General features: G+C 48.2%; 4 protein-coding genes across 14 annotated transcripts; 2 read left to right on the top strand and 2 right to left on the bottom strand.

The window, feature by feature from the left end:
• Positions 1–18,873: 18,873 nt before the first annotated feature.
• On the bottom strand, positions 18,874–38,537 carry SNAP47 (synaptosome associated protein 47). 3 transcript variants are annotated; one of them, XM_050309866.1, is made up of 5 exons: positions 38,512–38,537; positions 32,017–32,569; positions 28,004–28,488; positions 24,215–24,345; positions 18,874–20,800 (listed from the first exon to the last, which is right to left on the bottom strand). In XM_050309866.1, the coding sequence occupies exons 2-5, from the start codon at positions 32,511–32,513 to the stop codon at positions 20,654–20,656; spliced, it is 1,260 nt and encodes a 419-aa protein (XP_050165823.1). In that variant the 5' UTR covers positions 32,514–32,569; positions 38,512–38,537; the 3' UTR covers positions 18,874–20,653. The 3 variants fall into 3 exon arrangements, with proteins under 3 accessions (XP_050165823.1, XP_050165833.1, XP_050165813.1); XM_050309876.1 differs by lacking the exon at positions 38,512–38,537 and adding an exon at positions 37,519–37,786; XM_050309856.1 differs by lacking the exon at positions 38,512–38,537 and adding an exon at positions 36,978–37,786.
• Positions 38,538–38,575: 38 nt separating this feature from the next.
• On the top strand, positions 38,576–47,535 carry JMJD4 (jumonji domain containing 4). The gene is made up of 7 exons (XM_050309842.1): positions 38,576–38,697; positions 39,529–40,120; positions 41,655–41,820; positions 42,356–42,481; positions 43,072–43,339; positions 44,103–44,249; positions 45,364–47,535. The coding sequence occupies exons 2-7, from the start codon at positions 39,856–39,858 to the stop codon at positions 45,673–45,675; spliced, it is 1,284 nt and encodes a 427-aa protein (XP_050165799.1). The 5' UTR covers positions 38,576–38,697; positions 39,529–39,855; the 3' UTR covers positions 45,676–47,535.
• On the bottom strand, positions 47,265–95,091 carry ALS2CL (ALS2 C-terminal like). Of its 9 annotated transcripts, none has more exons than XM_050309643.1 (26): positions 95,017–95,091; positions 78,783–78,891; positions 75,549–75,741; positions 73,658–73,723; positions 72,969–73,134; positions 72,377–72,505; positions 71,958–72,077; positions 70,459–70,535; positions 69,774–69,840; positions 68,974–69,179; positions 65,448–65,513; positions 64,583–64,681; positions 63,687–63,845; positions 63,399–63,510; positions 61,347–61,424; positions 58,725–58,852; positions 57,249–57,422; positions 56,752–56,845; positions 56,219–56,376; positions 54,177–54,245; positions 53,197–53,370; positions 52,458–52,500; positions 52,261–52,322; positions 50,440–50,589; positions 49,183–49,279; positions 47,265–48,547 (listed from the first exon to the last, which is right to left on the bottom strand). In XM_050309643.1, the coding sequence occupies exons 2-26, from the start codon at positions 78,886–78,888 to the stop codon at positions 48,434–48,436; spliced, it is 2,907 nt and encodes a 968-aa protein (XP_050165600.1). In that variant the 5' UTR covers positions 78,889–78,891; positions 95,017–95,091; the 3' UTR covers positions 47,265–48,433. The 9 variants fall into 9 exon arrangements, with proteins under 9 accessions (XP_050165600.1, XP_050165584.1, XP_050165609.1 ...); XM_050309627.1 differs by lacking the exon at positions 75,549–75,741 and adding an exon at positions 77,412–77,604; XM_050309652.1 differs by lacking the exon at positions 95,017–95,091 and adding an exon at positions 86,100–86,179.
• A 3,695-nt stretch (positions 95,092–98,786) lies between these two features.
• TMIE (transmembrane inner ear) lies at positions 98,787–121,075 on the top strand. The gene is made up of 5 exons (XM_050336777.1): positions 98,787–98,885; positions 107,019–107,136; positions 117,242–117,391; positions 118,160–118,711; positions 120,950–121,075. Exons 1-4 carry the CDS (start codon positions 98,787–98,789, stop codon positions 118,264–118,266), a joined length of 474 nt encoding a protein of 157 aa, XP_050192734.1. The 3' UTR covers positions 118,267–118,711; positions 120,950–121,075.
• The last annotated feature ends 12,937 nt before the right edge of the window (positions 121,076–134,012 follow it).

Raw genomic sequence — 134,012 nt, forward strand, 5'->3', positions numbered from 1 at the left:
AAATTTAAACTGCTAACACAGTCTGGGGCTAAGATGGGATTCAGCTGCACCTGAGCCCTTCCCTGGGGAGGAGTTTGGAAAGCCAGGGAGTCCTTCCTGCACCTCCAGCCTCTCCAGCAAGGCTTTGCTTTCTAAAACTTGGTCTGAGCCTTCCATCTCTTGTGCCAAACAAGAAGACCTGGACAAACCAGGGTCAAAAATCCCCCAGATTTGCTCCTCTAATTCTCCTACAATAAATGTCTGAAACCCAAGCAATTGTCCCTCTGGCAGGAACGTGCCTGGACAAAAAAAAGCAGCTGAAGTAAGACTTGAGAGGTTTTCTTTCCTTGACATTTGAAGGGAAGGGAATGGTGTTAAAATGAGAGGAGATCTTTTCCCTGCCTTCTGCTCCTTTGTAAACATCCCAATGGGAACGTTTTTTCCCCTGGTTTGAAGGGTTTTGCTGGGTTGTGACAGGGTTTGCCAATCCACACAAGGAACCAGGAGGATCCTGCCCTGGGAATGGCTCTGGGTACAAATAAGGGCCTGTATTCTGTGAGTACTCCAGGGATATTTGGAGATCAAGGAGGTTTAATATTAATATTACATTAATATTAACTTTTACGAAGTTTAAAATTAATATTATATAACAATAATTTATTCATTCTTTAATATTGATCATAATAATATTTAATATATAGTCCCAGTGTTTAATGACCGAAATATCCTCAAAAAAATGCCTTTTAATTATTATTTAAGCAGTGATTTACAGCTCAGACCATGCAGAAAAAAGTTTGTTCTTGCTGTGACCAACTAAAACACCCCATGGGTGTCACTGGTATCCTCACCTTCCCCCTTCCCTTTGTGTCTTACATTGGACCTTCTTTCCATCCCTCCCTCCCTCATTAATCCAAGGATTAATCCACATGGATTTCATGCCCATCTTCACCCCCACCAGAGCCCCCAGTGCTGAGTTAAAATCACTGTGATCTTCCAGGGATTTCAAGCTAAAATTTGGATGAGACACCCACGGAAAAAAAGGGGGGAATGACCTTAGAGAGAAAAAGTTTCAGGGGCTCTCCAAATTCAGGGAATCATCACAGTATCAGCCTGGTAAATTTATCCCAGCAGCCACAAACTATAAAAACCCAGCAGGATGGATCTCTTTGGGGGGGTTTGTGACAGTTTGGGATGACTGGAAAAACGGGAATTGGACAAGGGAAAGGTGTTCCTGGATAGTGCAGGTGGAAGGGTCCTGACCAGGGTGCCACGACTTACCCCTGGATTTGGTGCATAATTCAGGTTAGTTATCAATTTTTCATAATTAATTAAATGTTAATTCATTACATTAATTAACTAAATCAATTATTATCATTAATTAAAAATCAGGTTCATCATTAATTGCAGTGTAGGCTTCATTTTATTTCCTTCAGCCCCATCTCTGCTGCCGGAGTCAGACTTTTCCAGGCGTTGTCCTTTTCTTTGGAAGAACCGGGTAACCTCCTCCTTCCCCCCACGAATCCTTGGGAAAGACTGACCCCTTCTGGGAAGCCAAAACGCAGCTGCTCGGGGAAGGTGAAAACAACCCCTTGTGCCCTGGAATTCCCTCCCGGCGTTTTGGGCAGCAAACTCTTGGCACGGGGTCGTTAAAGCTTCCCGATGAATTTCCTAGGGATGCTTTCCCCCTTTCCTCTGATTTTATATTCTATGTTCTCCCTCCCGTCCCTGGAGCTTGTTTTTAGGATCGGTGAGGTTTCCTGAGCTCCAGCTCCTCCTTTCTGCCCCTTCCCCGATGTTCCAACCCTTTTCCCGGTGTTCATAATCCCACGTGTCCCACGGCGTTTTCTCCCGCTCCCAAGGCATTCCAGTCACCGGGATGGCCTGAACTGGGATGTGTGTGGAGGGGGGACACCGTGGGTTTTGTGAGCACATCTGCAGGTCCCTGGTCACACCAGTGACTGTTCATTGTCCTTCCCAGCCACTTTTGGGACACCCACCCCAAATCAAGCTGACCAGGAGGAGGAATCTGAGCTGAAATCCAGCTCCTGGGATGATGGATGGGAGGGTGAGCAGACGGTCAGGAAGATGCAAAGGTTTTTAGGACAGACTCAGCCTCTTTGTAGATCTGATTTGCAGCCTGGTCACAGAACCTCAGAATAATTTAGGTTGGAAAGGACCCTTAAAATAAATCCTCAGGGCCGGCTGTCAACCAAACACCACCAAGCGCTCTGAAGGATGGCTGAGAACCAAAGTGTCCCCCCGGGGCTTGCAGAACCACCTGATTTTTGCGTTCCAGCCGCAAATTCCAGGCTCTAAATTCTCAGTCCTGACTCAGACGACTCTTAACACTTCATCAGCTCCAAGAGCCCGGTTTGATGTGTCTGCTCTGCTTCATTGTCCCTCCTGAAAACAAACCACGGAGGGGCAGGAGTTGAGGGCCTGATGTGACTCCCCTGTGCTGGAGTGGTGCCAGCTCTGCCAGAGGAGACTTTGGAAAACTCTGTGACCTCCTAAGGCTCTTCCCGGGGGCCCTCAGGGATAAAGACTCCAACCTGAGCTTAATAAAACCTTTCAATCAAGTTCATCTTTAGGGATGGAGTGGCTGTTGTTTTTTTCTGGCTGGGGTAAGAGTCCAGCCCTTGAATCTTGTTACATTCCTGTGTTAGTGCTCTCCATGGTCCACTTCCAGAGCGTGTGGGAAAGCATTTCCTTCAGCAGCTTTGAATTTCCACATCTTTTTTTTTGTTGTGTCACCGAGGTGCCCTTGCTGGGGGTCAAGGTTGTGGTGCTGTGAATGTCTCATGAACAGGCCAAAATATGGCCCTGCCCAAGGGAGTTCAGTCATTTCCACAGAAATCCCAGAATACAAAGTGAGTTTGGGTTGGAAAGAACCTTAAGGGTCTTCTCATTCCACCCCCTGCCATGGGCAGGGACACATTCCACTAGCCCAAGTTGCTCCAGCCTGGCCTTGGACACTTCCAGGGATCCAGGGGCATCCACAGCTTCTCTGGGCAACCTGTGCCAGGGCCTGCCCACCCTCACAGGGAAGAATTTCCTTCTAATATCCAACCTAAATCTCTCTTTTAGTTTAAACCCATTCCCCCTTGTCCTCTCACTGTCTGCCCACCTAAAAAGTCACTCCCCCTCTTTTTTATAAGGACAGGAAGGCCACAAGTCTGCCTGGAGACTCCTGACTCCATCTGTCCCCTTCAGCTCTCAGATCTATTGATCTAAAGATCATTAACTCTGATATTTTTGATCTTCACTAATATTTTTATCCACCTGAGCAATTAGCACCCACTGAAATCCAAAGTTAGGCAGAGAGAGGACTTTGCAGTTGACTCCAGGGGAATAAGAGGATGTCCAGCCCCTCTGCATGATCCAGGCAATTCCAGTAGCACTGGGCAGAGCCCCTCAGAAGTGGCAGATGGTGGGATGGGATTAATGAGATTAATGGCATAAATGGCAAGCAATATTTGCCCGTGTGGAGAACAAACCTCAACACACAAAGCAACTCTTTCCAGGCCGGTGTTACTGAGGTTAAACCCACAGAACTTAATTAAAACTGGAGGTAATTAAAGCCAGATGCAAGGAAGCTTTTTCTCCCCCTGCATTCCACGGCGTGGGCTCACCCTGGCTCGTGGGAAGCAAGTCAGGGTGACTGGGAACATTCAGGGAGTGATTATTTGGGATCATTAGCGGGGCTGGAGCCATAAAGTGGGAGCAGGTTCTGATGAGGTGCTTTAACTCCTCTGGCAGGGAATGAGGCTGTAAATCTCCCTGTTATGGGAAGAGGTGATGCCAGAGGGATCCAGCCCTTTAATCTCCTCATGGCATCCAGGGAAGAGGAGGGGGGACCTGTGAGCCAAGACTGGAGTGACCTGAGCCTCTTGAAATGGGAATTAAGTGCTGGAATATGAAGGCTTGATAAGTCCAGTTCTGGTCTGAATAGCTTTGGAACGAGCCTTGAGGAATGGAAAAGGTTTTCCAGGGATTTACACCTCTCAGAGCAGAGCCTGGAGTTTGGTGGCTGCAGTCCCTGAGCTTGTCCACAGCTCTTTGCTTTCCTTTCTGGATATTCCAAGTGTTTCACAGTGGAGACAGGGGGTTCATGAGGCACCACCACACTGCTCTGGGGTGATCCAGGTGGGAAACCAGGGCTGGGATGATCTCTGTGGGCAGAAACCCTGCCAGGGCTGGGTGATCCGGGTATGAAACCCAAGACTGGGATAAACCTCTACATGCAAAGAGTCCCATTCCAGGTCTGGGATGATCCTGGTGTGGAACCCAAGGCTGGAATGACCTCTATGTGCACTGAGTTCACTTCCAGGTTTGTGGGGATCCAGGTATGAAATCCAGAGCTGGGATGACCTCTACATGCACTGAGTCCAGTTCCAGGTTTGTGGGGATCCAGGTGTGAAATCCAAGGCTGGAATAACCTCTATGTGCAAAGAGTCCCCTTCCTGATCTGTGGTGATCCAGGTATGAAATCCAGGGCTAGGAAAATCTCTACATGCAAAGAGTCCCCTGCCAGCTCTGGGATGATCCAGGTAGGAAACCACAGGGGTGGAATGGCCTCTACGTGGAAAGAGTCCCCTTCCAGCTTTGTGATGATCCAGGTATGAAATTCCAAGGCTGGAACAACCCCTACATGCACTGAGTCCCATTCCAGCTTTGTGGTGATCTGGGTAGGAAATCCAAGGCTGGAATAACCTCTACATGCATTGAGTCCCCTGCCAGGTCCTGCCACAGAATTTTAGGATAAACTGTGTCTGTTCTCTGTGCCTCAATGTCCCTGACTTCAAATTGGGGCTGCTCATCTTCTCCAGAAGGTGGTCGATTATAAAAAATAATTAAAATATGACTCACCGTACCCAATATTAAATCAATGTTGACCTGCTATTAAATTAAACCACTCAGGGAAGACAAATTGTGGCTGAAATATTTGTTAACCCTTAAAAAATGATGGTTCAGATGCTCCTGTGATTATTTCAGCCCAGATGAATTGGGTTTAGCTTTTCAGTTAGTCTTTTGCTCACCTGTTGGGAGCAGCTGAAGATGTGACACCACCTGGTTGGGGACAGGGATTTCCACTTGCCTCCAGCTCCCAGGGGAATTTGAACAGTTAAAATCTTCATCTGTCCTTCCACATGTCTATGAAATACTGAGCAGCCCATGTTTCCCCCAGTATTGACTTCAAAGCCCAAATAAATTGCACCCAACCCCGGTTCCTCCAAATTTTTCCAGGCAAATTTCCCATCCAATCTTTCCCACTTTATCCATTTGCCTCTTCACCAAACTGGGTGAATTATTCTCCACAAACACAGAAGACACAGAGGAGCAATCTTGGCAAATTTTATGTTTCTTTACACTATTTTTTAAGGCGGGGGGGGGGAAAGGTCTTTCTTGGTGGCCACTTTTCTGCCTATTCCCAAAATATTCCCATTAACTTCTGTTAAATTTTATTATTTTCTCTCAATTTTCAGCCTTAAATGTATATTTTTTTTCATGGTTCTCCCGAGCTGGCTCACGTTGTTTTTCTTTCTGCAAAGCTTTGAGGCTTTTTCTCCTGGAGTTTTAATCCTCTTTTATGAAGTTTAGGGATGTTTTCACATTCCCTGCCTTGCACCATTATTTCCTCCCTGAAGAACAAGGCACAGTTTCCCTCTTTGGACACTGGAACCCCCTGCCAGTGCCAACACTGGAATTTTTCACGCTGAGGAAGGAGCCAATATTTGGGATTTTGAGAAAATGAGCATCAGGTCCTGCAAGGATGAGAAGTGGGAGTCAACAAATTCAGCTCAGGGGTTTTTTTTTCCTCTTAAAGGGATTTTTCTCTGGCTCCTTGGAACTCCTGAATAAACACCTGCATTTATAATCCCACCCAAACAAACGCTGCCATTGCTGCAGTTAAATTTCCCATTCAGCAAGTAGGGTTTGGTAATTCCATATTTTTCTGTGAAGAAATTTAATGGGATTGATAATTCCATACTTTATTCTGTAAACAAATTTAATGGGATTGATAATTCCATACTGTGTTCTGTAAATAAATTTAATGGGAATGAGATCCAGGGGAACTGATGTTCTGATGTTTTCTCAGAAACCCAAAAGAACAAAAAAAAGGGGACATCAAATATTTCCAACCCCGTTTTCCAGGAGTGTGGGGGAGGAATTTTGTTTGTGGAGGGTCTGCTTTGTTGTGAGTCCCAGCTGTTTGAAGTGTTCCAACACTTCCTTATCTGGGAAGTGGAATCCCATGGATTTCTGGGAGAGCACTGACGCTCTCCCAGGGTCCTGCATGGGCTTGGAAATGCTCTGCTGGGACAAAGATAAAGGAAAAAAAAAATAAAAAAGGCAAAGTTGAGTATAAATTCTGCTGTTGAACAAACTGCAGAACCCTCCCTCCCTCCCCCATTGCCACCCACTGAAGTTTTATTGGAATTTTCCACTTTTCATCCTCTTTTTCCTCTGACAAGATGTTCTTTCTGCTCTTGCCCCATTGTTGCTTTTTTTTTAAATAATTATTTACTTATTTTCTTATTTTTTATACCAGGTTAAACTGGAGTTTTTATAGCTTCAGATTAAGGAATTTTTAGTGTTAATTACAACTAATTATAATTTTTAATATATACACTATAAAAATAATAATATTAAGGAATGTTGTTCCTGCCTTTTTGTTCTCAGGAAGCTGAAGCAAAATGAGCTGCAGAAGGGTTTGGATTAGATTGAATTCCTGATGCCTGGGAGGGGGTGGTGGGACACTGGAATAGGTTCTCCAGGGAAGTGGAAACACTCCCAAAGCTGCCAGAGCTCAGGGATTGTTTGGATGATGCTCTCAGGGACAGGGTGGGAATTTTTGGGCCAGGAGCTGGACTGGACGATTTGTGGGTCCCTTCCAGCTCAGGACATTCCATAATCCCACCATTCTGTGACAATCCTGTTTCCATTCAGCTGCTGGAGTTTCTAAACCATTTTTGCAGCTCAGGATGTCAGGAAGTTGCTCATTTTTCAGTCCTCTGCTGATTGTGCAAAGCAGGAATTTCACACTAAGCCAATGACTGCCTTTCCAGAAAAATTGTCCTTCCCTTATCCAATGCCTTGCTGGTGGGAAAGGATGGAGCTGCTGTTTGAGGTGGATTTGTGTGTCCCTGCTGAGCATCCCTCTGGTGGTGCTGCTGATGTGCCTCCAGCATTTCCCACCCATGTCCCACCTTTTCCTACCTCTGCCCCACGCTGGGATAGAGGAACAGAGCCCTTACCCCTCATTGAATCTTCTGCACACAAAGGGACTCTGATTTGGGGCGTTCTGGAAGGGTGAGAAGGCAAAAAAAGAGCGGACTTGGGAATTTGGGAAACAAGAACGAGGTGAATTCTCAGATCTGGAGGGAATTTGCTGTGTAAACAGAACTTTAGGAGTTGGAATATGAGCTTTCCACAGTCAGAGATCTCCTGTGCAGCCACAGAGCTGGGGAGGGACACGAGTTACAGGGGATGGAATAAACCCAGAGGAGACCCTGGAGCTGCTCCCAGAGCTGGATGGAGCTCTGGAGCCAGGCTGGGAATGCTGGGGGGGTTCCCCTGGAGAAGAGAAGGATCCAGGGAGACCTGAGAGCCCCTCCCAGGGCCTAAAGGGGCTCCAGGAGAGCTGGAGAGGGACTGGGGACAAGGCATGGAGGGACAGGACACAGGGAATGGCTTGAACTGAAAGAGGATAAATTTAGGTGAGATATTGGGAAGGAATTCCTGGCTGGGAGGATGGGAAGGGACTAGAATGGATTTCCCAGAGAAGCTGTGGCTGCCCCTGGATCCCTGGAAGTGTCCAAGGCCAGGTTGGAGCACCCTGGGCTGGTGGAAGGTGTCCCTGCCCATGGCAGAGGGTGGGACTGGATGATCCTTAAGGTCCCTTCCAACCCGAACCATTCCAGGATCCTCTGATTCCACGAGCAGATTAAAGTCTCCACTGGCTGAGATGATATCAGATGAAATCTCAACCATCAGTTATTTGGGGCACTAAAATCAGGTGTTTTTCCCCTTCCCCAAGGGCTCCCTGAGGTGTCTCTGGGGAAGCCTCAGGAAGGAACAGCTGTGCTTCTCCTGCTGAGGGATCCAAAGAGGAGCCGGATTTTTCCATCCTCAGCCAAGAGCCTGGATGGCTGCGCTGATTTCAGTGGATTGTCTGTGCCAAGGGATGTTCCCAAGCACTCCACTCCAACTAAATCCCAGCAAACTGTTAGAACAGCCCATGGCACAGCTTTTGTCTTGGTCAGCTCTCACCTGCACAGACCATTCCTGGGCAGCCTTTGGGAATTTGTTGCTCCTTCCTCCAGGGGATTCTGAGCCTCTGGACGTGAATTATTGGAAGCCAAGGAATTATCTGGGAGAAGAGCAAAGTTTCACTCCTCCTGTTGTTTCATTCCTCCTTCCAGGAACCAGAAAAGAGGGACTTTGGGCAAGGAGGGACTTTGGGCTGGCCCAGCGTGGCCATTCTGTGGTCAGACTTGGACTTGGGGAGAGAAACCAGTGCCAGTAACTGGTAAATGAAATTCCTTCTTCTTTCCACCCCACCAGGCATGAAGCTTCTCTCTCAGCCACACTGGGTGCTCCCTGCTCCTCTCCAAGGCTGGAGAGGGACCTGGGACAAGGGCCTGGAGCGATGGGACAAGGGGGGATGGCCTTGAGCTGAAGGAGAGAAGGTTTAGATCAGATGTTTGGAATAAATCCTTCCCTGAGTGGGTGGTGAGGCCCTGGCACAGGTTGCCCAGGGAGGTTGTGGACTTCTCAGCCCTGAAAAGTGTCCAAGGCCACGTTGGAGCAACCTGGGCTGGTGGAAGGTATTCCTGGTTGGAAGGAGATGATCCCTAAGGTCCCTTCCAACCCAAACCCTTCTGGGGCTCTTTGACTCTTTCCACCCCACCAGGCATGAAGATTCTCACTCAGTCAGCCAGTCTTTGGAGCTGCTGGCCTGGGGTGGCATCCCAGAGGATCCTGCTCAGTTCCCATTTTCCCATTCGCTCCAAGTCCTTGATTTCTCCATCTGCAGAAGGGACAGGATGTTCCTTATCCTGGAAGCCCAGAGAGCTCAGCAGGCTCTGAGCAGAACTGGGACCTTCCATGTTTGCTCTTTTCCCAGTCCAGGTGGAGTTCCCTTGAGGGAAAAGGCCCCCTCTTCCCCCAGCTCCCCGTGGAGCCATCCAGCCTTCCAGTGCCAGGCTGTTTTATTTGGAAAACATGACACACCATTTACCATTGACCATTCTGTTGTTGTTCTTCCTCCTTGGCTTCATAATCCAGGCTTAATAAAGCCTAGTAAAAGGGTAAATATAGCAACTCCCCTTTGGAATTCCTTCCTTCCCTTTTCTTCCTTAATTGATTACTTCTCAGAGGTAAAACTCTTCATGCAACAGCAAAACATCAGCAGGAATTAGATTAAGTAGTGGGGGGAGCTGTTAATTATTTTTTTTTTTTTGAGGCCTATAAACCAGAAATGAAACAAAACTCACTTTATATTTCTAGACAAGTGTGTATGTGTGTGTTTATATATTTCTCTGAGACTTGGCAATTTTACCCCTCTTTTTTTTTATTTTTCCCTCCTCTCAAAGCACTACAAGCAATAACCCTGGGCAGGATAGAACCCTTTCTGTTTATTCTTGTTTTCCTTCCAACAAGGAATAAGCTGGAAGGGCATTATTTTAACAGGCTCTTGTAATCCTTTAACGGGGCTTGTTGAAAATAAAGACCCAGCACTGCCAGACACCAGCAGCAAAAAAGCTGCTTAGTGCCAAACTCCTTGGCACTGCACAGGCTGGGAACTGGCTCGGTTTTCCCTCTGTTTTGTGTTGGAAAATGCACCTTCCTGGCTCCCAAAGAGGGGCAGAGTTCGGACAACACCCAAAAACGGGGCCCCTGCTCTCAAAGAGTGACCAGGGACACAATCTGTGGGGCTCTGATGTTTAATGTGTCTCTCTTCCAGTGGGGTTGGAAGATCTCTGGAATTATTGCCTGAAATCCCACAGTGATGTGGATCCCAGAAAAAAAACAAAAACCAGAGGTGCCCACGTTGCTCCCCCGAGGAGAAATATTTGGAAGCACAAAGCCTAAAAGCTCCAGAGGGAAATTAAAATGATGTCAAACCCATCATTAAACGAGATCTTGGGAGGTTTTAAGGAAATCTCGGTGCAGTTTTGTTGGAGGCAGATGAGGATCCCAAGGAAGAGAGGCTGGAAGGTCCTGGGGGGGATTCTGCCCCTCTGTCCCCTCAGGTGGGACCCCCCTGCAGAGCTGCCTCCAGCACAGGGGACAGGGGGACAGATGGAGAGAGATCAGGGGGTTCATCCTCTCCAAGGGGATCAGAGGATGGAGCAGGAAAGGTTGGGACAGCTGGGATTGCTCAGCCTGGAAAGGAGAAGCTTTGGGGGGAGTTGATTTTGGCCTTCCAGGACCTGGAGGAGCTGCAGGAAAAATGGAGAGAGACTGTTTACAAGGGATGGAGGGACAGGACACAGGGAATGGCTTCAAACTGAAAGGGAGTAGGTTTAGATGGGATGTTGGGAAGGAATTCCTGGCTGGGAGGGTGGGCAGGCCCTGGCACAGGTTGCCCAGAGAAGCTGTGGCTGCCCCTGGATCCCTGGAAGTGTCCAAGGCCAGGTTGGAGCAGCCTGGGCTGGTGGAAGGTGTCCCTGCCCACGGCAGGAGGTGGCACTGGATGATCTTTATGGTCCCTCCCAACCCAAACCATTCTAGAATTCCATGATCCTCCAATCCCAGTGTCTGGCTTTGCCCAGGCTGCCTCATCTCACACATCCAACATCCCAGGTGTTCAGCAGAGCTCAGGATGCCCAAACTCTGCTGCTTTGCCTCCTCCCTCCAAGCTCCCTCTTCCTCCTCCAGTTTTTCCAAGCCAGTTGGTTGCCCTGGGAATGGCCCTTGGCAGGTTTGTGTGGAGAGGAGGAGGCACTGCCTTGGTGGGTGATGGAGAATCTCCCCCTGAAAACAGCCCATCACACCCCAAGCAAAGGGATTTCAGGATCAGACCATGGCCCTAGAAAGCCCAGCTGGCCAGGAAAACATGGATATGGGAACAGCTGGGCCGCAGGACCCAATTCCCACCTGGCATCAGCTCAAGGAGCCCTAAAATGCACCATAAAAAAAGCCTTTTGCCCCTTTCCTGGCTCTGTCCAAGGGGCAGAGGGAGCTCAGGGAAGCACCTGGACCTTCACTCCCAGGAGTATCTGTCCCCACAAAGACAGTGACCCTGAAAAGCCACAGGAAGAGGGGTTTTTTCCAGGGATTTTAGGCTTTCTACATGTCCTTGCCCTTCTATTGAGGTAGAATTTCTCCCTGTAGCTGCTGGAGCTTCTTCTGCTCACAACCACCAAACATGTGGCACAAAAAACTCCCAGAAGGGTATTTACTGCATCCACTGGGGATTTTCACTTCCAGTTTCCATATCTGAGCCTCCCTGGGACGGTGTTTCAGATCCAAAGGGTTTGGCTTTGGTCACATCTCAAGGGGCAGAAGAAAAGCCTCAGTTCCCTTGGTATGAGGAGAACAAGTGCCCAGCTCAGCTCAGCCTGATCTTCTCCAAGGACCTGTGAGATGACAGGAATGAAATATATGAATAGAAATATATGTTTAATAACTGAAACAGTGATGTAGCACAGCAGTGGAAACTCTGGGGAGGAAGGAATGGTAGGAGGAAGGAAGAAAAACTCATTTTAAACTCCACTGTCTTTTTTGGCTTTGGGGTTCCTCAAGTAGGGGGTTGATCTGGCTCAGAAAGGTTGCTGAAGAAATCAGGGCCAAATCAATCAGATGGTGACCAACCCAGGTGGTCCTGTTTGGAAGTTGGAAGAAGAGACCAAATGAAGCTAAAATATTAAAGGAGGGTGAAGAACACCCAGACAATGGATTGGGATTTGGATTTCCACAGTGTGGATTTCCCCCTTCTTTAATATTAGGGAGCTGATTTTATTCCTTGATAATGGATGTTCTTCACCTCCAACCTTCCAAATGGGAGCAAAAAGTCAACCCTTGTCCTTGGCCTGCCCTGCTCCTGACCCTGAGCACTGCCCTGGCTGGGGGGCTGAGACCTCCTCCTGGACCCCTCAACCCAAAGGAAAAGCATCCTTGAGGGACAGGATAAAGCCCCTCAATTAATCACATCACCAAAGGACTATGAGGATTGTGGAAAGAGCTCTGGCAGAGCTGAGATAAAGTGCCCTGGCTGCTTCCTGCCCTCCCTCTGTGCCCCTGAGCTCATCCGAGCGCTCACATTTTCCATCCGCGGCTCAGGAGCCGAGCGGGGAAAAACCACCCAGGGAAGGAGCTGCACCTGCCCACACCTGGGAAAAACAAACAGGGCCTGCAGATAAGGGAGAGTGGGAGGCCAGAGAGATAAGGGAAAGGATCAAACACTCGGCCCTGCTCTTTTCCTGCGCTCCGGTTCCTGCCGGGAGCGATGGGATCACAACGCTCTGCCCTCCAGCTCCCGGAGCGGGTGACAGGCAGAGGTTCCACAATGGATCTCTGGTATTCCTGCCAGAAAATCCAGGTTTGCCACCTTTTCCAGAGGTGCCAGCCCTGACAGGCTGAACTCACTCACACGTTCTTGTTCAGTGCTGAGGCTGAAGAGTCCCGGCTTTGCCAGGAGAGGCCCAGGAGATGCCACAGGAAAAGTGTCCAAGGTCAGGTTGGATGGGGCTTGGAGCAGCCTGGGATAGTGGGAGGTGTCCCTGCCCATGGCAGGGCATGGAAATGGATGATCTTGAAGGTCCCTTCCAACCCAAACCATTCCAGGATTCCACGATAAGGAATCAGCTTTTATTGCCCAACTAAAATCAACCTTCCCACTGAACAACCTGGTCAAGCCCAGGTGATGAAACCACCCAACCCCACACAAAAAAAGAAAAAAAAAAAGATAAATTTCAACCAAACTCCTGAGCCCAAAGCAGCCCAGCCATATAAATCCCTCCCCTCAGAGCTCTGCACCCCACAAAACTGCCCCATAAAAACCATCAGGCCCTTCTCAGAGGCAACCTGGGAGGTCAAGGCCCCCTTTGACTGTAAAAACCTGCTAATATTTTTAAGCAGTTTCTTCTTCCATTAATAATTTTCTCCTCCTTTTCTCATTCTCCCTGTCTTTTAAAATATTTCTGAGGAGAACCTTGGGTGGAGAGTGGGAGATGGGAAAAGCTGCAAGGTCGTCGTGTAAATGGTTTTATTGGTCCTGCCTAACTCTGATCTGCTCCTGAGCTCTCACCCAGCTGTTGGAGCAGCTTTCCTGCATGGATAATTAACTAGCAGGGACTTCCTAAATCTAGATCTCTAGAGTGGAACACAACAACAACAACAAAAACCCTAAATTTTTCAGCATTTAGCCTTAAATTGATAAGGAAACATGAGGTTGGATCACATTTCTGGCTTTGACCAGGGCTAGAATTTAGTGACATTGAAGTAATTAATTAAAATTACTGAAGTGATTTTATGAAACAGGTGGAGCACTAAGATGGTTCCACATCCTGAGAAGTGGATCATATTGTTGACAGCAGACCAGAATGGTTTTCTTCACCTCCCAGCCCCTTCCTGTGCAGTCACTTCATACAAACCTTCATTTTTGGGGGGTTCTGATGCTGCAGCACTGCTGGAAGATCCCTTTCTCCTTGACCAGCCCTTCTGTCAGCCCGTGGAGGTCCCAGTTTCCACCATTCCTGGCTCTTTTCTGCCTCTAGGAGTTGTCTGCTCAAGCTCCTTGTAGGCACTGATGGATCAAACTCTGCCCCAGAGCGCTGGCTCCTCTTGGCTGGAACTTCATCCACCTCCAAATCAGCCTTGGAGTTTCCAGAGCTGAAGTTTTGCCTGATCCTTCAAAGAAAAACTGATGGACAAATTAAAAAGATTATCCAGGATCAGGCCCACTGATGGCCTCAGCCTTCCCTGGAGCACAGAGATCCTGACTGTCCCAAGGAAAAATCACTGCTAAAAACTTCTTTTAAGATGAGCTGAATCACCCTCTGGCACCTCCCAGCTCCTCTTGGTTGCCCCTGTAGATGTTGGACTTTGCAGAGCCCCACACCAGGCTGAGACACCTGCTCTGACCTGGGCAGAAATTCCCCGAGGGAATCCCCAAAATCCCCGTGTCCTGGGGGTTCTGAGGGATTCATCGCTGTCCCAGCTGGAATAATGTGGGAATAAAACCCAACATGAAGTGCCAGACTCCTCAGGGATCACTCCAGCTCAGTTCCTGCCACAGCAACAACCTGTCCTTCACCAGGGACTGCAAAAGGAGCCCAGAGAGTCCTGGATTCAGGATCTCCTCCTTCCCTAATCCCCCTCCCCACATCCTCTCCAAAGCCTTTCCACCCACCCCGAGGTGGGAAAACGCTGCCCAGGGATGAGTCAAGTGCAGAAAACACGAGCCAGAAGGAGCAGGAACAGTCTGGGGAAGGAGCCACAGCCCGTTGTGACCCGGAGAGTGAAAATCCCGCAGTCCCACCCGGTGCCAAGCATCCCCCGTGTCCTCAGGGTTTTCCACACACTGCTCAATTCACGCTTTGCCAGCTTCATTTCCAGTTGCTTTTGGCTCCTCTCTCGCAGCTCGGGCTCCTTTCGGAGCGAGGGGTTTGTGTTTTGTGACAGAAAGCCCGCGGGGTGTTATCCCGGACCAGGAGGGAAAGGATTCCAAGCGGAGGGGGCAGCGGGATGAAGGGAAAGGGGAGGGGGGAAAGCGGGAGGAAGAGGTGCAAAGCCTCTGAAATGCAGCGTTTTGCACCTTGTCAGAAAAACAAAGGGCAGGGAGAACCTGAGCTAATCAAAAACACCCCTGGAGAAAGGATTTTTTTTTTCCCCCCATTTCTCCTTGGCTTTGGTCGCTGTTGGAAGGTGGTTTTTTTTCATCTCTTTATAAAGAACTGGAAATCATAGGGAAAAAAAAAACCACTGTTTGAATTTACAGAGAAGTACCTTGGGCTAAATTATTAAATAAAAAAAAAAAGAAATTAAAAGAAAAAAAAAAAGGAGGAGGTAAAAATTGTGGCTGGATTTGGGCAGAGCAGAGGGATGGGGAGGTAGGACTGGAAAAGTGGATTTATTTGGGTTGTAGATGTTCTCTTGTGCAAGATGATCTACGGGCATCACTCAGCTGCTCCTGGAGATCTTGGAATCATGGAATGGTTTGGGTTGGAAGGGACCTTAAAGGTCATCTCATTCCACCCCCTGCCATGGGCAGGGACACCTTCCACCAGCCCAGGTTGCTCCAACCTGGCCTTGGACACTTCCAGGGATCCAGGGGCAGCCACAGCTTCTCTGGGAATTCCATTCCAGTCCCTCCCCACCCTCCCAGCAAACAATTCCTTCCCAATATCCCACCTTAATCTCCAGTTTTTCAGTTTGAAGCCATTCCCCCTTTTCCTATCACTCCATCACATTCCATGATTTTAATTTCAGGTCATGGATTTGACTGCCAGGAGAGAACAAAATCCACTCATGGAATGGATGTGTGTTAATTAACCCTGAAATAACTGACTAATCAGCGTCCTGTGGAATTCCCCATCACTCTTCCTGTGAATTCCTCTATTCCCTTGATTATTCCTCTCAATCCCAGTGGACACAAATCCTTTGCAGCTTTGCTGGATTCACTGAAGGCCCCAGAAGTGATTTTTTTTTGGCCAGTGCAAACACTGAGCTCCAACCCAGTGGATGTGGGTTTAATATTTCACCAAACCCACTGAATTTTACTCTTTTTAATAAGAGTGAGAAATTTCCAAGTGGGTGTAAATACATATGGAGTTTGCAGTGGCAGCTGGGAGTCAGTCTGAGGGGTGACAGCAGCCTCAAATAATGGTTTTTTTTCAGGATTCTGAGTTCTTGTTTGACTTGGAGGCCAAGCCTTGGAAACACTGAGTGAGTTGGGCTTTCTTTGATAGATTTGCATCCCTTTGGGAATGTTGCCACATTTATCCTGTGCAGGGATGTTGAGCTGCTCTGCTTCAGCTCACAGGCCTGGCTTGCATCATTTAGAACCCCAGAATGGTTTGGTTGGGAGGGAACTGAAAAATCATCCAGTTCCACGGGCAGGGACACCTCCCACTGTCCCAGGTTGCTCCAACCTGGCCTTGGACACTCCCAGGGATCCAGGGGCAGCCACAGCTTCTCTGGGCAACCTGTGCCAGCTCCAGCTCTCCTGGAGCCCCTTTAGGCCCTGCAAGGGGCTCTCAGGTCTCCCTGGATCCTTCCCTTCTCCAGGGGAACCCCCCCAGCTGTCCCAGCCTGGCTCCAGAGCAGAGGGCTCCAGCCCTGGCAGCAGCTCCGGGGCCTCCTCTGGAATTGTTCCAACAGCTCCACGTCTTTAGATGCTCAGGGTTTGTCTCACCTCAGGTTTTGAGCTGTAGCCCCCTCTGCTCTTCTGTCACCAAGGGACAGGGACAGGGACAGATGTGACCAGGGGGCAGCTCCTCCTCTGCAGGGCAGGTGGAATTGTCCCCTGGAGCTGCTCAGCTCCCCCACCGACCCTGCAACAACCCCGAGGGACTGGAGCACAATTCCCATGAGGAGAGGCTGAGGGAGCTGGGGGGGCTCAGCCTGGACAGGAGGAGGCTCAGGGGAGACCTCAATCCTTTCCATGGAGAGTGCTCAGCCATTGGAATGGGCTGCCCAGGCAGGGAGTGGATTCCCCATCCCTGGAGGTGTTTAAGGACAGGCTGGATGTGGCATCAGTGCCATGGGCTAGGGTTGGAGCGAGGGTTGGACTGGATGATCCCAGAGGGCTTTTCCAGCCCAGTTGATTCCATGATTCTGTGATCCAGGCTCATGGAGAGAGAGTGTGAACACTGATGAGGAGCAGGAATGAATCCCCCTGGGGATGGAGGTCTCACCAAGCCAGGCTGAACCACCCCCAGCCCGCATTTCCCCAGCAGTGCTGGGTCATGGTTGGATTCCAGGATCTGAGAGGTCTTTTCCAACCCAAACCATCCCATGATTTCACCTTCTGCTTCCCACTTTGCCATGGAACAGACCCGGGAATCTTTCCCTCCCACCCCTGGAGAGCAGCACGACTTCATCTCAGGAGCTAAAATCCAAATCCCATTGCTGGGAAAGCGAGGGGAATCCCAGGGACACAACATTCCAAAGGTGAGCTGGAAACACCTTCCCTCATCCCGGGGACTGGAGCTGCTCCTGCCAGTGGAGTGTAAATTCCTTCCACCTGCCACGGGCAGAGAGTCCCATCCAACAAAACTCCATGAAATGCCTTTCCATGGGACGCTGTTCCAGGATCCAGGAGGCTCCTGGGAATGCTGATCCCGCCCACATTCCCGGTGAATGGGGAGAATGATGGAATATTTTCATTTCCTGAGCAGCCACAGCCTAAAAAAAATCACTTATTGGGGCAACTCAGCTGCTGTGGGGAGGGAAAATCTGATGGGAAAGAGATGAAGGTGGGTTTTGATAACCCTGGGGATCTAAAAATAGATCATTCTTAATATAAAATTATATCTATTGCTGTGGGGAGGATAATTTAGAGTGTGGATGTGAAGCCCAAACCCCTCTGCAATCCCAACAATTAAAGGAAAAATCAGATTTGCACTTGGTCACCAGAACTTGGGAGCTGGAGTTTGAAGGGAAAAATGAAGTGTGAAGTGGGGTAAAACTGCCTGATTTGAGAGCACAGTAATTAATTAAAACCTGGACAGCTGGATGGTATAAAACTCTCCTGCTCCTCGTAATTTTAAACTATCTTATTCTGTTACAGACATTTAAAATCTCTTCTCAGATTAAAGATTGTTTCCAGAGCAGTTTGTAGAGGGAGCTGATCTGTTTCGTGCTTTCATTCAAGGAGCATTAATTTGGCTTTAATTAGAATTTAATAATTGATAATTAGATATTATTAATATAGAACTAACAGTTACAATTGTATAATTAATATTATTATGTATAATTAATATTATTAAGTATAATTAATATTATTATATGTAATATATAATATGTAATATATCTTAATAAAATAACATATAATATTAATAATAATTATATAATTAATGGTTGTAATTTAATTTCTAGTTTTAGGAATGAAACCTTATAAAAGAAATGTATCTTTGCACCCACAGGAGGCTCCAAACCCCACTTCCAGCTGGGAATACAAAACTATCCTGAGGCTTTGGAGAAACTCATTAACTTCCCCCCAAAAAAAAAGCTCCTTCCAACCACCTCTCTCAGCATTTTATCCCACAGGAGACGCCCAAATTCCTATGAAGGAAGAGATTTTAAACTCCAGGGATTTCAGGCTCATCAGCACCTCCAGGAAACCCCCCTGGATCATAACCCCCCTTCCACGATCCAGGCCAATCCAGGCCTGCTTTGCAGGAGCTGAATTTTCCAAGGAAAATCTCTTTATTTTTAGGGTTGGAATCTCTTTTATTCACTTTTTTCCCCCTTATTTCCCCTAAAGACAAAGCCCCTCTTTCCATGTTTTTGCAAAACTAAGGGAGAAGAGAATTTAGCAGGCTCAGAACATTTTTTGGGAATATCAGGGATGGATTTTTACAGAATTAAATTTTAATCTTTATATTTTTGTCCCAAGAGGCCACAACACATCCAAGGAATTCCCAATCCCTTCTCCAAGAGCTGGAGCAGCTCCAGAGCCACAATTCCCAGGATTGAGCCTCCTCCCTGTGCTGCCATTCCCCCATTTCACCATCCAATAAATATTCACCTGGAGAATATTCCCCCTGCTATTATTTTCCCTCTTTTTAAACTAAAACCAAGCCCATCCTAAATCCCAATCCTACAGGAAATGCTCCAGGAAATCCCAATCCTTCAGGAAATGCTCCAGGAAATCCCATCCCACAAGAGTTTTTTTTTTCCTGCTATTTCTCAGCCAAGGGAACACAAAGAGACAAAATCAAGATTTCCAAGAGATTTAATGGGCAGGAATTACAGGTGGAACATGGAATTCAGCAAATGTACAGCTCTGGGATGGGGCACTTCCCACCAGGAATATTCCATGGGTTTGGACACCCTGGAATAACAACAACCCACGGGATGCTCAGGGAGATGGAACTCAGCTGGTGCTGAAACCACAACAATTCAAAATATGGCACCAAAAAAAAGGCAAAATTAAAGGCTGAAATAAGGAATATGGAATTTTGGGAATGCTGATGGGAAAAATTCAGCTCAGAGGTTCCACCCCAGGCAGCACCAGGGTCAGTTCCCACACGAAACACACTCAGAAATCCAGGGAATAATCCAGGGAATAATTCCTTGTCTAAACCTTGTCTCGGTTTCCCAGTAAAACAACAGTGATTTGGGGGGAGGAAACAACAGGAACACCCCAAACATGAATTTAATTCAGAGTAAATCGCTTATTTATAGAGGAAGAATCACCACATTCAGCATCAAAGTGCATGCCAGGAACAACCAGGACTGGAAAATCACTGGAGGGATACAAACCAAGGGAGAGTAAAAGCTGGAAAACCTCTGGAAAACCTCCTGGAAATCCTCTCTGGGATTTCCTGGATTTATCTTTCAGGTTCAGGCTGGAAAAAAAAAAAAAAAAAAAGGAAAATGAAGGTGCAAGAGACAGTTTGAAGTTATAAATATTGCACTGAAAGTGTTGGATTTAAAGCAACCCCGGAATAATTTAATTTAAAAAAATAAAAACACTTTATTAAAAAAAAAAAAAGGATATATTGCAACAAATACTTTGAATTAAATAACTGGTAAAGAGGGGAAATCAAGTGGGAATTGATGAAATGGGAGTTTTCCATGGATTACCTGGAATCTCTCCTATAAGTATATGATTTAGGAGGGGGTAAAAAGGTCTGTCCTGTCCTACATTCCCACCTGGAAACTCCAACAGACACCACTTTGTCATTTGTCCCTTTGATTTTAGGAATAAAAGTTGAAACAATGAGAACTCCTGAAATGTTTCATCACCACTTAGTGCAAATAAATAAATAAAGAAAAGTAAATAATAATGTAGCAGGACCATCAAATGTTCCCCCAAAGTCTTCAGCACCCTTATAAATTAATTTCTGGGTGCATTAAAAGCAGAATTAAAGCTGTTTGCTGAGGGAACCTGAGGTTTTATCCCCATCATTTGCTCACCTGAGCATTAACCCCCCAAAAAAGAGCCCCAGTGAGCTCCAGTTGGGTATTTGGGCTTTAATTCAGATATTAAGTGTTTCAAAAGACCTTGGGAGGGAATTAATTGGTTGTAATAATTTCAATCAAGTGTCAAAAGCAGCTCCTTTCACTAAAAAATACCCCCTCCAAAAAAAACCAACAAAAACCACCCTCAGAAGCAGCAAAATAAATAAAAAAAAGCACATCCAAGATGAGTCAGGTCTGGTCACATCCAGTGGTATTTACACCTTTGCTGCAGTGGAGGATCCACTCTCGGGGGTTTTATTTACAAGTTTTCACCTTTTTTTTTCATCCTAAAACACCTGGAAACACTTCCCAGACCCTCAGGAAAGGCAAACCCTCAGGAAAGGCAAACTCTCAGGAACTCCAGACCCTCAGGAACTCCAGACCCTCAGGAACTCCACACCAGCAGCCCAGAATTCCAGTGAGGACGTCCCAAACACCTCCCAGGGCAGCCCAAGTGTCCGTGGAGGAACAGTGGGGGGGTGAATCCAGCTCCCTGCTGCTCCCATTCCCGTTCCCACTCCCATTCCCAGGGCTACGTGAGCCTCTTCATGCGGCGGTTCTGCTTGTCGATGGTCAGCGTGGCCCTGTCCACGGAGCTGCTGATGGAATCCAGGGCCTCGTCCTGCCTCTCCAGCTCAGCCTCAGTCTCCAGGGCAAGGCCCTTCAGCTTCTTCAGGATCTGCCAGAGGGAAAGAGTTGGGAGCTTTCCAGTGGGAATGGCCGGGATAAGGCACGGAGCGGTGGGAATGAGGAGCTTCGGGGCTTTAAATCGCCGTGGGATGGGTGGGGTTGGAAGGGATCTTAAGGATCATCTCCTTCCAACCCCTTCAGGGCTTTAAATTATTATGGAACGGGTTGGGTTGGGAGGGACCTTAAGGATCATCTCGTTCCAACCCCCTGCCACGGGCAGGGACACCTCCCACCAGCCCAGGTTGCTCCAACCTGGCCTTGGACACTTCCAGGGATCCAGGGGCAGCCACAGCTTCTCTGGGAAATCCATCCCAGCCCCTCCCCACCCTCCCAGACAACAATTCCTTCCCAATATCCCACCTGAATCTCCACTTTTTCAGTTTGAAGCCATTCCCTTTATCCTGTCCCTCCATGCCTTGTCCCCAGTCCCTCTCCAGCTCTCCTGGAGCCCCTTTAGGCCCTGCAAGGGGCTCTCAGCTCTCCCTGGATCCTTCTCTTCTCCAGGGGAACCCCCCCAGCTGTCCCAGCCTGGCTCCAGAGCTCCATCCAGCCCTTGGATCATCTCCATGGCCCCTCTGGACTCTCTCCAGCAGCTCCACGTCCTTGCTGTGCTGGAGGCCCCAGAGCTGGACACAGAACTCCAGGTGGGGTCAACGCCCCAGTGACCAAATAATTAATAAACTGAATTAAAATGAGTTAAACAACGAACTCAACAGTGAACTCACAACTGAAATATTGGGGTTGTTTGGGGCAGAGGGGAAATGAGGAGTAAAATTCAGTGTAAACATCATTTTTCCCTGGCTGTTATTCCCTCCTTGGTGGGTCTGCACCCCAGAGCAGGAGGTTTTTCCCCAGGTGTGCCTGTTGGGAGCTGAAGGGGCACAAAGGTCAGGCAGGGACCACTCAAAGGACAGAAAATGTTGTTTTTCTCCAATTCACCAAAAAAAAGAAGTGTCAGTGGATGGATCAGAAGGAAAAAAGTGAGACCTGGGCAACCAAACCTTGAGCCAGAGCTCAAGGGGTGTTTGGAAAACGCCCTCAGGGCCAGGGTGGGATTGCTGGAGTGTCCAGGAGATGGACTGGGTGATCCCTGTGGGTCTATCCCAACTCAGGATATTCCAGGATTAATTTCCAGCAGTTCAAACAACCAAGTCCAAGGGCAGATCCAAACACCACCTGAAAAATCCGTGCAAATTCCTTTCCCTGGATCCTTTTGGCAGCAGCCTGAGACAGGAGTTACATCCTCAGCTGATGCTCCTGAACCTTCCAGGACTTCAGGGTCCCAACAAAACACACCTTTAGGTAAAATAGGATAAAAACCCTACACTTCACACATATTTATATTTATTTTTTTTTCCATAACTGGCAAACTTCCTGTTGGAATCTGCAGAATCAGCCCCCAAAAAGCTGTTCCTTTATCCACACATGGGGCTGAATTCCATCATTTGCTGCTGGTTTGGGACAAGCAGGAATATCCCATCTGGCTGGAAGGGGGAAGGGAATTTGACACAGACTGAAATCCCCCAGGAGTGGGATTTATCTTCTAAAGCATCTCCCAGCCCTTCCCATAAATCCCAAAAACACGAATAACCAGAGCCAGGATTTGGCTGCCAAAGCAAAAAACACAAAATAAACTCTGGATCAACCTTAATCCACCTTCCTCTGCTCTTCCCAAAACTCCAAGTGAGAGAACTCCTGTTTCTGTCCCAGATGAAACACTCCTGCAGGTTCCTTCCCTGGGACAGGAAAGCAGGGCTGGATTCCCTAAACTAGAGCTGGGAATTTTTGGTTTTTCCCTGCGTTTTTAGCCACTCAAGTCACTCCCAAGCAATTCCCTCTCCTGCTGCAGCTGGAATGGGCAGGGACAGGAGGGAGCAGGAAGATTTTAAATCCCAACACGATTTCCTAGAGGACACTTCTCCCATGTTTTTTGGTTTTTTTTCTTGGATTGACAGAGAATTCTGATTTTATTTACTTATTTTCCAGGACTGAACACTCCTGGTCTGGAAAAAAAAAATAAGACTTCAGCAGCTCCCCAGGCTTAATTCCCACCTTTTATTTTGGTCCCAATCATTCCAGTTACACAGCAGGAAATCCAAAGTATTTCCTCAGTTCTCCCCCCTTCCAAAAAAACAGCTCCAGGGCCTGCTTTTCCATGTGTTAAGCTCAGGTGTCTGTGATCCCCCACAGGGCCATGGAACGAGGCCATCCCATGAGGAAATTTTGGGATCCAGCCCTTGGAAGGAGCAGTTCCTCCACCAAACAAGTTTTCTGTGAGCTCACAGTTGTGATTTCCTGAGTTGAAGGCACGTAAAGGGTAAATAAACACTCTGGAAGGAGGCTCTGGAAGGAGGAAAAGGCTGGAATGGGAACATCCAGCCCCTCCAAGCACAGCCCTGGGGCCAAGATTGTCACATCCCCTGCCACTCCTGGGGACATTCTGTCAATCCCAGGGAGACACCACTGGAATTTTGGAGGATTCTGTCTCCATATCCCAGTTGAGGAACACTCACAGTGCCACAAAATGTGGGGTTTGACATAAATGTTCCCTCAGGAATTCCTGCTGAGGTCCTTTCCCTGAGCACCCAAATCACACCGAGGGCTTCCAGCTCTGAGGGAAGGAATTGAGCATCACCCCACAATTCCTGCTGGAAAACACCTGCTGTTATCCCTGGAGGAGAGAGGAAGAGCAACAGCTATTTGATCACAACAAATTCCTCTCCTCCAGCTCTGGAAGTTCTGCTGGACTTACACAAACAATGAGGGAGAGGAAACAAAATCCTTGGTTTTTTTGGTGAAAAACAAGTGTTTTCACTACAAGGAATAAAAGATCCCAATCCTCAGGAGAGGGAATTGCTCAGGAAAAAACCAATTATAAACACATATCTTTAATTAATGGATGAAATGTGATGTCTTCAATGCTTGTTTTTCCCTCTTTACTCTCTGAATTATTTGTAAATGTGATGATCCATCATCCTGCTCATTCCCAAACATTAAATGTCTTCCTCAGGTGTCACTTCCTTGATGCTCTCAGGGGTTTCAAACCCCAAAGGCTCTATATGGACTTTACTGAGCCCCATGTGAATCCCAAACTTCCACACCTTTCAAATCTGCTTTTCCTGGTAGGAAATTCCCCCTTCAACCCCATTTTCCTTCACTTCCACATCTATTACAGCTTATACCTGGAAAATATCAATCATAATTATTAATTATGATGATTAAGGTCTCTCAGGGAAGAAGAGGGTGTTTTTACCACAGGCTGGGCTGAGCTTTAAAACATTCCCATGGACATTTATGAAGGAATATTTTGTTAGGACAACGACTTTGGGATGAGGGAAACGTGTGTTTTTAAGGAAAACACGGGGAGGGGAAACAAATCCTGGCAAATCCATCTCCACTTTACCTGTCTGAGCTCTTTGGCCTCTTCCTGGGACACCTTCTCGTGCTGCTGCAGCTGAACCTGCTCGTTGTCCGTCCCTTCCCTGCTCCCTGCAGGAGATCCAGGCTGCACCACCCCTGCCAGCAGTCCTGTGGCTGCAAGAGAAATTCCCACGGTCAGACTGACGGTTCCCGGATGGATATTGGGAAAAATCCTTCCCTGGGAGGGTGGGCAGGCCCTGGCACAGGTTGCCCAGAGAAGCTGTGGCTGCTCCTGGATCCCTGGGAGTGCCCAAGGCCAGGTTGGAGCAACCTGGGATAGTGGAAGGTGTCCCTGCCCGTGGCAGGGTGGCACTGGATGAGCCTTAAGGTCTCTTCCAACCCCAAACCATCCTGGTTTATGGAATATCAAGACAAAGCCCAGCTACTCTTCCCAAGGAACATCCTCTGATGCTCATGGATGGGTTGGAGAATTGGTTGCTCAAGTCCCACGTCCCCTGGGTGGGAATTCAAGGAGTTGGTGCTCAGTGCAGAGCACGTTTAGGATTCCAGAGGGCCCACTCCGCTCTCCAGAAGCTGTGGGGATTTTGGGACACTCGAACAGCGAAACTTCCCCACTGAAACAGCACTGCAGGAATTGCAGGGAGCTTTGATATCCCACCTGGGGCTGGGACAGCTCAGCTCCACTTGGGAATAACCCAAATCATCCCTAATAACCAAATCATCCCTAAAAAAAAAAAGGAAGAAGGGACTAAACCTTGTGTGTGGATGGAGACACAGGAGGTGCCACCACTGGGAGATCCTTCAAACTGAGAAAGAGTAGGGATAGATGGGATATTGGGAAGGAATTCCTGGCTGGGAGGATGGGGAGGGGCTGGAATGGATTTCCCAGAGAAGCTGTGGCTGCCCCTGGATCCCTGGGAATGTCCCAGGCCAGGTTGGAGCAACCTGGGACTAGTGGGAGATGTCCCTGCCTGTAGCAGGAATGGCACTGGATGTCCTTCCCAGGAAAAGTGGGGAGGGAATGACAGAATTCCCGATGGCAACAGCCAGAGGAAGTTGTGTTTCTTATCAGCTGAGTGTCACCACGTGCTAATTAATTATTTAAAAGCAATTAACCCATCCATCCATCTCCATCAATCCGAGGACAAAGAGTGGGCTGAGGAAGGAGAGCTGGAATTTCCCAGCAGTTTTTTAGGGAGATATTGGACAAGAAGGCAGAAATATTTTAAAGGGCAATTTGGTTTCATTGGTGTTACTTCCAGTGAGACAAAAAGCCTCAGAACAAAGGGATGGAAACTCCAAATAAAGAGCAAATTTGGGGATAAACAGGAAAAATTCAGCAGCTTCTAAAGGGACAAAAAAACCTGTGGATGCCAAAATTCAGCTGCAGGGCCCAGACAGCCCTAAATGGTTGTGCTGCAGAGGCCCTGCAGGATTTTAATCCCGTTTTTTCAATCCTGGGAAGGTGCTGTCAGCCATTCCTGAGGGTGGAATTGCCTAAAAACCAGATAAAATGGGATAAACCAAACCCCACTGCGCTGCCCTGAGCGTTTAAACACCCACACGTGTCCAAAAAAAAGAGGGAGAAAAGAAGTGAAAATCCTTTCAGATAATCTGGGGTGTAGAAAACCCCTCAGGAATTCCTCTTCCAGGTAGAATTTTGCCAAAAATCTTAGGAAAAAGGGTGGGTTTTTTGAGTATTTACGTGGGATATGCAGAATTTTAGGACTGGTGTAAACAGAAGCTCCAGGTGAGGTTGTGACAGCTGGGGGTAAAGAGGGTAAAATCCTTAATTTTAAGATGGATGAACCTCCCCTGCCAGGATTTTTCTCCTATAAATCCCTAAATTAATTCATTATCTGAAAAAATACAGATTTTTTTCCTGCAAAACACTGAGGTTTTGCCCCTCAGCTTTTAGGGAAAAGAAGAAAAAATTGGTATATCCATGGAAAAAAAAAAAAAACCAACTCCCCGAGGTTCCAACACGGCCCGCGGGTGCCCCCTTGTGCCTGCAGGAAAACCGGGATAAACTCCGGGAAGGGACAAACAAACAAGGGCTCTGGTGCAGCTGGAAAAGTCAGGATTTCCACCAGCCCCGGGGGTTTTTAATCCGTGCCCATTTCCAAAGGAAACCAGGGAAAAGGCAGCAGGGAAGGAGCAAAATCCTTCCTTCCCTGACTCACAGCAGCGGGAAAAACCTGGGAGGGCTGGGGAAAAACAACAAAAAAAAAGAGGATTTTATATAACCAGCCTTGAGGCCCTCAGGAATTGGACTCCAATTTGCTGGAATAACTCAAAGCAGGTTGTTTTTCCTCTAAGCTGTTGTTGGATTTTGAAGTGCCAGATGCCCAAAACTTCCTTCCTTACCAAATTAACAAGGTTTTTCCAAGCTTTTTCCCCCCTTCAAAAATACCCTCCCCCCCTTGCTGAATTCCAGGATGTTTGGGGCACAGAAAGATGTTAATTTAATATTTTATCCTGTTTTCTGCTTGGTTTTAATATGCTGGGAATAAATCCAGGCCTTGAGCTGCTCTTTTGTCACTGAAAATTAGGGGGGGAAAAAAAAAAAAGAGGATTTAGGGGTGGTGATAGAAATGAATTCCTAAGTGAGAAATATGAAATGAAGCCAGGGTTGGATTACAAAGAAAAAAAAAAACCTAAGGAAAAACACTCCTTGGAATTTTAGGAGAATTAAGAGGAGTAAGGAATGTCGAGCTGATTGTTGGGAATGGGTTTCAGTCTCTCTTGAAATCTTAAAATCAACAAATCTGAGGTCTAAAATCTCCCAAATTTAAACACCTGAACAATGCCAAAATTTAGGGGTTTTTAGGAAAAAAATTTTGGGGGAAAATCAATATGATGTTTATCCCATGATTTACTGAATTCCTGGCATGGATATTTGGGTTAAACTTTCTGTATTTAACTGAAGGACAGGTTGTAACTAATCTATTATTATATCATTGTATTATAATTATAATTATGTATTATATCATTGCATTATAACATTATACAGGTTGTAATTAATCTATTATTATATTATTGTAATTAATCTATTCCAGCCAGGAATGACAAAGGAAAAACAGCAGTGACAGAGGGTTTGAAGGCACCTGGGGTTATTCCTTGGATTTTATCATCACCACTGTTGTGACAGGAAGGAGAGGATTTGCCTTGGGAATATTTTGGAGTTGGAAAACACTTGGAAACCTTTAGAGTCAGTTCCTGCTTCCAGAGGGATTCCCTGTCCCACAGACCTGCTTGCCAGATGGAGGTGCCCAAATCCACTTCCCTGCCCCAACTCCTTGGATTTTATCATCACCATCATTGGCACAAGGAGGGGAGGATTTGCCTGGGAAATATTTCACACTATTTTGGGATTGGAAAACCCTTGGAAACCCTTGGAGCCAGAGTTGCTGCTTCCAGAGGGATCCCCCGTCCCACACACCTGCCTGCCAGAGAAAGGTCCTCAAATCCACTTCCTGGCCCCAATTCCTTGGATTTTATCATCACCACTGTTGTGACAGGAAGGAGAGGATTTGCCTGGGAAATATTTTACACTATTAGGGGTTTGGAAAACCCTTGGAAACCCTTGGAGCCAGTTCCTGCTCCCAGAGGGATCCCCCGTCCCACACACCTGCCTGCCAGAGAAAGGTCCTCAAACCCACTTCCTGGCCCCAATTCCTTGGATTTTATCATCACCACTGTTGGCACAGGGAGGGGAGGATTTGCCTTGGGAATATTTTTGGGGTTGGAAAACACTTGGAAACCTTTGGAGCCAGTTCCTGCTCCCAGAGGGATCCCCCGTCCCACACACCTGCCTGCCAGATGGAGGTGCCCAAATCCCCCTGAGGAGACTTCCCGGCTCCAGCAAAGCCCAGGGCATCCTCTAGGAACTGCATCTTCCTGCTGAACTGCACCTCCAGGACGGGAATGGCCTGGGGCATCCTGGCTGACAGGAGCCTGTAGGCCGTGTCGGGTTTCCCGATGAACCTCTGGCGGACGCTGATCTCGTAGGGCGAGTGCACCCGGACCTCGTCCACGTCCCTGCCCTCGAACCTGTGCATCACCTGCCCGCTGCAGTCACTGATCTCCAGGCCAGAGGAAAAGAGGGTGAGTTTTCCAGGCTTGGCATTGGAGTCTGTCCTGTGGGTGACGATGACTGGGATTCTCAGGATGATTCCTTCCTGGCTCTTGGGCTCGGCAGGCGCGGCCGCTTCCTTGGGTTTGGATTCCAGAGGGGTTTTCCAGAGTTTGCCGCTGAAGGGCCACCAGGAAGGAGATTCCAGCTCGGTCAACAACCTGGCAGGGAGAAAGGGAAGGTTAGAACGGGGAAAAACCAGTGGGAAGGTCCTGTTATCCCACCAGTTCAAAGCAAATCCCCAATTCCCTAATCCCGAATCCAGCCCGCTGTTATTTCACCCCTCAAACCTATTCCCAGCTTCCCAGGATCCACCCGTTTCAAAGCCCAGCTTCTCCTCACCTGCTAAAACATTGGGAAGTACTGCTGGAATCTCACTGTTGGGATGCAAGAAACTGAACTGCCAGCTGGATTTTTCCAGGCTTTTCCTCAGCTCACACTGCCTTTTCCTCAATTTTCCACTCCTGCCCCTCATCCCTTTCATTGCCTTCTCCTGCTCCCTTATCCCTCAATCCCACAGTCTGATACCCCCTTTTGCTTTGCCCCCACACCCAAATTCCCAGTTAAAATTCCCACTAAGACTGAGGCTCAGAAGTCCAGCAGAGAATTCCCACCAGTGTCCAGAGTCTCCCTCACCCTCAGTGTTGGTGCAGCTCCCAAGGCAGACATTCCCTTTTCCTGGGGGCCTTTCCCAAGAAAGGATCATGAAAGAATCCCTGATTTTTGAGTCTAAGCCTCACCAGGATTCTTTTCACCCAAAAAAATGGGGAGGAGAAGAAAAACAGCAGGTTTGGTTTGATTTTCCATGGGCTGTGCTGTAGCATCCCTAGGGCTGCACAGGAATCATGGAATGGGTGGGAAGGATCCTTAAGGATCATCCAGTGCCACCCCTGCCATGGGCAGGGACACCTTCCACTATTCCAGGTTGCTCCAACCTGGCCTTGGACACTTCCAGGGATCCAGGGGCAGCCACAGCTTGCTCTGGGAAAACCATTCCAGCTCCTCACTCCCCTCATAGCCAGGAATTCCTTCCCAATATCCCATCTCTCCCTGCCCTCTGGCTGTGGGAAGCCATTCCCTGTGTCCTGTCCCTCCATCCCTCATCCCAGTCCCTCCCCAGCTCTCCTGGAGCCCCTTTAGGCCCTGGGAAGGACTCCAAGGTCTCTCCAAAGCCTTTCCATCCCTCTCCAGGAGCCAGAGGCAGCTCCTTGGATGCTCCATTGCTCCCACTCTCATTCCCTGCCCATCTCCAAACCCATCCCGGGAGCAGATGATCCTGTATTTCAGGATGACTGGAAAGAAACTTTGGGAACAGCTCCACCTCCCCACACAGGCAACAGCAGCTTCAAATCCCCCTTCCCTGGGCATGGGAAGAGGCAAATCCATCCCCTGGGATGCATCCACTGCTCCAACAACCCTCCCCCCCATTCCCACTGGACGCTTCCAGCATCCCACAAACCCAACCAGCCTGGTTTCATTTCCTTTTAGAGGATGCTTTTTGCAAGGCTTTGTTTTCCAGGAGAGGATCCCCGTTTTCCCACAGAAAACTTCCCAAATCCTGCAATTTTTCAGTGCTGTTTAATGGGGTGAAGTCTGGGCTGAAGGAGGAAGCTCCAACTCAACAGGCTTTGTTTGCCAACCAAGTTTTACAAACAGATCCACTGGAAGGGATTCCTCTCCTAGGAAAAGCCATACTGGGAGTCAGCCACTGAATTCATGGATAGCAGAGGCAGAATTCCAGGAATCTCCTTCCCAATGATCTAAACCTCCTTTACATTGGGGTGATTTATCTGGGTAACTTGAATCCTTAATTTTTATCACTTCATCCCTCTTTTCCCAGGGATTGATATCCCTGTGGGATTTCCAGTCAAGAATCAGCCCTAAAAAAAAGCCTCCAGCCAATTTTTCCAGTATTCCAGGGTGGAATCACCCCCCTGGATCAACAAACCATCCATCTGTAGATACAGAGGAAAATCTGCACCGGAGTACTTCGATTTTTTTAAAAGGAATATATTAAAAAATATATTAAAAATACATTTATTAGGAATATATTAAAGCAGGATCTGCATTCCTGCTTATTTTGGGGGGCTCTAACCACCACACTCAGCTCTGCTCATCTGAGAGCAGCTGGAAATATCCAGGAATACACAAACCCAGGATTAACAATCCAAAAAAGGGGCCACACACAGAGGCAAGATAAAATTCATCCAGGCTTTAAACACATGGAAGCAGATACAGGGCTCTGGTTCTTTTTAGGAGACACACTCCCCAAACTGGAAGGAGCAGTTTGTTCCCAAATTTCCTGCAATCAGGACAGGTTTGTGCATAAAATCAGAGCTGATTCTGCCCCCCTGGAGCCGTGGCCAAACTCAGCTCACGTTTGCTCCCTGCTTTCCTTTATTTTCCCATTTTGAAGTCCAAGACTCCCAACTTTTCAGCTCCAGGAGGACAAACAATCCCTGCCCTTGCACCCTGAGCCCCTCTTCCAAAACCAAGGAGCAGGGATTGCTTTCCCTGCCCTTTCCTTGTTGCCCCGGAGCTTTCCGAGCTCTGAAGCTTCTGAGTCTTTTGGCTTTCCATGAAAGGACAAGGAGAACATCCCCAAAACCACTGGGAAACTTCCCTTTTCCAGCTGATCCATCTGGAAGCAGCTGCTGCTTCCAAAAACAACCCAGTTCAGGCTTTGATTGTGTTTCGTTTCTCCCTGCAGGTGTCGGAGCTGCTCCAAAGGCCCTCCAAGCCTGAAACATTCCAACGCTTCTCTTGACCTTCCCTGGCCATTTGGAACACAAAACACATCAAAGGATTCCCCTTGGAATGTTCAGCAGCAGACAGCAAAGCCACAGGGTTCTGATTAACACCAAGTATTTACCATTCCCTCGAGTTCTGGAGCAGCTCCAGTTAAACAACAGATCTCCAACCGGCCCCAAACCTCTTCCTTCACTCCTCCAAAGGCAGCAAAATGCCAGGATTTTGAGTCAGGAATATTCCAGGCCATCCAATAAAAGTGGGAACGCCGTGTTAATGAACACCTGAATGACGTGAAATTCCCATATTTCCCCTAATTAGCTGCCCACTCACTAATAACTTCTGGGATGTGGATATTTCTGTCAGTTGGAGGGGAAATTCGTAAGGATTGGGAAAGTTATTTGAAGGAAAGAGGAGGTTTATATATAAAATCACTGAATTCCAGGATGGTTTGGGTTGGGAGGGACCTTAAGGATCATCCAGTGCCACCCCCTGCCATGGGCAGGGACACCTTCCAGGGTGCTCAGAGCCTCATCCAACCTGGCCTTGGACACTTCCAGGGATCCAGGGGCAGCCACAGCTTCTCTGGGAAATCCATTCCAGCCCCTCCCCACCCTCCCAGCCAAAAATTCCTTCCCAATGTCCCACCTTAATCTCCAGCTTTTCAGTTTGAAGCCATTCCCTGTGTCCTGCCCCTCCATCCCTTGTAAACAATCTCCCTCCATCTTTCCTGCAGCTCCTCCAAATCCTGGAAGGCCACAATTAATTCCCCCCCCCTCCAAAAAAGCTTCTCCTCTCCAGGCTCCCAATCCCAGCTCTCCCAGCAGAGCTGTCCCATCCCCTCTGACCAAACCCAAAACCCTTGGGTCTCAGGGTGGAATTCCCGGCAGGAGGAAGGAACCCCCTCCCGGCACCCCCCGGATTCTCCCATTCCCGTTTACCTGTCGGCCACATCCATGTCCCCCTCGATCTTGTCCAGCCCCTTGATGATGTTGTCAAACTGCTCCCCCTGGTAGTGCAGCACCTTGGCCGTGTCCTCCAGGCGTTTCTGGGATCCTGCCAACATTCCGGTCAGCTCCTTGCCCTTGCTGCTCCTCCCGGCCGCTCCCACCGCTCCCGCCCCTCGGCTCTCCAGCAGCTGCTCCCTCCAGAAGTGCTCCAGGACGTTGAACACCACATTCCTGCTGGGCTGCAGGGAGCTGAACCAGTGCTTGGTGCTCTTCTCCAGGATGGTGAGGGAGCTGAAGATCAGGTTGGAAGATTCCTTCTTGATCTCGCTGATGCCGGACAGGGGGAAGTCGACCAAGAGCTCGCCCGTCTTGTCAGCTGTGAATTTGATCCCGACGGGAGTCAGGGAGAGCCTCCCAGACACCCATTGCTTCCCGCTGTCCAGGTAGTAGGAGCAAGGCCAGCTGTGGATACGGATGTCCTCGTTCATCAGCTCGCTGGGATGATCCCCCTCCCCGAGGGAAACGCTCTCAGCGCCGGGAGAAACTACGGGAAAAGGAGAAACAAACAAACAAACAAAAAAGCAGGAATCTTTAGGAAGGTTATTCCCATCCATAGTTTGCTTCCAGTCCTCTCATATTCCAGGTGGATATCTGAGATAGGTTTGGGAGCAGCTGTGGGTGGATGTGGGTGAGTTTTGACTCCCCTGAGAGCTCCAAGGCTCAGCTCCTAAAGGTGCCTGAGGACAAATTTTCCAGGCAAAAACCTATTTGGGAATTCAATCCATCCACTGCTCCATAATCATTTCTGAGTATTTCCTTTGGAAAGGACTGTCAGTGTCATTGGCCACCCCATTCCCAGCAGCACAAACTGCCTTAATGTCCTGGAATATTCCCATTCCCGCTTCATCCTCAGGAGCTTCCCACAGACCAACAGGTCCTGGAGGGAATCCAGGATATCCCAAAACACATCCCATTAGTGGGTATCTACAAGGAATAACTGCTCCTTCCCCTTCCACTCTGATATCCCAACACCCAGGTGTGTTGGGAACGCTCCAGAACATCCATGGAATCCCAGCATGGTTTGGGATGGAAGGGATCTCAAAGACCTTCTAATCCAACCCCTGCCATGGGCAGGGACACTTCCTGAGCAGAATTCCCAAGGATTAAAGATCAGAAACTCCCAGCCATAAACGGATCGATATTCTTCAGGAATTGTCACTATCTCTTGGATATTATTTAGGAATAACAACTTGGAAAAATTATCTTCCAGGGCAAACAAACTTCAGGTGGAAGAAGCAGCCAAAATATCTCCCAAATCCACAGTGTTTGTCCTGGGAAATGCTCACAGCACTCGTGGATGGGTCATGACTTCCTGGGAGCACGGGATGCTCTTGGATGACTCATTAATCCCACGGGGATTGCTCACCGGGATCTGGAATCCCAGCAGGAAAACAAAGAGCCGTCACTTCCTCATATCCAAACAATCTGTCCTTTGGGATGGGGGATGAAACAGAGCACACCCTTGGAGTGCCTTCTGTCCACACTTCCAGAGGTTTCCCGTTCCCAAGGGCGGGATTATTCCCTGTCCCATCTCACTCCTCGCTGTTTGCAGCCCAGTGACATCCCACAATTAATCTGGGAACAGCCATCCCACCAGATCTCCCAGCTTGGGCATCATTAACATCCCTTAAATCCTCCAGTTCCAGGGATATTTTTAATTAAATACTCAAAATTCCGTATTCCTGAGAGAAGGATTAATCACAGTTTTTATACCCCCCAAAAAACCCTTTTAATTTGGGTTTAAAATCTTATTTTCATGGCTTTTTAATACCTTATTTTCATTATTAATTGTAGAGATGATATGGGGAAAAATAAATAAAAAAAAAGGCCATAAATTTACCAAGAAATTGGAGTTTAAAGTGAAAATTCCCAATAAATCCACAGTCCTGGATTATTATATATAATAAACCCTATATATTATATATAATAAACCACGGTACTGGGAGCAAAGAGAGGGAGAAAAAGCCCCCAGAAATCGGATTTAAATCAGATTCCAGCCAACAAAACCAAATTCTGGGAAATATTATTTATTTCTCCAACATTTGCCACATAAAATTCCTAATTTGGAGATAAATTTCCCACGGAGAAAAACAAGGTGGTTCCTCCAACACAGGTTTGATCAGAAGGATTTGAGGGAGGAAAGTTTGATTTTATGACATTTAGGGAGTGTTATAATTCTTGTGCTTTATTATTTCAATTTCCATTTATTTATTATTTTAATTTCCACTTCAAGGTTATTTCTCTTTCTGTCGCAAAAAGGGAAAAAGGAAAACGCTTTTTTAAGGATCTTTAATTTAATGCTTTAATAACCAGCCAAATAACAGAGGAATCAACTGTGGGATTCCAAAAAAAAAATCCAGGGAATATTTTTGACAGGATAATTGAAGTGGGAAATGTTCCTATTATGGGTTTGTAATTATTATAGTAATAATTTATTACTATAAATGACAAAGAAACCACTTTAAAAAAACCATTTTAGTGCTGAAATCAATTAGAGCTGAAGGCAAATCACGTTAAGGGTTTATTAATCAGGAGTCATAAATTATAATTTATAAATTAAATATGCTTTTAATACATATATTTTAATTTAAATATATATAACCATATATTTTATATTAATAATTTTTAAATTTATAAATATATAGATATTTAAAAATATTTTTTTAATCATTTATAGATCCCACATAAGCTTAACTTAGTATACAGGGCCTAGAGGTGAAATAATTACAGTAAAGATGATAAAAATTCACATTTTCTATCATTTTTCCTGTTTTCACTGATTTTTGGAAAATGTCAAATATCAGCACCCAGCTCACAACAACTTAATTCCATAATTATTTATATATTATTCATAGCATATATAGTATTATATTAATTTTCATTATTTATTTTTATATATTTCTATATATTTATATTTACTTATTATTTAATTTTTATTATTTTATATTGTGTATTATGTATTTTTAAGTGTTAGATATAAAGTATAAATAATGTGTATATATTATTAACATATATTATAATATAATATATGATAATATATGATTATATTATATATGATTAATACATTATATGATAAATGTTACAATACTTTTATATTTATCATATAATGTGTTATAGTATGTACTATTAATATATATCATATATTTTATATTAATATATATGATATATATTGTATATTAAAAATATATAAGTAGATATAAACAGATACATAATTATGACTTTATATTATATATTATAGATGTTTAAAACATATATTATAAACAGTACACATAATACATACTGTATAAAAATAAAAAAATATATATTTACTACTTTATATTATTATGTATTATTATAAATCATAATATAGACCAGGAAAATACTATAATACATTTCATACATATATATATATGTATATATATATATAAATATATATATATAAAATGCAAGTATAAAAATATGGATCATATATATTAGGATATATTAATTTAGATTATTTTACCTTCTATATTAATACATATTTATAATACACATTATAACTAATATATAAAAATAATCATGGAATTAAGACGAACAGGAGCAAAACCTGGAACCACTGGTTGGGACAGACCCCAAGGGACACAAAAACCCCCTGAAAAGCAGCTCCTAAACCTCCCTGGCAGCACCTCCCACCTTCCCTCAGGCCCAGGCAGGCAGAAAAATCCCAAATTAGCAAATAAATCCCATTTTTTTTCAATAAAATCTCATCCTGGAGCCCATTTTCACACCCCAGGAGCCGCCCCCGCCCTACAAAACCCCCACCAGCTCCTCAGCAGGCCAAGATTTCTCCCTCAAAACCCCCAAAATATTGATATTTAATGCAGTCTCAGGGCCTGTGCCCTAAACCAGGATGATCCTAATCCAGATCCCGAAGTCTCACCTGGATGTGCAGCCATGGGAATTCTCGGGGAGCCTTTTGGGGCCGCTTTTTAGGAGGTAAAATTTTGCTCCCCGAGCGTTTCTTTCTCTTCAAATCCAAACCAACTCGGAGCTGTATCAAAACCACCGCTCTCGCTGTTCCCAAAATCCCAAATCCATAAAAAACAGCGGCTGGATATTCAACACCGAGGGAAAACAAGTGCTCTGAGCCCAGGAAAAGCAGAGCAGTCCCTGCCCCGGCTATTTATAGGATTTTGTACCTCGGGTCTCGTGACTTTTGACTCACCTGAGACCTCAAAGCCTTCACCTGACGCTCGCTCAGCTCCTCAGGGTGCCCGAGGGCAAATTTTCCAAGCAAAAAACCTCTTTGGGAATTCAATCCAGTCATTTTTCCGGCTTTTTTTTTTTTCCCCCCCTCCCCCCAGTACAATGACATTTTCATTCATCTGGACGTTCCTTTTTCCTTTTATTCCCTCTCTCTCTGAGGAGAAATTTAAACTTCAAAAAGGCCATGAAAATAAGGTTTGAAACCCAAACTGAACAGGTTTTGTGGGATAGAACAAGCTGTGATTAGTCCTTACCTCAGGAATATGGAATTTTGAGTATTTAATTAAAAATAGCCCTGGAACTGGAGGTTTTAAGGGCTATTAATAATGCCCAAGCTGGGAGATCTCAGTGGGCGCTGCAGGAATTCCCCCAAGGATCCCTGGGAAAGGACTTGGCTTTGTTGATTTTAGGATTCCCAGGAGGGAGCAGATCGTGTGGAATTAAGGGGTGTAATTAATCTCAGCCTAAGTGGAAATCACAAATATTTTTAAACAAATACTTTGACTTTTCACCCCCAAAAAGCTGCAGTTTTTCCCACAGTTTCCCCAGGAGCGGGAGCTGGGACTGGGAACGGGGAGCTGGGATTGGCTTCCCTGCAGAGTCACCCCCAGTGTGGGAATTCTTTGGGTGAGACTCAACTGTTCTTCCATAAAAAGGAGGTGACTCACCTCGTGTGAGCTCCCCAATTAATTGGGAGGGTTACTAATTATCCCAGGAGATGCTCCAAGCACCAGGACAAGGAGCTGCTGCCACCTTCCCTTTGCAAGGTTTCCACCAAAATTCCAGTCCTGGATTCTTCTCTCCCACCCTTGGGAATGATCTGCACAACATTCCTGCACACAATCCTGTATTTTATGGGGTTTGGGGTTTATTTTTATCTCCTATTTTATCTCTTTTCTCTCCTCCCTCCTGGCTGGAGTTTTCATGCCCAATTTTTTTATTCCCAATCTACCATCTGGGAAATGGAGGAGTTGGAAGCTCCTGGGATCCCAACAACCCTCAGTAAGGATGTTTCCAAGGCCTAACAACTGTATCTTCCCCTTTTTTTTTTTTAACCAGGACACACTTCCATCAGGTTTTGAACTCTGGGATTCTCCACAAGAAGCTACAAGACACAAAGAGCTCAGGGGTGACCCCCCTGTTTCCTCCATGACCCCCTTCCTTCTCCTCTCCAGTGCCAATCCCAATCCTCTCCAGCTACTTCCTTACCCCAGGCCAGAACTTCTCCATCCTGGAAAGGATTTCCAGCCTTTCCTTTTCCTTTTTCCCCCTACAAAGTCCTTCTCTTCTTCCTTACACCAAACCCAACCCTGTCACCTGCTACACCACAGAATTCCAGAACAGTTTGGGTTGGGAGGGACCTTAAAGATCGTCCCATTCCACCCCCTGCCATGGGCAGGGAAACCTTCTGTTATCCCAGGGTGCTCCAGCCTGGCCTTGGACACTTCCAGGGATCCAGGGGCAGCCACAGCTTCTCTGGGAAATCCCCAGTCAGAGCCCCCCAGCCCCAATTCCAGCTCTCCCCCAGCCCCAATTCCAGCTCCCTCCCAGCCCCAATTCCAGCTCCCCCAGCCCCAATTCCAGCTCCTTCCCAGCCCCAATTCCAATCCCCCAGCCCCAATTCCAACCCCCAGCCCCAAATCGAAACCCCCAGCCCCAAATCCAACCCCCAGCCCCAATTCCAACCCCCAGCCCCAATTCCAACCCCCAGCCCCAATTCAACCTTCTCAGCCCAATTCCAACCCCTCAGCCCCAATTCCAACACCCCAGGCCCAATTCCAACACCTCCAGCCCCAAATCCAACCCCCCAGCCCCAACTCCAGCCCCCCAGCCCCAATTCCAATGAGCACCCCCAACCCCATTATCGAACCCACCCAGCCTCAAATTTGAACCCCCAAGCCCCAATTCCAACCCCCCAGTCCCAAATCGAGCCCGTCTCACCCCAACTCGAACCCCCAGCCCCAATTCCAGCTCCCTCCGACCCCCAATTTCGAGTCCTCCCAACCCCACCTGCAGCCCCCAGCCCCAATTCCACCCACCTCCCATCCAGCACCGACCCCGGTTCGAATCCCCCAGCCCCAATTCCACACCTCCACTCCCAGCCCCAACCCGAGCTGTCCCCCGGGACCCCATTTCGAAGCCGCCGCGGTTTGAGCCCCCAAACCCCCATTCCCACCCCAAATTCCCCCAAAATTCTCGCACCTCCCTGGGCTCGGCCCCGGCCCCGCTCTGCGCCTGCGCCCCGCGCCGCTGCGCTCCCCTTTTCGCCTCCCCCCTCGGCCCGCCCGCCCCGCGCGGAGGTTCCGGAGGTTCCGGCCGCGCCCGCCATCGCCCCTCCGCCCTGCCCGCCGCCGCTCGCCACGGGGGGATGTCCCGCGGGGGTCGCGGGTGAGTGTCGCTCCCTCTGCGAGTGGGCTCTGGGAAGCGGAGGGGCGGGTTGGAGCGGCGGCGCCATGCGGGGATGGGGTGTGCGACGCGCTGTGGTGTCCGGGGTGCCCCCCCCCCCAGGGATGGGGAGTCCCGGGAAGGGGAATCCCCTCATGGAGGTCCCGTAATCCCTTGGAGCTCCGTGAGGGGAGAGTTCCGTCGTGGGGGTCCCTTAATCGCACTGTGGTGTCCCGGTGTTCGCTTGGAATTCCCTCATGGAGGTCCCCTTAATCCCACTGTGGTGCCCCGCTGTTCCCTTGGATTCGGTTCCCTCATGGAGAACCCTTAATCCTGCTGTCGCGATCCCTTGGAGCTCCGTGAGGGGGGAATTCCCCTAATCCCACTGTGGTGTCCAGGTGTTCCCTTGGAATTTCCCCATGGAGAACCTTTAATCCCTTGAGGTGTCCCCTTGGAGCTCTGTGAGGGTGGAATTCTGTTTATCTGGGAATGGCAGCCCATTTATCTCCCCTTTCACCCTCGGTGCCTCCCAAATCCCAGCCCTGCATCCCCTGTGGTTTATTTGCCCTCCCTCTGTGCTCAGTTTTCCCACCTTCCTTTTTATTCCTATTATTCCCTATTATCCCCCTTATTTTTAAGCCATGGTTGCTGCCAGATCCAAAGGAGAAGGTCTGGGGAAGGAGAGGGGTGCCAGGGCTTGTATCTTCCAACGAAGGGGTGATCCCACTACAATCACTTCCCAGATATTTAGGGTGGTTCCTTCCCTCCATCCTTTCAATTAATGGATTGATCAGGAATATCCCACTGATTTTTTAATGTTTCCTCCTGTTCCAGGAAGGAACCAGCCCTGGCAAGGAGGTGACAAGGGACGAGCAGCACCTCCACCCCCCACAGGCTGCCCGTTGCCAGCCGTCCCGCCCCACTTAACCTCCGAAAACTATGGAAGATCCCAATTATCCCAACGTGCTGGGATGCTCCTGCACCACTCCTCGTTCCCCCTCTGCTTTCCCGTGAGTTTTCACGGATTCAGACGCTCCAATCCCGTTTTAAGCAGGGTTTTTTTTTGCTGTGGGAGAACGGGATCTGCTCGGCTCCGGCGTGGCTAAGCCAGGAATTGCATCCAGCCTTTCTTGGCTAGGCCAGGAATTGCATCCAGCCTGCATGGACAGGGCAACCTTCGCCCGTTCCACCGCCTTTTTCCACGACTCCAGCGCCTCACCCCAGGCTGCTCCGGGCCTGCCGGGGGGACACGTTGACTTCATCGAGAAAGTCGATTCCTTCAGCTACTCGGATTTTTTCCGGGATTATCTGATCCCCAACCACCCGTGCGTGTTCTCAGCCAGGCTGACGGAGGACTGGGGCAGCAGGAGGAGCTGGGTCACGCGCGATGGGAAGCCCAACTTCGAGCACCTGCTGCGGGAGTTCGGTGAGTCGGGCGCTTCCCCTTCGTTTTTTCTCCACTTTTCTCCACATTTCCCTTTTTATATCTATTATTTTCTCCACATTTCTCCAAATTTTTTCTGATTTTTCTCCATTTTTCTCTATTTTTGCTCTTTTCTCCACTTTTCTCCACTTTTCTCTATTATTCTCTATTATTTTTTATTTTTTTCCTCCACTTTTCTCTATTTCCCTCTATTATTTTCTATATTTTTTCTCCACTTTTTCTCCACTTTCTCTCTCCTTTTCCCTTATTATATTGATACTTTTCTTCTCCTTTTTCCATATTATATTGATACTTTACTTATTATCCTTATTATATGGATACTTTTCCTCTCCTTTTTCCTTATTATATTGATGCTTTTCCTCTCCTTCTTCCTTATTTAATTTATATTTTTCCTCCACTTTTTCCTTATTTTATGGTTACATTTCCTATCTTTTTTCCTTATTATCTTGATACTTTCTCCCTACTTGTTATATTTTTATATTGATATTTTTCTCTCATTTCCCTTATTACATTGTTACTTTTTCTCTCCTTATCTTACACTTATTATATTTAATAACTAGAATACATTTAATCTTATAATAGGAATAACCTTTATAAAGAATGGCCAATTAGAATAGTCATTAGTTAGTTATTAACAAGTCAGTTAACATATTTGTTATAGTTAATATATTTATATTAAATTATATAATTTTATTAGTTAATATATTTATTATAGTCAATATCTTTTTATTAAATCACATATTTATATTAGTTAATATATTTATTATAGTCAATATGTTTATATGAAACTATATCTATATTAGTTAATATATTTAGATAGTTAATGTGTCAATAATATATACTTATATATTATTCATAAATATATCATTGTATCTATTAGATCAATATATATAATATATTGACTATAATAAATATGTTAACTAATATATTAGTTATATTTATATATTTGTATATTTATTATATATTTATATATTTATTATATTTATATTTTATATATTCATATTTATATATTTATTATATTTAATAAATAACATATTAAAATAATAGATCTGTCTAAATATAATATATAATAATAGATAGTATATGTAATAATATATAAGTATATATTTATTATAAATTATATTAGGTTATAAATTTGATATACATAGTAAATTTGATATATATTGTAAATTATATTATATTATATAAATATACCTATATACAAATATAGATATAAACCTATATATATATATATTTAATAGTAATCAATACCCCCCTTCCAGTGGCGTTTAAAAGGAAAATCCAGGTCATTTGAAAAAAATACCAGGAAAAAAGGGGTCACATCCAATAACCACCTGGAAAATTCGGGTCATGTTAAATGAACCAACCCCACTTTGGGTCCCGTTTGCCTGGAATGCTGATCCCAGGCGGGGATCGTTCCTGCAGATCCCAGGGCTATCCCGGCTCACCTGCAGGCTGAGGTCTCTGGGGGTGCAGAACTGCCCCTCCCTGCCCTGAGGGGAGCTGTGTTTTGCAGGAGAGGCCGTGGTGCCGGTGGCCCGGTGTGACGTGAGGGAATACAATTCCCACCCCAAGGAGCAGCTGCCGTTCCGGGAGTACGTGCGGTACTGGCAGGAGTACATCCGCAACGGATACCGCTCCTCCCGCGGCTGCCTCTACCTCAAGGACTGGCACCTCAGCAGGTGGGAGCTCTGGAAACCCTGCAGGCTGCTCCCAGAGACTAAGGGTCATCTCCCGAGGCTCAGGGAATGGGGATCCTTGGAATTGGCCAGCCTGGAGAAGGGAAGCTCCTGGGTGATCTGACTGGGGCCTGCCAGGACATGGAGGAGCTACAGGAAAGATGGAGGGAGACTTGGGACAACGGCCTGGAGGGACAGGACACAGGGAATGGCTTCCCACTGCCTAGAGGGGAGGGATAGATGGGATATTGGGAAGGAATTCTTGGCTGGGAGGGTGGGGAGGAGCTGGAATGGATTTCCCGGAGAAGCTGTGGCTGCCGCTGGATCCCTGGAAGTGTCCAAGGCCAGGCTGGAGCATCCTGGGACAGTGGAAGTGTCCCTGCCCATGGCAGGGGGTGGGAACAAGATGAGCTTTAAGGTCCCTCCCAACCCAAACCATCCTGGGATTCCATGATAAGAGGATATGGCTTTTTATCTTTGCATGTGGATTTTGGAAACTGAGGGAGAAGTTTTCTTTCCAACCCTTTCCCTTTGCCAGGGCTTTCCCAGAGCAGGATGTTTACACCACCCCCGTGTACTTCTCCTCCGACTGGCTCAACGAATACTGGGATGCTGTGGCTGTGGATGATTATAGGTTTGTCTACATGGGACCCAAGGGCTCATGGTAAGGAAGCGGGCTCTCTCTCATCCTTGTACACCCATTTGGAAGATTAATATTCCAGGGAATTATCCCATTATCCTTTGGGGTATTGCCACGCTGCAGAGTCCGGTGTTCCACCTGAATCCTCTCTGTTCAGGAGCTGAACTCCTGCAGCAGCTGCAGGAAAAGCCCTGAACTGTGCCCCCCAAAACCAGATTATTTAAGGATTTAGAGCAGAAATTCCCTTGGGATCATCAGCCAGTAGTGCTTTGCAGGGTCAGCAGAAGCCTCGTGGAGGCAGCGATGACTCAGATGTTCCACAGGTGAAAATTCCAGCCCGGCCTTGGTTATAAAGGTTCACTTTTCAGTTCCCATCCCAGAATATCCCACAGAATACCCCACAAACGGGAGGGATTTGAGAGGAAACCACCCGACCTGATAGGAAACGCTTGACACTGTGGAGATGCAGATAAAACTGCAGGTAGATAACACCACACAAACCAGCCCAAATTCCAGGAAGGAAAAGGGATCAGCGTCTCACATCCTCAGGGGACTTTTAGCACTCAAACTGAAGCGTTAAATCCGAAGCCAAACCCTGTGTTTTCCCCCCTCAGGACACCGTTCCACGCCGACGTGTTCCGCTCCTACAGCTGGTCCGCCAACATCTGCGGCAGGAAGAAGTGGCTGCTGTATCCGGCGGGGCAGGAGGAATTCCTCAAGGACACACACGGCAACCTGCCCTTCGACGTGACCGCCCCCAGCCTGCAGGACAGGAGGGTGTACCCTCGCTACAGCCAGAGCCAGCCCCCCCTGGAGATCGTGCAGGAGGCGGGAGAGATTGTCTTCATCCCCAGTGGGTGGCACCACCAGGTCTACAACCTGGTGAGACCCCCCGGGACCCTCCCGCTCCTCAGGGCAGCTGGGGGGGTCAGGTCCAACCCCTGGCGGATTTACCGGGGTCCACGAAGTTTAAAAAGCCAAAAATGTAGAGGGAGCAAAATAACGGAGGAGGGAGGGTCCATCTGTGGCTGCCCCAAGGGGATTTTTGGGAAGGGATTCTTGGCTGCCCCATCCCTGGGAATGTTCGAGGCCAGGCTGGAGCAATCTGGGCTAGGGGAAGGTGTCCCTGCCCGTGGCAGGGGGTGGAAGTGGATAATCCTTCAGGTCCTTTCCAAACCGCTCTGGGATTGTGGGATGAGGCTTTTGTCAGTGTGGATATTCCATGTCATGCTGAGCACGAGCCATGTTTTAGGAGGAACAGGTTTGGGGTGGAAGGGACCTTAAAGATCAACCTGGGATAGTGGGAGGTGTCCCTGCCTATGGAATGAGATGAGCTTTAAGATCCCACCCAACCCAAACCATTCTGAGATTCTCTGATGGCTAAAACCTGAACTCCAAAGCTCCTTGGGTCGCTGCCCACTGGAATTTAGGGGAGTATGAAGTGAAACAAGGTACCTGCATCCTCTTCTCCTGGGGTTTTTTTTTTTTTGTCATTACATGCTTCCAGTCGCTCAGGAATCGGATTTTAGGAGAGCCAGACCTGTGGGGAGGCTCTTAGCCTTGATTTGAACTGGAAATTGTAATTTAGGAATGAAAAATGCTAACGGCTTGGTCTTTGGGATAACCCCTGGAATTGCTCCCTCAGGAGGACACCATCTCCATCAACCACAACTGGGTGAACGGCTGCAACGTGGCCATCATGTGGTGCTTCCTGCAGGATGAGCTGGCAGCTGTCCAGAGGGAGATCAACCAGTGGAAGGATCCTATGGATGACTGGCACCTCCAATGCCAGGTACAACACGGACCTGACCCTGTTAAAGGATCAGGTATCCCAGGGATTTACTGTGCCACTTACTGGCACTCTGAGACACAGAATTCCTTCACCTCGTACCTGGAATTCACGCGTTTCCTAAAGAATTAGGGACTGGTGGCGGCTGCATTTTGCAAGAAGGCAAATATTCCCGTGATAAGCTTGGGAATGGCTTGTGCCAGAGGATATTTGGTATGTCCAGGTTGGGATGTTGTTGGGAAAGCAAATGTTTCAACTGCTCTCCTTCAGCTTCTCCTTTCAAGACTATTCCTGCTCTGGAGCCAGGCTGGGACATGCTGGGAGAGTTCCCCTGGAGAAGAGAAGGAGCCAGGGAGACCTGAGAGCCCCTCCCAGGGCCTAAAGGGGCTCCAGGAGAGCTGGAGAGGGACTGGGGACAAGGCATGGAGGGACAGGACACAGGGAATGGCTTCAAGCTGAAAAAGGATAAATTTAGATGGGATATTGGGAAGGAATTCCTGGCTGGGAAGGTGGGGAGGGACTGGAATGGATTTCCCAGAGAAGCTGTGGCTGCCCTGGATCCCTGGGAGTGTCCAAGGCCAGGTTGGAGCAACCTGGACTAGTGGGAGGTGTCCCTGCCCATGGCAGGGGTGGCACTGGATGATCCTTAAGGTCCCTCCCAACCCAAACCATCCTGGAATTCTATGAACAGTGAATCCTAAGAAAGGATAATTTAGGTGAAGGTGGCAGCAGTTTCTGTGTCTGCAAAGTGATGCTTTAAGGGCCCCTATTTCTGCTGAGCAGGGTTGTACCTTGGGGGCTCTCTTGGCTCTGGCTGGGAAAGAATTCCTTCCCTCCCAAAATCTTTGCCAGGAAACAAATGTAGAGTTAATTTCTGGAGGCTGTTCCTGGATGGGTTTCCTTCAGAACTGCTTTGAAAACACAGCAGTTTAGTCCTTATTAAAAATCAGGCTGGTGCTTTTTGAGTTCAAACACAAATTGCCAAAAAAATCACGAAACATAACGATCTGTGATTCCTTGTAATTCTAACCTGATTTGGTGCTTTTTCCCTGTAAATTTGAAGTGTTATTTCCATTTCAATCCCTGGTTTTTCCTCCCCCATCCCCTGTTTTTTTAGTTGATCATGAAGTCCTGCACGGGCATCGACTACAAGGAGTTCTACAACTTCCTCAAGGTCATCGCAGAGAACAGGATTTCAGTCTTGGAAAAGGGCCTGGATGAGGAGGCTTCGGCCAAGAACACTTCCAAAGCTGCCATTTCCACCCTGGGAATGCTCCACGCCGTGTTTGACCTCAAGAGGACGGTGAAGGTGTTGACGTCCCTGAGCGCCAACGAGGATTTCAAGAAGCTGGATCTGAGCTCGCTCTCCCCCCCTCCAGAGGCTTTGCTGCACCACCTGAAAGCTGCCATCGATACAGCCTTGCTCTGATTTCCCCATTCCCTCGGTTCTTCGGGAAAAGGAACCTTTTCCCAAAGGGTTTGGAGGAGGTTCCTCCTCCCTGTTCACCTGCAGGGCAGTTGAGGTACAAAGAGCTTTACTCCCTTCAGCAGGACAATCATTTTGGAGCTGCTGGAGGAGGGAAAAAACCAATCCCACATAAAGGAAAACCCCACCCCTTTGTCAGTATTTTATTCCCAGTCAGGGAAGGGGGACAGAAATTCCCTGTGGATAACCAAATTCCCTGTGCTTCCAAGAGCAAACAGCTCTGCTTTGCCTGCTCCCAGCTCCATGATTTGAAGACTTCCAGGTGCAGCTCAGCTTAACTTTTCCTTCCTTTTTTTTTTTTAGGGAATTTGAGCTAGTTTGCTTCCATGGAAGTCTGAGCTGGAGCCTGGATGTGGAAGGCACTGGTTCTACTCGTGTAGAGCCCCCAAAGCTGGAATTCTCGGGTGGAATCAGCCCTCAAACTGCTCCAGGATTAAATTTAACACCATAATTAAGACCCTGGAGCCCTGATTGCAATTAGAGCACTATTAATTAAGCATGTGACCACCCCCTCCCAACCTGAAAAGGAGGAATTGGAATGTACTCCCACCTTTCCCCCCACAATTCCAAGGCACAGCAGGGATTTGATCAGGGAAGGAGCCTCCTCTCAGCTGCTCCAACCAGCCCTCTGCATGGTTCCACAGCACAATTCCCAGCTGGAATGCCGAAATATTCCCGGGGAAAACCTCCCTCTTGCTCTTCCTGCTGGGTGGGAAAGCCCAGAGAAGCACAAATGGCTGCACACTGTTACCTGAGTTGCCACTTCAGGGCTCACTTGAATTCTTGCTCAAGAACTTCCTCAATTTTTTTCCAACCTCCCTTCCCCCAGGAAAAGCAGCTACAAACTGTATTTGAGGAAGTGCAATAGCAGAAAACCCTGAGCAGGCTGAGAATTCCCTGGTTTTCTAGATAATTCCATGGGTTTGTACTCGCATGCACTTTTTGCATGTCCTTTTCTAGTAGAAAAATCTGCATTTTCCACTAGCAAGTGGTACCTGGAATGAAAAATCCTCACCTAGAGCATGGAAAAAAAAAAAAGTGGAGAAAAAAGCATTTTTTTGGGGGGGATTAAACCATCCCAGTGCTCCAACCTGCTGACAGGGGGTTGGAAAAGCACCAGCTCTGCAACTCCCACTTCCCAGCTGCTCCTTAGGGGCCGTTTCCTTCCTTCTCCAAAACTCAGCTGGAGTTTTCCTCCTCAGGTGAACAAAAGGGGACATCTCCTCCAGGTGGGGAAAGAGGATTCCAAGCTGGCAGTGCCGTGTTTTTGGTGGGAAAAAGCATGTTTTTGGCCTCGTGTCCCTGCATGTTGTGACACTGGCACCGACCACGTTCTCCTCGCTGGTTCAGCAGGGAGGAAAAAGCACCCAAAAAAATGAGATTTACTGATCCAGATTTGCACCTGAAATCCCTTCATTCCCAGGAATGATCAAGGAGCCACGTGTTCCCTAAAAAGAAATCCATCAGAGCAAAACCCTCAAGTGCTTCAAGACAAGCAAAGGGGTTGGAATGAGGAGCAGGTGAGGCTGGAATGGAAACTTCCAACAGCTTTATTTAAATATAAAGTTCCTGTTAAAACAGCCAGGAGGAGGAGACTCTCATCCCAATCTATTCATTGTAATCATTGTGTTACTTATTAAAGCATAAATCCATGTGGGAAATGGGAGCCAAGAGCCTGTGGAGTTGGGTTGTGTTTGCCTGGATGATTAATTAGTGACCTGGACAATTAATTAGAAGTCAAACTGTAAAAAATAATTTAAAAAAAAAAAGAAAAAAAATAAAGCAGGTTAAAATCTGTGTCAAACCTCTCAAAATGCACCTCCCACCTGGCTGGTTTTGTCTGGGAGGGACAAAAATCCCAAATATCCCGGTGGTTTTCCAAAGGAAGGATAAATCCCAGCCTGATTTTCGTGCCCCACTGGTGTCTGTGGGGTCTGTCAGCACGAATCCCCTTGGAAAAGCAGCAGGAAAACCAGGTGTTTCCATGTTTTCTCTTGCCAGGATTTGGGATTTCTCAGCCCAGACCAACATTCCTTTCTTCCAAGCCCACAGAATTCCAGAGCAGCCAGGAGCACGTCCAAGGTGCAGGTGTGACATTCCCTGAGGCTCCACAGGAGTGAGCAGAGCAGAAACAACACAGCTTTAAATCTCCTAAACCACGGAATTTGGGGAATAGCAGCTTTAAAAGGCCAGGGAGAGGTCCTGAGTGTGCCACAGGGAGGAAGAAGGGTGGAGAAACCACTTCTTCCCTCCAGGAATGGGTTGTTCAGGAATGTGGGGGTGATCTCTCCAACCCCAAATCCCGTCCTAAACTCTTCTCCTTTCCGTCCTTTCACCAGTGCAGATCAACCTCCCAGGGAGCAGGGAAAGCAAATCCCCTGCTATTTTCAGGGCCAGCCAACGAAACCAGGGGGCAAAAGAAACCTTTTCCACTCGGGAAGAGATTCCCAACCAGCAGCCGAGGTTGGAGAGTGAAGGGTTTTCTCCATCAGCATCCCCCGCGTGTGGTTTAGGATCGAGGTTGTAATTCCACAGCCAGAGCAGCAGGGATTGTGATCCAGCAGGGTGTGCTCTGGGCACTGCAGCGGGAAGGATGATCCCTGTGGATCCCAGGAAGATGATCCCTGTGGATCCCAGGAAGATGATCCCTGTGGATCCCAGGAAGATGATCCCTGTGGATCCGGGGCTCAGGCGCTGGCGCTCAGGGGGCAGCTCTCGCGCTGCTGCAGCCGCAGCCGCTGGATGTGCTCGTAGCACGACTGGGGAGGAGCAGAGCAACACGGTCAGCAGGAACGGGGGAACTCGGGGAAAAAACCTGGGAACTCGAGGGACAAACATTGGGAATCTAGGAATCAAATTTAGCAACTTCGGGGGCCGAAATTTGAGAACTTTGGGGCGAATTCTGGGAATCGTGGGGACAAAATCTGAGAGTGTTGGGGCCAAGAGTTGGTAGCTTTGGGGCCAAAAGTTGAGAATCTTGGGGCCAAAATTTGGCAACTTTGGGGTCAAAATTGGGCAGCTTTGGGGCCAAAATTGGAGAACCTTGGGGCCAAAATCTGACAACTTTGGGGCCAAAATTTGACAACTTTTGGGCCAAAATTTGGCAGCATGGGGACCAAAATCTGGCAACTTTGGGGCCAAAATTTGACAGCTCGTGGGCAAATGTTGACAGCTTTGGAGCAAAAACTTGGCAGGATGGGGGCCAAAATTTGGCAACGTGGGGGGCAAAATTTGACAACTTTGGGGCCAAAATAAGGGCTGTTGCAGCCAAAGAAGCTGTGCTGCTCCCAAGTTCAGGATTAAATCTGCTGTAAATGAAGGATAAGGATTTTCTGCAGGTTCTCAGGGGAATCAGCTCCTGTTCCAGGCCCAGAAGGAGCCCCTAAAGTTCAATCCCAGCCCAGCTTTGCTGTTCAGGCTGAGGAAGCTGCAATGGAAACATTCCCTCACCTCCAGGGCTGTCAACAGGAAGTCAAACATTCCTCCTTGGTTGGTGGGATCCATGAGGTCTCTGATCAGATGGATTTCAGCTCCCAGGTGCTGGATTCTAGGGAAAGAAAAGGTCCCAGTTAGGACAAATGGGTGGGGAGGGACGTTTTGATGCCTTCAAGGCATCAAAAATCAGCCTTCAGAAGCTCCATGTCCCTAAATCCTGTGGTAAAATGAGGCTTCATTTCCCAGGATAATCTTCAATTATCCTCTGGGATAAGGGATGGACACTCAGGAATTCCCTAATTAACTCATATCCTGGGCAACCCCATCCCAGCAGAGCTGGGTTAGGGTTACACAGAAACCCAAAAGCTCAGGGAAAATCACATTTAATCCCCAAATCCCAGGTTTTAATTTTAAATTAAGACTCCATTTCCCACGACAACCTGGAATTATCCTCTGGGATAAGAGATGGACCCTCAGGAATTCCCTAATCAATTCATATCCTGGGCAATCCCACCCCAGCAGAGCTGTCAGATCTCAACCCACAGAAACCCAAAAGCTGAGGAAAACCCAAATTAAATGCCAAAATCTCAAGTTTTTCATTTCAATTCTTTGGCCTGTGAGACCCCATTTCCCAGAACAACCCTGGAATTATCCTCTGGGATAAGGAATGGACGCTCAGGAATTCCCTAATTAACTCATATCCTGGGCAACCCCATCCCAGCAGAGCTGGGTTAGGGTTACACAGAAATCCAAAAGCTCAGGGAAAATCATATTAAATCTCAAAATCCCAGGTTTTACTTTAAATTCTTTGGCCTGTAAGACCCCATTTCCCATAACAGCCTGGAATTATCCTCTGGCATAAGGAATGGACCCTCAGGAAGTCACTTTCTATCCTGAGCAACCCCATCCCAGCAGAGCTGGCAGATCCCAACTCACAGGAACCCAAAAGCTCAGGAAAAAGCAAATTAAATCCCAAAATCCCAGTTTTTCATTTCAGTTCTTTGGCCTGTGAGACCCCATTTCCCAGGACAACCTTGAATTACCCTCTGGGAAAAGGAATGGACGCTCAGGAATTCCCTAATCAATTCATATCCTGGCTAACATCACCCCAGCAGAGCTGGCAGATCCCAACTCACAGGAACCCAAAAGCTCAGGAAAAAGCAAATTAAATGCCCAAAATCCCAGATTTTCGTTTCAATTCTTTGGCCTGGAGTCCTTTCCCTGAGGGATCCCACAGCCCCTGGGCTGGGAATGGGGGAAGCTGCCACTTACTTGGCCCGGGACACGACGTACATGAGGAGGGGCAGCAGATCATCCATGGGCAGCTTGTAGTCCTTGCCCACCACCCTGGACACGGTGCCCTCGATCTCCTCGTAGGTCTTCTGCAGGATCACCAGCTTTTCCCTGGGATCCACCGTGGTGCTGTGGGAAAACAGCCCTGCCAGAGGTGCTCCCAACTCCACAGCTCAAGAGGGCAAGCGGGACTTAGGAAAGCCCCCGGAAAACTCAGGAGACCCAAGTCCATCAATCACCTTCACCAACGAGGAGTCAACAGGGACATCTCCAAGGTGGGAATGTGGTGTTTCTGCCCTGCACATCCCAGAAAAACAGTGCCCCTGGCTTCCTTAGGGAGGCTCTCAGGAGGATTTGGGGATCTGACAGCTCCCATCTGATGGATCCACAACGATTCCCCGCTCCCTGCCCGGCACCATCACCCAGGCTGGGCCTCAAGAGATCAAGCTGAGCTTAAACTGAGCTCAGCTTTGCTCAATCAGCTCCTCAGGACGTCACACTGGGTGGATGATCCTCCCTTGGGACGTCACACTGGGTGGATGATCCTCCCTTGGGACGTCACACTGGGTGGATGATCCTCACGGAGCTCCAGAGCAACGGGACCAGGAGTCACCCCCAGGCCCAATCTGCCCTGGGATAAATAAATTCCATTTATTGCAAGGCTGATTTGGGGTGGAATCATCATCCCAGCATGGTTTGGGGTTGGAAGGGACTTTAAGGATCATCCCATTCCTGCCATGGGCAGGGACACTTCCACTGTCCCAGGGTGCTCCAGCCTGGCCTTGGACACTTCCAGGGATCCAGGGGCAGCCCCAGCTTCTCTGGGAAAGCCATTCCAGCCCCTCCCCACCCTCCCAGGGAAGGATCCCTTCCTCAGGAATATCTGGGCAGAATTCCAGGGATAACTGCATTTAAACACCACTGATGTTGTCTCCATGTTGGTTTGGAGGGAAACAGAACTTATTAGTTCAGTTTAAATGTCAAAGTATCACAAACAGCTTCTCTTTAAATTATCTGGTGGGCTGACCCTCAAATGCTTTTGGGAGCAGGTAGAAATTTAAGGTTTATTAAATTAGAAATGTTATCTAAATTTTATCTAGATTTTATCTATATTTTCCTCTAAATTTTAGCTGAATTTTAGCTGAATTTTATCTACATTTTACCTTGATTTTATGTAGATTTTAGCTGAATTTTAGCTACATTTTATCTAAATTTTATCTAAATTTTAGCTAAATTTTATCCACATTTTAGCTGAATTTTAGCTGAATTTTAGCTGAATTTTAGCTAAATTTTATCCACATTTTAGCTGAATTTTATCTACATTTTAGCTGAATTTTAGCTGAATTTTAGCTAAATTTTATCTACATTTTAGCTGAATTTTAGCTGAATTTTATCTACATTTTAGCTGAATTTTAGCTGAATTTTATCTACATTTTAGCTGAATTTTAGCTGAATTTTATCTAAATTTTTAGCTGAATTTTAACTAAATTTCAGCTAAATTTTAGCTGAATTTTATCTAAATTTTTAGGTGAATTTTAGCTGAATTTTATTTACACTTTATCTACACTTTATACAAATTTTATCTGAATTTTACCTACATTTTAGCTGAGTTTTACCTAAATTTGAACTTCGTTTTAGCTGAATTTTATCTATATTTTATCTCCATTTTCGCTAAAGCTTAGCTAAATTTTACCTAAATTTTGAGCTGAATTTTATCTACATTTTGACTAAATTTCACCTACATCTCATCTACCTTTTACCCCCCCTGTTCATGATACATTGTTATTAACATCGACTCACATGAGCTTCTGCAAACACTCGGTGGCCGACAGGAAACACTTGTCCTTGATCAGGGAGCGCCTCTGGAAAGCAGACACGGATCCTTTGGAGCAGCTCCGAGCACACAACCCCCAACCCACCCACGGAGCTCTGTGCCCTTCGTTAGTTAATTAGGTGAGGGTCATTAATGAGGCCCCAGCACCCCCGCGAGGTCTCACCTGGTTGGTGGTCAGGGTGAGGTCCTTGAGAGGCCAGAGGTGCCTGCAAGGAGAGCCCAGAGATGCTGTAAATCACCCCATTCTTCTGTCCCCTCATCCCAGGGGCTGCTCCAGCCCTGGAGGTGCAGGAGGCTGAGTTTGCTGCTCTCCTCGCACTGCTCCAGGGATAATTACCATTAATTACTTCGGCTCATTAATGCAAAGGGTTGATTTCACTCAGAGATGAGCAATGGAGAGTTTGGGAACCTTCAGATTCCACTCCTCCCACTGAGCACTGACTGAATCAACCCGAGACTCCAGGCTCTCCCTGAGGTGCAGCTGATGCTGTGCTAGCAAAGCTGGTGGAGTTTGGTCCCACATCTCATTCCAAAGGTGGATTTAGCAGCAGGAATGGATGAAGGAAACATCTGACCCCCCTCTCTTGGGTCTGTGTGTCTCCTCTCTCAGAGCAGACACCGCTGTTGCCCTTCCTGAGACACGTTTATAAGCTCTGGCTGGATGGAACAAAGCATTTTTTGAGGTAATAAAGGCGTTTTCCACCCAAAAATTACAATTAGTCCATCTATTTGCAGTTTTCCCTAGTCAGTGCTGTCCTTCCAGGACAGGCAGGCCCTTCCTGGCAGGATTTCCTCTGGCAGCACAAAACCTCAGTGCCACAGCCACTGACAGATCAGGAACAGGCTCCAGGTCCTTTTGCAGGATCACAGCCTTTATCTAGGGATGGAAAAACACCACTTACTTCTGCACATCCAGAAACTCCAGGAGCTTGATGTCAGGAAACAGGCTGAGGTCCACGATGCCCTGGCAGTACAGGTCATCTTCTCTCTCGTGGTAGAGCATGTACAGCATGAAGAGCTCGGGGTAGAAGCAGGGCAGGATCAGGGGCAGGACCACACTGGAGGCCTTCTGGTCACTGGGGCAGAGAAAACCCAATCCTACAGTGACTTTACAACCTGAAACGTTCCCCAAACCACCCAGCACACGATGGAAGAGGCAGCTTCCAGGACCTCGAGGCGTCCTCCTTGTTCTCCCCTCCTTCCTCCCCCTGACTCCAGTGTCCCAGTCGGGCTGTAGTGACCCACAGGACACTCTCACCCACGCTGAAGATCCTGCTGCATCCTGTGCTGTGGGACAGGACAGATCTCCACAAGACTTCCTTAATCCCTGGGAGAAACCTGGAGCACCAGAGACCTGTCTCCAGCTGTTCTTTCTGAGCTGTTTCAGTAGAAACTCATCTCCAGCTGTTCTTTCTGAGCTTTTCAGTGGAGCATTTGTTATTTCTTAAGGGAAAAAGCCCAAATAAATTCACTTCCAGATCTCTTCCAGCTTGCCCACAACTCCACCAACCTCTTGGCTTTGTTCAGCCCCCCTGGAAAAGGCTGCAGGTTGAAAGAGAAGTCCAGGCCAAAGTGGGACAGCTGAGCAAAGACGCTTCTTCCCGCTCCCCAAAACCTTCAATCTGTGTCTCCCACTATTATTCCTGCTTTCTTGTTCTGGGAAAATGTCTTCTCCCTCCTCTGCCAGTGTCTGCTGCTCCAGAACACGAGTCAAAGAAGTTGCTTCGAGCAGAACTGCTGAGCACTCTGCCCTCAGAGGGAAGTGTGGGCACTAAACCTGCCCCCAAGTGACCCACAGGAGGAGCTCAGCACTTGGGGTGTTTCAGAGGACACCCCACACGTCCAAACTGCCTGGAATGAAACTCCCAGTGGTGGCACCTACCTTGTGTCTCCATCCACACACTTTGGGGGCACTTGGCCTTTCTGTTCCAGAGCCAAATGGAGCAAACCCCTGAAAGAGCAGCAGGAACAAGGTTTAGTCCCTTCTTCCTTTTTTGTTTTAGGGATGATTTGGTTATTAGGGATGATTTGGGTTATTCCCAAGTGGAGCTGAGCTGTCCCAGCCCCAGGTGGGATATCAAAGCTCTCTGCAATTCCAGCAGTGCTGTTTCAGTGGGGAAGTTTCGCTGTTCGAGTGTCCCAAAATCCCCACAGCTTCTGGAGAGCGGAGTGGGCCCTCTGGAATCCTAAATGTGCTCTGCACTGAGCTCCATCTCCTTGAATTCCCACCCAGGGGACGTGGGAATTGAGCAACCAATTCTCCAACCCATCCATGAGCATCAGAGGATATTCCTTGGGAAGAGTAGCTGGGCTTTGTCTTGATATTCCATAGAATCCCAGAATGGTTTGGGGTTGGGAGGGACCTTAAGGCTCATCCAGTGCCACCCCTGCCATGGGCAGGGACACCTCCCACTGTCCCAGGTTGCTCCAGCCTGGCCTTGGACACTTCCAGGGATCCAGGGGCAGCCACAGCTTCTCTGGGCAACCTGTGCCAGGGCCTGCCCACCCTCACAGCCAGCAATTCCTTCCCAATATCCCACCTAAATCTCTCCCCTTTCAGTTTAGAATGAGGTTTCCCTGGAGCCCTCTCTCCTCCAGGCTGCTCCTCTCACCCTGCCTTTGAGGTGAGAGATGCTCTCCACCCCTCTGATCATCCCTCTGGCCTTTATTCCCAAACCAGCTTCATCCTCCTAAACTGAGGATTAGGGAGAGGTTGCCCTTTGTTTCTGTGGAGAAATATCAGCCCAGGGAACTCAAGCAGGAGCAGACAACCCCTCAGCTCAGAGCCCTCCCCCACCTCACTGAGAACACCCAAAGCTTTAATCCAACCTCTCGTTTTCTAAGGAGACACCACCCCGAGTGCAGCCCCAGGCCCAGCTCTGCCTACTGGGGCACTTCTTGTAGCTCCTAAAAGATAAATCAAAGAGCAACAGCATCCCAGGGATGCCTTTGATCCAGGCCTTAATTATGAGCCAGGTCTTAATTACCCCCAGGCACAACCACAGAGGTGTCCTGGGATGATCCCACGGCCGGGAAGGGGGGGATTCTGCCCCTCTGACCCCTCAGGGGGGAGATGCCTCCAGCACAGGGGGACAGGGAGCTGCTGGAGACAGGACAGAGGACTCATCCACTCCAAGGGGAGCAGAGGATGGAGCAGGAAAGGCTGGGACAGCTGGGATTGCTCAGCCTGGAGAGGAGAAGCTTTGGGGGGAACTGATTGTGGCCTTCCAGGACCTGGAGGAGCTACAGGAAAGATGGAGAGAGACTGTTTACAAGGGATGGAGGGACAGGACACAGGGAATGGTTTCCCACTGCCAGAGGACAGGGACAGATGGGATATTGAGAAGGAATTGTTGGCCATGAGGATGGGGAGGCCCTGGAATGGATTTCCCAGAGAAGCTGTGGCTGCCCCTGGATCCCTGGAAGTGTCCAAGGCCAGGTTGGAGCAACCTGGGATAGTGGAAGGTGTCCCTGCCCGTGGCAGGGGGTGGCACTGGATCCTCTTTAAGGTCCCTTCCACCCCAAACCATTCCATGATCCTATTTCTCCTTCAAACCCGGCTATCACATCCCTGTTTTTTTGCTTTGACACACTTTGCTGCCCTCAGTCCTTAGGGAGGATTTTTGCTTCATATTTGTCTAAATAAAGTGTTATTCTGGGCAGCAGCTCCTTGATCTGCCACAACTCAGGGAGATTCTCTCACATGAAAGCCCCTGGGTCACAAAATGACCATATAATGACAATAATAAAGGTTTTCCAGGTCCATATGACCTCAGTTATTGCAAATAACTCCTTATTTAACACCTTTCTGGAGCACCTGCCCCCAAAAAACATGCAGATCACCTGCCAGCACCATCCCAGTGCTCTCCTCCCCAAGCCCTCCGTGCCCACACCCATTGGAATGACTCCACCTGCTCGACCTACCGGTAGAATTCCCAAATTTTCTTGGCATAGAACTTGACTTCCTCCTGTGCCATCGTCAGCAGGTGCCTGTTGGCCCCAATCCCGGAATACGTTGCCTGGAAAGCCACTGTCAGGGCCTTCAGCAGCTTCCCCAGAGGGTGCAGGGAGGACTTCAGTGCCTGCACGGGGGAGGAACGTTGAATTCCAGTTGCCAGTGCTGCCATTCACGGAGGAAAACACCCAAAAAAGGCCCCCCCAGCCCCCTCCTGCCAGCCAAAAGGCTTCCCCAGGGTCAGGAGAAACCACCTGGAAGTTCACTCATCCCTCCCAGCAGCTGGAGAACCAAGAGAGCAGCTTTCTGATCGCACCCCGACCTCTGCAGCCCCGCACAAGAGGAGTGTCCAAGAAGCCTGAGGGACAATCCCGCTCTTCACACAGTTCAGGGAGGTTCTTGGAGCCCCTGGCCGTGGTTTATGTGCTGTTAAATCACCAGCAGTTTGCCTGGCCCTGTGTCCATGCCTGGTGGCCAAAGTGGATCTCATCACAAGCTTTACCTTCTCTAGATAACTCTGTATCGACTCCGGCTCCTGGTGCTGCACAAGCTCTTCAAGAATATCTTCAATCTTCCAGGCTATGTCCTCAGTGCCCCTGAAAAGATGAGAGGTGAGGGAGGAAAAGGCCCCACAGGGAAGCTCTGGGATAAATCCAGGTGGGTATCCCAGGTAGATTCCAAAGGGGCGTTAAGGCAATTAGAGAAGGAATGAATTTTTCACTTGTAAGAATCAACCTCAACAGCACAACTTTAAATTGAGGAGTAAAACTCCTCCTCCTGCCTCATCAGAAGGAACAACTGGAAAATTCTCAAGTTCATAAATTTAAGTTCATAAATTTAAATTCAAGTTCATAAATTTAAGTTCATACATTTAAATTCAAGTTCATACATTTAAGTTCATAAATTTCAATTCGAGTTCATAAATTTGAAACATGAATTAAATCAGAGCCCGATTTAAATGGATTCCTCTGTGGCAATGAGGCTCTGGAATACTCCTACCTTTGGCAGAAGAGATATTCCTGAGATTTCCTCAGCTCCTTGCTGGTTTGGATGTGGAACCCTGTGAAAGACTCCTCCATTTCTTCCTTGCAGCCAGACTGGAGGAATTCCAGGAACTGGTCATAGATTCCCTTCCATCTCTTCTCCACGGGGAACTCCCTGAGGCCCAGCTGACTGGAAAAAGGAACATTTGGCATCAGGATTTTCTGGGTTACCCTTTTAATTATTCCAGACCTCCCCTTCAAATATGGGAGGTTCTCCAGGGTTGGGATTTACAGAAGGCTGGAGCTCCTCTGCTCTGGAGCCAGGCTGGGAGAGCTGGGGGGTTCCCCTGGAGAAGAGAAGGATCCAGGGAGACCTGAGAGCCCCTGGCAGGGCCTAAAGGGGCTCCAGGAGAGCTGGAGAGGGACTGGGGACAAGGCATGGAGGGACAGCACACAGGGAATGGCTTCAACTGAAAGAGGATAAATTTAGGTGGGATATTGGGAAGGAATTGTTGGCTGGGAGGATGGGGAGGGACTGGAATGGCTTTCCCAGAGAAGCTGTGGCTGCCCCTGGATCCCTGGAAGTGTCCAAGGCCAGGTTGGAGCAACCTGGGCTAGTGGAAGGTGTCCCTGCCCATGGCAGGGGGTGGCACTGGATGATCTTTAAGGTCCCTTCCAACCCAAACCATCCCATGACGTCCTGCAGGAGCACAGGAACATGGAAGTGCCCAACTGGGAATTCAATAAAAGCAACTCAAGCCTCTGGTCCTGACAATGAGGTGCTTTGGGCGAAGAAAAATTTCTGGTGTGTGGAACATGAATAATCTGAATCTTGGCTGCTCACAAACTGCCTTGGCCCCTGGTGGGTGTCCCTAAATCCAGACTATTTACCTCACCCAAAAACCCTTCAGAAGAGGCTGAGCAACAAGAGCTGAGCAACCACCACCAGCAGCTGTTCCTGCCTGGAAAGAACAGGAGCTGTTTCTGCAGCGGGAATGATGGGCTGGAAATGTTTGGAAGAGGAAAGAGCAGAAAACTGAACTGGGTTTTGTGAGAGGAAATGGAATTTTTGAGGACAGGCAGCTGATATTTTGCCCCTCCTGTGAGATGAAGTGGCTGAATCCAACTCCTCCAGCTTGGCACCCCTTGGCAGGGCTCAGCCCCGACACGAGGGATGTGGCCAAAGGATGTGGCCTGATGGCTCCAGCTCAGTTATTCCTGCCCTGTATTCCCACCATTCCCTGCCAAAACAGCAGCAGCAGCAGCTCTGATCCTGCACATGGAGGGCAGTGGCAGGGTGGGAGGAGAACATCTGCTCTCCCTTCTTTGTGCCATTAACACCAGGACAACCCGCGCTCTCCTCTCCTCCTTCTCTAAACCACTTTTCAGATCAAACCCCAGCAAGGGCCACTTTGACCCCTGCAGGGATTGACCCCTGATCCCTCCTGGAGTCCAAATCCCGGCCATGGCCCAGGGAGCTGGCTTTGCTCACGTTTTGGTGACCCTCTCGTCCAGCTGCTCGTGGCAGGTGTTGAGGATGCCGTGGGTCTGCAGGCCTTGGCCCGACTTGGTGGTGAAGGTTCCCTCCAAAACGAAGCCGTTGGCAAAGGACAGCTTTCCCTGGGGAGGAGGAGGAGTCCAGGGTTAGTCTGCCAAGAGCTCATTAGGGACAGGAAACGAGCTGGACTGAGAGCTCAAAAGTCTCTTTTCGGCAGCGCCAGCTCCCGACACGGCGGCTCAGAACAACTTCCACCAGGGAGGTGGATATTCCAGCACCCAGAGCAATGATGCCAGGGAAGTGGCAGCCACTGGAGCCAACACACCCCAAAATCCCCGATTAAAACCTCTGCATTATTCCCTACAAATCTTCAAAATCTCCTTGGAGTTCATTCAGTTCTCTGGTTTAAACTAAACAGGAGCGAGCGGATGAAGCTTCAGTTTCTCCCAGTTTTCCTCCAACCACAACAGGGGATTTTGGCCTCCCAGGTGTGGGGAATCACATGATCTTCCCCATAAACACCTTCCAACTTGTTTGAAAACTCGGAGCTCGCTGCTACCAAGACAAACCTTCAATTCTCTGAGGCAAACCCAGGACATGCAGCAGCCTGACTCCAAACTCGGAGGATTTCATTAAATCCACAGCCAAACAATACCCTAACTAGTCTGGCTTGGAAGAGGAGCCTGAAATCCTCCTTGCTCAGGACAGGAGGAACATCCCAGCTTTGGATAAAGGGCAGATTTCTCTGGACTAACCACTGAAGTCAAGTGGTTGATTAATTTTGGAGGCTCTCAGCGAGTTAATCTCTGATTAATTTTGGAGGACCAGAGCACTACAATCAACGTCTGCACTGTCTTGCCCCGAGCCTTGTGGGTGAAGGAGATGATGACAAGCTCTTCCTCCCCTGCTGAGTCATTAACCACGAGGCTCATTTGCATTCATTACCAAGGCTCTGTTTTGACACCTCTCAGGGTGACCCAACCCCACACTCCCCGCCAGGCTCACCCCATCCTTCAGGAAGGAGCTGCAGGAGCAGTTTTCCTTCCCCAGGGAATTTTATCCCCACTTTGACGCGATATTTCCGTTCAAGATCGCCCCCAAAGTGTGGAGTTGTGGGTGCAGAGCCCACATTGCAAAATTCAGCTGCCAAATCCCTCAGCTGGTGGGGTAACACCTCGGGATTGTTGCATTTCCCGTGTCCCCAACCACTGCTTGAAGGTGGCAAAAACATCCCAAGGGCAGCTGTGAAGAACAGTCAAAAATGTCCCACTAAAACAAGGAAATAAAACTGAAGTCAAATAAAAAAAGAACAAAACCCAACGGCAGCAATAAAATAAAAATAATACCCCAAAGCAGAACAAAATTAAACAAAACCAAAAAAGCCACATAAAAACCAAGCAAAAAACAAGGAGATAACAAAAAAACACCAACCAAACAAGAAAGCAAAAACGAAAGAACCAAAAAACAAACAAAAACCCAAACAAAAACCTGAACAAAAACAAGCAAAAACCCCCAAAAACACAAATTAAAACCACAAATGAAAAACAAGCAAAAAGCCTGAAAAAAACCAAAACCAAAAAAAACCCTAAAAAAACCAAAACATACCAAAAACACAAAGTGAAACAAAAATTAAACAAACCCAAGAAACCAAACCACAAAAACCCACACAAAAACCAAGCAAATAAGAAACAAAACCAAAAAAACCTCCAATAACCAGGAAAACCCCAAATAAAAAAAAAAGCAAAAAAATCCAAATAAAAGAACCAAAGAAAACACACACACAAAAAAGAAATTAAAAAAACAAATAAAACCCAAAACCACAAGCCCAAATGAAAAACAAATCAAAAAACCCACATGAAAAAATCCCCAAAGGAAAACATAAATTAAACAAAAAAAAAACAACCACAAAAACTGACACAAAATACAAGCAAATAAAGAACAAACCAAAAAAACCCAACAACCAAAAAAACCCCAACGAAATAAATAACAAGCAAAAAAAAATAAAAGAACAAATAAAAAATAAAACAAAACTCAAAACACCAAATCAAACAAAAAAACCCAGCAAAACCACAAAAACCTCCCACAAATAAAAAGAAACCAAAAACCCAAACAAAAAGCCAAACTGAAAAAAAAACACAAAAAAAGCCAAACACACAAAAAACCCAAAGCAAAAAACCCCAAACAAAAAAAAAAAACCAAACCAAAAAACCCCAAACAAAATCCACCAAACAAAATCCACCAAACAAAATCCACCAAACAAAATCCACCAAACAAAATCCACCAAACAAAATCCACCAAACAAAAACCACCAAACACACAACCAAGCAAACACCCCCCAAAAAAACCCCAAACCTCAAGACCCTGAATGTGAATCAAACATTAAACCCCCAAACCATTCCCAAAGCCCTCCCAAAGTCTCTCAGCTGAATCTCCTCTACTGACACTGATGAAGGACAAAAATAATCCCAAACCCCATGAAAATGTGGGGGAACTCTGGAGATGAATCCACGTGGGAATCAAGCAAGTGTGGAAAATATGGAAAGATGTGAAATCAAGAACCTGTGGGAGATGAATCCACGTGAGAGTCAAGAAAGGCCTGCATGATGGAATTCTCACCTTCCCAACAAAGGTCAGATCCTCCGTGAAGTTCCCTTCGTAGACAGAGTCGTCCTCCAGGAGCAGGATCCCAGGACCCTTCATTTGGAAGCAGAAGGAATGAATTCAGGCCATGAACTTCCCACCTGCTCAAGTTCCTCTGGGAACAACCACTGGCTTGGACTGTTTATGGGCTGGAGATTCCCAGGACCTCTTTTGAAAGCCCAACGTCTGATTTCAACGCTCAAGAGGCAGGAGATGCTCTGGAGACACCCCATGGGAAGTCCTGGGTAGTCAGGAGGTTTGGAACAACTGTTGGATTAGTTTTCCCAGCAAAAGGAGGAAAAAGCAGGATCCTGTGGTTAGAATGGTCCCCAGGAATTGTCACAGGGGTCACACTCGTGCTGCTCCCAATCCTAGGACTTGGGAGGTGATTGGAGCCAAGTGTGTCACCCTTTGAAAAGTGATTAAGAGCAGACAGGATCATGGAATATCCTGAGCTGGAAGGGACCCCCAAGGATCATCCAGTCCAACTCCTGGCCCTGCCCAGGGCACCCCAACAATCCCACCCTGTGCCTGAGAACGTTGTCCAAAACCTCCTGGAGCTCTGGCAGGATTTGGTCCATGACCACTTCCCTGAGGAGCCTGTTCAGTGCCCAACCACCCTCTGGGGGAAGAAACTCTTCCTAATATTCCAGCCTAAACCTGGAATTCACTTCACCCTTTGCTGTGCTGACAACAGGGCTTTAAAGAGCTGCTCCCAACCATTCCTCAAACGGCCTCCCCAATCCCACCCTGCTTTCAGGAGCACAGTTTTTAGGGAAGGAGCACCAAGATGCAGGGAAGACACTGGATAATTGATATTTCTCCTGAGTTTAGGCCCTGAGGTTTATAAGAACCCAAAGCAGCCAGAAAATGTAGACACTTGTTGAGCTGTAGCGCATTTTCCACTGGAATGGTTTCCTCGCTGGAACCCCACCCAGGTTTCCACAGTGAAACATTTTGCCCTGATTTGGTGAGTGGGGAAGGGGTTGTTTGTTGTTTTAAGCTCGTGTTTTTCGGGAGAAGCAGAGCTTTGATTCCTGTGCCAGTCTGAGCAATGCCAGTTCCTTCTGCTCCCCCCACCGACAGCTGGACTTGCAATGACATCAACACTTGGCACAGGGAAACTCACACTGGAAAGGGGAAGATTTCATGATCTCCACGAGAGATGGAGTGTCACGGAATCCCAGACTGGTTTGGGTTGGAAGGGACCTCAAGGAATATCCAGTTCCACCCCTGCCATGGGCAGGGACATCTCCCACTAGCCCAGGTTGCTCCAACCTGGCCTTGGACACTTCCAGGGATGGGGAGTCCACAACTCTCTGGGCACCCTGAGGGATATAAAACTATCCTGAGGGAGATACAACCACCCTGAGGGATGTATAACCATTCTGTGGGATGTATAACCATCCTGAGGGAGATATAACTATCCTGAGGGATACAGAACCACCCTGAGGGATGTATAACCATCCTGAGGGAGAGTATAACCATCCTGATTTACAACCACACAGCACTTCACAGGTGACTCCTGGCCTGTAACTGGGACTGGGTGATCAGCTGAACAACCAGACCTACAAGGGGTCTTAGGATGAGCAAGGAGAAGTGACAGTCCCAGGTCTTGTTCCTCCCCACACCTCAGGGGGGTGATAAGAATCAGGACCTAACCTAGACCCTGTTCTTCAAAAATATTGTTATGGCAAAATCACAGGATACCCTCAGCTGGAAGGGACCCTCAAAGACCATCCAGTCCAACCCCTGGCCCTGCTCAGACACCCCAACAATCCCCTCCTGTCCCTCAGAGCATCATCCAAACCCTCCTGGAGCTCTGGCAGCCTTGGGGCTGTGCCCACTGCCCTGGGGAGCCTGTTCAGTGCCAACCACCCTCTGGGGGAAGAACCTTTCCCTGAGATCTCCCTTTCTTGCTTTCCAATTGCTCTCACAGACTAATTAGGGAGTGAAACATTAATCTTTCCCTTGCTGGTGAGTTCCACACCCCCTGCCTGGCAGAGCCCACCGACACTGTGCACTCACCACCATTTTATCAGCGTGGAAGGTCCTCTGGTAGCAGACCCCTGACTGGGTCACCACGATGCCTTGGCCGTGTCTGTGATCATCCAGCCACGTCCCTATGTACCTCTCCCCTCTGGAATGCAACACAAAACAAATTATGTTGTGGGTTTTTTTTCCCCCAAGGTTTTCTGAGATCTTAATGAATTTAATGTGTCCTTTTCCGAGGGCAGTTTCACCTGACAGAACGCTCTGTGCAGCACAACTTCCACGTGTCCCACTAAAGCCACCTCTGACCCACCCCACCCTCACCTGTCTTTGTCCTCCCAGACTCCATATCCGTTCTTCTTGTCGTTTTCCCACTGTCCTGTGTATCTGAAGGGATGCTCGGCTGAGAAGTTCTCCAGGATCCCAAAGCCCTGGCGCACGTTGTCCTTGAAGTAACCTTTGTAGACCAGGTCATTCCCATACCTGCAGGGTTTAACTCTGTGACTATCTGAGAGCTCCTCTTGGAACAGGAAGCCAGGAGAGTGAGCAGATCAGGGTCACCTTCCTGCTAAATATCCCAGATGTTTGACCGATAGTCATTCCCTATGAGGAATGTTCATCACCCAACCAGTCACTCCACAGCTTCCAAGGACACAACACGTTGGCTTGCAATTGTCCTGGGAGAGGCCACCCAGCCCACACAAGCCACCTCAGCAAAGATGAGGGTGGTGCTGGAGGAGAGAAGGCTCCAGGGAGACATCAGAGCACCTTCAGTGCTTAAAGGGGCTCCAGGAGAGCTGGAGAGGGACTGGGGACAAGGCATGGAGAGGACAGGACACAGGGAATGGCTTCCCACTGCCAGAGGGCAGGGACAGATGGGATATTGGGAAGGAATTCTTGGCTGGGAGGGTGGGGAGGGGATGGAATGGATTTCCCAGAGCAGCTGTGGCTGCCCCTGGATCCCTGGATGTGTCCAGGGCCAGGTTGGAGCACCCTGGGACTAGTGGAAGGTGTCCCTGCCCATGGCCAAGTTGGAATGGGATGATCCTTCAAGTCCCTTCCAAGCCAACCCATTGTGGGATTGATTCTCTGTGCCCACAACCAGTGCTTCCCAGAGCAGGCTCCATCCAAATTCCCAGCAGCTGGGATGAGATGGGCACATCCCACCCTTTGGAACACCCCTTTTTTCCCCCCAGGATCCATCTGTGGGTGTCACTTACTCACAGATTCCGTAGCCTCTCATCTTGCCCTCGTACCAGTGGCACTTGTAACAGTCATACCTGTCCTCAGCCTGGCGGGGGACAAGGCAGATCCCAAACCTGCAATGACACAAGGAGAGGCCCATGGAAGAGGCCAGCAGGGAAAAAGGCAACTCAGCTGTACTGGATGAAGTTTGAAAGCCAAGGACTTCCAGGTTTCCAATGTGATTTATGGGGTTGGGGTCAACTCTACCTCTGACACTGTTTCCAGGTGTCACTAAATCCAAGTTCACTTGGACTTGATCCAAGGAAAAGCTCATCTGCTCATGAGCTGCACTCACTGTTCCTTCTACAGACTCACTTTCAGCGTTGTTTTTCCCCTCTTTACCCTTCCCCACTTTAGGGGATGAATTAAATGTTTTTTTATTCCTTACACGAAGTATCTGAGATATTTTTTTTTCCCCCTTAAAACCCTCACCTATTCTGGAATTCTTGTAAAAGTGAGGCCTCTAAAAGTCTTACTTTCAAGAAAAAACCTCCTCAGAACTAGACAAATAACACTTGAATTTCCCAGCGTGGTTTCTCACCCTTGAAAACTCCTCACTTCAAATTTTTAAAGCCACCTAAAAATAACTTTTCAAGGCACTTCCTATGAATGGATTAACACAGATCTAGAGATCAGGGACCAGGGTTCATCCACATGAATGTCCACATGGATAGAAATGTCTGCACTGAACTGCTCATCTGTCCTTCCTTGTAGTCACCACCACCCCATTCTCTCTAGCTTTACAGCATCCTCAGCTTGAGCCAGACGTCCCCCTGGGGGGAAGGAACCATTCCCCAGCATGGTTTGAAAGCAAGGAACCCCCCTTTTCCCAGGGCTTACCCGTGCTCCAAGCCCTCCTTGAAGTCCCCGACGTGGTTGCGTCCGTCGCGCCACTTGAGCGTCCCCCTGGAATTCAGAGGATCCTCTCACCAGGGAGGTCACCCCACGCCCACAGCTGCACCAGGAGGGATCCACACACAGCCCAAACACAGCTGGGAGGGTGGGGAGGGGCTGGAATGGATTTCCCAGAGAAGCTGTGGTTGCCCCTGGATCCCTGGAAGTGTCCAAGGCCAGGTTGGAGCAACCTGGGTTGGTGGGAGGTGTCCTCGCCCGTGGCAGGGGGTGGCACTGGATGATCCTAAAGGTTCTTTCCAACCCAAACCATTCTGGGATTCCAAGGCTAACATCAAATATCTCCTCAGAGGACACACAAGTTCTCCAGGAACATCTGGGACTTTGCCCTGTGAGGATTTCATACCATAAGGATTTAATACCATAAGGATTTAATGCCATCCTGCTCTGCAACAAGTGGGAAGAATCCAAGTTCCTTAATCTCAAAAGCATTTTCTAGAGGTGCTGGGTCATCCCTTCAGGACCTTGCACATGATCCTGGTTTAATTGCAGCATGGGATTTAAGGAGTGTGATTAAGCTGGAAGTTCCAGCCTGGCACATCCTCACAGACACCATAATGACACCACAGCCCAGAGCTTCCCTGGGCACCAGGAAAACAAAGGAGACAAGCACTGGCCTGAAGGGATCATATCTTTCCATCTGCTTCTGTGTGGGGGTTGGAGAAGTGATCACAGGAGGTAACAGTGCCAAGTGAGACTGGAGGGGTCAACGTGATGGGCGAGTTACTGCCAGGTCTGAATTCATGGCCCTCCCCTCCCTCCCGGGCTCCCACTCCACCCCACCCACCCACCGTGTTCACTCTTGCATCACCCCACACACAGGCAGATCCCTGCACATTCCCCAGCCAGACACAACACAATTCCAGAATGCTTTGGGTTGGAAGGGACCTGAAAGTTCATCTCATTCCACCCCTGCCATGGGCAGGGACACCTTCCACCAGCCCAGGCTGCTCCAACCTGGCCTTGGACACTCCCAGGGATCCAGGGGCAGCCACAGCTTCTCTGGGCAACCTGTGCCAGTCCCTGCCCACCCTCCCAGCCAGGAATTCCTTCCTAACATCCAATCTAAACCCACTCTTCTCTCAGTTTAACCAAAGATGGTGCAACACCAAAACCATGACACTTTTGTTTGACTTTCACCGAGGTTGTTGTTTTAAACACCCACACCAGAAGGGCTCTTTTTTGGGGGGTTTTGCAGAGAACTGGTCAGGTTAGAATTAAGGGGATTTAACACATAACTCCTTTTGCTTTGTTGGTTTGAATGCCAGTAAAGGGGAGAAGCCAAAGAGGATGAGGGAATGGCTGGAGCTGTGCCAGGGCAGGCTCAGGTTGGATCTCAGGGAAAGGTTCTTCCCCCAGAGGGTGGTGGGCACTGAACAGGCTCCCCAGGGCAGTGGGCACAGCCCCAAGGCTGCCAGAGCTCCAGGAGGGTTTGGACGATGCTCTGAGGGACAGGGAGGGATTGTTGGGGTGTCTGTGCAGGGCCAGGGGTTGGACTGGATGGTCTTTGGGGGCCCCTTCCAGCTCAGGACATTCCATGGTTCTGCTCCAGTCACAGGGATGGTTGAAGCAGCTTCTCAGTGGGAGCATCTCCTTCCCCCACACCAGGTCACCTGGAATACTGGGACAGACCAGTGGGGATCCCAGATGTTTTTGCTGGAAGCCCTAATTCCCACTCCTCCAGCCCTGCTCACATGCTCGGCCTCCCCCTCAGAGGTGGCCCTGCCACCCAGGCCAGGGTTCCTGCTCCGTAACCCTCCATTAACAGCAGGTCCCACAGCACAGAAACTTCAGGAGTGGGAAGGGAAGTGTCAGGTGATTAAGCAACTCAAAGCCCAGGTTTTAAAACTCTGAAGTCACTGAATTCTGCCACAGAGTTTCTTGGGACGTCTCAGTGAAGTCACTTCATCTGCAGCAGCAGAGGAATTAACTGGTCTATTTACTGATCTCTCTCAGGAGACAAAGAGTAAGAAGAGGTGCTTGTCCACCACCTCCAAACAGGGGGTTTGAGGTCTCTGTCAGGGGTTCAGCTGCTGGGGGAGGTGGAGGATGATGTGAAGGTGCAGCCTCAGGTGTAACTCTACCCCAAACACCTATCCAAGGCTGTTCCAGGGCACAGCACAGCCCCTTCCACAGAAAATTCGGGATTAAGCTTGTTGGAAATTGAGGATCTTTAAGTTCCCTTCCAACCCAAACCATTTCTGATTCTGAATATTCTCAGGATTTTAAGGCTCTTTCAAACCATGTCTCTACATCCTTTTTACTTCAGCAGCAGCTGTGAACAGTATAAAACTCAGGAAGCACAGAAATTCCAAATCATCCTGGGTTTGTGTCCAAAAAAACAGGGACTACACTCTATCCTAAAATCAAAGACATTTTGGTTGGGACCATTTGATTTCCAGACCATTGTCAGAGCTTCAACTTGGATTTAATCAACAGCTCTCATGTTCCCATTAAATGCATTTGAGCTTCTTTTGCATTTAATTTTTTTTTTAATTCCTTTGACAAAAGTTCAGATGTTAAAACAGACTTTTGATAGCCCAGGATCAAACTTTTCTCTTATTCACAAGCAAAGGCTTTTTATTGGGGTTTTTTTCTGGTTATTTCTTGGTTTGGTTTGGTTTGGCATCTCCAATAACCTCATTACGTTGTCACCACCCCTGGAAGTGCTCCAAAAAAATGAGCGGGGGTGGCACTTCATGATGTGGTTCAGTGGACACATGGTGGGATTTGGGTGAAGATCGGACCTGATGACCTCGGGGGCCTTTTCCAACCTCAACAAATTCCACGATTCTACACCTCCCACTTGTGCATCCACAGGGTCCAGGCTACAGGGAGACAGCAGGGCTAGCCTTGAGTGGTTTTTTTTCAGGAAAATGCTGGAAGCTCCCCACGAGAAATACATTCCTGGTGGGGAAAAATCTCCGAAGAAGAAGAGAACTGAGGAAGGGCAGTTTTGGAACACAGCTACACTGCTGAACCACAGATGACTTCCTACCTCAGAAACAGCTTTTCCTGTTATAAAAGTGTTAAGTTTATTCAATTTACCAACAGTGTTGTTAGAGAAATACCCTGCTTTGCATGTAAGGTGTGGGTTTCGATAGTGTTAGACCCTGCCCCTATCTGCAATCACAAACCCTAAGCTCACTAGCCCTGTTAGTAGAATTTATGGCTTTTCCCTGCTTTCCATCTCCCGTACCGTGTTTAGATATTCCCTGGCACGCTAAACTCCCTAGAAATCCTCCCAAATTCCACACAGTCCGTGCTTTACCTATGAAAAGCTGGCTCACACTGCAACAAAGGACATTTGGTCATTTGGCCCTTTTCCCATTTCCCATTTCCCATTGCCTCTTTGCCTCACTGCTGGCGGAGCACCCGATCCAAACCCACAGTCTGAAAAATCCCGCTGGCATCACTGACGGGAAAAGAGGTAAAAAAAAACCATGTTCCTTACTTGCCGTGGGGCTTCCCCCAGCGCCACTCGCCCTCGTAGGCCGCGCTCCTGAGCCTGCCCTCCAGCCTGAAGACGTAGCTGAAGAAGCGGCAGGCGGGGGGTTCTCCGCCCTCGCCGTCCTCGCCGCTCCGGCCCCACAGAGGGAAGTCCCGCTTGCCGTGGAGCGCCTGGCGCACGGCCTGCTGCAGCTTCCAGCGCCACACCGCCTGCGGGCACAGCACGGCACGGCACGGCTCGCCAGGGGACACCACACACAGGGCACGGCTCCCAGCACTCACCTCAGCAGCAACACCCACCAACCCAGCCCTTTGGGTATCACCCGCCTGCAGCACCCACGGGGGGTGTCTCGGGGTCTGCAGGTCGGATCAGCGCAGGAAGGGGCAGTCCCGTGGTGTCTAAGCCTGGGTCTCCAGCTGGCCTGGGTGTGGGAGCTGATGGGGCTGTTTTGTCCGCCCAGGGTATGTGGGTATTTTTTCATTTACACATCCACCCCCAACGGGGCAGCGGGCACGGCCCCAAGGCTGCCAGAGCTGCAGGAGGGTTTGGCTGATCCTCTGGGGCACACAGGGTGACTCTTGGGGATGGGTCTGTGCAGGGCCAGGAGCTGGACTGGATGATCCTTGTGGGTCCCTCCCAGCCCAGCACATTCTGAGATTCTGTGACCCACCCAAGCCACCTCCAGCCATCTAATACACAACTGGCTGGGCCAAGGGGCCAAAAAAACCCCTCAAATCAAGCCCCACTGTGCTGATTGTTCTGCTGGAAATCATAAACAGAGGGCAAAAATCCCAAGGACTGACCTTCACCTGCGGGCCTTTGGCAGAGAGGAAGAAGGTTTCTTCTGGGGTTGTGACACGCAGCCCGTGCCTGGCAGGGAAGAGACACGACAGAGACCATGGGAACACATTCCTCAGTCCAACAGCAGTTCCTGCTCTTCCCTTTCCCCTTCAGAATGGAGCTTTGACAGCTGGTTTTGCCTTCTGAAGAGATGCTCAACTGGACAACTGTGTTGTCTAGGTCTGGAGCCTAAATCACCCTGTTATTAGTTGGTATTAATTAATAATGAGGAGAGGGCAGGTTGGACATCAGCAGGAATTTCTCCCTGGAAAGGGTTGTTAAACATTGGCAGGGGCTGCCCAGGGAGGTTTGGAGTCCCCAGCCCTGGAGGTGTCCCAGGAAGGCCTGGCCGTGGCACTCAGTGCTCTGGGCTGGGGAACAAGGTGGGGATCAGTCACAGGGGGACTCTGTGACCTTGAAGGGCTTTTCCAGCCTCACTGATCCTGGGATTCCAACCTGTCAGCAAAGCTGAGCAAAGCCCAAGCTGCTGTGACCCCACCTGAAAGCTGCCCCAATGACCCACAGCCCAGTCCCAGTACTTGGAAAGGAGATGGCACCAAGTTCTGAGCCATTTCCTCACAGTTTCACCACCAGCTTGAACATTTCTTATTATTTTCTGTGAGCTCCAAGTGGGAATTCCTCACTTACACTCCTGGAGCTGATTTCTCCCCGCAGTTTTCATCCACCCACACGAGCTTCAGATCAAAACTCTGGAAGCTGTTCCCCTGCAACAAAAAGGGAGGAGAGATGTTCCTGTTAGTGGTGGGAACATCCCACTTTGCCCTTGCTCTGCCAGTCCATGGCATGGATGATGGTGAAGACCATGATAAAGACCTTGACACTCCGTGATAAAGACCTTGGAGGCTAAAAAAGAAGGATGGAGAAGGAGAAGGAAGAAAGTTCTTGGTTTAACACTTACAAGTGGTGTCCCATCAGGTCACATCTACAAAAGACCTTCTTAGGTGACACTTATCTCTACAGGAGTGTCTTCCCCATCACATGGCAGCATTCCCAAATCATTCCAGACACCCAGTATTCCCAGAGAAGTTGTGGCTGCCCCATCCAAGTGTCCAAGGCCAGGCTGGAGCAACCTGAGCTAGTGGAAGGTGTCCTTGTCCAAGGCAGGGGGTTGGAATGAGATGAGCTTTAAGGTCCCTTCCAACCCAAACCATTCCATGATCTATCCATGACTGGGACTCCAGTTTGGGCACCTGGTCTCATCTGCACCTTCATTTGGGCAGAGGCACCTCCCACCACGGGACCATAAGAGATGAAGATCCCTCTTAGCAGTCACCCCGTGCTCTCCTCTTAGTCAAGGTTGCTGAGGACATGATTCAGCTCAGCCTCGTTTTAGCTCCCCAAATAGGTCAGATAAACCACACCCAGCACATGTTCCCTGGATGGAAAGGGAGCCTGGGGGCACTTGCTGCCAGCAGGATCAGGGCAGGGCTGAGGAATCCACCAGGGAAAGCTGGAGGAGATAATCACCACCCTGCTCCCTCAGGCCTAGACCCTGTGTTATCACACAGGCTCCAGCTTGGAAGGCTTTGGAAGATGCAGCAGCTCCCAAGGCAGCGTGTTTGGACACCTGAGGGGTTGGCACATGACTACAGAGAGGAGAACATGAAGAGAGCCCTGCCAGGTCACCGAGCAAGCCAAGCTGGGCTTAATGAGCTACAGAACAGCTTTGAACGTGCATCATTCATCCTGCTGGCCAGGCCTGCACACACACTCCCTGCCTGCCCCACACCCAGGCCCCAAAATACCCCAAACAGCCCCCAAACCACCTGCAACATCTGCTGTCGTGCCACCAACTGAGTCAACCATGGAAGGTTCTATTTAGTGTCACATCCCTTTGGTCCTTTTTGGCCCCTTTTAGTAAGTAAGGACCAAAATCAGCTGCAGGAAGGGGCCTGGATCACTCCAAAGGTGCCTGTGGGACACATTGACTGAGGGGAGTTCTCTGGATGCTCCTCTATTCCTTCTCCTTTAGGTTTTCCTTTATTCTCCAGTGCAAACTACATGTGGATGCACCTGAGGCAAAGTTTCCCTGAGAGCCAAGCTCTGCTGCATTTCCAGCACCAGAGGAACCCGAATTTCTCTGTCCTTTCTCCGTGCAGTGCCTCTGGGGGGGCTGCAGGACTCACCTGGATGAGCACAAGGACGTCGTCGAAGAGCAGGACCCGGTCGGATCGGTTGGTGCCGGTGGAGATGGGAAGGTTCTTGCTGTCCTCCAGCAGCCTCCTCTCGGGAACACACAGCATGTCCTGCACACAGGGAAGCACCACAGGGGTCAGGATGGAGCACCAGCACGTCAGGAGCTGGGACAGGACGTGCAGCTCAAGCCAAGGGCTCCTGCAAAGCCCATCTGAGCTGGGCTGGAAGCTGGGACAGCAGAACTGGACTCAGAGATTAACTTCAAACCCCCCCAGGTTTCTCCAACACTTCCACCCAGCCCTGCTCTGTAGGCTTCAAGCCTCAAATTCCTGACCCAAGCTCAACTGCCTCCCACAGAAATGTAAGCCCTTCAGATAAGGCTCCCCTGCTCTCCCCCCCAAGGCCTCACCGTGAACTTGCAGCCCAAGGATTTCCACAAGGCCTTGGTGGAACAGGCCTCATCCAGGACCTGGCTGATGAAAGCCTCCAGCTTCACGTACTCCTCGATGACACTGCCGACCACGTCCTTCTCAGAGCCCTGGGGAAAAGAAGGCAGGGCTCGAGCGACGCTTCCGACCCCCTGGGCCAAGGGAATCTCAGGTTGGACATCAGGAGTGTCTCTTCACTGGAAGGGGGTTAAACATTGCATGGACTTGATGACCTTGGAGGTCTTTTCCAACCTTAATGACTCCGTGATTCAGGCATGAGGACGAACCCTCCAACCCCCTTTTCCAGGAAAGCCCCCTAAATCCAGCCACCAGCAGAAATGGGCAACCCCAGGCCAGCCATTTGACCTTCAGCAGCCTCTCCCCGTGATGAGTAACCCACACCAGGCTCAAAGCTGGCTGCTTTGAGACCTTCAGGTGGGCTGTGCTTCACCACTGCTGGTTATTTCCACCCCAGCTGGCCCCTGGAAATAAATCTTCCTTCCATCCTGCTTTGGATTCCCCAGCACATCCCCAGGGTTGATGAGCCAGCCATCATCACACCGAGCTTCCTACCTCTTTGAGGGTCTCCTTGAGCTTGGTGAGGAGCAGCAGGTACTGCTGGACGTGGTCCTGGAGGGGTTTGTGAAGGACAGTGTACAGAGCCAGGGACATGGAGGTCTCGGAGGTGAAGTCTGTCAGGAACTGCTTCAGCACCGTCTTGTGCAGCTTCCAGGCCTCGCTGCACGGTGGGCAATTAAGGCAAATTAAGGCTCATTAATTAGTTTTTCTGCAAACTGCCACCCCTCTGCCTCCCAAACTCCCCGTGCTGCCTCCCCCTCAGAGAGGGTGAGGACATGAAAGAACAGGAGATGATGAGGTGGCTGTGAAGGTGCTCATATCCAGTGCTCCTGTTTTTCACTTGCTCTTTCCACGAGACTCTGGGACAAGCAGTGGAGATTTCCTGCCAGATTCCCACAGCACCCTGTCCCACCCCTCACCTAAGCCCCCAGATTCCCAATTCACAGGTTTTCACTCCTGCAGAAGGAGTTGTGTGGGGATGGAAGGAGATGGAGAGAGCTCTGCAGAGCAAACCCATCATCCTGTGGCTGCCCCATCCCTGGGAGCGTCCAAGGCCAGGCTGGACAGGGCTCGGAGCAACCTGGGACAGGGGACATGTCCCTGCCCATGGCAGGGGGTGGCACTGGATGACTTTTCAGGTCCCTTCCAACCCAAACCACATGGGGATTCCACAGCCCACTGACCTTTTGCTCTTGGTGAGGTGTTCGAAGCCTTGGACCACGACATAGTTTGCAAAGGTGACAAAATACCTGTTGGGCAAGAAGGAAAACCAGCCAGGACACACGAGCTGAGTTAGAGGTGGGCACTGGTGAGGAGGTTCAATGAAATGAACCTGCTGGGATGCTCCTTCACCCCCACAAAGAGGGAAGAGGACAAGTCTAACAGCTCAGAGTGGGGCTGGTTTATGGTTTGGTTGATCAGGTGTTCAGTCAAAGCTTGGCCTCGATCCTGGAGGTCTTTTCCAACCTCGGGGGTTTTGGGATGGAGGGAAGAAGCCCATTGGAAAATGCCATGTCACGTCCACCTTGCCAAGGGAGGCTGGGGGAGAGGTGGAGCTACTGCACCTGTCACCTGGGCTCACTCCCTGTGCCCCCTTTCCCAGCTCCTTGGTTTATCTGCCTTGTTGCACTCGGATCCTCACAGGAAGTTTAAATTATCCCGGGATTTGGCACAAGCAGAAGGAAACTTGTGCAACTGTCCTGGAGAGCAAATTTGCAAAATCTGAGCTTAAAATAATGGCTTCAAAGGGAAAAAGACCAGGGTTAGATGGGATATTGGGAAGGAATTCCTGGCTGGGAGGGTGGGGAGAGATGGAATGGATTTCCCAGAGAAGCTGTGGCTGTCCCTGGATCCCTGGAAGTGTCCAAGGCCAGGCTGGAGCAACCAGGGACAGTGGAAGGCGTCCCTGCCCGTGGCATGGGGTGGGACTGGATGATCCTTAAGATCCCTTCCAACCCAACCTATTCCATGATCCTATGGAAGTATCAGATCTCTCCCACCGATGGCAAATTCCCACCAAGGCCTCCCTGGCCGATGTTTCCCGTCTCACACTAGAGGGAGTTCAAGCCACATTTTCCAAGCAAACACCACGTTTTCCTCCAGCGGTGTTTTCAGTGAAGTGGTGCAGAACGTCTACACTAATGATCATTTAGCACCTTTTCCAGGGACACGCACTTCCCGCTGATTTTCAGGCCCCTTTCCCTCCTCCTCTCCCGTTCCAAGGAAGATGAGGAGTGCACAGGGTGAGTCAGCAGAGCTGGGGAGGAACCACCTCTTTTTTCCTTTTAACACCCAACAAACCCAGCTTTTAATTTCAAAAGGAGGGGAAATAAGATCTTAAGATAAAACCACTCCTTTATGCCTCACCCCAAACCTCAGCCTAAGTTTTCATCTCCCACGTGCCTGGGGCAAAGCAGCTTTAATTCCCCCAGTCAGCTCCCAGATGGAAACCCAAGCTGCTCCAAACCCCACTCCCACCCAGGCCAAGCTGGTGCAGCGCTTCCTAAAATTATTTCCAAGGGAAAATAATACAAGAGTAGTCCTTCCTCCTTTCCATACACCAAAAATCCATCAGAGGCGAGGCTGGATGAACAGCATTCCAGGATCCAGCGTGCCCACCTCCCCCTGCCAAAGTGCACAGGTGGCTCCAGCCCAGCTGGCAAAGGCTTGGCCAACACGATGGACGTGGGATTGAACCTTTTCTGGCCTTGGTGCCACCTCAGATGTCCACAAACCGTCTCTCGTGGCGGGACATCAGCACCGGCCACGGAGCTTTCTGCAAACATTCCGTGGGCAGGTGGGCAGCAGAAGGGATTCATTACAGGAACAGCGCTGGGCAGCGTTTTGTTCCCATCCCATCCGTCACTTCCCATCACTTCCCTCACCAAGAGCTTCAAAACCCAAGTACCAAACCCCAACACCAGCTGTGTGTGATACTTTGCTCCCCTCAGCCCCCCGAGGGCTTTAAAGCCGCCCGTGCCCGACGTCCCTGCTGACGGCTCAGCCTCTGCTCTCCTGAGCTCAGCTCTGCCAGATCTGCTCCCTGGCACCACTCCAAAAGCTGCCTGCACTTACTGGATGTAGCTGCTCAGGAACAGGTCCCCTTTCCAGATGGTGTAGATGTCCCTGATGCAGGAGCACTCACAGCTGCCGTGTTTCTGCTTCACCAGCCGGTAGTTTTCCTCTGTGAGGTTCCAGAGGGCTTGGAAGCGATCGTTGAGGAGCAGGAAGAGCTTGAAGTTCTCCTTCCCCTTCTGGTCATTTGGCTCTTGGAGGAAAATGGAGGGGTGAGGGGGAAATACAGTGAGGAAGCCTCGACTTGTGGAATGCTCTGCCTGTAGCAAAAACTCAGTCTAATTTTTCAGTGTGGAGCACATTTATGTGCTGGGAGTGAGGCTATAGGATTGATCCAACTTATTATCCAAAGGATAAATGGAGTAATCCAGGGGTGATTGGAGGGATGTGGCCCCTCTGCTCTGGAGCCAGGCTGGGACAGCTGGGGGGGTTTCACCTGGAGAAGAGAAGGCTCCAGGGAGACCTGAGAGCCCCTTGCAGGGCCTAAAGGGGCTCCTGGAGGGCTGGAGAGGGACGGGGGACAAGGCATGGAGGGACAGGACACAGGGAATGGCTTCCCAGTGCCAGAGGACAGGGAAAGTTGGGATATTGGGAAGGAATTCCTGGCTGGGAGGGTGGGGAGAGATGGAATGGATTTCCCAGAGAAGCTGTGGCTGCCCCTGGATCCCTGGAAGTGTCCAAGGCCAGGCTGGAGCAACCTGGGACAGTGGAAGGTGTCCCTGCCCGTGGCAGGGGGTGGCACTGAATGATCCTTAAGATCCCTTCCAACCCAACCTATTCCATGATCCTATGGAAGTATCAGATCTCTCCCACCGATGGCAAATTCCCACCAAGGCCTCCCTGGCCGATGTTTCCCGTCTCACACTAGAGGGAGTTCAAGCCACATTTTCCAAGCAAACACCACGTTTTCCTCCAGCGGTGTTTTCAGTGAAGTGGTGCAGAACGTCTACACTAATGATCATTTAGCACCTTTTCCAGGGACACGCACTTCCCGCTGATTTTCAGGCCCCTTTCCCTCCTCCTCTCCCGTTCCAGGTGAGTCAGCAGAGCTGGGGAGGAACCACCTCTTTTTTCCTTTTAACACCCAACAAACCCAGCTTTTAATTTCAAAGGAGGGAAATAAGATCTTAAGATAAAACCACTCCTTTATGCCTCACCCCAAACCTCAGCCTAAGTTTTCATCTCCCGTGCCTGGGGCAAAGCAGCTTTAATTCCCCAGTCAGCTCCCAGATGGAAACCCAAGCTGCTCCAAACCCCACTCCCACCCAGGCCAAGCTGGTGCAGCGCTTCCTAAAATTATTTCCAAGGGAAAATAATACAAGAGTAGTCCTTCCTCCTTTCCATACACCAAAAAATCCATCAGAGGCGAGGCTGGATGAACAGCATTCCAGGATCCAGCGTGCCCACCTCCCCCTGCCAAAGTGCACAGGTGGCTCCAGCCCAGCTGGCAAAGGCTTGGCCAACACGATGGACGTGGGATTGAACCTTTTCTGGCCTTGGTGCCACCTCAGATGTCCACAAACCGTCTCTCGTGGCGGGACATCAGCACCCGGCCACGGGCTTTCTGCAAACATTCCGTGGGCAGGTGGGCAGCAGAAGGGATTCATTACAGGAACAGCGCTGGGCAGCGTTTTGTTCCCATCCCATCCGTCACTTCCCATCACTTCCCTCACCAAGAGCTTCAAAACCCAAGTACCAAACCCCAACACCAGCTGTGTGTGATACTTTGCTCCCCTCAGCCCCCCGAGGGCTTTAAAGCCGCCCGTGCCCGACATCCCTGCTGATGGCTCAGCCTCTGCTCTCCTGAGCTCAGCTCTGCCAGATCTGCTCCCTGGCACCACTCCAAAAGCTGCCTGCACTTACTGGATGTAGCTGCTCAGGAACAGGTCCCCTTTCCAGATGGTGTAGATGTCCCTGATGCAGGAGCACTGGCAGCTGCCGTGTTTCTGCTTCACCAGCCGGTAGTTTTCCTCTGTGAGGTTCCAGAGGGCTTGGAAGCGATCGTTGAGGAGCAGGAAGAGCTTGAAGTTCTCCTTCCCCTTCTGGTCATTTGGCTCTTGGAGGAAAATGGAGGGGTGAGGGGGAAATACAGTGAGGAAGCCTCGACTTGTGGAATGCTCTGCCTGTAGCAAAAACTCAGTCTAATTTTTCAGTGTGGAGCACATTTATGTGCTGGGAGTGAGGCTATAGGATTGATCCAACTTATTATCCAAAGGATAAATGGAGTAATCCAGGGGTGATTGGAGGGATGTGGCCCCTCTGCTCTGGAGCCAGGCTGGGACAGCTGGGGGGGTTTCACCTGGAGAAGAGAAGGCTCCAGGGAGACCTGAGAGCCCCTTGCAGGGCCTAAAGGGGCTCCTGGAGGGCTGGAGAGGGACGGGGGACAAGGCATGGAGGGACAGGACACAGGGAATGGCTTCCCAGTGCCAGAGGACAGGGAAAGTTGGGATATTGGGAAGGAATTCCTGGCTGGGAGGGTGGGGAGGGACTGGAATGGAATTCCCAGAGAAGCTGTGGCTGCCCCTGGATCCCTGGAAGTGTCCAAGGCCAGGTTGGAGCACCCTGGGATAGTGGAAGGTGTCCCTGCCAGTGGCCAGGTTGGAATGAGATGATCTTTAAGGTCCCTTCCACCCCAAACCATTCCATGAATTCTGTGCTGCTCAGACACGAGCACAAGGGGGATATTTCCTGCCCCTGCCTGGCCCAAAGAACCATTCCCAAAGAACCATTCCCAAGTTTCCTTGGAGGCCAAAAAGGCAGTGACGTGAGAGGGAACCACCCCCTGAGCCCAATCCAGTCCCACCACTTTTGGCCAGAAGGGCTCCTGAATATTTATATGGATCAGTTTTGTCGGTGGAGCTGCTCTGATTCCCTGCCAGCTGGGAACCTGCACCCACAAGTTTTACCTCCAGAGATGGGCACGACCACAGAACCAGAGCAGGGAGGGACAATGGCAACAGTTTTGGGGTCAGGCTTGTGTGAGATGCATTTTGGAGTCACGGACCAGCCCTGGAGTGGGTGTGCAGCTGATCCTGGTTAAAATGAGGAACAACCCCAAAAAACCAGAGAACCACAGCCCTGGGCTTGACTGGCAGGCCATGGACATCCCTAAAACCCTCACCACCCTAAATCAAACATCTCCACAAACCACTGACTGCAAGAAAACACGGAGTTCCCACTGCCAGTCCCTTCAGCAACTCAAGGGGAGAACTTCAGCCAGACCCTGTGACCTACCTGCCTGGAGCAGAGGCTTCAGGACCAGGGCATCGATCCGTGCCAGGCATGCTGAGAAGGTCTCCTCCAGCTGGAGCAGAGAGGCCGTTGCTTCTGCTGTGCACATGTCCTGGAACGACACGGAAGGCACAATCAACGCCCTGGCACGAGGAGCGTCGATGGCACCTGCTGATCTCTGGGGTCTCTCCCAACCTGAACAGCTCCGTGATCTTATCTGCTCTCAGGCCTCAGGAGCTCCTGGCAAACCACCAGCCCCTCCTGCCCTTGAGAGCACACACAGAGGTCGTGGCTGTCCCCAAAAACCTTGGGAAGAGGAAGCAGAAACCCAACAGCTCAACACAAGCTGCTGTCACAGGAGACAAGAAACCACAGCCCATCTTCCTGCTGCCCAAAATTACAGATCTTCTCCAGAGGGCCCCAGATCCCCTTCCACACGTCAGGTGAAGCCCTGAATTCCTTGTGTTAATCCTGCCTTAGTGCCAGATCCATCCTCCCAGCAGACAACCCCCGAAGCACAAGGCAGCAGAGGATGAAGCAGAGCATCTCTTCCCACCTCTCTCACCGGCCTCCTGCCCGGGTGCCTCAACCTGCACATTTTGGGGTGACAAGGAGTCTTCCAGCGCTGCAGGGCCGTGCCAGCCATCCCAAACACGCAGCTCTGCAGAGGGGCAGAGCTCTGGAGCTGCTCCTTTCCCAGCAGGGCACTGCTCTGCTGCCTCTGTGTCACGGCCGCCGCGTCACCAAGGAAAGTTGCTCAAAGTGGAAGTTGGCGGCACAGCCACGTGAGCAAAGCCAGGCAGCTTCCTCCTTCCCAGCCTCAGCTCCCAAGGGAAATGCATCAGAGGATGTGGCCACAGCCAGCTGAGAGTGTGTCACCCCTGCCCTGGGAAAAGCTCAGCTGGTGAAGAAACCTGGGGCAGAACCAGCTGGTGACACCAAAGGTGATAAAAATACAACAGTGGTTTGGGATGGAAGGGACCTTAAGGATGATTCGGTTCCAACCCCTGCCATGGGCAGGGACACCTTCCACTAGCCCAGGTTGTTCCAACCTGGCCTTGGACACTCCCAGAGATCCAGGGGCAGCCACAGCTTCTCTGGGAAATCTGTACCAGAACATCCCCACCTTCCCAGTAAAGAATTTTTCCAAATATCCGATCTATTTGCACGCTTATTCCAGCTCAGTCAGGTAAAGAAGGCTGGAATTCTGTCACCTGGTGATCAAAGCCACCACTTCTCATCCAGGGGGCAAAGGAAACAACTGGGACCATCCAAGAGCACCCAGAGGTCATGAGGGGCCCCACATCCACTGGATGGAACAGACGGAAAACCAAGCAAAGGGATGTTCTGGCGGAATGCTGAGCCTCACTGTCAGCTCTCCACAGACACCCTTTGGATTTTGTAGCTCTGAGGCAGCTGTTCCAGCAGGAAAATGTGTGGAAAGGCCCAGAGATTCCCTAAGTTTTGTCATGGAAACACAAGGCCAGCCAAACACGAGGAGGAAAATAAGGAACCAAACTGGACGTGCACAGAAGGACTACTCATCTTCCATCTTCCTCCTGGGAATCCCCCTCTGTGCTGAAGGGAAGATGATCAGGCCCCACCACCAGGTGCATGGGCAAAGCCCAGCACAGTGCTGGATTTTGGGAATGAGGCCAGGGTGGCACATTGTCACACACAGTCCTCAAACAGGCCAAGTTTTGCTTTCCCTGCCCTTGGAGGAGCATCCAAGTCACTGCTGCCTTCCAACTGCAGAGGTTCCCTCCTCCTGCAGCCTGCACCTCGTGAGGAAATCATCCCCACACAGGTAGGGAGTGTAAAATTCCAGACTGGTTTGGGTTGGAAGGTGCCTGAAGATCACACATTCCATGGGCAGGGACACCTTCCACTAGCCCAGGTTGCCCCAAGGTTGTCCAGCCTGGCCTTGGACACTTCCAGGGATGGGACAGCCACAAGTTCTGGTTTAAAAGTAAATAAAAGCATTCCAGACAGAAGCCAAGAGGCACTAAAACCACTTCTCTGTCAGGGCAATGAAACTCTTCCTCTCCTTTTGCTTTTCACTCTCTCTCATCACAGACCTAATTATCCATTTCCTGCCCTTGGTCAGCTCAGCATCTGGATAATCAGGATTAATCTGATCCAAAGCAGGGGTTTATAGCCAGGGAAATACAGATTAGCACTCAGGGCTGGGCTTAAGGGGTGTGAGGGCAGAGGAGAGATTTGTCTGAGCTGGATCAAACCTTTCTTCCCGGGTTATTTTTTCCCCTGGCCCTGTTCCCCAGCCCAGCCTGATGCACCATCACACCAGGCTGTGATCTCCACATTTCATTAACAGCCCCACAAACCCAGGAGCTCCTCAGGCCACGAGGGCAAACTCTGGTGGACAACACCGGGACTTTGCTCCCCTTTCTGTCCCAAATTTCGCTGCTTTTCTCCCGTTTCCAAACATCCTCCTGCATCCTAACAGAGCTCCCAACCCTCACCTCCCCCCCCCTCACGTGTCACCCTCCAGCTGAGTCTGCATTCAGCCTGGCACAAAGGCTGTCCTGCCATGTGGAAAAACAATCCCACGCTTTGTTCAACCCCCGGAGCAAACTCTGGGAGCAAAATTCTCCCGTCCGGATCCTCCGGAGCCTCAGAGGGTCGTTGGTGTCCAACGTGCTGGAGCCACCTCAGCAGCAGAGACACTCACACAGTGGCTGAGTCAGGAGGTAATTGGGAATTAACAGGGCAGAAAGACAGTAAACCTCTCATTCCCAACCTTTTCTGCTCCCATTTGGCAGCACAAAAAGGGGGGAGAGAAGAAGGACTCGGATTGGGATTTACCACAGGAGGCAGCGAGGAAGAACCAGGCAGGGTCTGACTGAACATTTTCCTTCCTGTGGAAAATTGCTGAGCAGGACAACAATGAAATTAGGTAGGAAGGGTTTAAACACACAGGAAAATGGACACACTTGAGCACGAGGCCCTGGGGTTTTTGGTCTTGAAGATACACAACAAACATCAGGGGCACAGCACCGTCCTCAAGCAACGGGGACATCCCAGGATGGACAGCAGGACATCTGACCTCATCACTACTCACTAAGCCCCAGGACTCACTGTTATTCCTGAGGGGACACTCTACATCCATCAAAACCAGCTGGATGAGTCCACAGAGGGGAAAAAAAAAAACTTCAATTAAAAAGCAATAAAAAGAATGGGATCGACTCCAGCTCGGGAAGTTCCCTGAGGAGGCAAAAACCACACATGGAGGAGGTGTCACCACAACCCTTCCCAGCTTCTGTGGGGTTCTGCTCCAGGGACATCCTGCACGGTGAGGGGTGGGACAGCCTGGCTGGATGTTGCTGATTTTAGTCATCACCCATAAAAATCAGCCATCTGCAAGGCAGGACCTCGAGGAGACACCGTGCAAGGTTTTCAAAGCACTGAGCAGCTGAAAATCTCAGCAAATTTAGGATAACTGAGCAGCCAGGAGCTTCCAAAGGGTCCAACAGGCATCCAGCACTCTCTTCAGGAAGAGCTGAAGATGCAGAGTTGATTTTTCAGCCCTGGGGGAACCCATTTCCCCCCCCCCCCAAAGATTTTGTGTCTTTAAAGAGAAAACCAGGAAAAAACAGGAAGTTCTGCAGCAGGGAAGGAAGTGTTCTGCTCTTTTTTTTTTTTTCTTGCAGAAACAGGGGAGGCAGGAGCTTTGCACAACCCTCATCTGACCCAGCTGCTTTTCTTTCCTCCCCAGCCCCCCACTGGAAGCTCAGCGCCCCCCCTTAGGAAGTTCACTCCTGACCCACTAAAAACAACCATAACCCTCTGTGGTTGGCTGGAAAAGGTCACAATCTCCTTGGAACCGAAAAGAGGCAGGTGAGCAGCTCAGCTGAAGGCCATTTTCAGTGAGAGGAGTGGATTTGGGGGCGTCCTGCTCTCCCTGCACTGCAGAATCAAACAGCTCAAATGACCTGTTGACAAGCAAAGCCCAGGGAGATCCCTCTCACCCTAATTAAGGGTGTCATTAAGCCACAGCAAAGAGCCAGGTATGATAAGGCCCACAGGCAAAAGGATGTTTACTTAGGTGGTTTAATCCCCCATGGCCTTGTAGTTGCCATTATCCTTTATCACTGACAAGGAGCTTATGTGTGTGGAAGTGGAACTTCCACAGTGTTGACCCAGCACCCTGGAATGGCTCAGGGTTCCTGGATAAAACTCCAAACCAGACCTGGAACAGCTCCAGGTGCTCTGCAGGCAGCAAAGGGAAGGAGAGGAGGAGAAGAGAGGACTTAATCATGGAGTGGAAATGTGGGAAAGGCAGAAAATAGAGCTTGAGACAATTTTTGTGGCACAGCTTTGCTGGAGCTGCTTTCCCTGGAAATCGTGCTCCCAAAAATACAGGGTTGGAAGGGAGCTTAAAATCCAGCCAGTTCCACCCCCTGCCATGGGCAGGGACACCTTCCACTATGCCAGCTTGCTCCAAACCCAGCCCAACCAGCCTTGGACACAAAATGCATCCTCTGCTTTCCCAAAGAAATGGGATTGCAGCTCAAAAAGCAAGAGAAACAACAGAGCACTGCACAGCTGGGCCTTAGGATTGGTACCATCCCCATCAGAGCAGTTTGGAGCCAGACCTTGAGTATCAGACCTGGAATTACAGCCTGGCAACCATCCCAGAGGCACAAACACCCCCAGAGGAGTGTCCTTTGGGGCAGTGGGAGAGGTGGCAGCAGAAATGCTGCACAGAGGAGATGGAGCTCAGGGTGCACCACTGTCAGCCCTGTGCACTCAGCACCTCCAGAACTCCAGCAGGACCAGAGAAAAACACACCATAAAGCTCCAAACAGCCACTTCAGAGGTGTTTGGCTCCACCAAATTCTCCCAAGTGAGGCTCTGGATCCATCCCCTGCCTGCTCTGCCTTTGGACACCTCCACTCTCCTCTCCTCCCACCCCACTGATGGTTGTTTATGCCAAATGTCCCTTGCAAACAAACCCTGCCAGACCTGCCCTTCCCAGTGATCCATGTGAAGGCCAGGAACTCCAGAGCATCTGCAATCCCTGCCAGAGCCAGGGCAGGGCTGGAAGCTGTGCAAAAGAACAGGAATGAGGGGGAAAAAAAAAAAGACCTGCTTGGATCTGTTTAATCCCTGCACCCAGCCCAGCCTTCCTCTGCTTCTGTTTGAGTTCCTTAAACTCACTCACGGGGTCATGTTTGGGTTGGAAAAGACCCTCAGGATCATCCCATTCCAACCTGGCCATGGGAAGGGACATCTTCCACCAGCACAGGTTGCTCCAACCTGGCCTTGGACACTTCCAGGGATCCAAGGGCAGCTTTGGGCAACCTGTGCCAGTCCCTCCCCACCCTCCTAGCCAGGAATTCCTTCCCAATATCCCATCTAATCCTTCCCAGTGGGAAGCCATTCCCTGTGTCCTGTCCCTCCATGCCTTGTCCCCAGTCCCTCTCCAGCTCTCCTGGAGTCCCTTTGGGCACTTCAAGGTTGTAATAAGGTCTCCCCAGAGCTTTCTCTCTTTGAAAATCCAAGACATTCCCAGGAATCATGCCCAGCACCACGAAGGACAATCCTAAGTGAAGAACTCCCTAATTTTCCCACCTCCCTTTAGCTTTTCCCACCTCCCTTTAGCCTTTCCCACCTCCCAGGGCCTTTTCCCGAGGCAGAGCAGTGGGAAAGCTTCTGGTGCTGCATCAAACCCTCCAGGGGCTCTGGGAGGACAAACCAGAAGCCACTGAAGGCAGGACAGAGCTCCACGGAGTCTCCAGCGCTTCCCAACCTCTGCTCATCATTCCAAGACACCACGACTCCCTTTGCAGGGCCAACCCTCAGGTCCTTTGATGACCTGCAGAGCTGGTCAGGAGCTCCTGACAAAACTCTTTCACAAGAAAATTCCTGTCTGTTGAGCCCAAACGCTTTTGCATGAGCCCTTTCCAATTCCACTGGAATGTAAACAATGCCCAAGCAGGTCAGGCCTGTGGGCCAGCTGGTCTGGCAGTGAAACCAAGAGCTCTTATTTAGCAAACAAACACGAGCTGGGCCACTCTCTGAGCTTCTTTCCCCCAGGTATTTCCTCAGCAACCACCTCCAGCATTCAGGATCTCCAAAGCTCTAACCCTATTCCTTGTATCTCCCTACGGAGAGAACTTATCCCAGAATTTCTCTCATCCCTCTTGAACTCGCTGATTTGGCCCCCAAAATTCGTTGCTGAGCTGAAGGCAGGGTTTTTTGAAGGGCAATTCCTCCCGGTTTCCTTGCAGGATCCTCCACAAATCCCACCTCGCAGCTCACCGGGAACTGAAGTCCTTACAGAAGGAATAATGGAATTCCCAAGCTCAGGGAGCAGCTGCAAGTTCTAGGAAGCTTCCAGGCATTAGGAAGCTTCCACCAGGAGACACAGCCTTTGGGTCAGGTCCAAATTAAACTCAGCTGAAGTTTAAAACCAGCCCCTCCCGTGACCTGCAGCTCCTCCTCCTCTTCTGGATGGAAACACGGGGATTGTTTGTTTTTGTTTGTTTTTTTTTTAAAAAAAGCCTTTAAATGTGCTGCTTTTCGCCCATCATCCACCCAGACTTTCCCCTGAGCACCGGGAATCTCCTGAGCACCTCCCTCCCCCGCAGAAACCCGGCGGAGCTCATCAGCCTCTCTCGCCCTAATTAGCGGGGGATCGATGATTGCTTCGCCAGGCGAGATGTGCCAGCCCAGCACCGACACACACACACACACACACACACACTGCCAGCCTCACTTCATCAGCTGAGCCTGCTGCTCCCCCGGCACGGCTGGAAAATCCCTCTGGAAAAGAGGAGCGAGCCCCGGAGGAGGAGGCAGGAGGGGCGCTGGGCGGGCGCGTTCCCCTCGGAGCGCAGAAAACTCGGGATAACTCGGGATAACTCGAGTGTCCCGGCCCTGCAGCAGCTCCTCTCCCAAAATCGGAGCGCTACGGGATGGTTTGGGGTCGGAAGGGACCTTAAAACGCCGCCAGTCCCACCCCCCGGCGTGGGCAGGGGCAGCTCCCACTGGAGCGGGTGGTCCAGGGGAAAGCAGGGAGGGGGTTTAACCGAGCCCGGGGATGAACTCCCTTAAACACAACATTTCGGTGCAAAGCCGGCGTGTTTCATAAAGCAGAAAGTGCACGAAGAGGCAGCTTACACTCCGCACTTCTGGTCCATCACAGAGTTAAGTTTCCACCTGCAGAAGCCGCTCCGAAACTTCACTGCGGGGCTCGGAGCGAAGCACCTTCCATTGCCCCTTCCAAAGCTGACCTTAAAGCCCCGAGCCTGAGGATCAGCAGGAACACAACCAGGCAGCACGTGGAGGACTTACCTTGCCCAGGGCAGGCGGTGAAAAGCCCCGGCAGCGGCTCCGCGGAGCTTCCCGAGCCCCGAATTCCCGGGAGCTCCCAGGCTGCCTCCTCTCCCCTGCCCTCCCCTCCCTCTCCTCCCTCCCACGGGCGCTTCGCTCAGCTCAGCTCAGCTCAGACACAGATCTGGGCCTGTTGCTGAGCTCAGACACCCACAGAGCCCTCCCTGGCACAGTTACGAAACCCTCAGCTGCTCCCTGTTATTGGACTTTTTCATATATATATATATAAATAAATATATAATATATATATAAACTATATTATATACTTACATATAACATATAAAATATATCCTATATAAATTCATATTTACATAATATATACATGCATGTTTATATGATATTTATATATATTTACAGTTTATATATATATTTACATAAAGGACAAAGAATTTTGGCAGCTCGAGCGCTGGGGGAGCTTTTCGAATGAGAGGGGAAAGCAAAGGATGTGGGGGTTTTGTGCTGATTTTTTTTTTATTTTGTGGTGTTTCTGTGCCCTGGTCCCTTTTCACCTTCTCTGTGTCCCCACAAAAGTTTGCCAAGTGGAAGTTTTTCCTGCCAGTCCCTCCCCTGGTGTGGAAACCCCGGGGAAAGGGGACAGGAACTGAGGGGAACGGGAGGTTTCCTGCAATTCAGAGCTGCTGCTGGGAGCAGTGACAGCCTGCAGGTGACTCAACAACCCCTGCTGCACCCCAGCCACCATCAACCATCTCCCCCCTCCCCAGAAAAACCCTAAACACGACCCCGAAACCCCGGAGTTGATTTTTCCAGGGGGACCCAGAGACCCCCCCAGCCCATCTGCTGCAGCTCCCAAAGCACGACAGCATCTTTCCAGCTGATCCCAAATTACAGCAGAGTCCTCAGCCACCAGGAACCACTTCCTCTCCTTCTAAAAAAGAACCCTAAAACCAGTCCCAAAAACCTGAAGTTCATTTTCTCAGGAGGACCCAGAGCCCGTCTCCTGCAGCTCACACACCTCCCAAAGCACGACTGCATTTTTCCAGCTGGTCCCAAATTACAGCACATCCTCTGCTGTACCAGGAGCCATCTCCCCTCCTCCCAGAAAAACCCTAAACACAACCCCAAAACCCCCAAGTCCATTTATCAGGATGACTCCAAGTCCTCCCCAGCCCAACTCCTGCAGCTCAGCCACCTTCTAAACGTTTTTTTTTTTTCCAGTTGATCCCAAATTACAGCAAATTCCCACAGGAGTTTTATCAAAGCTGCAGCTCCTCCTCACCCTCCACATCCCAAAAAGGCTGCCAAAAAAAAACCCCTGCTGTGCCTCAGACCGTGCCAAAGAGCCCAAACAAAGCCCCTTTCTCTCCCAGGCTCCTACACGTTGGGACTCGGCATTTTGCCTGCTCTTCCCTGCCAGTGGGATTTCCAAGCCTTTCCCAAGCTCCTGGAAGTCCCTGAGGGATCAGGACGGGTTGTTTTCTAGAGGAGGATGCTCAGGGTGGAGCAGGAGATGCCTCAATCCCCCTTTTGTTCCCGGAGGTTCTTCCATTGTGTTGATTTCCTTCCTGCTTTCCCGGATTCCCGGGGTTTTTAAGGACAGGGACGTGTCCATAACTCACTGCCTGGCTCAGCACAGTCAGCAGGCACAGCAGCAACCCTTGGATACAGCAGGGAATAATTCCTTCCCAGGGAATGGGAAGGATAAGCAATGAGTTTTGCATACTGGGGAGCAGGACTTTGGGCACAATTCCAGACTTTTTGCTCCCAGCCCAAAATCTGGGAGGAAATCAGTTTTCCACATCTCACCCACAAGGCATGGGATGGCAGAGAGGTGCCCCAAATCCTTCAGAAGTCCTTGTGGAGCTGCTTCATCCCAGGAGGAATTCTCAGCTTCCATCCTGCAGGGATGGAGGTTTTTCACTGCAAAGCTCAGGGTATTTCCCACCCCTCCAAAAAGGGGATCAGAGATCCAAGTGCTGAGCACGAACATCTGGGAATCTCCAGCTCCCACGTGGGATTGGGAAGGCCAGGGAATTCTGCTGCACACTCCTCTCCATGGAATCCCACACTGATTTAGGTTGGGAGGGACCTTAAGGATCATCCAGTGCCACCCCCTGCTGTGAGCAGGGACACCTTCCACTGTCCCAGGTTGCTCCAACCTGGCCTTGGACACTCCCAGGGATCCAGGGGCAGCCACAGCTTCTCTGGCAAATCCGTTCCAGTCCCTCCCCACTCTCCCAGACAACAATTCCTTCCCAATATCCCATCTGCACCTCCCAGTTTTTCTTCTCCCCAGCCCTAATCGCCCTCTCTCCTTCAGATCCTTCCAACAACAAACCACACAGCCAGGATTTTTTTCCTTATCTTCCCCTGGAAAGCTTCCCATTCCTGCTCCCTCCCTGCTGCCCTCAGAGATGAGAGCTCCAGCTTCCAGAGCAGGATATTTCCCACCACCAGCTGGTTCCATCCCATGGCAGGGTGGTTGGAACTGGATGATCTTTAAGGTTCCTTCCAACACAAACCCTTCCAGCATTCTAGGAGAAGACCAAAGCCATATTTTGCAAACAGGTGAGTTTTAATCCTGATCAACCTGAAGAAGAAAAGGCCCATTTTGATCTCAGGAACTTGTTGGAATTAAATCTTGAAGGGAAAAAAAAATAGACCTGAGACACTTTAAATAAATAAATAAACACTTAAAAATTGTCATAAATAAACAATTAAAAAATAATCAGGGACATATTGACAGAGGCAGCTTTTCTTATTATAAAAAAAAAGGAGTTTAGTCAGAGCTGAGCTGCTCCTGGTAACGGTTTTTACTTAACAAGGGCAGTGGTTTTCTATGGAATTCTTCAGAAATCCTCCCTATCAGCTCCAGGTCTCTCCACCACTATCTGACCAGATCCTTATTAATTAAATTATCTCTGGCTGCAGCCACAGGTGTGGAACACAGAGCACGTGGATCATTCCCAGCTGGGAGCTTTGGGAATGCTGCAGACAGCGATTCCAAGGGGGAGGGGAGGTCAGGCTTTGTGTTTTGCTCTCCTGCTCGTCCTCAGTTTTAAATCTTTGTTTCCTACATGGAATCAAAGGTTCCCTGAGGGAATATGGTTTTAAAACATGGTTTAAGACCGAGTTTAACCCCACCACTGGAAGCATCTGCCGGAGGCAGCGGCACCGACGGCCGCGCGGTCTCCGAGGGGTCGCTTCGAAGGGATCCCAGCCCATCATTCATTGACCACCCGTGGAAATGAAAGGCATTTTCCACCCCCTAGGAATCCCCAAACAGGTTTGCTGGAGGAGGATCTCCGAGGAGGAGCTCACCTTGCTCCTCCTGCTCAGGGATTTTCGCTCAGAGGGCGGGAGCGGCCGCCGGAGCTCACCCCGGTTTGGGCCTCGTGAGGAAATGTTTCCTTCCACGGCATCGTGGAGTGCTTTGGGTGGGAAGGGACCTTAAAGATCAGCTCATTCCAACCCCCTGCCACGGGCAGGGACACCTTCCACCATGCCAGGTTGCTCCAAGTCCCGTCCAAGCTGGCCTTCCAGGGATGAGGCATCTACAGCTTCTCTTGGCAGCCTCCATCAGTGTCTCCTAATTCCCTCCAAACACAGCTTCCCCAAAACTACTTTTTGGTTTATTTTGGTTCTTTTTTTTTTTTCAATGCCAAGTCTATTTATAGTCCATGTTCCTCTGCTGAAACTCAATCCCAGACGAATTCTTGAGCTCTGGGACGGGGGTGCTGAGTCAGCTCTGCTGGCAGCACATCCCTGTGTCACCAGACAATCCCACCCTCCCGGGGACAAGAACCAGCCCTTCTGGAAATTGCTGCTTTGTGACTCACTGCCAAGAATATTTGACTCTGCCAGCTCACATATGGGATTCCTGAGGCATTCCCAAGAGCAGCAAAGAGCCTGCAGCCTCCCCTCCCCACAGCATCCCTCAAGGATAACCTGCTTAAATCCAGGGAGAGGCTGTTTGAAGAGATGGAGGAAACCCCTTTTCTCCTTCAACAAAAGATATAGTTGGACTTGCTGGTTGTTGAGTTCTTTTCCAGCCTTTATGATTCTATGACAGAAATAGAATATAGGTATATATAGAGAATATAAATAGAATATAGATATAGAGAGATATCCCTATAAATCCTAGGATCATATAGCTGCATTTTCTTTTCAAAAAAGGAATTTTTTTTTTTTTAAAGGATTTTAAACAAAATCAGCAGCTTCATTTACCCCTCAGGACATCCCAGATGCACAGCAGGATCAAGTGAGAAGGGACTGAGCTGGGGGATGGAGAAGTGAATAGAAAGCTCTTCATTCTAACTTGATATTTCTGCTCCAGGAATGCCACGGGGCCATCCAAGGATTTGGCAAAGAACAGGGAAGTCACAGCAGCTGGAATCTCATTGGACCTGTCACCCTTTAAGGAGCAACAAGCTGAAATTCCCTCAGCCAGGGGATTCCCAGGCTAGAGGGAGATCCAGTCCAAGTGTGGAATCTCGTGCCTTGCAAGCCCAGGAACCTGGGATTTGTCTGTGCCGTTGGGAAACAGGGCATGGAAACAGGAGCCAAGTGTGCAATTACTCCTGCCTCATGTAAAAGGAGTTTCACAACCTCCTGGATAATCCAACTTGGCCCCGTTCTCCTCACTGAGGCAACACAAGGCTCTTCCCTAAAGGATGAGGGAGGTGGGATTGGAAAACGAGGCACTAGAAATGGGATCAGGGATGGGGACAGACGTGTTTGCAACAGCTGAGCTGCTGTTGAGCAGTAAATCAGTGTAAAAGTTCCATATTTAGCTCAAGCAACTCCCCTCCCCGACAGACCAATTGACAAAGGCCAGAACAAAATCGAACTCAAAGCAAACTTCCCACTAACACACATTTTAAATCACAGACATAAGGAAGTGCACACCTCAAAGCAAACCCTAAACAAGGAGTCAGAAATAAAGGACAATGTAGGACAATAAAAAAACACCAATATAAACTCAGAGATATACCCACATATCTCTTTTAAGAGAGAGAAGTTACGAGGTGCAGGGCGGGGCAAAATCGGTGTCTCTAAAGCGAAGCAGCAAAGCACAATTGGTAAATAAAGAATCCTTGAGGTAAAGGTGAAGGAGAGTGATCTGTAAGGTGGAAGGCAAGGTGGAGGTAAAGGAAGCAGAGGTTGCTCACCCCTCCAGTGTCTGAAGGAGTGGAAGGACACAGAGCAGCTCTTTAGTTCCTCCCTCAGAGGTGATGGAATTTCTCCCCGATTTTTGCTCATGTCCCATCTCTTTTTGTACATTTTTTTCCCTTAGGCAGTCTGAGTGACTGTGGTCAGTAATAATTTTGGGGGTGACAGACAGATGGCACAGGCCTCAGGGTCCAATCCTGGTGTTCCCGTAGGATGTTGTGAGGAAAGGCCGTGCTATTCCCACAGCACTCCATCCTTCCTCAATCCTATCAGTTAGTTGGTTAATCCCATCCCTGCTGCTGGGAAGTCTCCCCATTTTTGTTGAGGACTTTCCTCGGGAAGCCATCAGGGTCTCTTGGTCCCTATTTGTGTGGCCCATTAGCATCTGGCAGTGGGATCCTGGGAATGCCCCCTCCAGGTGCTCAGGTGTTCCCTGGAATGGATCAGGGCAGTCATCACGGCCTTAAATTCCATCACACCCCGCAGTGTCTTTATGGATGATGTGGAGGAGGGGATGGAGGGCACCCTCAGTCAGTTTGCAGAGGGCACCAGGCTGGGTGGGATCTCAAAGACCATCTGGTTCCAACCCCCTGCCATGGGCAGGGACACCTTCCACCAGCCCAGGTTGCTGTGGGTGGGATGTGGATCTGCTGGAGGGCAGGAAGGCTCCACAGAGGGATCTGGGCAGGCTGGATCCATGGGATCCATGGGCCAAAGCCAGCGGGGTGAGGGTCAAAAGGACCAAGTGCTGGGTCCTGCAGCTGGGTCACAACAAGCCCATGGAATGCTCCAGGCTGGGCCAGAGGGGCTGGAAAGCTGGGAAAGGGCCTGGGGATGCTGGTGGCAGAGGCTGGACATGAGCCTGGGGGGCCAAGAAGGTCAAGGGCACCTGGCTGGGATCCCAAACAGTGTGGGACAGGAGCAGGACAGGGATTGTCCCTCTGTGCTGGCACCACTGAGGCACCTCCTGGGCTGGGTCCAGTTCTGAGCCCTCAGGACAAGACCCGGAGGGGCTGGAGCGTGTGCAGGGAAGGGAAGGGAGCTGGGAAGGGGCTGGAGCAGCAGGAGCAGCTGAGGGAGCTGGGGGGGCTCAGCCTGGAGAAAAGGAGGCTCAGGGGGGACCTTCTGGCTCTGCAATCCCTGACAGGAGGGGGGAGCCGGGGGGGGTCGGGCTCTGCTCCCAGGGAACAGGGACAGGAGGAGAGGGAACGGCCTCAGGCTGTGCCAGGGGAGGGGCAGGTTGGATAGTGGGGAAAATTCCTCCTGGATTCCCCATCCCTGCAGGGATTCCAAAGCCCTGTGGATGTGGCACTTGGGGACATGGGGCAGTGGTGGCCTTGGCAGTGCTGGGGGAACAGTTTGACTGAATGATCTTAAAGACCTTTTCCCACCTAACCAACTCTATAATTCCATGAAGGATGCCCAGTGGGGACATTTCAGCCTCGGCTGTGCAGCCACATGACCTAAATTCCATTTCCCTGCTGTTTCCATGACCTTTGGAAGTTCCCCCCCCACCCCTGCTCTCCTGGAGCTGTCTCTGATGATGTGCCTGGGCTGTGACAGACCCAGTTCTGACTCCAGCATTGCCAAAGCTCCTTCTCCACCAGGGATGTGTCACAGCTTGGAGCAGCTCCAGGTCATCCAAGGCACGGAGAAGACCCTGCCCAGCCGTGGGGGGGATGGTCACCAGCTCCAGGTGTGTCCCCTCCCCGTGGCCTGTGGTGGTTGTTTGCACCCTCAGGGCAGAGGGGTGACATCAGATGCTCCTCCATCTGGGTGGAGCTGCCATCCAGGGGTCAGGGATGGCATTGCTGGCAGAACTTTGGAAAGCCCACCTGGTTTCCAGGCATTTTGGGAAGACACCAAGCCCCACATCCCACCCAAAGCCAGGAGCTCCCTCAGGACACCAAACCACGTGGAATGACATGCCCCAGGTGCTTTCTGCTCACTAAAACAACTCCAGTTCTTACTCCACAGAGCAAAACAGATGCAAATTCCAGCCCTTGGAGCTGTACCTTCAGCAGTGACATCTGGCCAGCCCAAGAAATCCATCAGGACTCTGACTGAGGATCAACTTTCTGCATCAGCAAACACAGAATCGAGGAACCCTTTTACAAACAAGCCCCATGGTGCCCACTTGGCTACAGGAGTTAAACAGGACTCTGTCTAATTGCTCAAGGGGACTGGCAGTCAATCCTAACTCTGTAGGAGCAGATTAACCTGCAGGAAGCTGGAAAGCAGGAAAACAGACACAAAAACATCCCATTTTCCTCTGTCAGCACCAAACCATCGCCTTCCAGCTCAGGGCAGCTTCTTCCTCTGTGCAAAGTTATCTAAAACCATGGTATCCAGATTTCTGAGCCTTCTGGTGGTCAGTTGGATAATATTCCAGAAAACTACTTAATTCCACGAGTTTTTTGGGCTTTGGGAGAGCCCGGATGGGGAACCAGCAGTGTTTGCTTGGTGACTTTCCCCAGGGCTCCTTCAGGTGCCCCAAGCAGGGTGGCACAACCCCAGATGAAATACTGGGGCCTTCTTCCCACTCCTTGGAAGTGGGAAGACGCATCCAGCTGCTGGATCCCAGCAATCCCACAGCCAGAGGCACCTGGAATGTGTTGATGGGAAAAGGGGAGCAAAGGTGCTGAGCTACAGGTAGGTGAGAGACTCATGAAACAAAGCAAAAATCAAGGGCAAATCTGTTTTAATACGTGGGATATGGCCTGTGGGCATTCCCCAGCCCCATCCCAGAGCCCCTAAAAAGGGGGTTTGTGGCATCTCCTAAAAAAACCCTCCATTTGGTTTGGGAAGGCTGGGAAAAGCTCTCCTCAAACACAGCGTGACAAGGACCAGGCAGTGCAGCAGCAACTCCGAGCTCACAGCAAGTCTTGGCCCCATCTTCCACCCATCTCTCTCCCTCCCAGCTGCCAGAATTCCCTCTGGGATAGCAGGACAGACCAGACAGGTCATCAGTGAGCCCCCCTGGCTGGGAGAGCCATGGTGAGACCACAACGTGGCCCCAGAAGATGAAGCAAACCAGGAGGAGATCCGGACCTGAGCAAGCTGAAGATGTCCCTGCTCATCGGTCTAGAACATCCCTTCCAAACCAAAACCAAACCAAACCAAACCACCCTGTGCTTCCAGGACCTTCCAGCACGAGTTGGTTTCCCCCTCCTTGTCTCCTTCCCGCAGCACCAAACCATCCCTATCCATCCCAGCTGCTCCATGGGGACATCCTGTCCCTGTCCCACTGGGCTGGGAGCCACCTGAAGCCTCAGGGCATGTTGGCTCCAAATCCAGCTGGAGCCACGGAGAGACAAAGGAACCTTGTCCCACAGCGCTGAATCATCCCATCATATCCCGCTCCCGCCCGCACCGGCAGGGATTTGGGGAGGATTTGCCTCCTTGCAAGTAGGAAATGAGCCACGTTCCTGTTTTTAAGGGCAGAACCGTCGGGATTTTGCTGAATTCCCAGCTTCCCAAACTCTCTCGTGCCTTCGACGAGGGATGGATCTTTTCCTAATCCAACAAAACGCCAGAGCAGTAAAATTTGGAGGGAGAAAGGAGCGTTATCCCATTCCCAAAGCTCCACCAGCTGCAACCTTCCCCCCCCCCCACGATCCTCCCCCAGGGCACCGAGCCAAACCCTCGGGAACAGCATCTCCCAGCAGCCAAAACTCCACCTGAGCAGCAAAATTCCTCCTTCTCCCAGCAGCCAAAACTCCACCTGAGCAGCAAAATTCCTCCTTACCTCGGGCTGAGCCGTCAGCCGGGACACAAATCCATGGGAATGCGGGGAGCGCTGCCTGCTCCAGCTCCTCGGCCGCTTTATTTACTCACTCCTCGGGAAGGGAGGGGAAAGAAAACTCGAGGAAGTGCCGTTCCTCTCCCAAGGTGCACCGCAGAACATTCCTGGTGGCCATGGAAACCCCTGGCACGATGCCACGGATTGGCCGCCCTCCAAATTTCGGGCAGCGCCGCTCAACCCCTGGAGACGGCTCCTAAATTAGGGATTTCAAGGGAAGCGGGATGAGGAGGCTGCCGCTCCCTGCCGGCAAAAAAAAAAAAAATTCGGGATGGTCCCGAATTTGCCTTCAGCTCCGGAGGGAAAGTCGTTGGTGCTTGTGCTGAACCGGGCAGCGAGTTGTGATCCAAACAAATTCGGCTCCCACGCTTCTCCAAAGGGAGAATTCCCGGCCACAGACCGCGGGGACAACGGGAAAGCTCCAAACGTCTGAAGGGAAGCTGCAGAGATGAAGGGAAAAATAGGTCACTGGGATTTAAACTTCGGACAGAGGGATTTAAGAGGGTCCATTCCTCTCTTCTCCTGGTTTTTCCATTTTCTGGCTCCCAGGTCTTCTTACCTGTCCTGGGGTTTCCAACTGCAGCCAGAGGGATTTAAGAAGCTCCATCCTTCCCTTCTGGTTTTCCCCTTTTTCTGGCTCCCAGCTCTTTTTCCTTGCCCTGGAGTTTCAAACTGCATCCCAAAGGATTTAAGAAGCTCCATTCTTCCCTTCTCCTGGTTTTTCCCTTCTCCTGGCTCCCAGCTCTCCTCCCTGCCCTGGGGTTCCCCCCTCTTTGCTCCTGGTTGGGCTGAGGAGCGATGGGGTCTCCCTGGAAATCTCCACTGGACATCCTCCCATTCCCAGTTTTTATTGCTGGGATGCTTTGTAGGATTAGGAAAGGATGGATCTGTGTTTAAAGACCCAGGATAGTTTGGGGAGCTGGGAATTCAGCAAAATCCCATCATATAAAACAGGATGGAGCTCCTATTCCTACTTGGATGGAGACAAATATTCCCGTGGGTTGGGACCTCACTGCTCTGGGGGAAGAGTGAGGAGAGCAGGGAAAGCCTGGAAGGGATTGTTGGAAGGCACTGGAGCTCTGGGATTGGGTGGACAGGGATGATCCCACACTCAGCAGGAAAGGGGACCCTCCATCATCCCTCAGATCCCTTATTCCCACTCAGGCACAAGGTCCTTTCTCCCTGCCCCTGTGTCCATCCCCACGGCTCCAGGGGGCTCCAGAGCACATGGAGGGAGGGAAGCAGCAAATTCCCTCTTCAGGGGCCTCCTCACAAGAGAGATTCTCCATTAAAAATCTCTCTTTAGAAATCCCAGCACCAATAAACCCGGGATAAAGGCAGGAGAGACTCCCTTCCCTCCTCCCTTCCCGTGTTTCCAGGCATTTCCAGGGCACTCCAGACCTTCTCCCATCATTCCAAACACAGGCAAACCAAGAAGCCCCAGGATGGGGGAAGCAGCTGAGGCAGGAAAAACCCACAGCCTCTCTGAAATGAAATGAAAAGAAGGTACAAAGTGCTGAAAGTCTTCAGCTTTCCCCAAAAATTCCACTGCACTGACCCACCTGGAGAATAAGGAATGTGGAGGATGGAAATTAAGAAGGATCAGGTTGGTTTGGGCTATTTTCACTCAGCTCCTGCCCCCAAGCAGTGGTTTGGTGCCACTGACAGGTCCAGCTCGTGAGCATGTGGAGAGGAAAGAAGTCCTCAGGAGCTGCAGGAAATCACAGTTTGACTTGCTCAGAGTACACTCCAAACCAAAACAAAACTCCCAAACCACTCTCAGAAGCAAAGGATGGAGCAGTCTGGAACTCCTAGCCCATGTGGAACTCCCAGAAGAAGTGGAACTCCCAGCACTAATAATCCCCTGCAGCCTGGAAACAGCATTCCAGAACTTTTCCTCCGTGTGACCCAGAGCAAGGCAGGTGCATTCCCATAAAATCCCCTTTAAAAACAAGCAAACACTGGTATTTCCACAACATTTTCCAGAGGGGAACAATCCCATAAGCAGGGCTGGCCTGATTTCCCATGGATTTATACCTGGGAAGATTCAGGCACAAACAAAAGCTCCCCATCCTGGCTGGTCACAGCTTCCCTGGATCCTCTGCTGTCCACCAGGAATTATCTCCGTGCTCTACTTCCCTCCACGAGGACTGCAACTGGTTTAATTTGTTGACCCAGCACCCAGTTTTTAAGAAATTAAATACACAACATTTCCTTCATCTCTCCCAGAGCTTTATCCCAACGGAGCTGAACTGAAACATCAAATTTTAGAATTCCAGGGGAGGGAAAGGGAGGTGGAGGGAGGAGGAGAAAGGCAAGAGAAGGCTATCCAAAAGCCTCATTTCTTTAAGGAATTCAGCTGCAAAGCATTCAAACCAGCTGGGTGAGCCAATCCTTGGGATCTTGGAGCTCCCAGATTGGATTTTCAGCGGGAAGGAAGGACCGAGCTGCTCAGCTTGGGAGCAGATGTGGAATTCGCTGTCTCGGTGCTGCCACCGCCTGTTGTTTGCCGATGTTGTTTGCCTTCCCTGTCCACTGCTCCGCGATTCCTGTACCTGTTTTCCAGGCAAATTCCCACTATCTCAACTCTCAGCCCCGCTGTGAGTCCTCCAAAGCATCACTGGCATCATTCCCCCCTCCTCTGATCTTCCCAATCCAATCAGAAACGCAAAGCTCAAAGCTGGACAGTCCATTTGAGCTTCTAAAATATTCATTTCCTAAGGAGCTGGTTTTTTTTTCTCCTGGAATTGTGCTTGGTTCCCTAAAATTGCTGGAGCACAGTAGCAGAAGTGATTTGATCCTCCTGGATCTCGGTGCTTATTTTCTTCCCTGAAATCCCAGGTTTCTCCCAGTAAAGAATCCCACAATCCTCTTCCCAGATACCTTCAGAGATCAAGTTTAAACCAAAGGAGAGTGGGATTAGGTGGGATATTGGGAAGGAATTCTTGGCTGGGAGGGGGGTGAAGGACTGGAATGGATTTTTTTCCCAGAGAAGCTGTGGCTGCCCCTGGATCCCTGGAAGCATCCAAGGCCAGGCTGGAGCAACCTGGGCTGGTGGAAGGTGTCCAGGGGGGTTGGAACTGGATGATCTTTAAGGTCCCTTCCAACCCAACCCACTCTGGGAATCTTTGATTCCACGAAGTCCAGGTGAGATTGGGGATTCCAAGATCCTTCAGGAGCGAAAGATGCTTTTAAAATCTCCAGATCTCCACCACTCATCTCCAGTACCCCTGGGATGGGGGAGCTCTGATGCTGCTGATGCATCAGCTTGGCTTTCATCCCTCTTTTTTTATTAAGGACAGAGAATTCCCTCACCAAACCAGGAGCAAAGCAAGGGCACCAGAGCTGGAGTCACTCAGGCAGCTGTTCAGAAATACATAAAAAAAGAGGAAAATCGGGGTTTTAATGGTGCATTTCCTTCCTCTGGGTGGGCAGGGAGAGCTCCCAGCTCTCCTTTTCTCCTGCATCTCCCCCTCTCCAAGCCTGGCCTGAGGAGCAGCCGAGCTCTGTAAGTGACACCGGGCTAATTAATTAATTAACGACTGCCCGGCGTCGGCTCCGCGGCTGCTGGGATAGAGAGGCAGGAAGGAAAAGAGGGCTGGGACAGCCCCGAGCTGCCGCTGGGAAATGCTGAGGGCTGCTCCGAGCTGCCTGCCCTGATTCCTGAGCTTGCCCTGCCTCGGGCTCAGCCGGAGAAATCCCGGGAAAAGGAGAAGATGGCGTGGGATGCAGCCCTGCAGCATCCTCCGTCCTGGCTGGGATCCTCCGCCCTCCTCCTGTCCTGCTCCGGGGCTGCCGTGGCTCAGCTGATCGAGGTAAGGAGAGGAGCGGCTTTCCCGGGGGTCGGGATGGGCCGGGAATGGGGGTTTTCCAAGCAGGATGGGCGGCAGGGGGAGTTAAAGTGGCCCCAAGGGGTTTGGAGGTTCTTGTTGCTTCCTGCAGGCCCCCCCCTCCAAAAAAAAAAAAACTGGGAAGAAGGAGCTTTTAAAGGGTTGAAGCCACAGCACAGCGTTTTTTAGCCCAGCTCCAACAAGTGTCACCTGTCAGGGATTCGGGGGGAGCTGGGAAAGACCAGGAATGATCCCGGTGATGCCATCCCTGGATGCACCTGCCCAAGGGAAAGGTTTGGGGGCGTTTTCCTTCTTCTTCCCTCCCTCATTCCCCCTGGCTCGGCACGAAGATGAACTCTGGAGGTGACATTCCTGCCCCAGCTCAGCTCCAGAGCTTTTCCCTGAGGATGACTGTGCACTCCCACGGCCCCAGCTCCCTCTGGAAAGGCTGGGATGGAGGGAAAAGCAGCTTCACAAGGCCTGCCAGAAGGGAAAATTCCTGCTTGGAAAAACTGCCCTCCAGAATTACAGCTGCCAACAGTTTTGCAGCTGGGGGGTCCAACCACTGCCCAACCCTCCTGCAGGTCCCTGCCTGTCTCGCTGTAAAGCGAATTAATTCAAGATTTTCAGACAGATCCCTCTTTAACTGGGCCATAAGACCCTCAGCAAGGGAGGCAGGGACCTAAAACTCCTTTCCAAACTCACAGACCGGGCTGCTGAAAACATAATTCCCAGTTTTCCCGAGCTGTTCAGCCTCTCTCAAGGTGACAAGCCAGGCAGAACTTTCTCTGACAGAGCACATTTCCCAAAACATGCTCCACTGAGCCCGTGCAGACACAGCATCCACCCACCAGGACGTTCCCTTTCCTTGCATCCCAGGCACACGTTTTACAGGAACTGTCCTCGTGCCAAAAGCCAAACAAAGAGGAACGTCAGAATTGTTATAAACCAGGTGTCAGTTTAGGCTCTGCTTTATTAAACCAGACTTTCTTCATCTGAGGCTCCTGCAAGGGCTTTTTTTTTTTTTTTTTTTTTTACTTTCAATAATGAGATAATTGGGTTGTCCTGAATAATTCAATTTTGTGCTAAGCCAGCCCAGCAGAGCAAACAGAGAAGGTCAAAGGGGCTGGACATCAAAACATTTCCCTCAGCTAAAAAAACAAACAAACAAACAACCCAAAAAGGAGAAGTAAAGTAAGCAGAAAATGTGTTTGTTTGGTTTTTTTAATGGTGTTCGAGTTGTTTTGCAAATTCATTTCCAGCTGGGAGAGAAGGGGCAATAAAAGCCTCTGAATATTGAATTTAATTGCATTGGCAAAAAGCTCTCAGAGACCTCCTGGGGGAATTCTCAGTCCCCTGGGGTGGAAGTTGAGCTGTGCAAGGGTTAGGAACTTCTCCTGGCACTGGGGGAATTTGGAAATAAAATCATGGAATCCTGGGGTGGTTTGGGATGGGAGGGACCTTAAAGACCCAGTTCCAGCCCAGGGACACCTCCCACTAGCCCAGGATGCTCCAACCTGGCCTTGGACACTCCCAGGGATCCAGAGGCAGCCACAGCTTCTCTGGGAAATCCATTCCAGTCCCTCCCAATCCTCCCAGCCAGGAATTCCTTCCCAATATCCCATCCAAACCTACCCACATCCAGGCCTTTCAAACTCATCCATGTGCTCAGACATTGTCAGCTGCTAAATAAACACCTGGAATTTTGGGAAAAGGCCCTTTTCCAGCATCACACCAAAGCTCTGGCACCAGGAAAACTGAGGAGAGGGAGAGAGAGAGGGAAGGGAGAGGGAGAGGAGAGGAGGTGGCTTTGCCTTTTTCTCCCCCTTTCCTGGGACTGCTCCCAGAAAACACGACCCATTCCATGAAATTCCTGGGGCACTGGCACAACTCCTCAGCTTTCCACCTTGCCAAACATTCCTGCTAGGATAAATGATGCTTTTTGGGAAGCAGGGAGCTCCCACAGGCAGCAGGTTGTAACATCCCTGCTCGCCTCCAACGTGCCCAAGGGATGCTCTGGAAACCTCCCTGGAAACAGGGAGGGAGGGAAATCCACATTTACAGCACCTCTAGAACAGAAATTTCCTCTTCTAAAGGTCAAGATAACCCTCATCACTTCTTCTGTTCATCCCTCTTTGGGGCCAGAGCTGAAAATCCCAGAGCTGAAAATCAGAGCTGAGAGAATCCCAGGATGGTTTGGGATGATCCTTCAGGTCCCTTCCAAACCCAACCATTCCATGATTCCATCTGCAATTCATCCCACTTAAATTCACTCATTATGACTTTTTTTTTTTCCCCCTAAATACACCATCCCATTTTATTGACCTGGGAAGGACACCCAGATCAATTATTTATTAGAATTCCCCCTTTGGACTCGGGGATTCCTGGAGGTCTTTCCAACCTCAGGGATTCTGGGATCATTCCTGCATTTCCAGTGTTGCATTTGGACTGTGCCAGGGCTTGGGTGCCCTCAGCAGATACATTTTTCCCTGGTGGATGGATATCCATGGCCAGATTCTCCATCTCCTGCTGAGGAGGAAAGGCAGGGAGAGAACATTTCTGGGTTTATTTAAAGCTCCATCCGTGCCTTTGGGATGTGGAACCAAATGCAATCAGGGATAAATATTGCTCATTTTTTCAGAGCCCAGCCCTTGCTCAGGGAAACAGCAACACCAATCAAGCCTAATTAGAGGGGACATTACAAAAAAAACCTCAAAAAGTGATGCCTTTTACTATTTTTCTTCTCTGCTGCTCAAATAAAACTCCTGAGTCCAACAACTCCCTCCTTTCCCACTGGGAATGATCCCTCTGCTTCCCCCCCAGCACCACCACTGACAGGTCCCACCTGCCTGGAATGAATCAGAAGAGAGCAATAAGGATATTTTTAATTATTTTTGGAGTTAGAAGAACCGGTGTCAAACCGTTCTGACCTAAAAAAAAATGCAACTTGCCTTGGAATGACTGAATGGTTTGGGATTTAGGAGATGTTTTGCAGCCCTGAGTTTCCAGTGCCAGATCCAGCTCCTTATGGAGGAGGTTTTTTTTCACCCCCCAGCCCTTTTTGGGCACTTGGAGAAGCAGAAGAAAGACCAGGATATCAAAATACTCCAATTCGGGGTAGTAACAACCCCCCAACCCCTGCCAGGGAGCCACTGGATCCCTGGGACACCCCAAAAATCCTCTTCCCTGCTCCTGATCCCAGAGATCAAGCACAGAGTTGGTCTCAAGGGCAGGATTTATTTGCTCTAATTTGGGACTCCAGAAACTGGGCACCCAAATCTGAGCTTGACACTGAAGGCTCTGCTCAGAATCCCTGAAATAATCATTTATTTATGATTTATTACCAGCTCTAGAGAAGTTTCCTCAGGGAAACCCAAGATGGTTTGGGTTGAAAGGACCTTAAAGCTCATCCCATTCCAACCTTCCACCAGCCCAGGTTGCCTCACTATTTCTCCCTGGAGTCGGTTCCCCTTCCCTAAAACCTGGATCTAACCTAATTTTGGGCGCTGTGCCATGTTCCAGAGAGTGCAGGGACTTCCCTGAACATCACCTGGAATATTCCCCAACCCTACATCATTTTTACCTCCTCTGCATTTCAGTTCAGGCTCCTCAGCCATCATTTTCTCTCCTCTACAAACACATTTAAACCCCAACATTTTTAGCCCAGAGCTTGCTGGTTATTCCTTTCTGCTCCTTCCCAGTTCTTCCTGCAGTCCCATCCCTATGGAACTCTGGTGGCAACGTTGCACTGAGGTTGCTCCCAGGTGTGTTTGCATCTTTTCCTTTGGTACATTCCCATTTTCTTGCCTTCAAAAGCCTTTCCCTGTTGAATGATCCCCTGAGAGCTGCCAGTGCTGCTTCTTTCCTGAATTTTCCGTGTTCCCAACAGTTCCTCCATCTAAGGATGACTCCCTGAAGCCTGATATCCTCTGGAGAAGATTTCTCTCCTTCCTCCTTCCAGCCCTCTGGAATTCTTTTGTTCAGTGCCACTGCTTTGTATGGATAAAGCAATGTCCATATTCCACTTATGGACCACATTCCATCCCCTTTGATGGAATTCTGGGGGGATTTTCTCTCCATTTTCCAGGTCTGGACCACATTCCATCCCCTTTGATGGAACTCTGGGTATTTTTTCCATTTCTGGACCACATTCCAACAGACTTGATGGAACTCTGGGGGGTTTTCCCTCCATTTTCCAGTTCTGGACCACATTCCATCCCCTCTGATGGAACTCTAGGGAGTTTTTCCCTCCATCCTTCACTTCTGGACCACATTCCATCCTCTTTCATGGAATTCTGGGTGTTTTTTTTTCCTTTCCCTGCATAAGAATCCCCTTGTCCCAGTTTCATTTCCCTTCCTCACACCTTATCCCTCTATCCCAATCCAATCATTCCATTCTCCTGACGTTTATCACGGAGCACAGGTCAGTGACTCCAAACCCTGATATTTATTCCCCAGGCACCAATCAACAGCTCCAAGTCTTGACATTTGATTTCCAAGCACAAACCAGCACTTCCAAGTTCTTGAAGCTCCTAAAATTCCTTCCACTAGGATGGGGTTTTGTTCCCCCCTCACTGTGTCACCTCCAAAAGCAAAGAGGACCAGACATGGTAATTCCTTCAAAATTATCCATAATCTGGTAGCAAGTCCTCCAATCATTCTCCATCCTGCTTCCAGAGTGATCCAGAGTCTCAGACTGCCCTACTGTTGCCCCACAATTGCTGTGGATCCCATGTCAGCACATCCCTTCCCATCTGGTTTCATTCCCAACCTTTTACTACTCCAAGAGTTCTCATCATTCCTTCAGACTGGAGAATATTTAACTATCAAAGGAATTCCTACTACACAGAATGATTAAATTTGGAAAAGGCCTCCAAGATCTTCATGTCCAACCTCTGACCAAACACCACCACCTCAGCTAAACCACCCTGAGCACTTCCAGGGATGGGGACTCCCCACCTCCCCGGGCATCACATTCCAGTTCCTCTCTCCCTTTCCCAGTTGTCCATCAGAGACAAGTCTGGAAGGAAAGACCCATCCCTTGGATAGCTGAGCTCCCCAAACTCACCAAAATAAATAAAAGTGAGGTGTCTGCCGTGGGTCAGATTGAGGCTTGCCTAGAGGGCAACCCATGCTGGGATCAGGAGTGAGGAAAGCTGATCCAAGGCAGGAAGGAAATTTAGATCTCTGGGGTCAAGGCATTAACTAGACAGAATTTTCTGACCCTGAAACTGTGCCCTGGTCCCTCCTCCCAGGGCTTTGTCCACTGCAGCTTCTCCAATTCCACCTCTTCGTTGCTGAACAAGTCAAAATAAATCCTCCAGGTTAAAAGGGAGAACTTTTGGTGTCAGATCCCACAAACTCCTCCCTCTATGGTCCTCCCAGGTGCCCCTCCAAGATCTCCCCGCTCTGACCACCCTTCCTTTTCTCCCTTAGGAGCAATTCTGCTTTTTGATCCAGTCCCTGTGCAGTGGGGAAAGGGAGACGCCCCAAATTCCAATGCCGGCTGAATTCCAAGCAGCCAGGAGCGCTGGGGAGGGGCAGGCTCAGCCAGTCCCGTGCACACAGATGGATTGTGAGCAGGATCCCCCGGGAGACAAAGCACTCCAGACGCTGCAGGAACCATCCTGCATTAGGAAGAGACTGAAATGTGGTTTGTGCTGCACGGAGAGAAGTAATTGGAGAGCAGCTCCAGCTCGGATTCACTCCGGGATATCCATTTACAGCCGGGCTGAAGAGCACTGGGATGGGCTGGGACAGGAAGGGCACAGCAGGGAATCACATGTTGAGGAGGGTTTTTTTTTAGAAATGAAGTGTTTTCAGCTTTTATCAACTTTTTACAAGGCCCAGGAGCAACAGGACACGGGGAATGGCTTCCCACTGCCAAAGAACAGGGTTAGATGGGAGATTGGGAAGGAATTCCTGGCTGGGAGGGTGGGGAGGGGCTGGAATGGATTTTCCAGAGAAGCTGTGGCTGCCCCTGGATCCCTGGAAGTGTCCAAGGCCAGGTTGGAGCACCCTGGGCTGGTGGAAGGTGTCCCTCTCAATTCCCTGACTTTTGGGAGCAGCTGGATCCCAACGTTTGGGCCTTTCCCTCCTTCCCTCCTTCTCCCACCCCCCCAGGGCAGGAACCAGCACAGTGGCACCGGTGGAGAAGCAAATGAAACACCCCCCATTTTACTTGGAAGCCTGATTTTAAAAACCTTTTATGGTCAGGAATATAAGGAATAATATGGAAGAAATAATATGCAAGGAATAATATACAAAGAAAAATCCGAGGGAAAAATCTGAGGGAAAAATCTGAGGGAAAAAATAAAATACATAAGAAACATAAAAGAAAAAATTATAAGAAATGTATAAGGAAAATATGTTAAAAAAATAAGAAATGTATAAGAAAAATATGTAGAAATATAAGAAATATATAAGAAAAATATGTAAAAAAAATAAGAAATATATAGGAAAAATATGTAAAAAAATATAAGATGTATAAGAAAAATATGTTAAAAATATAAGAAATATATAAGAAAAATATGTAAAAAAAAGAAATATATAGGAAAAATATGTAAAAAATAAGAAATATATAGGAAAAATATGTAAAAAATAGAAGAATATATAGGAAAAATATGTAAAAAATATAAGAAATATATAGGAAAAATATGTAAAAAATATAAGATGTATAAGAAAAATATGTAAAAAAATATAAGAAATATATAAGAAAAATATGTAAAAGATATAAGAAATATATAGGAAAAATATGTAAAAAATATAAGAAATATATAGGAAAATATGTAAAAATAAGAAATATATAAGAAAAATATGTTAAAAAATAAGAAATGTATAAGAAAAAATATGTAAAAATATAAGAAATATATAGGAAAAATAGGTAAAAATATAAGAAATATATAGGAAAAATAGGTAAAAATATAAGAAATATATAGGAAAAATATGTAAAAATATAAGAAATATATAGGAAAAATATGTAAAAGATATAAGAAATATATAGGAAAAATATGTAAAAATATAAGAAATATAAGAAAATATGTAAAAATATAGGAAACATATAAAAATTAGAAAAATATAAAGTATGTAGAAAAATATAAGAAATAATCAGAAAAAATATAAGAAATATATAAGAAAAATAGGTAAAAATATAATATATAAGAAAATAATATAAAAATATATTATATAAGAAAAAGATCAGAAAGATGATAGGAAAATATAAGAAAATGTGTAAAACGTAAGAAAAAGCATAAGCAAAAAATAAGGGAAAAAATAAGAAAAAAGAGACAAAATAAAAAGAAAAAAGGAGAAAAATAAAATATAAGAAAAAAGAGAAAAAGTAATATAAGGAAAAATAATATAAGAAAAATAATATAAGAAAAAATGTAAAAAATAATATACGAAAAAATAATATAAGGAAAAATAATATAAGGAAAAATAATATAAGGAAAAATAATATAAGGAAAAATAATATAAGGAAAAATAATATAAGGAAAAATAATATAAGAAAAATAATGTAAGAAAAATAATGTAAGAAAAAATAATGTAAGAAAAAATAATGTAAGAAAAAAATAAGAAAAATAATATAAGAAAAATAATGTAAGAAAAAATAATATAAGAAAAAATAATATAAGAAAGAATAATATAAGAAAAAATAATATAAGAAAAAATAATATAAGAAAAATAATATAAGAAAAAATGTAAGGAAAAATATAGGAAAAAATGTAAGAAAAAATGTAAGAAAAATATAAGAAAAATATAAGAAAAAAATAATATAACAAAAAATAATATAAGAAAAAATAAGAAAAAATATAAGAAAATATATAAGAAAAATATAAGAAAAAATATAAGGAAAAAAAAATCCAAGAAATTCCCTCCTAAGCCAAATAAATGAGCTCTTCTGAAAAAAACTGGGAACCTCAAGAACACCAAAACCATCTGCTTGGTGATGCCGAAAACCACCAATAACAATTTTTAAACCAGACAAATCTCTGCCCACAACCCCCTCCTGGTCCTCAGGGACTGTTGGGGAGCCGCCCCCCCGAGGTGCCCCCCGTGCCGAGCTCTCGGCCCCTGCAGAGCCAGGGCCGTGTCCCTTCTGTCCCTCTCTCCCCCCAGGCCACCACGGAACCCCCCAAGAAGAAGCCGGACCCCGTGACTTCGGAGACCGTGGTCATCTGGGGGCTCAGGCTCTGGCAGGTGGTCGGCATCTTTGCCCTCTTCGTCCTGGCAGTCAGTAAGTCCTCGATCCCATCCCACCCCAAAAAAGGAGGATTTGCTCCTGGAGGGCTCCCAGGGATGTCCATGAGGGGATTGTGGAGCGGGAGAGGCAAGGGGGGTGGTGAGGGAACCACCAGCAGGGATTCGTCTCATAACACACTGACCAACCAGTGGTGTCCCACAGGAGAAGACATTCCATGGGAATGGATATTCCATGTCCAAATCCACGCTGGATCCAGCCCAAATCCTGCCCTGTGTCCATCTGTGCCCTCCAGTGGGGCTGTCCCAAGTCCCAGCAGATCTGCAGTCACGGTCACATCCCAGTTACCATCCCTTCCACCTCCGTCCTGTTCCACAGGGAATCATGGAATGGTTTGGCTCGGAAGGGAACTCAAAGAGCTTTTAGTTCCATGCCACTTCCAGGAGCAGGGACAACTTCCTGGAGCAGGGACACCTTCCAGGAGCAGGGACACCTTCCTGGAGCAGGGACACCTTCCTGGAGCAGGGACACCTTCCTGGAGCAGGTTCTGGGTACCAAGGAATTCAGACCTCCTTTTTTAGGGCTTTCAGGACTTTGAGACTTGCTTTTTTTAGGGCTTCTAGGACTGTAAACCTCCTTTTTTTATGGCTTTTAAACCTCCTTTTTCAGGGCTTCTAAACCTCCTTTTTTTAGGGCTTTTAAACCTCCTTTTTCAGGGTTTTTAAACCTCCTTTTTCAGGGCTTCTAAACCTCCTTTTTTTAGGGCTTTTAAACCTCCTTTTTAGGGCTTTTAAACCTCCTTTTTCAGGGCTTTTAAGCCTCCTTTTTCAGGGCTTTTAAGCCTCCTTTTTCAGGGCTTCTAAACCTCCTTTTTTAGGGCTTTTAAACCTCCTTTTTTAGGGCTTTTAAACCTCCCTTTTTAGGGTTTTCAAGGCTTCTAAACCTGCTTTTTTTTAGGGCTTCTGGGACTATTAAACCTCCTTTTTTGGGTTTTCAGGATTTCTAAACCTGCTTTTTTTAGGGCTTCCCTCTCTGGGAAGAGTCTAAACCAGGTTCTCTGTGCCTTGCAACCCCCTCTCATGAATTTCCTTATGGGAATATCCCTCAGGCCACCTCACGACCTCACCAAAATCCAAAGGAAGGACCTTCTGCTCTCTCCTTGAACCACCCAAACTTCACACAGCAAAATTCCATCAGTTTGATACGAGACAAACGTGATAAATCCATTTCTTTCCCATTTTTTTTTTGTTGCTCTCCAGACCTTTCCAGAGTGTGTTAAGTAATTAATTTCTTCCAAACTCCTCTAGAATTCCTTTGACCCTCCTCCTTTTCCTGTTTGGAAACAGGAACAAAACCAGTTTCCAATCTCTGAATGTAAATCCCATCAATCTGGAGATCAAAGACCACCTCAAATCCACGAAAAATTGATTGCTAAAATCACAGCAAACACTCATAAAAACTGATTCCTAAAAATCATAAAATATCCTGAGCGGGAAGGAACCCACAAAAATCAGAGTCCAAGCCCTGACTCCGAAAATTAAATGTGTTGTGAACACCATAGAAAGGAAGTTACAGCCTGATTGTTTAAAATCCTGAAAGCAGCGAATTGGGAACTAAAATCTAAAATTGGGAACTAAAATAATTTTCAGGTTCTGTGTTTGGACAAGGAAACAAATAGTTTTGTGTGATTTAATAAATTAATATCTATTTTAAGGGTTGAGTTCCCACTAATTCACAGGGAGTTCAACAGAATCAACATTATCAGAGTCCTAAAATATATTTATTATTGGAGGAGGAGGAGGAAAGTGTTTGTAGGAGATTTGTGAGGGTTTTGTTGGGCTGAAACTCGGTGATAAATAGATTTAGTGCATCTCAACATGAAATAAAGTCAGTTTAAGGCTTTGCTGCCAACACAGGGGGAATCTGGGGACAACAGCAATGAATTAATCACAATTAAATTAATTAACAATTAATCCTCTATCATCCAAGGTGCAGTGAATTAAAATAACTGAGCTGTGTGGTCGTTTCTCACCTGAGAAAAATTGCTGAAGATAAAAAATGAATAAAGTAAATATATGTAAATGGCAAAAAAAATCATTAAAAATAAATATATAAATGAAAAAGTAAAAAATCACTAGAAATAAAACTATAAATGAGAAGGAAAAAACGCTAAAATAAAAAAATAAAATAAATCTAGAAGTGAAAAGCAAAAAGCACTAAAAATAAAAAATAAAAAGTAAATATGTACGTAGAAAGTAAGAAACCCTCACTAAAAATAAAAACAGAAAAAAATTACTAAAAATAAATATATAAATGAAAGAAGCAAAAAAAGCACTAAAAATAAAAAATTAATATACAAATAAAAAACACTAAACATAAAAAATTAATTAAATAAATTAAAAGCAAAAAACTCCACTAAAAATAAAAAAGAAAATAAATCTATACATAAAAAGCAAAAGAAAATCACTAAAAATAAAAAATAAATAAGTATATAAATAAAAAGCAACAAAACCCACCAAAAAAGGGGGAAAATTAATATATAAATAAAAAGCAAAACACCCACTAAAAATAAAGGAAATAAATAAAATAAATCCATATATAAAAAGCAAACGAAAATCACTAAAAAATAACAAATGGATTAACTATTTAAATAAAAAGCAAAAAAATCCACTAAAACTAAATTAAGTAAATATATAAATAAAAAGCAAAACACTCACAAAAACCCCAAATAAAATAAATCTATAAAAAAAAGCAAAAGAAAGTCACCAAAAAAATAAAAAATAAATGAAATATACATGAAAAAGAAAAAAGGACAAAACCTAAATTAAATAGATATATAAATAAAAAACAAAAGCCCACTAAAAATAAAAATTGAATAGAATAAATCTAGTCAGGATATTCAAGAATAAATCTTTTAAATGAAAAGCAAAACAAAATCACCAAAAAAGTAAATGAAATAAATCTATAAATACAAAGAAAAAAAAAAAAAAAACAAAATAAAACAACAAAAAACCCACAGTAAAATAAACGATAATAAAATACGAATAAACAATAAAGATCTCTAAAATTTCAATAGTAAATTTAGAAATAAATTGGAATAATAGAAAGCCGTTCTGGTATCATGAACATTCTTGTGGGCCTTAAAATGTTGTTTATATATAATATTTTATAAATAATAATTTCTAGCTAATAAAATGAGTGCACAAACCCGAAGATTTAGAGAAGATAAATATATAAAAATAGAAATAGATCTCGGATCCGAGTGAGGTTTCCAACTCTTGCTCTCAGCGCCTCCCACCAGGTGGCACCAGCACATCATAAAAAGGCAGGAAAACCATCTGCGATCCCAAATTCTTTTCCATTCCCGGAACAAGCCACCACCTCCCAAAATATCCAGTTAACACCAAGCAAGAGGGGTTTTGGAGATCCCCAGGGCAGGGAAAACAGGAGCCCATATTCCTGTTTCTCAGCTGGTGTAAATGAATGGAGGGACCAGCATCTTTTTCTACCAATTAATTATGGATGGGAAACTGTTTAAAATTCCCCACTAAAACCCGCAAATTCCATTAAAAAAGCCCCATATCCCGCAGTGTTCAAAGATGGCCCAAAAACCTTCAAAATTCCCCACTAAAATCCCCAGATTCCATCAAAACAGCCCCATATCCTACTAAAATAGCCAATGATTTCACCAAAATACACCCAAATACATGTAAAATACACCTAAAGTACCCCCAAATCTCCCAAAGTATCCCAGAATTTTCCCAAGTCCTCCCAGTATTCCCAAACTTAAAAAACCACCTCCAAAAAAATCCCAAATTCCATCAAATCCAGCCAAAAGACATGCAAAATACACCCAACCCCAAAAATCATCCCCAAATCCTCCCAAATTCCCCCAAATCCCATCAGAATACCCCAAATATTCCAAAATTCCCACAAAATCCATTCAGATCCCTGCAAATCCCATTGAAATAGCCCCAAAGCCCACAAAAAGCCACCAAATTCCCCCCAAATCCACCCAAAGCCCCCTAAAATGCCCCCTAAAATCCATCCAAAGCCCCATCAAATTCCCCCCAAATCCCCCCAAAATACCTCCAAACCCACCCAAATCCCCAAATATCCCCAAAATTCCCCGTAGAAACGTTGGATTCCACCCCAAAACCGGGGATTTATTCCCTAAAAAGTCCCATTTTTCACCTCAAAAATGCATCCCAGTCCTGCTCCCAGCTTTTAATTGGGATGCTGTGGATAAAAGGTTGGGAGAGCTCCAGCCTAGGAACTTCTTGCATAAAAGACCCCCAGAAGGAGACAGAAAGTATAAGCCATCAGGAGCTTTTAAAATTAATTAATAAATTCTTTAATTTAATTAATTCTGGGTTAATTAATAGCTCAAATTGCCGGATAAAACATCCAATATAGATTTTTTTTTCTGCCATGATTCCTCTCAATCTGCCCTGAGAGGCCTTCAGGGGAGACATCTGGAATGGCCAGATGAAAGAATAAGTGGGGTAATTAGGGTTTGCTTTGGATAAATAAAGATATTAATGAATTCATGAATTTATTAACTTATTAATAACACAGAAATAGGAGCTGACCTGTGGCCTCAAGTGCCCTGGATTTGCCTGGATGCTCCAGGTTTGCTTCTTTAAAACATTTCCTCGACTGTAAATTCCCTAAGGAGACATTTGTTGTGGTGAGAGGGCCGAGCCTGATATTTGTGTGGAAACAAATCCCTGGAAAACAAAGGTCTGGAGGGGAAAATAAGGCCAAAAAAATAAATTAATTGCTCCCCTGTGCTGAGTGCCTGGAGAAAGCAAAGGTCTTCCAGACTCTCACTGAACCCACTCGGTTCAGCTCATTAGGGAAGAAGATCAAAAGGCCACTGGATTGAAGGAATTCCAGAAGAAAAGATGGGAAAAAAATACAAAGGATATTTTTAGTTTAGTGGAGAAAGGCAAGGGCAGAGCCTGGGAATGAAGAGCAGGGGGATCCCAAGGAGAGTTGGGGCGGTGATTCCACACTGCCACACCCTGCTCCCCTCTCCCTGCAGAAAGGGGGGGTTCAATCCAGGAGCACGAGGAATTCTCCCTCAGGAAGAAATTAAACACAAGGATCTGGGATGTGGGAAGAGGCTGGAAAGTGGGGACAGAGCCTCCTGCCCAGCCAGTAGCAAAACATCCCGTGTGGAGCTGCTGAGCAAACCCTGGAGCAGCCCTGACCCCTGCCAGGAGTTATTCCAGGGTGTCCTCAGGGCATTTTCCAGAGGTGGATAAACCTAAAAACATGTTTGGTACAAATACTGGGATTGCAGTCTCCCCCTTCTTTGGCTCCTGGGTTTTATTTCTTTCTAGGAAATGAGAACATTAATCCAAGGATTAGCGTTTCATGGGAAGAAGAGCAATAGAATGGGATAAAAAACAGGATTGAGGAGGGTTCTGAGAATGCATCTCAAAAGGGACAAAGACAGGGACACCTCCCACTATCCCAGGTGGGGCTGGGGGCAGAAAATGCAGCTTTTCCTTCGCTCTTCCTGGCTCCTGTTTGATCTGCACCTTCAAAGCCTCTCCCCTTGAAGCTGAGTTGGCAGAAGATGCCGTGAGATGGAGGCTGAGGGACAACTTCCAGCTGCTCAGCCCATCCCATCCCATCCCAACTTCCAGCTGCTCCTCCCATCCCATCCCATCCCAACTTCCAGCCACTCACCCCATCCCAACTTCCAGCCACTCACCCCATCCCAACTTCCAGCTGCTCCTCCCATCCCACCCCAACTTCCAGCTGCTCCTCCTTGGGGCAGCAGCAGCACCACACGAGGGCCGTGGCCGGGCCAGTTTTCCTGGGATGCCTTTGCTTGATGGCATTTCATTGGGAGGGAAAATGTTGCCTTGGAATATGGCCCAGGAAACCCTGGAGGCTTCACTGGCACAGATTTGAAGCCTGTGTTCAAAAAGCTAAAATTTTTTGAAATAACTTTAAAAAATAAAAAATGGAAGGAATCTCAATGAATCATGGAATGGTTTGGGTTGGAAGAGACCTTAAGGGTCGTGCAGCTCCAAGCAGGGACACCTTCCACTTACCCCACGTTGCTCCAGCCTGGCCTTGGACACTCCCAGGGATCCAGGGGCAGCCACAGCTTCTCTGGGAAATCCATTCCAGTCCCTCCCCACCCTCCCAGCCAGGAATTCCTTCCCAGTATCCCACCTATTCCATGTCAGTTCAAACCATTCCCTCTTATCCTGTCATTCCGTGCCCTCTCAACCAGCTCCTCGAGCACCAACTCTCCAGGCTTTGCTTCTCCCAAAATCTTTAAACAGGGGCTGCCCTTAACCCAGGGAATAAATCAGCATTAATTGCATTATTATTGCTAATTAACTCCCAGCAGCTCAGGCTTCTTTTGCTAAATGTTCATTAACAGCTTCGTTGGCAGCCTGGATTTGCTGCAGCTTTCAGAGGGGGACAAACCTGCTGTGGATTGCAGCCAATTTCCCTTGAATTTCTGGGAATGCCGAGTCTTTCCCACCTCCCAGTTGTCCCTGTCCTGTTTTTCCCGAGTTTAAAAGTTTCCTGGTTTAAATGTGCCGTGTTACTGCTGCTGGGATGAGTTCCCTACAGTGAGTTTTGAGCAGGAGAAGGGGCCAGGTGGATGTTTCATTTACATCCCACCCACCTCTTTTCCTTGGATTTTCGAGTGTGCTTTTAATTCACCTCAATTAGGAAGCCAAATATTTTAGTTTCTCCCAGTGGGAGTAAAGACAAAGCCCTGATTTCATCCCAAACATCTTGATCTTTGTGGTGGAAAATCAGGGTTAACATTTGCTCTGTTGCTGGTAGATTTTTTTTGGGGGGGGGGGGTTATTTCTCAGCTTTTCCAGACTGAATAATTTTGGATTTGATTATTAGGGACATATAAAATAGTGAAAAGTGTGAAAATAATGAAAATGGGCTAAAATCCAGAAAAGAACAAGCCTCTTCCTTATTTTCCAAGTCAGGGAAAACATATTAAATATATTATTATATATTATATTAAATATCTAACAAAGCACAAAAATATATCACATGTATAAATATAAATATAAATAACTCTTTTATCGTCACAGAGAGCAAAAAAAATCGACTCTTTTAAGAAAGCAGCACCAAGTATTCTGTTTTCCCTCCTGGAAAATGACATTTCCCAGGCTCAGCCTGGCAGGGGAGCAACGATTTGATCCCTTGTCAGCTCCAAATTTCAAGTGTGGAAAGAGAACATCCCGTACAGGATCAGCCCTGACTGCTTCATTTAAACCAGAAATGTTCTTTTGGAAGGAGGGGCCTGAATTTTCAACCCTGTATTTGGTGGCACCAGAAAAGGGGGGAGGGAAAAAAAAAAAAGAGGTGAAAAAAGTGATTTGTGGAAGCCAAACAGACAAAAAATCTTCAGGTGGTATTAAAAGAAAGGGGAAAAAAGTGTGTTTTAATTGTGCAGTTTAGGATAAATTGTGCTGATTAGGATAAACTCATGGATTATTAATACAGAAGAGCTGAGAAAATGGAGAGAATGGAACATTTCTCCAGTACAGTTTGTCTCTCAGGATGTTTCTTCTGCTGCTTTCTGTGTTTTGACAGAGGGGAAACCAGGAGTGTTTTTAGTAAAATATAATTATTATTTTACATACTATATTATATTATATTTTTATATATTTTATTTATATTAATTTAATTATATTATTATAGATACACTTTATTTTATATTATAGTTTTTATATTCTATTCAATTATATATGTAATTTAATATTATATTTTATATATACTATATGAATATATATTTATATTATAGTGTATATAAACTATATTTAGATTAAACAGCATCTGGAATATAAATACATACATAATATAAATATATATTTACATGAAAATATAAATATTTTAAACCTTGATGTTTTCATGGGTTTTCCATGCAGTTATTTAGGGATGGATACACCTTCATGGAATCATGGAATGGTTGGGTGGGAAGGGACCTTAAACACCATCCCTGCCACAATTCCATCATTCCATCTGGGTTCTTCCCTTTCCTTCTGTAAGACAAGGAAATGCTCAATTCCCCTCAGGTTGTTCCTGACCCTCCTGGAAGAACAAGGATAAAAGATCCTTGATTGCTTCCCAATCCCAGATTATTCCAACTCCATGTTGTTCTCAGCCCCAGTGGGAACATTCAGGTGGCCCCGAGTGTGATTCCACCCCAGCACCTCCACTGCAAACTGGGATTTTTGGGCACCAAATTTCGGGAAAGGGATTGGTTTTGACAGGCTGGGAGAGCTGGGAATGTTCCCCTGGAGAAGAGAAGGATCCAGGGAGACCTGAGAGCCCCTCCCAGGGCCTAAAGGGGCTCCAGGAGAGCTGGAGAGGGACTGGGGACAAGGGATGGGAGGACAGGACAAGGGGGAATATGACTTTGAAGCCAGAGGGCAGGGCTAGATGGGATATTGGGAAGGAATTCTTGGCTGGGAGGGGCTGGAATGGATTTCCCAGAGAAGCTGTGGCTGCCTTTGGATCCCTGGGAGTGTCCAAGGCCAGGCTGGAGCAACCTGGGCTAGTGGGAGGTGTCCCTGCGTCCCTGTTAGGGCCAAAGAGAGGATGAATTGTCCTTGTTGGTGCTGAGGCTCAGCAACACCAGTGGCAGAAATGGTTCAGACAATGCTTTCCACTGGTTTTGGTGGGAAGGACCATCAGTCCTTTCCCACAGCTCAGCTGGGAATCCTTTCTTTTCCGTGGCTCACACAGTGTGACCCCGTCCCCCAGCACTGATGGAAACGGCTCCAGGAACTCCCTCCTGAAATGAGGGTTTCTCCTGCTGTGCCCTGCAGCCTTAAAATCCACCTTATATCCATTTTAATACAGCTTTTTAGCACCTTTAGGACTGAACTTTTCCCTAAATTCCAGTGTGATTCCACTGCAGCACCTCCACAGCAAACCCGATTTCTTGGCCCAAGTCCCCTTATTTGCTCCCCTCAATTAATTAAGAAAACCCTTGGCAACAAACCTGTGGCTTATTCTCTGATGTCATCTAAAAGTATTCAGGATATATCTAGATATTAAATTCACATATATATATATAAAAATAAACTCTATGTCTAGATATTAAATTCCTATATGTATATATAAACTCTCCATCTAGATATTAAACTCCTATATATATATATAAACTCTAGATATTAAACTCCTATATAAAAACTCTCTATATTAAACTAATATATATATATATAAGCTCTCTACCTAGATATTAAACTCCTATATATATAAACTCTCTATCTAGATATTAAACTCCTATATATATAAACTATCTAGATATTAAACTGCCCTATATATATAAACTCTCTATCTAGATATTAAACTCCTATATATAAACTGTATATCTAGATATTAAACTCCTCATATATATATAAAACTCTCTAGATATTAAACTCATATATATATATAAACTGTATATCTAGATATTAAACTCACATATATCTATAAACCCTCTATCTAGATATTAAACTCTTCATATATATATAAAAACTCTCTATCTAGATATTAAACTCCTCATATATATATAAAAACTATATCTAGATATTAAACTCCTCATATATATATAAAAACTATATCTAGATATTAAACTCCTATATATATAAACTCTCTATCTAGATATTAAACTCCTATATATATATAAAAACTCTCTATCTAGATATTAAACATATATATGTATATCTATAAACTCTCTATCTAGATATTAAATTCTCTCTCTATATATAAACTCTCAATCTAGATATTAAACTCCTATATATATATATATAAAAACTCTAAATATTCAACTCCTGGCTGAGCCCCTGGGCCAGCAGCTCCTGGGGCTGGGGTCTCACAGCGGGTCAGGGGGTGGGGTGAAGGTGAAGGGGCAGTTTTGGGAGTGGGTGTAAGAGCTGAGCAAGTGCCCCAAAATCATCCTGAGGTGAGAGGATGAGGCTGTGACCCCTCTGCAGTTCAGGGGGTGCTCTGGGGATGATTTTGGTGCTCGCACCGTCACTAATCGAGGGCTTTCGGCCAAAAGAAAGCCTCGGAGAGTTCTCCTCCGGCTTTCAGGTCAAAGGACCGCCCTGACTAATCCACGGGCTCATTTCCCCATCTCCCTTCCCAGTCATCACCCTGTGCTGCATCTTCAAGTGCCGGATCCCGCGCACCAGGAAGGAGATCGAGGCGCGTTACGCCCAGCGCCAGGCGGCCAAGAACTACGCGGACAAGCTGGACACTGTGCCGCCCCTCAACGAGCTCACAGAGATCCCTGGAGGTACCTGCCCTGCCCACACCCTCCCCACACCCTCCTCCTGCTCCGGGGTTCGCTCCTGAGAGGGTCCTCCCGTGGTGGGGGTCACTGTGGGTGACCTCAGTGCCACCTTTAAACCCGTCCTATCTGAAGGTAAACCCTCTCCCAGCATTAAGATCACCCTGAACCTGCTGCATTTGGGGCAGCAGACACAGGTATTTAGATGAAAAGGACCTTCTCCATTGGTCCAAGCCCTTGGAAAGCATAAAAATCTTGGAAAAGACCTCCAAGATCATCCAGTCCAACTTTTGGCCGAACCCCACCTTTAACCCGTAGTTTGAAGTGCCACAGCCACTTGTTTTCTGAACATTTCCAGGGATGGGAACTCCACCACCTCCCTTGGCAGCCTGTTCCAATGTTTAACTCCTCTTCCAGCAAAGAATTTTTTCCCAATATCCAACCTGAACCTCCCCTGGTGCAACTCAGGACAGTTTCCCTTTGTCCTACCTGTTGTTTTCCCGTGAGAAGAGCCCGACCTCCTTCCTCCTCCCTCCTTTCAGGGAGCTGTAGAGTGCAACAAGGAATTCCATCTTTCAGTTTTCCATGGGGGCTGATTAATTTTAAGGGCCAGCCCTTGGGTTTTAGGGGGTACCAGCAGGAAAAAAAAAAAAAAAAAAAAGAAAGGAGTTGTTGGAGTTCCACATGGATGGTTTTCCCTGCTGGGCTGAGCAGGAGTGTTGCTGTCTGTGCTCTCTGTTGCTCTCACTCTCCTCTCCTGGTTCTGTGCCACAGGCTCTACTGAAACTCTCCTTACTCTCTCTGGTCATGTCCAGCCCAGACCTCTCAACTCCCTGCCTGTGCTGAAAGAAGAGGATGAAATGGCCCTGCAAGGAAATTAGGGATCTGCCTTCCTGCCTGCCTGTCTGTCTGTGGCTTCTCTTTCCCGCTGGGATCCATCAGCCCTTGGACTTTCTGCTTCTCCTTTCTGCATTTGGCCTCTGTTTTCTCCGGTTTTAGGACCTTTATTTTCCTCTCTTCCCTGTGTCTCTGCAAACCCTGTGACCTGCTGCTTCCTAAAAACTGCAAGTTTCCTTCGTTCAAAAATGGGATGTTTCAGTCCCTGGATCGTGGGAAGAGGCAGATGAAACAACTGCAGCAGTTTAGTCCTACACCAGCAAAATGCACAACTAAAAGAGTTTGCCAGTAGGAACTTGCCCAAAGCTCAGGATTTCAGAGGTGTCCTGACATCTGACCACGAACTGAGGATGCTCAGACCCCTCTCTGGAGCAGAACCCGACTGGCCACTTGAATTTAACCTGCTTTAAAGTCCAAGGTCACCCGAAGGTGTGGTTGGTTCAGTCTTACCCGTCCGAGCAATCCCACGTGGAAAATGCCCACATTTGGGGCAGGAAATCGAAGTATCCTTTGGTTCACTGCCCAAAAAAGTCCAAATTCTGAGTCCTTGAAGACCAGGTCTCAGCAGATCCCAGGGGCTGGGAAGGAACATGCCTGTAAAGAGCAGGAATCCAAATTCCCTCGCTTGCTGCCCCATCCTCTTCCTGCCGAGCTGTTACTTCTGGAAAACCAATAAATTAAGGATAAGAACATCCAGAAGAGGCAGAAAGGGTTTTTTGGGCAGCAAAATGGCTGTTTCACCCCAGAATGCTGAGAAATGTTGACCTTTCCATCCCACAGACACATCCATGTGCTCCATCCAAGGGCTGGATATTGGGTGTGGATTTAATGAGACGAGGGTGAATCATTGCAGCAGGAGCTCCTGAAAAAAATGAGCCCAAGAAATCAATTTCTTGGGAATCAGCTGCACCACGAATCCTCCCTGAAAGACCTTTTCTCCAGTGAAATGCTTGGCCACCCTTTGGGAATTCCAGGATTATGGTCCTGGTGCCAGGGTAGGAGGTTGATGGATAACGTGCTGCTGAGTGGCTGCTGCTATTTGATAATAACTCACCGAGTTCCTGGTCCTCTTGGACTTGGCAGATCTAAATCTCCCCAAATTGCCCTGAGGGAACTGGTCCTGGAATGGGAATCACCTGTCCATAAGTGTTTTATCTGTGGAGATAGATGGGGGGTTAGACTGTGCCAGCACTATTTGTCCAGACTGTCATCCCTGTATCCAAGGTGGAAAATAAAAGTGGATGTGATTCCTTTCAGGGCAGGGGGGGTGCTGAAGTGGGAGAGGGGGAAACTGTGCCTTAAAAATTCCTGTGTGTCTCCAACTCAGGAGGCTCCAAAGGATTCACTCAGCGAGTGATGTCAGATGCCATCAGTCACGGATCTATCACAGTGCTGAAATATTCTCCTTTTCTTGGCATTATTTCCCCCCCTCAACACTTCACATCTCTTAGAATGGAATATTTGAGGTGCCAGCTGGCTCTCCCTGAACTTTTTTGGAGTGCCAGACAGGACAAGCCCTTCTACTGGGAGTAAATTAAATGGCCTTTTAGGGGGTCAAGTGGATAAACTGGGATATAAAATTGATTTGTTTGTGCTCTGTCTCCCAGCCTGGGGGAGAAGAACAAGCAGGACTTGGCCTTTGCTCTGGGTGCAGATTTACTGTCCAGGTCCTGGGAGATCTCCAAGTATTGCACTCTGAGGCTGCTCCAGCTGATATTTTGGGAGTTCACCTGGTTTCTGTCACATTTATCCAGAAAGCAGAAAATGGGCTGGGTTGGTTCCTTTTTTTTTTTCCCCTCCCTCTCTCCCTTTTTTTTTTTTTTTTTTTTTTTAACATGAGGTGCCAGGATTTCCCCTGGGATTGTAAGGAAGGGTCTGTGTTGTTCTCCTCCCATTTGGACAAAGGAATTGCCAGTTCCCAAGCTCAGAGGGTGGCACTTCATTTTAATGTCCATATTAAAGGGATATTTCTGGTAAATGTAAAATAAACCATGGAATTGCACAATTATGGAATGCTTTGGGTTGGAAGGGACCTGAAAGATCATGCAGTGCCACCCCCTGCCATGGGCAGGGACACCTTCCACCAGCCCAGGTTGCTCCAGCCTGGCCTTGGACACTTCCAGGGATCCAGGGGCAGCCACAGCTTCTCTGGGCGACCTGTGCCAGGGCCTGCCCACCTTTATAATAAAGAATTCCTTCCTAATATCCAGTTAAAGGAGACACAGCCCACAGACAGAGAAATAATTTTAGAAAAGCCCCATAAAAACCCAAATCCGAGGTTTGTCCTGAATTGCATAAGAGATGTTTCTGTTCCTCCTTGTGGAAGGAGACAACTCCCAGTCGTTCCTGGGAAGTGTTCATGGACTGTGTTTTAACATCCATGGATCAGTTCCTACCAAGAGGAGCCATTTCCTTCAATAAATCCACAAATCAGCCCTTGAAATGATTATTATTTATCCCCTTACCTTCTGGAACCAAAGACATGAAAAGCTGCCCATCAGTGAGCAAGCAGGAGGAAAAAAGCCCCAGCAGAATATTTTCCCTTTGCCCAAGATTTGTCCCAAGCAGGGAGCAGGAATTTTGAGCTTTTCCCAGCTGTTTTCAACCCAAATTAACTCCTTTCCTGTTTTCTTTTTTTTTTTTTTCCTCTCTCCATCCTTCCAACAGCTCAGCCTACAGAGGAAAAGAAGGAAGAAGTTCCCACCGTGTCTGGAAAAGTGGACACGGCTCAGGGGAAGAAAGATGGATCCAAGGGCACCAAGAAGAAGGAGGGGGAGAAGGAGGAGAAAGAAGGGAAGAAAGAAGGGAAGGATGGGGCCAAAAAGAAAGAAGGAGAAAAGGGAGAAAAGGGAGGAAAAGGAGAAAAAGGAGGAAAAGAAGAAAAGGGGGGAAAAGAAGAAAAAGGAGGGAAAGGAGAAAAGGGGGGGAAAGAAGAAAAGGGGGGAAAAGGAGAAAAGGGGGGAAAGGACACAAGTGACAAGAAAGAAGGTGGTGGGAAGAAAGAAGGGGAAGCAGGAAAGGCAGGAGGAGGCAGCAAAAGCAACGGGAAGGCTGCTGGGAATGCCAAGGCCCCAGCAAAGAAGAAGTGACCTCGCTGGAAGGCGGGGCTGGCACTTTTTTGGGAGGACAAATTGCTGTGGGAGGAGAGCTGGGAGCAGGCAGGACAGGGCTGTCCATGTGCTCCAGCTGTTGAGTGCCATTGGATACGGATTGACTCCCTTTTGGAAGACCAAGTGGCTGGTTTTTGATCCACCCAAGGAAACTTTTATCTCACAATTAAAGTTCAGAGCTCCGTGGGAGCAAGAGTTGGAACCAAACTGCGCCTGGAATGAGGATCAGGGCTTTGGAGCAACCTGGAAAGGCACAGAGGGGAAGCTCTGAAGTGCCAGGAGGACAAGGCTCACCTCAAATTTGTGCTCCCTGAGGACCTTCAGGGCTTTGATCGAGATTTCCTGGCACTCCTCACCTCCTAAACAGGAATTGCATGGATTTGAGGGATTAGGGAATTTCTGGATGCTCAAACCCCAGGAGTGGAGTTCTCTGAGTGGTTTCTCACAGGTGGTTGGGAGACTCGGGTGGAAGTTTTCCTTCCTTCTCAGATGCCTCTTTGCCCTGGAGGGAACACGGAGAAATCATCTCTTCCAGAAGATTTATCCACCTTTTCCTCTTTTTTTTTTTTTTTTTGCTGATGAAAGGCACAAATCAAAGCTCCAGGGGGATAAAATAAACCTCCTGCTGCTGCTGCTGCTGCAGGGAGTCCCTGCCCTCAGCCCATCATCCCCCTTGGGAAAGGCAACAAGGTGCCAGTGGGATGAAGGGGAGGTGAAGATGCTCTCGGTGTGGTTTTGTAAAAAAATCTCAGCAATTTACACCTTAAAATTAACAGCAGTTGGGTAATCAGCTAAAAAGCTAATTGGGGATAGCTTGCAAGGTGTTGGGATGAGTAAAATTCTCCCTGGTGTCTCTGCTGGATGCACCAGCTGTGAGTTATCCACTGGCATGGATTTATCCATGGGGAAAGGAGGGAATTACCTCCAGTCCTTTCTTCTTCTCAGGCCCCATGAATTGGATTTATTTTACTCCAAGTGTTTTCTGTCCCCCCTCTGGTTTCACCATGGACAGAGAGTTGATTTGTCACTGCAAAGACATTTCTCACTTGTCCCAACTTTCCTTGTCCCAACTTTCCTGTCCCTTCTCTCCCATCCAAACCCAACGTATTAATGGGGCCATTCAGCTCCTAAAAAGCCCCCAAATCACCCAGAGCTCTTTAAGGGGTGGTGTCAGGCCTGAGGAGCCACAGGAATGAACCTGAGAGGTCTCAGATGGCCCATTTTTGGCTCAGGACAGCTGGGCTGCCCATACAATAAGGAATTAATCCTAAATTAAAACCAGTTTGGGATGTTCAGAGTGAGGGTGTTGGCTCAGTTCGGTGAGAGGAGCGGGTTCATTCCCGACCCAAAATCTCCACGGAGGAAAATCCACCCCTTTCCATTGGTAAGCTCTTTATCCCAGGGTAAAATAGTTCTTCCCTCACCCCCCATCTCCCACTGAAAAAAAAAAAATTATCCAAATCAAAAATAAAACACTGCTTTGGGATTGCCCTTTGTGATCCCCCGGGATTCCTTCCTGCCAAAACCTCCCAGGTCACATCACAGGGGCTTGGGGGGGCATTTTTTACTGATTAAAAAGAAAGATGTTCTGTTAAAAATATATTTATTTCTCCTCTGGGAAGGGTCACCTGAGGGGTAGGGCTGAGTTGCTCAGAGTGGCAGAGTGTGGGTGGGAAGCAGGGAATCCATCCCAGGGGATGGAAGGAAACCTCCTGTCCTGGTGCCTGGATATGGAGGGAAATAAACTAATAAATAAATAAATAAAAAATAATAAAAAAATAATAAAATATTGCTTTGGGATTCCTGGAGCCTTTGCAATCCCCCTGGATTCCTTTCTGCCAAATCAGAGAGCAAATACAGTGAAAACCCCACAGATAAGATCACAGAGGTTTTGGGGGCGTTTTTTATTGATTAAAAAAAAAAAGATGCTGGGTTAAAAAAAGCCATATAATTTATATATATATATAAATATATATATTTATCCTCTGGGAAGGGTTAAATCAACTTGTTCCTGAGTTCTCAGAGTGGCAGGGTATGGATGGGAAGCAGGGAATCCATCCCAGGGGATGGAAGGAAACAAACCTGCCCAACAAATCCTGTTCTGGTGCCTGGATATGGAAGGAAATAAACTAAAAAATAATAATATAAAAAAATAATAATAATTAAAAAAAATAATAAAATACTGCTTTGGGATTCCTGGAGCCTTTGCAATCCACCTGGATTCCTTTGTGCCAAATCAGAGAGCAAATACAGTGAAAACCTCACAGATAATCACAGAGGTTTTGGGGGCATTTTTTATTGATTAAAAAAAAAAGATGCTGGGTTAAAAAAAAAACATATAATTTATATATATAAATATATATATTTATCCTCTGGGAAGGGTTAAATCAACTTGTTCCTGAGTTCTCAGAGTGGCAGGATATGGATGGGAAGCAGGGAATCCATCCCAGGGGATGGAAGGAAAGAAACCTGCCCAACAAATCCTGTCCTGGTGCCTGAAGTGGATACCGAGGGAAGTAAATTTACAGTAAATTTACAGCCCCAAACCCGTGGGTGTGTTTTCCCTTGGCTCGGTGCTCGGGTGGAACCTGAACCAGGTCAGAAGGTGTAAAATGGGTGTAAAAGGGGTGTAAAACGGGTGTTAAAATCCCAGCACCGGGAGCTGCTTTCACACCACCAGGTGGAGAAATTGCACTGGGGAAGAAAAAAAACCCAACCAAACCAAACCAAATCACACCCGTGGTGCTGAAGCTTTTCGAGAGGAATCGCCGATGATTTAAATGACGATTTAAATCCAGCCGTAAATCTCGGGGGGGAAGGCGGGGATGGGGAGCTGGTGCTTGGTGGTGGTGCGAAATTAAGCCTGGCTTCATCAACTCCTCTGCCTAACCAGGAACTTCTCGAGGCACTGGTTTATCCACCCGAGCCAGGACTTCTTCCAGGTGTTGTTCCCCCGCTGGTTAAGGAAGTGTAGAAGTTGAGTTGGGAGGGGTTGAAGTGGCCACTGGTGGAAAAGACATCAAGAAAATAGTCCTTGTCTTTGGTGGATCAAACTTAAACCAACCTAAGACTCTGAATCCAGGCTCTGGATGAGCAGGTCGATGGGAGCAGAGGGTAAAGCTGATTTTTTTTGTTGTTGTTTAAATTTCATTCCTGCTTTATTTGGGAAAGAAGCCCCTAGAAAAGGGTTCTTTTATTTGCCCTTATTTTATTTGTTCCATTATTTCCCTCCTGCTCCCTTTTCCTCGCTGGTTTTGCTTTCAGTGTTCAGTGAAAAGCTCAGCATGGCCTCAGACACCACCCAGAGGGGCATCCATTGCTTGGGAATGCCGGGGTAGCTCCCAAGAATAAAATCTGGAGCAATTACAGCTGTCCCAGAGGCTCTCCAGGTAAAAACTTGAGTCTTTTTTCCCCCCCATCTTTTTAATTTCTTCCTTCCACAGTGGGATTTCACTAAGAATTCCTGCTTCTTATTGATTTCAGAACACACTTTTAAATATAAGAGTTGTTTGGGTTGTGCCTTGGGAGCGTAAATTGTCCATACCCATCTCCCTTTGGAAGAAATTGGGATTCCCTGTGGCTTTGGGATCACCTGGTTAAACTCCTGGAGACCCAACCAGTTCATCCCAAGGACTGGGACATCCCCTTTTCCACCAGGAGACACGTGGGGACCCAAACCTGAGGCAGAGCTGGGAAAAACAGGGGAGTTTTCCCTTCCAGTGGCCAAAAAAATAAGAAGGATCAACTCCCCAGTTATTTCCTGGACATGGAGCAGCTTTTCCTCTTTATTTCTTGGACTGGAGTTTTTCCTCTGTATTTCCTAGACTGGAAATGGAATTTGTCCTTTTTATTTCCTGGATTGGAGATGGAGTTTGTCCTTTTTATTTCCTGGGCTGGAAATCGATCTTTTCCTCTTTATTTCCTGGACTGGAGGTGGAGCTCTTCCTCTTTATTTCTTGGACTGGGACATGGAGCTTTCCCTCTTTCTTTCCTGGTCTAGAGATGAAGTTTTTCCTCTTTATTTCCTAGACTGGAGGTGGAGCTTTCCCTCTTTATTTCTTGGACTGGGACATGGAGACTTTCCCTCTTTCTTTCCTGACCTGGAAGTGCAACTTTTCCTCTTTATTTCCTGGACTTTTCATCAGTAGATCAGGTTGGGCTTTATGTTACTGACACAGGTGGCAATTTTTGAAAGAGGTTGGATTTTTTCAGGCTTAAAGAAAAGGGCTTCTTTCTTTTTCTTTTCTTTTTCTTTTCTTTTCTTTTCTTTTCTTTTCTTTTCTTTTCTTTTCTTTTCTTTTCTTTTCTTTTCTTTTCTTTTCTTTTCTTTTCTTTTCTTTTCTTTTCTTTTCTTTTCTTTTCTTTTCTTTTTCTTCAGAAATAAAGAGCTGTAAAAGGTCTTTCCTCCTTTTTTTGTGTGGTTTTTTTGGCTGGAGGAGGTGTGGTGCTTTCAGCCCGCTCCTCCAAAAAGCCCCACCCTAAAACCAAACCCCCCCTGACGGAGCAGAACTCCCCGAATCCCTGCGGTGCCTCAGAGATGCCAGGGACAATAAGAGGGAGATAAACCGGGGGCTCTCCATTATCCCCGATTTCCACACGGCATTTTCCACCGCCCTGCCCTCATTTCACGGACTTTTTACGGCCCCCCTTCATCTCTGCTGGCTGAACAAAATCCCCACCTCCTCCGTGTGCTGGGACTGCCCGTGGGCTCAGAAGTGTCACACAGCACAAAAGCTGCTCTTTTTGGGGGGCACAAAAGCCCCTCTGCTGAATGTCACAGGCAAAGCAGGGGACAACAGATGGGACCTGAGTGCTGATCTTGTGAAACGGCGCTTTGGGCACATTCCCCTTCCCAAAAGATGCTCCAGGGAGTTGGGCTGCAATAATATAGTGGTGAGGCCTCCCTGAACTTCCCTATCTCCTCTTCCCTGCCAGAGCAGAGGCATTGCAGGGAGGGCACAGTGGAGTTCTGGGATTTCAGGCACAGTGGAAAACAGGAGTTTGCACTCCAGAAGTGCTGGTGAGGAACTCGAGTGGTGATCCAGGCCTGGGGGAGCTCGTTTGGCTCCAAGGAGAGGGGAGGGAAGAAGGCAAATGAGACAGAAACACTTTTGTCTTCTGATTTTCATAGGATCGTGGAAGGGTTTGGGTTGGGAGGGACCTGAAAGATCATCCAGTGCCACCTCCTGCCACAGGCAGGGACACCTTTCAGGGTGCTCAGAGCCTCATCCAACCTGGCCTTGGACACTTCCAGGGATCCAGGGACAGCCACAGCTTCTCTGGGCAACCTGTGCCAGGGCCTGCCCACCCTCCCAGCCAGGAATTTCTACTTAATATCTAAATCTAAATCTACTTTCCTTCAGTTTAAGGCCATTCCCCCTTTATCTGTCACTCCATCCCCTTGTCCAGAGTCCTTCTCCAGCTCTCTCGGAGCCCCTTTAGGCACTGGAAGGAACAATGGAAGGGATAATGCTGAAAGGACACTGGATTTTGGGGGACAGCCTATTCCTGGGATCCTCTGCAGCCTTTTGGGACCATCCCTTCCGAGCCCTTCAGTGGCTGGTCCTGCTTTGCTGTGCCCCAAAAATAAAGACCCTTCTGTGGTGTCTCCACCTGACGCCGTTTTTAGCACCCAAAGGCCTCTTGCCACGTGCAGAGTCTGTCTGAGGTGACCAAGGGAGCTCTGGGCTGTTTGTTCCTTGGAAAAAGGAGGGATGGATTTGGGACAAAAGTCCCTGAAGCCAAAGCCAAGCTCTGTGCTTGGGAAGGAGGCTCTGTTTGTCCCTCCTGCGTAAGGAATTCTGCTCTCCCTCCATCCCAACCTCCAACTGCTCAGCTCTGCACCCCAGTCCCATCTTTTCCCTTGCTCCAGAGACAGGGAGCAGCTCCTGGAAGGCTCTGTCCATAGGCAGTGCATTCAGGCTGGCAGTTTAATGAGGTTGTTTTACAGGCTCTCCTGGCTCCACACTGTCACACGGGGCTGTAGCTCAGCGATGCCAACCCTGCCATCTGGAGGTTGAGATCGTTTAAAATCTCATTTTAAACACCCCAGGGGACTTTATTAAGACTTCCTGTGAGAGGACAGGGAGGCTGACACAGAGGGAAAGGAACAGGAACTTCGATTTTCCCCCCAGAACAGGGCTTGGCTTTGTCAGTGCAACCCAGTCCTGCTCTGCCCCCATCCCGGTTCCCTCCTCCCCATCCCATAAAACAGCCCCTGGGATCAATGCCCCGTGTGTATCGAAATAAAGGCTGATCATTGCATTTCTGTGGGGTTCTCTCTGGGCTGAGGGGAGGGACAGAACTGCTGGGCAGGGTACAGGTCCCATCCCGGCTGGAATGGGAGCTTTTTGGGCTGGCAGAGACTTGGGAAGGGGGGGGACACTGAGGAACATTTGTGTTGGGTGTTTGTGGGTGTCAATGAAAGGGCTGAACAGACATTTGCACTTCTCATTTTCCTCTCTCACTCAGAACTGGGGGGAACTGGGCTGAGCTGGTTGGGAAGGAGAGAAATCAAGGAAGTGCCCTGGAAGTGTCCCAGGCCAGGTTGGATGGGGCTTGGAGCAACCTGGGCTGGTGGAAGGTGTCCCTGCCCGTGGCAAGGGGTGGCACTGGATGAGTTTTAAGGTCCCTTCCAACCCAAGCCATTGTGGGATTCTATAATTCCATAATTCTGTGTCCTGGGGAACACAAACTCTCAGGGAACAGCAAACTGAGCCTGAGGAGTTCCAGCCCTTCAGCTCCAGGGAGAACTTCCCAAGGGATGTGTGTCCCAAGAGGACATCTCACCCCATGCCAGAAACAGGCGTGGCTTTGACTGGCACAGAGTTTTTTGGAAGGGGTCAAAAAGGTCGGTCTCACATGGGAGTTTGGGAATATAATCCCAGAATCCCAACTGGGTGAGGAGCAGGAGACTGACCCTGGTTTGCTGAGGGGAGATGTGAGAGGGACAAGCAGGCAGAGCCCAAAGCCCTGGTTTGCTCAGGTTTAGGGGTGGGGAAATAAAAGTTTTTCATTGCATTTGCTTTTCACAGAACCACAGAATTATTCAGGTGGGAAAAGACCTCCAAGACCATCAATCCAACCATCCCCAGCACTGCCAAGGCCACCACTGACCATGTCCCCAAGTGCCACATCCACAGGGCATGGAAATCCCTCCAGGGATGGGGACTCCAGGAGGAATTTTCCCCACTATCCCACCTGCCCCTCCCCTGGCACAGCCTGAGGCCGTTCCCTCTCCTCCTGTCCCTGTTCCCTGGGAGCAGAGCCCGACCCCCCCCGGCTCCCCCCTCCTGTCAGGGATTGCAGAGCCAGAAGGTCCCCCCTGAGCCTCCTTTTCTCCAGGCTGAGCCCCCCCAGCTCCCTCAGCTGCTCCTGCTGCTCCAGCCCCTTCCCAGCTCCCCTTCCCTGCTCCAGCCCCTCCGTGCCCTTCCTGTAGCTGGAAAATGCAGATCCAGAGGGGGCAGAGCTGCAGCTTTGCCTGGAAAAGCAGCAGCACGTTTAGACCAGACAGCTGGGGAAGGGCAAGGAAGTCAACAGATCCAAGGAAGGAGATGGGAACAGCCTGATATAAATGAGGAACAAATTTCCAGGGGGGGGAAAAAAATCCCAAATCCCAGACATATGGTAATAGTGGATGCACAAATGTTCACATCCAACAGCTCGAACCTCACACTCCAGCTATGATGGCCATAACATGATAAAACCCAGGATTTAGGATTAATTTAGGACAGACAATCATTAACTCTGAGCCCAAATGCTGCTCTGACTGCACTGGCTGCTGGTAAAGAATTGCTCCAGAATCCACCCCTTCTGCCCCAGCAGGTCGTGGAATCCCAGCCAGTGTGGGTGCATCCAAACAGTGCAGCTGGAAGGATTCCTGGCTTGGGATGATGCCTGAAAAACGGGCAGGAATCGTTTGGGAAATTATTAGTTAAGATGGGCCACAACCATGCAAGAGGCTGGGCTGGAAAATGGAGACTAAAGGTGGTGTTGGGCCAAGCTTTGGTTTAAAAGTTGGTTTAGAAGTTGTGGAGAAAAATCCCATCTTTATGCAAGGGATCTGGACTTCCAAAATGTAGGTAGGTTTTGAAAGAACATGGAATAGTTTGGGTTGAAAGGGACCTGAAAGATCCCATAATTCCAACTCCTGCCATGGGCAGGGACAGCTTCCACTAGCCCAGGTTGCTCCAGCCTGACCTGCTGTGGTTGGGTTGGTAGTAAATGTTTGCAGCTCCAGCAGCTGCTGGTGGAAGGTGTAGATGAGGCAGATCCCACATAAATGGGGTTGGCTCTTCCTCTGTGGGATCTCTGGGTGCTTTGTTCCCTGAAAGTCCGGGATGAAACCTTTGTGTTTTGCACAAATCCACGGCTCTTCCCACGAAGATGAACCAAAGTCCTGCCTGGTCAGTGCTGAGGTTCCTCATCACCTGTCAGAGGCACAAATCCCACGCCTTCCTTGTCTCCTTTTCCACCTCCACAGAAGTATCCCGGGCTCAATTCCCAATTTTCACTCCCACATCTGCCCTGTGGGTGATTCCTGATGCCCAAAAAGTTGATCCTCACAGGTCAGTGATGGAATCCTGGGACAACCAACTGTAAAAAACCCCCACAAGATAAAGAATTGTATTGAATTTAAAACTTCCATCGATTTAATTTAAAATTTCCATCCATTTTTCTGCCTTAAGAGTTGGGAAGAAAAAAATAAATCTATATTTTTCTCAACATCAGTACATTTTGGGGTTGTTTGTTTTGTTTTTGAGGGCAACTTGGAAGTTTTTTGAATGGGATGATTTGTCTCCATCTGGTTGGAAAAAAACAAAACCCCATTAGGAGATTGTGAGACCTCATGAACTGTAGTTACTTGAAACAGTGGCTCATAAATTGCCTTGATTGCCCAGGGATTGTCATGTCCCCAACTTTGGATAGAAGAAAAATTGCCCATCTAAGGGAATTTATGGAGCTGTGGCTTGTTTGGAAAAGCTTTGTTTGCACTTTCAGGGTGTTATTTGAGTTGTTATAAAGAAAAAGCTGCTGAGACTCCTCTTGCTTTGATGGGAAAGAGCTGGAATTACCTCCTGCCTCCCATCCCTACACGCAGAACCCCTTCCCAAGGGGTACAAAATAGGGAGAAAAAGGTAAATTTGCCACAAATCAAAGCCAAGGGACCCATGGATGGAGGATTTTAGGGTGGTGGCACCTGTGAGTTAAACCCCCCCTACCCCAGGTGGCCCTTCTGTCAAAGACCATTTAATCTCATTAAGTGGGGTTACCAAACGAAACAACAACAAACAATTATATATAAACCCAGCATTTATTCCATTAAATACCTCTGGAATAATTCTGGGCCACACAAAACCTGGGTGCTCATTCAAGGGGAATTTTTAGGCTGGAACAAGGCTGGAATTAAAGGTGTCTTTGCTTGCCTTGAGGGTTTTTTTGACTTAGAGAGCTCCTGCTTTTACCAAAGGCAAGGATTTAACCAGACCAAGCTCTCAGGATCTGGATTTACCATCCCCCTGCTCCCAGATTTACCCTCAGTGGGAATCCACTGCCCAACAAAAGCTGTGATTGATGGTTTATATTAATTTCTTTTCCCAATTTGGACTTTTCCAAGCAGGGCCACGTTCCTCCTGGAAAACCCCCCAGGGCTGAGGAAAAATATCAGACCTGAGCTTTTCAGACAGCAAAGATTCTTCCCCCTATGGACCCCAAAAAACTCAACCAACGGTAAGAATTGGCAAAAATAAAGGACTTGTGACTTGTACAAGCTGTGACCTTTATTTACAGCAAAGTTTGGGCCTAATGGCTTAAGTAGTGAAATTCTGAGAGACAAAATCTGCTTGAGAATGATTTTATTTTCATTTCAGCCTAATAAGTTCATTTTTTTTTTTGGAGAGGGGAGAGATCCAAGGACTTTTGCAACCACAGAGGTGCAAGGAAGTCACCATTCCCTGGATAATCTGAAAATCGTGGAAATGAAACCTCCAAAGCAGAGTCCTGGCAAAGGAACCCCCTCAAATCTGACCCAATAATTGGCTTTAATTCTTTCAACAACCTTGCAGTGACTCCTTTTTTTTTGTTGCCAGATCAGATCGTCCCTCCGGCCAAAAAAAACCTCGTCGAGCTGCCAAAGCTTTTCCAGCCAAATCCCCCAAACCCCAAATGCTTTACCCTGTTATGTCCTGGAATGAGGCAAAAAAAAAAAAGACAGGGAAGAATCCACTTTATTCTGCTTTCTGACTTTGGGTGATGCAGGAAGGGCTTCAAGAGGTTGGGAGGGAAGGTTTTATTCAGGCTTTTCTCTTCAGTTCCCACTCAAAGAGACTTTTCCCAGCACTGTTTCAACTTTCAGACTCTTTTGTGAGTGGCAAAGGAGGGATTGGATGGGAGTCCTTTGTTGTAAAAGGCTGGGAAATGTGGAAAAGGATGGGCAGGGGAATGATGAGAGCTGGAAACACAGGAAAAATCGCTGGGAATACCTGAGAAGGTTGAATTGTCCCTTTGGAGGGAGAGTCCAGAGCAGTCCAGAGGTGGGGAGAAAAGAATTTCCATTGTTTTTCCACTGCCCACACAGTATAGATGGCAATCAGCAGATTTGTGGCCTGTTTCCAGCTGTGATATTAAATAATAATTATACTGTGTTTATCCTCATTTTACTGTGCCAGGAAATGGGAAAAAAACCCAAACAAACAAACAGATAGAAATGCAAACAAAAAAGAGGAGGAAGAGAGAAAAAGAGAAGTGGAAATCACAGCCTGCAAAGGAATATGAATCAGTCCAGGAGAGGCTGCCAAGGAAAAGCCTGGAAGGAGTTTTCAAACCCCTCGAAGATCACTGAGGAGCTCAAAGAAATGTCCCATTTTCCTGTTCCACTGCAGGCAGAACGAGGGAAAATGAACTTCACTGTGGAAAGAGCCACTTGGGCAATGCTGGAGAAGAGACTCCAAATAATGAGAGCACTGAAATATTACAATTTCCCTCATTTTTGGATTTTCAGGGCGGATTAGATGCAAATCTAATTCTGATTCCACACCAGGGCTGTGAGGTGGAATTGACTGTCTTGAGTAGAAAGGATGGATGTGAACACACAAGATGTGCCAAATTTCCAAGACCACGAGTCATGACACTTGTTTAAATAATTTTTAATGGTTTGGGTTTGGGGGATGCTCTTTTTTTCCCCAGAACTTCGTGTTTCCACTTGTTCTTCCAATACAAAGAAACTGGGGGCAGGGGGAGGTGGAAATGGTTTAAAAGTTGGTTTAGAAGTTGTGGAGAAAAATCCCATCTTTATGCAAGTGATCTGGACTTCCAAAATGTAGGTAGGTTTTGAAAGAACATGGAATGGTTTGGGTTGGAAGGGACCTGAAAGATCCCATAATTCCAACTCCTGCCATGGGCAGGGACACCTTCTACTTGACCAGGTTGCTCCAACCTGACCTTGGACACTTCCAGGGATCCAGGGGCAGCCACAGCTGCTCTGGGCAACCTGTGCCAGGGCCTGCCCACCCTCCCAGCCAGGAATTCCTTCCCAAATCTAATCCTAAATTTCTCCTCTTTCAGCTCTTTCAGTTTGCCCCTCAGATCTTCCTGGGTTTGAGCTCAGATCTGAAGCACAGTCAGAAGACAGTGCAGTGTTTGAATTTAGCTCAGACCTCGGGATCAAACCCCTGTTTTGTGCCTCATGTTTGGCCTTAAATAATTAATTTTCCCTCTCTGTGTTGTGATCACCAACTGTATAAAATTTATGGAATCACCAGGTTTGGAAAATCCCTCTGAGATCATCCAGTCCAACCATCCCCCAGCACTGCCAGAGGCCACCACTGCCCCCTGTCCCCAAGTGCCACATCCACAGGGCTCTGAATCCCTCCAGGGATGGGGATTCCAGCACTTCCCTGGGCATCCTGTTCCGATGGCTGGAGGGGGAACCAAAGAGCTCTGCCCTCTCTGCTGACACCTCACATTTGTGAGGAACAATTCCTTGCCCCTCAGGGCTGCAGCCCTGCTGGGAAACACAGCAGATAAACCCCCTGGAAGCTGCTTGAAACTAAAAGGATGGGCAGCAGTGGATTCTGGCAGCTGGGAATTTGTTTAGCCAGTGATTTCAGGCTTGGAGCAGGGGGAAGCTCACGGTGGAGACAAGACCTCACTGTCCTTTCTTTGCTAAAAATAGCTCCCATTCTGCTGCTTCCCAGAAGCCACTTGGCCTTCCCAGCCGTAAATCTCGTGTTGCTGCTGAATCATCTCCCAACTGCCTTCCATGAAACCTGTCAGAGGCTGCTCTAGGACACCCCACGTTGCCAAAGCTGAGCTCAAACAACGTGAGTCAGGACTAAACACCCCCCCAGGCTGGGGCAGAACCAGGGAGAACCTTCACAATCCTGAGTGTGGATGGATTTCTGCACATTTATCCCGTGGTCTGGATTTCCCCTGGCAAGGGGGAGAGTCCTCCTTCCTGGAGCAGCTTTTGCTCTCTGGGGAGACTGAAGAGTTGTGGAATCAAGGATTGGGTTGGGATGGAAGGGACCTTAAAGATCATCTCATCCTACCCCCTGCCATGGGCAGGGACACCTTCCACTGTCCCAGGTTGCTCCAGCCTGGCCTTGGACACTTCCAGGGAT

The sequence above is a fragment of the Myiozetetes cayanensis genome, unplaced genomic scaffold (assembly GCF_022539395.1).
Source record: "Myiozetetes cayanensis isolate MyiCay16 unplaced genomic scaffold, myiCay2020 scf1, whole genome shotgun sequence".
Taxonomy (NCBI): domain Eukaryota; kingdom Metazoa; phylum Chordata; class Aves; order Passeriformes; family Tyrannidae; genus Myiozetetes; species Myiozetetes cayanensis.

Excerpts from the sequence above, each read along its gene's own strand:
- SNAP47 (XM_050309866.1), bottom strand. The coding sequence starts at position 32,513 with ATGAACGAGGACATCCGTATCCACAGCTGGCCTTGCTCCTACTACCTG. Across the intron at positions 28,489-32,016 it reads GACATGGATGTGGCCGACAG|GTTGTTGACCGAGCTGGAAT; the intron begins GTAAACGGGAAT and ends TCTCCCTGCCAG. Across the intron at positions 24,346-28,003 it reads CACCTCCATCTGGCAGGCAG|CCACAGGACTGCTGGCAGGG; the intron begins GTGTGTGGGACG and ends TTTCTCTTGCAG.
- JMJD4 (XM_050309842.1), top strand. The coding sequence starts at position 39,856 with ATGGACAGGGCAACCTTCGCCCGTTCCACCGCCTTTTTCCACGACTCC. Across the intron at positions 40,121-41,654 it reads GCACCTGCTGCGGGAGTTCG|GAGAGGCCGTGGTGCCGGTG; the intron begins GTGAGTCGGGCG and ends TGTGTTTTGCAG. Across the intron at positions 42,482-43,071 it reads ATGGGACCCAAGGGCTCATG|GACACCGTTCCACGCCGACG; the intron begins GTAAGGAAGCGG and ends TTCCCCCCTCAG.
- ALS2CL (XM_050309600.1), bottom strand. The coding sequence starts at position 79,425 with ATGGCTGGCACGGCCCTGCAGCGCTGGAAGACTCCTTGTCACCCCAAA. Across the intron at positions 61,425-63,398 it reads TCCACGCTGATAAAATGGTG|GGTCCTGGGATCCTGCTCCT; the intron begins GTGAGTGCACAG and ends TTCCAAATGAAG. Across the intron at positions 56,377-56,751 it reads TACAGAGTTATCTAGAGAAG|GCACTGAAGTCCTCCCTGCA; the intron begins GTAAAGCTTGTG and ends TCCCCCGTGCAG.
- TMIE (XM_050336777.1), top strand. The coding sequence starts at position 98,787 with ATGGCGTGGGATGCAGCCCTGCAGCATCCTCCGTCCTGGCTGGGATCC. Across the intron at positions 107,137-117,241 it reads CCTCTTCGTCCTGGCAGTCA|TCATCACCCTGTGCTGCATC; the intron begins GTAAGTCCTCGA and ends CTCCCTTCCCAG. Across the intron at positions 117,392-118,159 it reads GCTCACAGAGATCCCTGGAG|GCTCTACTGAAACTCTCCTT; the intron begins GTACCTGCCCTG and ends TCTGTGCCACAG.